Source organism: Macrotis lagotis, chromosome 1, assembly GCF_037893015.1.
Source record: "Macrotis lagotis isolate mMagLag1 chromosome 1, bilby.v1.9.chrom.fasta, whole genome shotgun sequence".
NCBI lineage: Eukaryota > Metazoa > Chordata > Mammalia > Peramelemorphia > Peramelidae > Macrotis > Macrotis lagotis.
This window is the reverse complement of record NC_133658.1, coordinates 792,306,755-792,450,933: the sequence shown is the minus strand read 5'-3', so window position 1 is coordinate 792,450,933 and position 144,179 is coordinate 792,306,755. Positions and strand designations below refer to the sequence as shown.

The window sequence follows — 144,179 nt, the reverse complement described above, 5'->3', positions numbered from 1 at the left end:
TAACATCTTTATCAATGACTTGAATAAAGGCACAGATGACATGCTTATCAAATTTGTAACTGCCACAAGGTTGGGAGCAAGAACTAACATACTGTGTCATAGTCAGAATCCAAAGAAGTCTTGACAGGTTGAATCAATGTCTAATACATGAGTTAAAAAAATCAACTTTACAAGTACACATCAGAGGAAGAATGATTAGAGAGCAATGTATCTGAGAAAAGATTTTTTTTAAAATGTACTTCAAGTTCAATATAAGTCAAAAGTGACTTATAATTAATAGTGTGATAATGTGCTGCATTAAGTAAGCATGGCTTCCAGGAATAAGGAGGTGATAGTTCCTTTCTACTCTGCCCTGGCAAGATGTTAGCCAGAATATTGTGTTCAATTCTGGCAGCAAATAGCTGGAGAGCATCCAAAGGAGGGTTTGGAGAAACTTGAGGTAGGGAGAAAAACTATCAGGTCCAGGTATGAGATAAAGAAGACCTGAAGCACTTTGGCTCAATGTGGGAGACAATAATCTACTAAAGATTTGCAAAGATAGAATTGATAAGGCTTGACAACAGATTGGATTTGCATAGATACTGCCAAGGTTGTGACCTTAGGTGAATGGTGGTGGTGGGGGGGATAGAAGTGTCCTCCAATTATAATAGGGAAACTGAGGTCCACTGAGATGTGACCAAAGTCACATGGTACATTGTGACAGAAATGAGATTTGACCTCAGACTCTCTAACTTCAAATCCTTTTTTTTTCTTTTTTTGGTTCTGTGTTGCCCTAAGGATAGAAACCACAGAGGCAAATTTAGGATTTATTTGGGGGAAAAAAATTAAAAAGCAACTACCTATCAAGCAGATAGGTGAGATGGCATGCTAGAAAAGTTGTGAGTTCCCCTTCAATGGAGGTCTGTAAGTAAAGGCCAGATAACCACTTGTCAGAGATGTAGAAAGACTTCTTGTTCTGGGACTAGAAGATCTCTAAGGAGACCTCTTCCAAATCTGAAATTGAATGATTCCATGATATCTATGAGCCCACTAAGAGAGTAGATGAAAGAGGTCAGTGGAAAGTAGTCCTCAGGTGCCTGTTGTCAGAGTCATCAGCTGCAGCCAGTCTCCCCCTGCAGTGAATCCCACTCAGGACATAGAGCCCATCCTTTTTCTCCTTGATTCCTTCCACCTTAACTTAGTGTCATGCCAAGCAATGTGTCTCCATTCTTCTCTTCATTGTTTCCATGGAAGGCTCTGGCTGGGAAGGAGGACATCTTTGATTCTTAGAGAGCTTCCCCTATCCTTTCTTTGTTCCACTCAATGCATTTGAAATGAAAAGATGGGTTGGAAAGAGATAAAAGAGGGGTCATTCTTCAGGAGCTGGCTTGTTTTTATAAGCAGGTCAAAGGAGTTCAGATACTCAGCAGAATTTATATTTAACCAGAGTTAAATTATTTGAGGCTATTAGGAACAGGTCCTTATTGTGTGTGTGTGTGTGTGTGTGTGTGTGTGTGTGTGTGTATAGATAGATATAGATATAGATATAGATATAGATATAGATATAGATATAGATATAGATACAGATACAGATACAGATATAGATATAGATATAGATATAGATAGATATAGATATAGATAGATATGTATGTATGTATGTATACAAAGAGATTTTCCTGCCAGAGATCCACAAAAAAAAATTTAAGTGAAAGATTCTTCTCCTGCCTGAAGTTTGAGAAACATTGCTGCAGTCTTTTAAAGTTGACAAATCATTTTCTCATTCTTTCTTTTGATCCTTACAACAACCCTAGGTGATTGAGAAGACACATATTATTACTATCCCTCTCACCTTCATAGGGAGAATGGATCACTGCAGGGTGTGGAGACTGAAGAGGATACAGATATTAAGTCATACATGTGCAGGGTATTTCCCTGGGAGGTTCCTGCCATGCTAGAACTACCATCAACAGCTAAAGTGAATAGTGGCTGATTGCCTGGGTGCTTTTGACAAGGAAGTCAGAGAATGGGAAGACTGCTGGTCTCTCTTGGATTGAACAGCCTCTGGAGAGAAGTATGAGGTAAATGAGTGCTATGAATACAGGGGAGGAAGTGAGGCACAGCTGTGTCACTAGTGGTGTTTCATCTTGAATTTTGTCTTCTTTGGTTTGCCATTGTAGAAACTGGAGGTGCTAGATCTAGAGATGAGAAAACACCTCAGAGACCACCCAGTCTAACCCCCTTATTTGGCACGTGAGCAAACTGAGGGTCCAAAAGTTAGAAGTGATTTAACCAAGATTACACAGCCCATAAACCAATTCTCTTGGATGCTTCTGCTGCTTCCAGATTGTTCTTTGTCCTTAATTCTTGAAGAGGATCAATGATATCATGAGGATGCTGGTCTTATTTGTGATCCTGTGAGTTTGGGGCGGGGGGCAGGGGGAGCCTGGAACAGTAGGAATACTATAATTCTTAGACTCAAAGGAACCAGGCTCAAATGTTTAACTATAAGCTTCACTTTGGTCAAGTCACTTAAACTTCCCTAGACCTCAGTTTTCTCATCTGTAAAATGTAGGAGTTGTATTAGATGTCCTCTGAAATTAATTTCAATTCTAGATTAGTGATCCTATGAAGTTCAAAGTCAAAGAGGTCAGGTAACTCACCCAAGGCAGCATAGTTAGTTAGTGGTATATTTGGGGCTTCTAAATCCAATTGTTTCTACTGATCTTTGCTTTCTTTTAATAGTAAGAAATTCTGAACAAAAGAAATACTTTTTAAGGTAATAAAACTCTGGCATAGAGTACCAAAGTTGGAGTTATAGAATCTCTGTTTTTCAGAAATCCTGAATAGTAGAATCACCTTTTTTTTTCTTTTTTAGGTTTTTGCAAGGCAAATGGGGTTAAGTGGCTTGCCCAAGGCCACACAGCTGGGTAATTATTAAGTGTCTGAGATTGGATTTGAACCCAGGTACTCCTGACTCCAGGACTGTTGCTTTATCCACTGTGCCACCTAGCCGCCTTCTTCTTCTTCTTCCTTCTTCTTCCTCTTCCTCCTCCTCCTTCTTCTTCTTTTTCCTCCTCCTCCTCTTCCTCCTCCTTCTTCCTTCCTTCTTCCTTCTTTTTTTCTTTTTCCTCCTCCTCCTCTTTCTTATTCCTTTTCTTCTTCCTCTTCCTCCTTTCTTTCTCTTCCTTTAATACTTCCCTCCCTTTAATCTTTCCTTTCTTTCTTTCTTTCTTTCTTTCTTTCTTTCTTTCTTTCTTTCTTTCTTTCTTTCTTTCTTCTTTCTTCTTTTATTTTCTCTCTTCTAAATATTCCTATTACTACTACTATTACTACCTACTACTGTTGCTGTTACTGCTAAATAACAAAGCATTTTTTATAAAAGAATGATTTTATTTTGAATGTTACAATTTTCCCCAAATCTCACTTCCCTCACTCTACAGAAGGCAATCTGTTAGTCTTTACATTGTTTCCATGGTATATACTGATCTTATTTGAATGTGATGAGAGAGAAATCATATTCTTAAGGAAGAAACATTAAAGTATAAGAGATAGCAAGATCAGACAATAAGATATCAGGTTTTTTTTTCTAAATTAAAGGTAATAGTCCTTGGTCTTTGTTCAGACTCCACAATTCTTTCTCTGGATACAGATGGTATTCTCCATAGCAAATACCCCCAAATTGTCCCTGATTGTTGCACTGATGGAATGAGCAAGTCCATTAAAATTGATCATCACCCCCATGTTGCTGTTAGGGTGTACAGTGTTCTTCTGGTTCTGCTCATCTCGATTAGCATCAGTTCATGCAAATCTTGCCAGGTTTTCCTGAATTCCCATCCCTCCTGGTTTCTAATAGAACAATCAAACAATACATATACCGCAATTTGTTAAACTATTCCCCAACTGAAGGACATTTGCTTAATTTCCAATTCTCTGCCACCACAAACAGGGATGCTATGAATATTTTTGTATGAGCTGTGTTTTTACCCTTTTTCATAATCTCTTCAGGCTATAGACTCAGTAGTAGTAGTAGTCGTAGTATTGCTGGATCAAAGGGTAGGCACATTTTTGTTGCCCTTTGGGAGTAAGTCCAAATTGCTCTCCAGAAAAGTTGGATGAGATCACAGCTCCACCAACAATGTATTAGTGTCCCAGATTTCCCCGCATCTTTTCCAACATTGATGACTGTCCTTTCTGGTCATATTGGCCAGTCTGAGAGGTGTGAGGTGGTCCCTTAGAGATGCTTTATTTTGCATTTCTCTAATAAGTAATGATTTAGAGCAATTTTTCATATGACTATGGATCACTTTGATTTCCTCATCTGTAAATTAATTTTGCATATCCTTTGACATTTGTCAATTGGGGAATTAATACTTATTATGTACATTTTGCTAGGAACTAAGGAACCAGATAGAAAAATAAGTTCTTGCTCTAAAGGAGCTCATATTCAAATGGGGGAGAAAGCACATGCAAAATGGTCCTTAGGAAGTAGCAACAAAGCAGCTGTTCCAGTCTCTTTTTTAAAATGTCATTGTTTAATGTCACTATTCCCATGTCTCTTGGGTTAAGTGTCCTGGCCTGTCCTCATCAGAGTTTTTGAGGAGGGTAGTCAAGGTAGTGATTGTGGCTTGACTTGGCATATACAGCTTCCCATCTCCAAACTCTCCCACAAGGCACCTTACTGCTTCAGGTAGGTAGACTTGATTGGCAGTAGGTACAGATGATTGGAATTCTGTCCACAGGAAGCATTTCCCTAGACTCTAGCTGAGAGGACCAGGTTTGAAGGAGGAATGTTTGTCTGGGGAACATGGTGATTCTCAGACTTTTGTGATAATTCACCTGTTGGTTGAAGTTGATCCCTGGTGGTCATTAGGACAGTAGGACCCTTCTGTACAGTGAAATTTCCTTTAATGTTAGCAGTCTTTTGAACCACTTTTCACTTAAGAATCACCACTGGTAAATATGTGGGTAAATATACTGAGAGCAGAGAGATGGAGACTGAGACAGAGATCTTAGAGAGAAAAAGATAAGACAGAGAGAATGTGTGTATGTGTTAGAGACAGACAGAGACAGAGAGGGAGAGAGACAGAGAGAGGCAGAGGGAGAGAGACAGAGAGACAGAGAGACAGAAACAGACACACACACACACACACACACACACACACACACACACAGAGAGAGAGAGAGAGAGAGAGAGAGAGAGAGAGAGCAGAATAGAATTGAACTAAGTCAAATAGGACAGACACTTAGACACAAGCAGTCATAAACATAGACACAGAGACTGACAAAGAAAGACCCGGAAGGTATCAAAGATTAAGAAAAATAGAAACAAGGAAATGAAGAGATAGAGGCAAAGAGACAGAAAACATAGTCTCAAAGAAAGGCAAGGAAACAGAAAGAAGCAGACAGATGGACAAGGACAGAAAGAAAAGGACTGACATACAGAGACAGAGACAAAGACAGGCAGATAAAGACAGAGAAAGAGAGTTAGGGGCATAAAATAGACACAAAAGAAGACAGAGAAACAGAAAGATAGATGAGAACAGGAGAGAGAGACAGAGAGAGAGAGAGACAGAAAGACAGAGAGATGGGGGGAGGAGAGAGAGAGAGAGAGAGAGAGAGAGGAGAGAGCAGAGGAGAGAGAGATATACTATCAAAATCTCTACCAGAATAACCCGCATAAGTTTATCTCAACCAGTGTTGTTTTGTAACAGCATCATCAATAACTGATAACCAAACCTCATTGAAAGGTCACAAAGTCCCATGGTAATGGAGTTGAGTCGATAGTCCATTAATAACATCGCTCCTATGAAACAGCTCTGACTATAGTATTGCATATGAAAATTAATGATATATGTTAAGAGCCTACTATGTGATTGGCTCTCTGTAGGTGTTGAAAAAGAATGAGGCATGACAAAGTCAGTCCAGGTTGACCAGAGAGGAAGGGGATATTTCTGAATGACTTCTTTAGGGTCCTGTCTAGCCCTAGAATCTGTAACTCTTTTCTGGGGAAGAGTGGGATGGGAAGCAGAAAGAGCACACAGAAATTTCCACTTGTCCAGCAGCTGCTCTGCAGAATGCCCAGTTGATGCCAAGAGAAACCTCCCAAGGAGAGGAAGGTCAGTCAGGCTGCTGGTGACTCAGCCCTACGGGTGGCCCCTTCAGCATGTGGCAATGATGAATGGTAATTCTCCCAGCCCAGCCCCTGGCTGTGTTTCTTCCTTGAACAACTGAACTGATTAGAATGAAACTTCGACTTGATTAGTGATTATTGTCTCTGTGCAGCCGCTACTCTGTGCCCTAACATATTGGTGGTTGGGTTTTGGGGGAAGTGGGGAGAGGGAGGGTGTGGGTGTTTTGAAGCAACACCAGGAGGCAAGCATCTCTCTTTTGGAATGGCATAAATGTTGGTGTCATCACCTGCTTCAGATTCATCTCTTCCCAAGGCAGTAGTTTCTGTTTTGATCCAAAAAAAGCCCTGGTCCTTCCCTGGTTCCCTGTGGAGGTAGAACCCTATAATCACTCCTGACTCTAAAGTGGTTAAAAAGCCAACTGTTATCATAGAGGATTGCCAGTCTGATTAGTATTTTTTGTACTCCTACAACTTCTCCCAGGCCACAGTGGAAAGGTCTTAGCTCTTCTTAACATCATAGTCAATAAATCAGCCGGTCAGTGGTCTGACTTCAACACTGGGTAGCTGTGTGACCATGGACACCTCACTTAACCTCTCTGAAGTTGTTTTTGCGTCTATAAAATGAAGATGATAATGTTTCCACTATTTATCTCACATGTTGTAAGGAGGGAGCATAAATAGCATAACATATGCAAAAGACTTTACATATCTTAAAATGTTATGTAAATGCTATCATTATTATTAAACCTCCAAGTATTATATAAATGTGATTTCTTCTGCTTTCACTTTTATTTCCTTCTCCCTTACTCCTTTTTTTGTCTTCTGTCCCTCTTCCTATTTCTTTCCCTTTCTCTCCTCCTTTCCTCTTTCTCTCTCTTTTATTTCCTTCTCCTCTACTTCTCCATTTTATCCTTTCTTATTCTTCTCCCTCCCTTACCCTTCTCTTGCTCCTTCCCCTCCTCCTCCTTCCCTACTCTTCCTCTTCTAATTTCATCATCTCCTCCTTTTTTTGAGGCAATTGAGGTTAAATGACTTGCCCATGGTCACACAGTAAGTATATGAAGTTAGATTTGAACTCAGGTCCTCCTGACTCCAGGACCAGTACTCTATTCACTGCACCACATTTTATTCTTCTTCTTCTTCTTCTTCTTCTTCTTCTTCTTCTTCTTCTTCTTCTTCTTCTTCTTCTCCTCCTCCTCCTCCTCCTCCTCCTCCTCCTCCTCCTCCTTCTTCTTCCTTCTCTTCTTCCTCCTAATCTTCTTTTCCTTCCCTTCTTATTCCTTCTACTTCTCTCCTCCACTTCTTTTTTTTCCCCATACTTACTCTCCATCAAGTATCTTTTATGCACTGCCCAGTACTGGAGACTGAAGTACAGAACTAAGATTAAAAGGTAGGGATCATTCAGAGGTATATTTTGGTTCAATGAAATGAATCATTTGCCAACAATGGAATAAACTGACTTAGAAGGTAAAGTTTTCTATAAGACTTCAACTTTCTGCTTAAAGTAAGGCTATCAGCCTTCCTTACAAATAGAGCAGTCCAAATGTGAATTGGTTCCCTTGAGAGGCAGTACATTCTTTATGTGAGTTTGTTATATATTCATGGGATGCTTATTGAAAAAGGGATCAGCAAAGAATAGAGATTATTAGGGGAAGACTTCCTGGAGGAAGACATTTTTTAGTATAATTTCAGGCATGATGATAAAATACAGTGTAATAGAGGCAACATGCTTACATTTTCATTCATTTGTGCCTGATTTCTTTTAGGTCTCGGGTCCATAGTACACTGTTAATCTTTGTGATTCCCTGAGTACATTTTCCATCATCACCAAGCACCACCATCTTCATTCATGAGTAGATATTTATTGATACTTGAGGGAGAAAAAAAAACACTTGATGGATCTTTATTGAGTACAAAACATATATGACCACAGATTCTCAGAGCAACAAGTGATTATCCTGCCTCTGGTAGAAGATCCTCAGAAGCATCTACATCCCTTCTTTTTGTGTCAGCCAATTCTATTTTGGATAGCTCTTACCATTAAGGAGCATTTTTTTTTTTTTACTCCAAGCCAAAATCAATCTCTAGCTAGTTACTCCTGGTTCTATTTTCTGCAACCACACAGAGCAAGTCTTTTACATGAGTGTCCTTCAGATATTTGAAGAAACCATTAGGTCCCCTCAGGTGTTTTCTTCTTCAGGCCAGATATTTGCAGTACCTTAAGTAGATTTTTTTCCATATCGCTTCCATTTGAATACTCTATAGTTTATGAATATTTTTATAAAATTTGGGGCCCAGTCTGAACACAGTATTACAGACATGTCTAGGGATTCGTCCAGAAAATAATACAATAGGGGAGTTACCTCTCTTACTCTGTTCTGTTTGCTTCTAAACACCTTAAAGCAAGTTTGTCTTTCATGTGACATGGAAATTAAAAGTCCATAGAAACTTTCAGTCCACTAAATACCCCAAAACTTTTCTTACAAACTGTTGTCTATAGATACTTTCCTCATTCTATACTATATTCTATACATTCTATACCCTTGACATGTTCTCTATGGACTTGCTCTCTGTTACAGGAATTAATATATAGAGGACATTAAAGTTAACAAAATGCTTTAACTACTTTTTCCCTCTTTTGAGACTCACAAAATTATTTCAGTTTTATAGATGAGAAAACTGAATCTCAGCTTGGTTAAACAGTTTGCCCACAGTCTTGGAAGCAGAGTTCAAATTGAGGCAAATTTTAGAACTGATTTAACTGAATGGAATCTGAACTTTACTACACAGATCTATTTTTATTTTTCCTTTTTAAAATAAATTTCTTTATTTACTTTTGAATTTTACAATTTTCCCCCAAATCTCGCTTCCCTCCCCCACCCCCACAGAAGGCATTCTGATAGTCTTTACATTGTTTCCGTGCTATACATTGATCTAAATTGAATGTGTTGAGAGAGAAATCATATCCTTAAGAAAAAAAATAAGATATGAGAGATAACAAGTTTACATAACAGTTTTTATTTTTCATTTTTTGCATCTGTCTTTTGTTTTTCATTCCCTTTCCTCTTCTCCTCCTCCCTTTCTTTCTGTCCCTTTTTCATTTCTTCTTCCATTCTCTTTATTTTTCTCCTTCCTTTCTCTCTTTCCTCCTGACCCTTTTTCTTCCTTTATTCTAGTCCTTTTCTTTTTCTTCTCCCTTTCTTCCTGCCTCCTAATCCTTCTGCCTATAGCCACTGTATGGATTGCTTAGTATCTTCTTTATGGCATTGACTTGGTTTTAGTGCAGGGACAAATTACAAGGTGGGTCCACCTTGGGGCATCATCTTTGGTTGAAACTTTAGAGACAGTGTTTTAGCTGACAAAGAACCACCATATCATCCATCATCCCATGGTTTGGTCCCCTGTCCTAGGCAGGTAAGATTTACTGCTGTAGTTTGAGATGGGTTCTTCAGTCTTCCCACCTAGGACTGACTCTCTCTCTCTCTCTCTCTCTCTCTCTCTCTCTCTCTCTCTGTCTTTCATCTGCCTCCACCAGGCCAGGCTGCTTCACCCCAGGAATGCCCCAGTTGAGCAAGTCCCATGTCCGAGAGTCTTGCTGTGTTGGATTTGTCCACAAACTCCTGGCAGTGAGGCCGCTGATTTATCTTTCGATGCACTCTTTGCCATCTGTTTTTATATTGCTTTCAGCACAAGATAAGTGGCTTCCATACAGTGCCGAGCTTCAGAGATTGCAAAGTTCATGAGTTTGCAGAATTTATGATAAGGCAGAGAATTGTCTTAGTGCATCATTCATGTGGGCAAGGTCCAGAACGAAATGCTGTCACTTCCAGATGTTTCCTTCTTTTCTTCCTCTTCTCTGGAGGTGGTGATGGTCAGCCAAGATCCATCCAAAAAATGCTCATCTTGAGTGAAATACTCATACTAGGCAGCCCCAATCTTATAAGCACTCGAGATTCTTAACAGTGATTCCTTTGTAGCAAGGAATCTCACTAACTTTTTACAAAAGAGGAAGAGGAGAAGTAGGAGAGAAGACTATCTTGGTTAGCTGTGCTCTGAATTTGGTTTGAGATTAATTTGGCATTTTGGGGAGGAGGTATCTAAAATCTGGTTGAAAATACACAAAAAAATGTCTTCTCTTATTTTTTTATTTATTTTTTATTTTTTTATTTTTTGCAAGGCAGATGGGGTTAAGTGGCTTGCCCAAGGCCACACAGCTAGATAATTATTAAGTGTCTGAGGCTGAATTTGAACTTAGGTCCTCCTGACTCCAGGGCCAGTGCTCTATCTACTGCACACCTAGCCACCCCAAAATGTCTTCTCTTATAGTGTATTTTCCACTTCAGTTTTGAATCTCTGGTAAAAAGGTCAGAAGTGAAGGTTTAAGCAATGTATTTCTATGGTACATTTCAAAATTTATATTAAACTTGGTGCTTTGAACTCTTCTTTAATTTGTAAACCCCAGAGTTGGAAAGGATCTGAGAGGTCATCTACAAAAATCCTCTTGTCCAGTGAAAGAATCCCCTTTATAACATCCCTGAAAAATGATCTTTGAGAACCTCTAGTGAGAGTCAATTTATTATTTATGCCAGCAGCCCTTTCCATGTTTTATGGGCATGAGTTGTGTTCATCTAATCTCTTCAAGGAGCTTATAAAGTCTTTAAGTAGAAGGTTCACATCATAAGAGATAGAAATACTTTTTGGAGAATATTAATCATTATACTGATCTTACTGTTATATGCTTTTTGGGACCCCAATTAATAGCTAATATTTATATAGCACTATTTATATGTAGCAGACTCTGTTTTAAGTGCTTTACAGTTATTATTTCATTTAATCCTCCCAATAACCATGAGAGATAGGTGCTGTTATCTTCATTTTACAGATGAAGAAACTGAGTCTGAAAGAGGTTAAAGTGACTTGCCCAGGGCTACACAACTAGCATCTGAGGCTGGATTTGAACTTGGATCTTTCTGATTCCAAGTCTAATGTTGGTGTTCATTTTTTCATCTAGCTGACCTCTAGTCTCTAGAAATACATAGTCATGATAAAAACTTGTTTATTGCAACAAAATTTATCTTGTAGTCTTGTTTAAATGATCATTTTACCTCAGTGAACTAGAACTGACCTTGGAATCAAGAAAACCTGTGTTCAAAATTCTCCTCAGATGCTAGTTATATGACTTTGGTAAAGTCACTTAACCACTGCCTGCCTTAATTTCTTCTATAAAATGGAGTTGGACTTGTCTTCTAAATTTCCTTCCAGCTCTAAATCTATGATTCAAAAATCTCTCAAACATGTCACATGGAGAGGCAAGGACTAGGGGACAGGAAGAGGTTAGGTTTTGGTGAAAAATTGTAACAGGTGTAATCTGTAATAACAATATCTATAACAACAATTCTGCTTTGCTCATAGGGCATAGTATTTTTTTTTTGGTGCTGACACATCCTAATAGGCAGTCCTATGCCAGTGTCTACCACATTTCACAAAAGATTCTAAAATTTTTGAGTGCTACACCCACTCAGAGTTCCCTTGTATCACTTCTTTTGACTTCCCATTATTCTCTATTTCTAAAGTAAATACTTATCTCCATATAAGCATGTCTAGGCTTAAATCTCTCTCTCTCTCTCTCTCTCTCTCTCTCTCTCTCTCTCTCTCTCTCTCTCTCTCTCTCTCTTTTTCTCTCTCCCTCTGCCTCTGCCTCCACCTCCACCTTGGCATCCATCTCCACCTCTACCTCCACCACCTCTACCTCTACCTCTACCTGCGCCTTTATCTCTCTCTCTCTCTCTCTCTCTTTTTCTCTCTCTCTCTCTCTCTCTCTCTCTCTCTCCCTCTCTGTCTCTATCTCTCTCTCTCTGTCTGTTTCTCTGTCTGTCTCTGTCTCTGTCTCTCTTGACATATCTAGATATAGATATCTATATTTATATATGTCTATAGATGCTTATAGATATATATCTTTGCTGTTCAATTTTTTTTCAGTACAGTATGGGGCACATGGGATCTGCCAAAAAAAGCTGTTACTTTCTCTTCAGGTATCATTTCTAAGGCATGAAGGAAAACTTCCAATCCTATGTGTGTATATGTATCTTTGTGTGTACATATCTATATAGATACGGGCAAATGTGTCAATTGGGTGAACTCATTTTCAGTTATGATGTAGATGTCTCACCTCGATTTTTATTCCTGGTTTTTGCTACTCCTTAACCTCAGTGTTCTCTTTTTCTCCTCATCTTTTGCTCATTGCTTCAGTTTCCTAAGGTTTTATTATCTCAGCTGGTTTAGGTTGGAGAGTTAACTCTTGAAGAGGTTGTAAGCTGATAGAGTTTTAACCTTGTCTCCTCACAGGGTAAATATCCTGAGGTAGAGAACTCTTACAAAATGAAAGCATAAATGAAAGATGTGGGTGACATATTCATGAGTAGCCAGCCTTTCTGAAACTTCTCATTTGACAGAGGACTTAACATGTATATACATGAAGAATTTGTACAATGTGGTAAATGCATGAATAGAATCTTTGAGGAGAAAAAGACCTTGGCAAACTGGTGGAATCAGGCAAGGCTTCATGAAGAAGGCAGCATTTCAGTGAAACCTTGAGGATTAGGTAGGATTTTGATAAATGGATTTGGGAGGAAAGGGCTTTTATGGCAAAGATAGGTTGGGACTAGATTATATAGGCTCCTAAATACCAGGATAAGGAACATGATTTGAGAGGAAAGTTTAGTGTATGGAAACAAAACTGACCTGGCATTCAAGAGTATTTCCAATCCCTAGGTCCTAGTCCTGCTCTCAACTATAAAAATGGGTCTGTGGGTCTGTCTTCCTTCTCTGTAAAAAGGTAATTGAACTGGATGATCTCTAAGGTGCTTTCCAGCTCTGTTATATGCAACTGAAAAGAATTTTATAGAGCCAAGGAGCTTGGTCTGGACTTGAACTTAGGGAAACCTAGGTTCAAATGCTACTGTTGATTTCTAATGGCTAATTATTATGATTATAAAAATAAGTTTTTGCAAAACCATTGCCTCTCTGTATTTTCTTCCAGGTCATACCTTAAATCTTGGACTGAATCTTACTCAGAGTTCCCTATGTTTGTCGAGTGGGAGGAGTCCCCTGCTCCTCTCTATAGCCTTGGCAAGGACTGTGAACTGGTTGGAGCCTCAGGTGTTGTTTCTGGCTATGAAATAGTTAAAAGACTGTTCTTTTGCCCCATGCAGGGGGAGAGCTTACTCCAGAGCTGGGCCTTTCCCTTCTCTCTTGTAACTCTAGATGACAGCTTGGTCCCCAGCCTATCAGTTTCATTTTAATACAGGTCGGCATCACTGATGAGCCCTGGGATGTCTCAGTGTCACTGCAGGAGATGCCGCAGGGTCACCTCCCAGAGGCCTCTGGGCTTGTTTTTGTTCTGGTAAAAGTGCCTGATGCTAGTGTCTGCTATGACCCCAACAGTGGCCCTGTTGCCACGGGACCAAACAGATAAACACAGCTGCCTCAGCGGCCTCATCCTGAAGTGCTCAACTATATAAAATTGAGTTACTCGCTTCTCCTAACTTTGCCTTTATCATTTCCTTCTGTAGCCTATTAAAACTCTATCCCTGACTAATGTAGCTGAACACAGTGCTCCTACTCTGTTCTTCCACCAGTAGCATCTGCACTAGAAAAATCAGCTTTGTCAGACAGCCTTTTGTGCTCTCTCTTTCTCTCCCCCCCTCCTTACATTAATTGCCTCCCCCCAATATTCCAAAAACACCTCCCTCTGCCCTTGGGCTGTCCTCAGCTTAGATTCTAGAACTCTAGGGCAGGATATTTATCTTTTCTCTTGGCACATTCCTCTGCCAGGGAGCTGGGCAGAGGGACGCCCTCCCCTCCCAGCTGCCATCCCCACCAGCCCATATGGGGAAACAATATGCTTCCTATAGAACCAGTTATAGGTTCCATCCAACATGGCGTGCACAATGTTTACATGTGTGATGGGAACAAACCAGACAGTTTGTTGAAGCTTTAAACACATGTGGTTTGGCCCTGAGACAGGTTGAATGGATTTCAGTTTTGTGTTAGATATATTTTCAGTTTGTGAGCTGGACTGTGTGCTTGTATGTGCATTCACACACATATATACACATACAAACATAGACATACTCATCCATTCAGAGTTACATTATATCGTCTTCCCCCCCCCATCATTTACTTTTTGTGACCACATTTGGGGTTTTCTTGGCAGAGGAAGTGGAGTGGTTTGCCATGTCCTTCTCCAGTTCATTTAACAAATGAGGAAACTGAGGCAAACAGGATTCAGGAGACTTGCTCAAGGTTACACAGTTAATGAGAACATGAGATCAGATTTGAACTCAGGAAGATGAATCTTCCTGACTCCAAGTCTAGCATTCTATTCTAGTTGCCCTATAATTAAAGGAAATTAGGCATAGGGACTAAAATAAATGTGCTATACTTTCCCAGTAGAGAGAAGGGGTATGTGGTATTTGTCTTCAAATATTGGCAAGGGTCATATAGACAAAGAATCAAATTTGTTCTGCCTAGTCCTAGAGGGCAGACCTAGAATTAAGAAACTAGAAGATACCATTTTGATTCCATGTAAGAAAGAAGTTTCTAATAATAATAGTCTTGTGGGAAAAGTGCTGGAGTTAAAGCCAGATACTTGGATTTGAATCCTGGATGTGCCTCTTCCTCCCTGTGTGTGAGCTTGGGAAAATCACTTCCTTATGAACCTCAGTTTCTTCTGTAAAATTCTGAGTTTAGACTACATGATCTGTAAGAGTCCTTCCTGCTTTAAACCAAGAATCCCATGAATTAGAGCTGTCCAAAGTTGAAATGGGTTGCCTTGGTAGTAATGAGTCCCTAAGTCATTAGAGGTCTTCAAGTGAAGACTAAATGATGAATCATTGATGATGTTGTAAGATAGATTTATGCTTCAGTTACAGGTTGCACAAGATGACCTCTAATGTTCCTTTCTAGCCAAAGAATCTATTATTTCCTGCCTTTTCTTTCTATTCATCATTTTTTTTGCATGGGAGTGATGACTTCATTACATTAGGGGAGCTTTGAGTGAGTTGGCCATGAACAGACACTAGGTAATAGGATGAAGGAGAATCAAGGCTGGGATGGGGGTAGAAGAGTGTTGAAATTTCTAAAGAGTTGAATTGACTTATGTAAGAAGCAAAGTATAAGCAACTATCTCAGCTTTAGGCCAAAGCTGATTAGTGACAGTAAGGAAAGAGGAGTGAATTAATTAGTTGATCCCCTAAACAGTGCCTTATGGGGGCTACTGTGACTCAGATTAGATCCTTTTCTTGTGACTAAGATGGAGAGGAGAGAGAATTAGACAGGGGCCCTCCTACTGCTGTCATACATCGATTCTTCCTTTGGAATTAAATGTGAGAGTGTAAGCTCCTAGAGGATAGGAAACTATTTTGTCTTCTTTCTGTCTTTTTACCTCCATCATGGATCCCAATACCTGGAACATAATAAATTTCTTTTCCTATTTATTTATTGATTGATTCATTTATTTATATCCATATGCACGTGTTTATTTTTTAAGTTACAAAATTTCCTTCCACCTTCCCTTCTCGTCCCCCTCTGCTCAGTGGCGAATAGTCAGGTTAATACTTTTATATAATACTTATATGTACTTACATATTTTGGATAAACATGTTAACATATTAGTCACTTTTGGTATGAGGAATTAGGATCAAGAGAAAGAGATACATAAGAGTGTTTATAAAGTGTTCATCAGATTATGAAGGGTTGTTTTTCTTTTCTTTTTTGTTTTGTTTTATTTTTCTTTCTCTGGATGGGGATAACATTGTCCATAGCCGGTCTAATATGATTGTCCTAGCTCTCCGAACTGATGAGAGAAGTTGCTTCCATTAAGGTTGATCATCTCTCAATGTTGTTGTTGTTGATATGTACATTGTTCTCTTGGTTCTACTCCCTTTGCTCAGCATTAGATCTTGTAAGTTATTCCATGCTTCTCTAGAGTCCAACCATTTAAGGTTTCTTATAGAACAATAGTATTCCATAGTATTCATGTACCATAACTCGTTTAACCATTCACTAATTGATGAGCATCTCCTCAATTTCCAATTCTTTGCCACTACAAAAAGACCTGCTATGAATATTTTGGAACATGTAGGACTTTCCCCCCTTTTTTTATAATTTCTTCTGTTTATAGACCTAGAATTGGAATTTCTGTGTCAAAGGGTATGAACACTTTTATTGCTCTTTGGGCATAGTTCCATATTGTACTCCAGAATAGTTGGATCTGTTCACAACTCCACCAGCAATACATCACTGTCCCAATCCTCCCTCAACTTTTCCAACATTGATTATTTTCCCGTTTTCTCATCTTGGCCAATCTGATAGATGTGAGGTGATACCTCATTGTTTTAATTTGCATTTCTCTAATCAACAATGATTTGGAACATTTCTTGATTTGGTTATATATAGCTTTAATTTCTTCATTTGAAAACTGTCTATTAATATCCTTTGAACAATTATCAATTGGAGAATGACTTGTAACCTTATAAATTTGATGGAATTCTCTATATATTTTAAAAATGAAACCTTTATCATAACTTCTAGTTGTGAAGATTGTTTCCCAGCTTTCTGCTTTCCTTTTAAGTTTGGCAGCATTAATTTTATTAGTGCAAAACCTTTTAAATTTAATATAGTCAAAATCATTCATTTTGCAGTTTATAATGTACTCTAATTCTTGCCATAATAAATTCTTAATAAATCTTTGTTGCATTGAATTCTATTGAACTTAGTAACAGATTTAAGATATCTCTGGCTTAAAACTATGAAATTTCAAATCTAGATGTTAAAAGGGATGTGAATATAAAAAAGAAACAATATTCTAGTTCTTAATGCCAACCTTAATAAATGCCTTTCTGGATACTCTAATCTAGACCTTCAGAATGTCCTTTCTATTAGACTCCTCCAGTTGGAGGAGTTTGCTATCAGCAATGGTTATCCTTCAGACAAGATCCTAACTCATGAATCTCTTCTTTGTTTCTCCTTTTAGGATTTAGGTCATAACACACATTGTTCCATTTGTGTGTGTTTGAAGATGACAAAGTTCTGAAATGCAAAGAGTCAGGAATTCTAGTCTTTGCTCTGTTGATAAGTCTCCATTTGACTTTAAGAGAGTCTCTCTGTGTCTCATTTTTTTTTTCCACTTCTAAAGCAAAAGGATTGGATTGGGTAAGCTTCATGATCCCTTTTGGTTGTAGTTTTTACTTTTATTTTTGCTTTTCTTTGTATCATCAGAGCTTAGTACAGAGCTCATGAAAGGCTTGTTGACTATGAACTTAATATGAACCTAATATGAACAAATCATTTGAGAATTATCACCTCCCATTTAATGAACTAGGCAAGCCAGAAGGCAACCAAAAAAAAATCTAACAACCTTGCATAGATTGTTCTATGATGATTGGATAAAGGAATAAAAGTATTTAGTTTGGAAATGGAAAGATATGACAGGAAAAGAATAATTGTTTTCTTTTAGAATATAAACTCCTTGATGAGCAGAACCAAAAGAACATGGTATACCCTAACAGCAACATGGGGGTGATGATCAACTTTGATGGACTTGCTCATTCCCTCAGGGCAATAATCAGGCACAATTTTGGGATATCTGCAATGGAGAATACCATTTGTATCCAGAGAAAGAATTGTGGAGTTTAAACAAAGACCAAAGTCTATTACCTTTAACTTAGGAAAAAACCTGTTATCTTATTATGTAATTTTGCTATCTCTTATACTTTATTTTTCTTCCTTAAAGATATGTTTTTTCTCTCATCACATTCAACTTAGATCATTGCATAGCATGGAAACAATGCAAAGACTAACAAACTGCCTTCTGTGTGGGGTGTGGGAAGAGAAGCAAGATTAAGGAGAAAAATTTTAAAACTCAAAATGAATGAAATCTTTCTTTTTTTATTTTTTTTAGGTTTTTGCAAGGCAAATAGGGTTAAGTGGCTTGCCCAAGGCCACACAGATGGTAATTATCAAGTGTCTGAGACCGAATTTGAACCCAGTACTTCTGACTCCAGGGCTGGTGCTTTATCCACTGCACCACTTAGCCGCCCCAAAATCTTTCTAAATCTTTCTAAAAAAAGAATATAATCTCCTTGAGGACAGGGATTATTTAACTTTTGATCTCAGTTTCAGAATTTCATTCTCAGATTCCATCTGTATGATCTCTCTGTGGCTCAGTTTCCTCATCTGTAATATGAGGGTGTTGAATGTGACTTCTAAGGTCCCTTATAGCTCTAAATCTATGATCTTGTGTTCCTCTAGCACTTCCTATGTAGTAAGCATTTAATAAATACTTATTGATTGAACAACTGATAGAGATACTTGAAAGGGCATTGAATAAATGAGACTTTTTGTTTCATTTTGGCTCAGAAGGCTGAACAAAGAGAAATGAGCAGAAGTTCCTAAAACTCAGCATAATTTTTAGAGAAGCAGATTCGTCATGACTTAAGGAAAAGAACCCAATGACTTTCTAATTATAGTTGCCCCTATGGGGGGCATGGAATGTGCTGCCCCAGGAAGTGGTATATCCAAATTCCTAGCAGTCTTCAAGCAGAGACTGGTTGATCACTTGTCAGATATGTTGAGAAGGGATTACTGTTCAAGTATGGATTTGACTAGGTAACTTTCGAGGTCCCTTCCAAGCAGTGATTCTCTGCTTCAGGGTTGGTGCTGATGAGCTTCTTCATGGGTATCTCTTGGAGGACTGAGAGCAGCATTTCTCCATCTGGACCCCATTCTTTGTTGTTCCCTGAGGAACAGCTCAGAAGCTCCCAAAGGAAGAGCCCCTACCTGCCCAGGGCTGGTCACCTTGGAGATGTGCCCTCCTCTGTTTCTTGTGCTGACCCATGCCTTTCTGTAGGAGAAGTCATTTGTAGCCAGCAACCAGTGCAGGATTCATCATGGACACTGTGCTAAGGGAAGTTGTACAGTGGATGCTATGCATTTTCTCAGACATATCTGCCTCAGGATGAGAAGATGCAAAACCTCACAGCTAGAATTTTCTATAGAGGTCATTTTATTCAGTTCTCTTGGGAGGGCTGACTGGAACCTGATCCAACCTCCTAGAGGGGTAAGATTCTCTCTCATTATCACTAGCAAACTCTAGGGGACTATCCTCCACATCCTCCCTTTATAACCTTTTATAGAGTCTGATTATGATCTCCCCTTTTGCTAACTCCTCTGAGAAGAGGACTTGAACCCTTTGTCTTTAGAGTCTGCCCTTTCTCCCAAGTCCCTATTTAATGACCACTTTATTCTGGTGGAAGTATGAAAAATTGATCAGTCAGTCAGCAAACATTTGTTGAAAACCTACTGTGTGACAGTGCTGGGGATATAAAGAAAGGAAAAAAGATTTTTCTCTGCTCAGTTTAATGGGGAAGAGACAATATCAAATAACTACATATTAATAAATTATATAGGTTACATTTTAATTAATCAATAAGAGAAGATATTTACCTTAAAGGGAATCTGGATAGGTTTCTTATAAAGCATGAGAATTTAATTGGGACTTGACTGAAGTTAGGATATGGAGAAGTGGGAGAACATTCCAGACACTGGAAACAGGCAGTGAAAATGTGCCTGGAGTAGGCAGGTGGAGTACCTTGATGGAGGAATAACAAAGCACTGTTTCACAGTGGATTATGAATGCCTCTTCTAATGATCTCTAATATCCATTGCAACTCTAATCTTCTATGTTCCATGTTTCTGTTGCTTGCTTTTCAGGACTTTAAATTCAGTACAATCTCTTGGCCTAGGTGTTGTCCTTTTTTTAAAAACATGTCCAATCATGTTGAACATATTTCCCAATTAGTCATATTATAAAAGAAAAATCAGAACAAAAGGGGAAAAAGCATGAGAAAGAAAAAAAACAATAAATTTAAAAAGTCAAAATAATATGCTTTGGTCTGTTTTCAGACTGCATAGTCCTTTCTTTACCACAAGTCTTTTAGAATTGTCTTTGATCACTGTATTGCTGAGAAGAGCTAAGTTGACCATCATACAATGTTGCTGTTACTATATACAGTGTTCTCCTCGTATGCTTACTTCACTCAGCATCAGTTTATATAAGTCTTTCCATATTTTTCTGAAATCTGCCTGCTCATCATTTCTTATAAAACAATAGTATTTCATAATACTCATATACCACAACTTATTCAGCCATTCCCTAATTAATGGAGGTCTTGTCTCTTTAATGATAGTTCTATGTTGTAACTTTAATTAGCCTGCCCATATATTCTCTTGAGGCTAAAAACTCTAAACAGAAAATTTTGTATCTAGACCAAATTTGGCATGGAGCAGGAGAAGTACAGATCTTGAGTGAGACCTTAGATTTTGGACCATAAAACTTCATAGAGGGATGGATCCTAGAATATAGAACCCAGAATGATCCCTGTAGGTAGAGGCCTTATGGTGATTCTACTGGTAGACAGGTCACTGGGAAAGAGATTAAGAAAAGACTAAGCTGGGAATGCTTATCTATATCCAAGGGAGTTTACATGGGGGTGCAAAATGTTCTGGGATATATCAACATCACTTTGATTTTGACATACCTTCCATGAAAGTCATCAAATAGGCCTCAGGGCCCACAGCAAAAGACTGACAACAGAGGATAGCCTAAGATCAGTTGTATCCGGAAAAGGAGTGAACCTTCCATGAAATCTGGCCCATTCCCCCCCATGGTCTATTTCATCAAGGAGCACAATATGGGAAAAAGTAGGATATATAAAGCACAATGGCAACAGGAATCTGGGATGGGTAAAGTGATATGAGCTGTATAACATTGTGATTTCAGGTTACCCCAAACAGGAAACATATCAACATGATTCTGGTGGTTGGCCGAATCTTGGTTACTCTTGCCTAGTTGTAGCTCTCATGATGAGCATATATTAGTAGCTGCTCTTTCCAAGAAAAACAAGGCCCAAGGAGAAATAGGGATAAGATGCACGAGACTTTGAAATGCCTTTTAAATTGGCACTAATCTAATCGTCCAGAAATATTATTTGCCCCCTCCTCTCCTTCTATACCACATCTCTCTTTCATTAAATGTACAAGGGTAGCATCTAAACGAGAAGAGATCTCTGGGTTTTACAAGGGAAAGGTAAATTCAAGACTTGAGCAGGGCTAATCACATTCGATTAGATGGTTTCAGACTTCACTGGGTTTCTTTCAGTCTAGATTATCTGAATTTTTATTAAGAAAACTGGAATTGGAAGTAATGGGAGCTTTGATGAAAGGTATAGGTATTCTGTTTTTTGGTTATTTTTGAATTATGTACAAATACAAATATACTTTTGAATGGGTGCTCAGGTGAGTGGAATAAAGGCTTCAAAGTATAGTATGTGTGTGTGTGTGTGTGTGTGTGTGTTCTTGTGTATATGTATTCTTAAACTTCATACACAGGTGTGGTGAACTTTTCTCACATACTGCTAGTGAGAGGGTGCGCATGGGGAACTGGGGCGACAACTCCCCAGACTTCCTGTCATTTTTGCCCAACATAGAGCTGTAGAAGATAGCTTGCCTGGAGATAATTTTGTTTAATCTTGGCAATCTTCTGGGATAGACTTAAGTAAACAAAGATCAAGCCACTCACAACCTTAATTAGGATACACATAAATAATGGATTGCCAGATTAGCTGAGAGCATACAGGAGGGATGTGAGAGCAATAATACTGACTTTTCCTAAGTGGTCCCTTTTCCAAGGAGATTACCTTTCTCTTGACTGACATCTATATAAAGGAGATATAATAGAGAAATAGCCCAAAAGGGCATATATTGAGCTGTTCAGACCTTCAAAAATTAGTTCAGGTAGGCTCTTTTCATTATGCTACTTTCAAACATCTTACAGTGGAAAAGTACATTGAATTTGCTGTGAGAAGCCCCAAGTTCAAGACTTTAGGTGTATCATAGAATCATGGGTCCTTAGAATTATAAGGGATGATAAAGTCATCTAGCTCAACTACTGCCTAAAGTAGAAAAATGAGAACAGGCTCCCAGTTCTCTTAATACATCTTCTCCTTTGTCTCCTTTGCTTGTTCTTCATCCTCTTCCAGATTCACCAAGATGAGCATTCTCCAGAGATCTGTCATTAGTATTTGTCTCTAGCATTTTCTCTTCTTGGCAATCTCATTTATTATTCCCAAACAGATATCTCTAGTCCTAGCCTCTCTTCTGAGCTCCAGATCTGTTAAACCTTGAAGTATCTGAAAGAGTACAGGTTCTGGAAAGGGATGGAATTTTTCACTTCTCCCTTAAATATTGATTCTATATATAAGCAATACTAAAGATACCCTATCCAATAGGATTTTTGAGTTCAGACCAATGGTAAAGGGAGAATCTGCTACTGAGAAGAAATGGCTCTTCAGGAGTGAAAGAACTACTCATTTTTGCCTCCTCCCATCAGCCATGTCAGTTTGAAGCAGAGCTTTTCAATTAGAAGGAACCATGGTATCCAGCAAGGAACAGAGAGACATGCATTCCAGATAGACAAAAGTATAGAGAAGCAGTCACTCAAAAAGGAAGCAACTTGAAGGAGTAAAGCCCAAGAAAACAGAGAGGATAGCTAATTATGGACTCAAAAGATTGCTAGTCCTAGAATTGAACTGAGGAAAGGAAAAGATCTTAAGAGGTTAGCTAAGCAACCTGCCCATCAGAGCAGATGTGCCCTGGAAGAGTATCATGAGGATCCCATAGGAGAGAAAGGACTCTAGCCCCTGAAGTACTGGAGTATTAAATAACCTTGACCACATGTGATCTTTATAAAAGTACTCCATTACCATTATGGCAATTTGTGACCATTCTTCTCTTTAGGTATTATTGGGAAAATAGGACCCAGGTTTCAGGGTAGGGAGCATTGTATAGCTATCTTGTCATCTTAGTAACTACCATTGCTAGGAACTAATTATATCCAGGCATGCTACATACCCATAGTCTCTGTTCACTGAGGAGGCTAAGATTAGTAGATCAATTACATTTGGAAGTTATGAACTAAACCTGAATGGTTGTCCTCAATAATTCTAGCACAAATATGGTAGCCTCTCAGGAGCAGGCTAAGCAGAGGCAATATCCTAAGGAGGGGTGAGTTAAGTTCTACCATTTGAAAACAGAGCAGTAGAGTTGGGTCTATTGCATATAGCCTAGGAAAGATGAGAAGACTAAATTCCCCCCAGAAAAACCAAAAGAATAACTCTCTAGGGATGCAACCCTTAAGATGAAATACAAATTGAAGTAGTAGGCCAGAAGGCATGTTATATTATCAGTAGTGGAGACCAGAGAAGGCTTTGAATTCATACTTTCATGCTTGTTTCATGCTATCCCTCATGCCTGAAATAGATGATCTCCTCACCTTCTGGAACTCTTGAAACAATAGTAATAGGATTATGAAAATCAAAACTTTAAAAACTGTTCATAGCAGCACAACAGTAAAAAACAATTTGCTTCTGTGTTAAAAAATCTAGTTAAGTCAGACAAATGCCAGTTAAATGACAATCTTAATCAGTAGGTAATAGAAAATTACTGAAGACTTTTGAGCAGACTTTTGATGCCATGAGAGAAATATACAAGGAAGTTTAGTCTACTAGCAATATTACGGTAGATGGAATAGGGGGGTGAGAAGGGAAGGGCAGAAAACCAAAAGATATTTTGGCAATAGTTCTGGTAGGAAGAAATGATGGCTTGTTGTAGAGTGGTAGCAGTGGAATTAGAAAAAGAAGGAACAGATCCAAGACATGTCAAAGAAGTGTAAACAACAGGATTTGGTAACTTTTTGAATATGAGAGATGAGGGAGAGAGAAAAGTGAAAGATGGTTCAAGGTTATCAGTATGGATGACATAGTGAAGAGTGATGCCACAGACAAAATGGTGAAATCAGAAGTGGGAACAGATGTAGAGGGAAAGATAAAGAGCTATGTTTGGGGCTTTTTGTTGAGTTTGAAGGACTGTTGGAAATGGAGCCAAATTGTAGTGTAAGCAGCTAACACTGCAGGTCTGGAGCTCAGAAGAGTTGTTAGAACTAGAGATATAGATTTGGCAGTTATAAATGAGATTGCCAAGGAGAGAGTATGTTAAATAAAGAGAAGAGAACTTTATCAATAGATGACTGGGCTAACATTTTGTGAATGAGCTTTAAGAGTAGGTAAATAGCACTTAGACCCTCTACTCCCAAAGTATTACCTTTCCCAATCCAATGGCTGAAGTTTCTCTTTCCTAAACTTTGTTGGCTAACACCTGGATTAGTTGACAATTGAGAACAATATCCTAGCTTGGACCAATGAGTCACAGAAGGATTCTGGACCTAAGAGTCAGGAGAGGCCCAGATTTGAATCTTCTTGAATTCTAGTGCTTATGAGCTATGTGACCTTGGAAAAGTCACTTAACTTCTGCCAGCCTCACTCTCCTCATCCATAAAATGGGATAATTCTTCATAAGGTTGTGACAAGGATAAAATGAAATGATTCATGACAGATATTTTGCATGCTCTAAAGTCCCATATAAAAGTCAATTGTCATTGTTTTGATGTTTTAAGGTTCTGTGAATTCATTAGCATTCTTATCCCTCTCACCTTTTCAGATCACAGTTTCACTATGCTTTAGCATAGCATGAGTTTCTGTGATCAAAAAAACCAACCAAACCAAAAAAAAAGTTTCATCCCTTTCTGGCCAAAGTTCTAGAAATGAGTCTCTCTGCACTTAACTAAGTTGGCCCTTGGATGTTACTCTTATCTCCAATGCTGTTTTCAAAATCTTTCCAGATTGACCCTACTTGTCTACTGTCATAAATACTTGAGGAAATAGGGTCACCTGTCCACCATAATGAAACTTCATTAGAGAATTTTCAGGCCATTTTAAAAAGAGTAGAAGAAAATAGGGTAGCTAAGTGGTACAGTGGATAGAGTGCCAAGTCTGGAGTCAAGGAAAACTCATCCTCCTGAGTTGATGTTTGATCTCACACATTTATTAGCTGTCACTTAACCTAGTTTGTCTCAGTTGTCAAATCATAATTTTTTTATTCCTGTAACATCTCTTGTATGTATTTCCTTTCCATTCATATGGCTACCATCAGATTTCCTGCTCTCATCATCTCTTACCTAGATTATTATAATAGCCTGCTAATTGATCTTCCTGGCTCAAGACTTTCGCTACATCAATGTATCCTCTGAACACTTGCCAAAGTAATTTTCTTAATGTGCAGGTCTGATCACAACATTCCCCTACCCAATAAACCCCAGTAGCTCCCCATTACCTTTAGTAACAAATGCAATCTCTTCTCTCTGGCATTTAAATTCCTTCACAACCTGGTACCCACTTTCATTTCGCATTTCATTTTACACTACAGTTCAACCAGTCTGGCCTTCTTAATGTTCCTTATGTTTGGCACTGGATCTCCAACTTCCTGCCTTTCTTCCTTCCCCTAAATTTAACTAGTGCCCTCTCTGCAAAATTATTTTGTCTCTATATTTGTGAGTACCTTTATATGTAACATACTCTCTCTCTTGCACCTGCTAAATTGAAAATTCCTTGAAGGCACAAGCTATTTCATTTTTGTCTTTGTATCTCTAGCACCTAGCATGATTGCTAGCTCTCTAGAAATGTTATAGTTGTTTAATTAATGCCATTTGTGAACTAGCTGCTGTGCAATATCCTAATGGACTTGTGATTTCATCATTGTGGCATTTCTTTACATGATACAGATCATAGCCCATGCCTTCTTCTCCATCTTGTAAAACTCTCATTCCTGTGCTTCCATTAATTTGCTTTAGCCTACTTACTCCAAAGGCTGAGGTCCTTTCTGAAGTCACATTGTGTGGATATCATTCTTGTACCTGGGCTAACCTAGCAGTCCTTTGTTCTTGCACTATGACCCTTTTCTTCTTCTTCTTCTTCATTCTTTTTCCTCCTCCTCCTCCTCCTCCTCCTCCTCCTCCTCCTCCTCCTCCTCCTCCTCCTCCTCCTCCTCCTCCTTCTTCTTCTTCTTCTTCTTCTTCTTCTTCTTCTTCTTCTTCTTCTTCTTCTCTCTCTCTCTCTCTCTCTCTCTCTCTCTCTCTCTCTCTCTCTCTCTCTCTCTCCCCCCCCATGTGTCTTTCTCTGTCTCTTCCCATCTATTTCTGTCTCTCTCTGTTTCTCTTTGCTGTTCATTTTGCATTATGATAATTTCCATATCCATCCTTATTAAGTCTTGCCTTGTAACAGGTAAGCCATGGATCTCATCTCACAGCATATGTTCTATCCTATGCTCATAGTGATACTCTCCCCTCCCCACTCCCCCACCTCTCAACTGACAGGGAGGTTGTATCTTCATTTCTGCTCATTCATTTTTCTGATGACATCCTTTACATGCTTTCTCTTGGGTTATTGCTTCTTTATAATGTGTTTCAAATTGTTCACATTCACAGTGAACTTTCAATTTCCCTTTGGGTGATCCTCAACTTCAATTATTTGGCCATTGTGGTCTTCCATGACTCACCAGTGTGAAATATCATTGAGAAAATACCAGCTTTTAAAAATATGGGCCATTATTTCAGGGTGAAGTTTAGGGTTATTAGAAGAATTGTACAGTTCCCTAAAGGCAATTTAGTTCATTCGCCTCCTCCTGAGTTCAAATCTGGCCTCAGACTCTTGCTAGCTCTGTGACCCTGGATACATTACTTAACCTCTGTTTCCCTTAGTTACTTCAAATGTAAAAGGGGGATACCTCCCAGAATTGTTTTGAGATAATATGTGTAAGGCACCATGCCTGATACATAGGAAGCACCATATAAATAAATGGTCATCTCCTCCCATCATCTTTAATTCACAACTCAGTTCATTTTCTATTTTCAGTGTCTGTCATACACATATGTATGTATACAAACACACATACACACACACACACACACACACACACACACACACACACACAGAATCATGTACCAGAGAATAACTTTCCCAAGATTACACAGTCCATCAGTTTCAGAGTTAGGACCTAGGTGCACTAATTCCACATTTGGTACCATTCATTCCCTTGAATGGAGATCCAGTCAGTCCCCCTGCTCTGTCTCTGCTGCTTTTATGTTAAAGAAATGTTGATGATTTCATTCTGTTAGGAATTCTTTTAGGCTTGGATCACATGGTCAGACAGAGAATATGAGAGAGGCCTGCTGAGCAGAGAGACGAGTTTTCTTGTGCTGCCTCTGCTGCCTCAGTTGTATGGGTCCTGAGTTTCAGAAGAAGAGCCAGTGGGATCTTTTGTCTAGATCCAAGCAGCTGCAGGTCTCAGAGAATAGCTAGAGGTCACCTACAGAATCGACTGGGGTGAGAGGTGATATGAAAGCTTAGAAGGGATGGGGAAGGATGGGTATTCTGAAGGCTCTAGGAGAAAGGTAACTGAGGTAGACATCCCAATTTTGCCTTGGGTATGCCCCAATTTAGAACCCACCCATACCCCAAACCCTTCTTTAGGAATTGTTTCTTTCTTGCTAAACTGAAGGCCTGACGCCTTCCTCTTCCCCTTGGTGTTGGCAAGAGGTGAACAAACTTATCCCTAGAGGTGTCTTTTTCCCCTCTGGCATCTGCTGCCTTGCCATGATCGAGAGGCTGAGCCGAGTCAAATATATTTCTTTTGGCTGTGGCAGTTCATCCTGGTTCAGCAGTCCGTGTGGTCTCGATCGATCAGCGGGTGTCCCTCTCCTAATGACGTGAGAGCTTTGAAAAGTTGAGCTGTTTACACAAGGTCACTTTATTAGCAGGGAAATCGCTCTTATGATAAATGAGCATTCTGATTCTCCTGTCGCCTGCATTCTCATTCTCTCTCTCTCTCTCTCTCTCTCTCTCTCTCTCTCTCTCTCCTTAGTCCCCTCACCTCTCCCCATATCCCACTCCAAGTGCTTCTGCAGCTGTTACTGTTGCTTTGACATTCACTACTCCATGTACCCTCTCCCCCCTACCTGGTCCCACCACCACAAAACCCACCCATCTCTTTGAGATGAAGGTTCCTGTTCCCATGCAGCTAGGACTGAAAGTCCTAGAGAGCTGGGGGGGGGGGGGGGGGAATAAGCTCTGTGATCTGTTCACAGCTTCTTCCACTTAATCTCTGATGCTTCTGTCAGCTAAATATTTCCATTTTAAAAGTCCAGAAAGACAAAGCTTCAGATCAGTGGAGTCCAGGTCTGTTGAGGGGTAGAGTTGGGGAGAGGGCAACTAGAAGAACCAAAATGAACCCGAGGATCTGTAGATTCACCAAGGTCAGGGCTGGAAACCATATGGTCAATGCTCAGTGTATTTGTTGGGACCAAGAGGTCTTAGCATAAAATTGCTTTACATCTCCCTTCCTTTTCCACCAAAGAAAACAATAGCTTTGGTTTTGGTGACGTTAGAAGGATAGGATGTATATTTTTGGATTTTTTCTTTAATTTAAATGAAATAGTGCTTCAGGCAGGGTTAGACTAGATGACCTTTAAGTACCCTTCAAATACTGAGGTTCCATGATTAATGGGGAAAGTGCAGATTAAGAAGGAAAAGAGGGAAAGGATAGAAGGTCAGGTACCCATTGTAACCTGGAAGCATTCCAAGGCTTCTCAACTATGCATGATTTGTGAATGCAACCTGTTTAGGGTTGGGAAAGGGGTACAATGAACAAACATTCCTTTAATATGAAAGGAAGACTGATCAGAGTCAGAGAATCTCAGTTTGAATCCTTGCTTTTGCTTCATTCATATACCCTTGGGTAAATTCCTTAATCTCTGAACATCAGTTTTCACATTTGTCCAGTGAGGTGTTTGGGCTAGATGACCTCTAAAGTTCATAAAGCAAAATCATGGGTTGTTAATCAGTTAATGTTAATTAACATGTTCATCATTTAGCTTCACATAGGAAATCATTCTTTGGACAGGATCTGTAACCTAACTAGTCCTTGTTCCCAAGGAATATCCAGCCAAAGAGTATATATGTATATATGTATATATATATATACATACATATATATATATATGTATGTATATATATTGGTACAACTCGACACAAGTCTGGGAAAACATATCATCTTTCCTACTGATACTGAATTAGTACTATCTTTGTATCATCTTTGTTACATATGACCAGAAAATTCATTTGGGGTATTGATGGCAATGAGAGAAATTACTTTTAATGCGGATACTTCTATTAGAGTTCAACAATAATGTCCGGTGTGTGTGTGTGTGTGTGTGTGTGTGTGTGTGTGTGTGTGTGTGTGTAAGAGAGAGACAGAGACAAAGAGAGAAATAGAGACAGAGATAGACAGAGACAGAGTCAGAGACAGATGAATACAGAGAGAGAGAGAGAGAGAGAGAGAGAGAGAGAGAGAGAGAGAGAGAGAGAGCTCATCTGCTTGCAGAGGGAGAAGTAGCTGGGTAACTGGGTAGGAATGGGAATGACTTAGAAGGAATTTCTGGGATGCTAGAACTCAACCTTGTGGTGATGTATGATAACCAGGGTACGTTACCGAAAGGCATAAAATAATACAAAAAGTTATTTTTCAGGCAATATGCTGACACAGCACCATTTGGGGTCTCTAACTGAAAATGATATATGAATTATCTCAACCTAAAGTCTGAAGTATAAATTATAGAATATATCTCTCAGTGTTTTATTTGGGCTGTAAAGTGACACCTTATTATTTCTCCCTCCTGGGCTTCCTTTAATGAATCGGGATTTGAAAGTGAAATATTTATTATATTGCAGGAGGGGGATTACATCTTGTTTCAGAAAGGAGGGAGGGAGGAGTATGGAAATCAGGTGGCATCTCAGAAACTGGTCTCTTTTTTTGTTTATGAAGAATGGCTGATGTGGGTATTTTGTGAGTTGTGGGAGGCTTTGCTGAAAAGGAAACTTTCCAGGGGGGTATAGGTTGGGGTGTGAGTGGCAGATGAAGTAATCTAGACCCCCAACCTGAGCTTGCTTTTAGAAATCTCCTTGCCTAATAGGGAACATCTTACAGATGAGGCACGTGATCATGATGCTTTCATATGCTGCATGGGGAGATAAAGTATTATGAATGTTTTTTTTTATTAAATCTGGGGAGGGGGCATGGTACTGTTAGCTCCATTGGTTATTAGATATGGGATAATGGCAATTGATTATTCAAAATAGGGAAATTAGTGAGACTCAGCAGTGTTTAATGGCAATATTTCTTAATACATCTCCCAAATCAGTCCTGATGGATGATTATGGAGCTTTAGTGTGTCATATAACTGCTTAAGACTGGGTTACCCTTGGGCCAGTGGAGTACATGAAATTAAGGCAATAGACTGAGAGGCAACAGAACATAATGGAAATCTGGGATCAGAAGCCTTATATTCAAATACCTGATCTCCTACCCACTTACCTGGGTGGCCTATGGATTTTGAAATGGTTTAAGGGATACCAAGAATGAATTCAGAAATATCATAGATTGAAATAATGCATAGATGCCAACACATTTGATTATGTATGGGAAGAGGGGTAAAGAGGCTGGATTACAGATAATGTTTTAAAACGTTGTCTGGGATCCAGGGGATAGACCTGAGGTATCCAGGGCAGTTAGTTCATTTATAAGACCATTTATCTGGATTGACATCTGGCCTGAAAAGGACCTGAGGTGAGCTCCTATTGTCTATTATTTCCCAATTACTGTCACATTGTATTTAGTAAAACTATAGAACCCTTTACCCCCCCCCCAGCTTCACCCCAGAATCATGGTGGGCACCTGGGTTACCCTAAATATTTCTCCACTAGTGCAAGTCAACTTAACCACTATGGGCCTTAGTTTCTTCATCTGTATGAGCTGGATAAATTCAATTAAATTTAATAGATATTTATTCAGTGTTTACCATATGTAGGAAAACCCACCTTGAAGTCTTGCTTATGTTTACATATTGTTGTGTGACTCTGTTCAAATAACTTGACCTTTCTGCTGACCTGCACTGGTGAAGGGAATTACTCACTGGTAAGCATCCTGTTCTGATAAAATCACAAGTGTCTAATCAAGGCAACAGATATTTATTAAGTGCCTACTATGTGGCAGAGGGCAGTTAGGTGATAAAGTTGATCCAATGTTGGACCTAGAATCAGGAAGACTTCTCTTCTTGAGTTCAACTCTGGCTTCAGACACTTATCAACTGTGTGGCTCTGGACAAGTCACCCAACCTCTCCCAGACTCATTTTTCTCATCTGTAAAATTAGCTGGAGAAGGAAATGGCAAACCACCCAATATCTCTGCTAAGAAAACCCCAAATGGTATCAGGAGGAGTTGTTCATAACTGTAAAATGATTGAGCAATAACATTGTGTGTTAGGTACTGTAATAAATGCTCAACCCCTTGCCCTTACATATAAAGAACTGAGGATCACAAAGATAAAGCAAAAGATAAAAAACAAACTCTCTTCAAGGAACATATATTCTACTGAACTAATTGATTGCTAAGATAGTATAATGATTAAAACAGGGCAATTGACTCCATCAAATGAGGCAAACTTACCACTACCTTACCACCTGTGAAGTTACCCACAACCAGGTTATCAAAGCTGGAAATCTTCCAGACTTCTCTGCTGGATTTCTAAACTGGTCTTTAACTGTTGAACCATTTATACTATGGAGAGAGAGGTACAATTGACCAATAGAAGACCTGTTTGGGGCAGAGCAAAATGATGAATCTGATTAAATAGGTAATTTTCCCTTTCTGTCTGTGCCTGTGTTCATCTGTGCTATCTGTATCCTTATGGGGAGTGACTTGTAGAGTGATCTGTATGGAAAAGTACAGGGGTTTTACAGCACAGTGTACCCCCAAAGGACTGCACAAGGATGAGGTTCTGCCAAGAGTTCAGTAACAATTTTATCCTTGACAATGACTTTGAATAAGTGCAGAGGTGAGAAATTGTCAGGTTTACAAAGACACTAGGATTGTTTTCAGTCTCATTTTGCCTGATTCTTTGAATTCTGTTCATATATTTGATCTATTTCCTTCAATGTAGCATAATTTCAAGGTCACCTAGATGGTGTAGCAGATAAAGCACAGACCTGGAGTCAATAAGAACTGAGAGCAAGAAGAACTAAGTAGGGGTGGCTAGGTGGCGTAGTGGATAATGCACTGGCCTTGGAGTCAGGAGTACCTGGGTTCAAATCCGGTCTCAGACACTTAATGATTACCTAGCTGTGTGGCCTTGGGAAAGCCACTTAACCCCATTTGCCTTGCCAAAAACCTAAAAAACTGAGTACAAAATATTAGCAGGATGATCTTGGGCAAGTCACAGCCCTTTTTGCTTCATTTTATCTATATAATGAGTTGGAAAAAGAAATGTTTTAACTCCAATGAACATCTCAGTCAAGGATCAGTAACCTTTTAATGGAAAAAGGTAACTTTCTTGTATACCTTTACAATAAGACTTTTGAAGAATTGCAAAAATTTAAAAATTCCCAAACCCTAGCATTCATGTAGTGATTTAAGGTTTGTAGAGTGCTTTACACACATTTTTTTCTTTCAATTCTCACAGCAATCTTGTGAGTTAGACACTATCATTATCCTCATTTTACAGATGAAGAAACTAAGGCCAAGTGACTTTACTGGAGTCATACACCTGCACATCCTTGAGGATATATTTGGATTCATGTCTTCCTGATTTCAGGTAGAGTTAACAATTCACTATATAGAAAGAAAAGAGAAAGAAAGAAAGAATAAGGAAAGAAGGAAGAAAAAATAAGGAAGGAAACAAAGAAAGGAAGGAAGGAAAGATGAATGAATGAATGAAAGAAAGAGACAGTTGTTGGTTATATTGATCTTAGAATCTTTTCCTATGATTCCCTCTGATCACAATTTGAAAACTCTTAAGTGGAGGCAAAGGTTAAAGAGTTATCGTTATAGGGATAGACTAATACAGCATTTCTATAGTTCCATTTTTTTCTCTTGACCCTCTCTAATACCCTATCTTGGACAATCTTCCTCAACCAGATTGGGGGTGTGATGCTCATTTTACTGAGTTCCCAGGTTATCTTTGGAGCCATAGATTGAGTTTCCAGAGGAAGAAAGAAAAATCGGCAAATCAAGTCCAAGGTGGTTTAAGTCTAGAATTTCCTCTTCCATGAGGGATTTGTAGGCAGGAAGTCTTCCTGTGGGAACCAGGGAGAGTCCTGAGCTAGGACACAGGAAGCCACCCTGATTTCCACCAGCCATAGAGAAGAGACATATGTCTGGGTTAGGCTGAACCCCAGCAGAGCATCTATGTCTTGACAGTGGGGTTTCTATTGCTCAGCAACTCAGAAAGTATTCTAACAAGTGGTACTTTCCCCCTGGAAAGCCAGATTTTGGAGCCTCTGAGTTAAGTGCCTGCCAGGTGCAAACTTGTGTTCTCTTATCTGTGATAGCAAGAGGGGAAGATAGTTCTTCCTGATAAGTAGGACATATATTTTAGTTTTCAATGCATTTCAAATCTCTGTATTTCATAGCATGGATAGAATATGTATGATCTTAGAGTCTTTGGAAAGTAGAAGTAGCAAATGACATTTTTAGAACTCTTTTAGGTTTGCAAAATGCTTTGGATAGATTATTTCATCTGATCCTCACAATAACCCTATGAAATAGGTGTCCTTATTACCCCCATTTTACAGAGGAGGTGACTGAGACAGACAGAAGCTTAATTGCCTAGGATCACCCACAGCAAATATCTGAGGCAGGATTTAAACTCAATATTTCCTGACTTTATTTCAACTCTCTATCTACTTTATCATCTAATTGCTCTCCAAGAGAGGTGGGAAAAGTTTATATAATGCATTAATATCAGTTCTAGGACCCAGGTCTCTCCTCTGAGCCTCACAAGATATTCCCTACATATGGAATACAGAAAATGGAAAAGATTGGCAATCTTTCTAAAGTATCCTGAGTCAATTAATTTTCCTCAAAACCAAGAATTTCTTTCTAATGACCATGTTTGTCTTTCATTTTCGAAGAAGATTGTGACATCAGGGTGGTGATGCCATGACAAACACATGAAATGGATTTGAGTGGGGGATGTACCAAGTCACCAGTCTCACATTCTCCTCCAGAGTCATCTAGATCAAGTAGTCGTATATGAGTCAGGGTGCCTTGAGATGGCTCTGGATGTGAGGCAATCAAGGTTAAGTAACTTGCCCAAGGTCACACAGCTAGTAGAAGTTAAGTGTCTGAGGCTGGATCTGAGTGTCCTTCTGCCTGACTCCAAAATCAGTGCTCTACCCACTGAACCACCTAGCTGCCTTTCTTTCTAATACCTAGTCTTTTAGAAAATTAATGTTCCTGGGGACCAAAGATTATAGTAGAAGGAATGCCATTTAGTTTTAGAGATTATAGGTTCAAAGTCCAGCTTGTATGACCTTGAGCAAATCATTTATCCTCTGATTCTCAATTTTTTTATTTGTAAAATGACATTTTTGCATCATTTTTGTATCAATGTGTTTTTGTAAAATGAGATATTTAGACTTCATGAATTTTAAAGTCTTCTTCTGCTCTCTGTCTATGGTTCCTCAGGTTTTAAAGGAACTTCCAGCTCAAACATGTTTTCCTCTATCCACCTAAAGATGATAGGATAAAATTTCAGTTCGAGGAATTCAACTTGGACAGTAGAAAGATTATCCTGTATAAGTAAACATACTGGAAATTGCTCATGTGCCTTCTCTAGAGTTTTTGAGAAAAGGCTTTGGCCTGGTCTCAGTTGGATATTCCATGTCTAGAAGTAGGAAGGAGGATGAAACGATGACCACTAGAGGTCTCTTTTAGCTCTAGGATGAGAACATTCTAAGAGTATGCTTGTCCCCACCCAGTTATTGTAGGGTTGTTCAAAAATAGTGATCTGTAGCACAGAAATATCTTAGGGAGAATGAAGGTAGAAAGAACATCTCAGGGGATCGCACCAAGATTTCTGGGGTAAGAAGGAAGTTGAAATTATTAAACATTATGGGGTTGAGGAGTGGGGAGGCATCCTTTTCTCTTTGCTTAGAGATTCACGTCTATGCCATGTCTGTCTGGATCATGGCCAGGAATCCTTCAGCACTCCTTTCTTTGAAGATCCTCAATAGTAGTGAATATTCATTTTTTTTTTAGTAGTGGGGACCTGATTTTTGTGAATCATTTGAAGTAATTCAGGGCTATATTTGACATATAATGTAGATAACCATTCTAATGAATATTTGATGTAAAGAGTCAGACCCATTACTTATAAGCACTTATCAAGTGCCTAATATGTGCCAGGTCCTGTGAGACAGTCCCTGTCTTCAATGAGCTCACAATTTAATGGAAGTGACAACACATAAAAACAAGTGGGGAAAGCATTGTGGGTGGAGAGGAATGGTAGGGAGTGAAGTCACATAGCCATGGTGGGAAATGAACCTAGGAAATGCCAGTTTTTGAGTTGATTGCGGGAAAGTTACTGGGATGTAATGATGGAAATTTCCTGAGTGTTCTCAGTAATTCTATCTATCTGTCTGTCTGTCTATCTGTCTGTCTATCTATCTATCTATCTATCTATCTATCTATCTATCTATCTATCTATCTATCTAATAGAAGATTTGGGAGGAACTTTCCAATGCTCATCATCCATCTTCTCTAATCATAGAAAGTGAGAGGTCCCAGGGACAGGGACTGCTGAGATGGAGTGAATTTTTGAGTTGATAGAATCTTGCAAAATGATTAGTTTCTGGAGATGATAAAGTCCAGGAAAATGATGCTAAATGGCAAGGGTATGGTGAATAAAGAGTTGGATGTGTTGTTAGGAAGATCTGATTTCAAATCTGGTCTTAGACACTTAACTAGCTATGTATCTGTGCAAGTTCCTTTATCTCTTTCTGCCTCAATTTCCTCATCTATGAAATGTGGGGTAATCTAGATGGTCTCTAAAGTCATTTCTAGCTTGAGTCTATGATCTATGATCCTATAATAGAGTGAGATTGCTTCTCTTGTATGGCTAATAACTGTCAATTCCCAAAAGAGTTCTGAAATGTCTTGAGTAATGGCTGTACCCTTGGAATATCAGTACAGCCTTACAAAGAACCCTTCAGAGGAGAAAAACTTATTAGAATGCATGTAAGTTCTGTGATGCTGGGGCCTGTATTATCAAACGGCGTCCTTGAGAGGGTGAGAGTTTGGTAGGAAGTAATGTGAACCAGTAGGAGGTAGAAATCTCTCTCCTCTCTCTGCCTGGTCCCTGATTGCTCAGTTCAGAGTCAATGGGCAGCTTTGGCCATCAGACAAAATTAATTGAAGCAAGAAACAGATATATTGACCCAGTATCCTTGGCTGATCTTTGAGGAAATCTGGCAAGGGATGGAAGGGAGAGAAGTGGATGACTCTAATTCTAATAAAAGGAAAGAAGGAACAGTTCTAACATAAAGAATAATGCACACAGGAGGATATATAGAGATATGAATATGCTTGAGAGAGAGACAGAGACAGACAGAGAGACAGAGACAAACAGAGAGAAACAGAGACAGACAGAGACACAGAGAGACAGAGAGACAGAGAGACAGAGTCCTCTAAGAAATATTGGTTGAGTAAGTCAGTTAGTTTCTTAGTGCCCTAAAACTGGAACTGCAGAGGAGGTACTGATCTGCACTGTAGGGTAAATTTCCTCATGGAGGAATTCCTATGCCAGTGAAATCATAGGTCCAGTTTCTATGCTTGTAAATATATCTTTATCTCTATATATTTGAAAGAAGCATGATGTAATGGATAAGACACTCGACTTAGAATCAGGAGAACTTGGGTTGAAATCCTGCCCAGAGACTAGCTGTGTCATCCTGCAAATGGTTGATTCTTTCTGTACTTTCTACTTCTAATTCTATAATGCTATGATCTACATATCTGTTTTAGTAGGATGCAATTTCTTGAGTCCCTGAATGGTTTCTTTCCTGTTTTTATATGCCCAGTACCTAGCATAGTGTCATTCGGTATATAAGAAATACTTTATAAATTCTTTTCGGCTGGTTCATCCATAAAGATAGATTCATTATCTCTCTAATATCTAATTATGTATCTGTGTACCTATGTACATATGTATGTGTATACTTGTTTGTCCTTCCTATCAGATATCTCTCTCTACCTATCTCAATCTCATCTTTCTCTCTTTGAACATCCTATCATATATCTCTCTACCCATCTCTTTCTAATCTATCTTATATATCTGCCTCTTTCTCTATCATATATATATATATATATATACTTTATCTGTCTATGTCTATCTATATAACAGCTATCTATAGCTATCTCTATTTAACTACTCTATCAATCATCTATCTCTATCTCATCTGTCTGTCTATCTATCTATCTATCTATCTATCTATCTATCTATCTATCTATCTATCCTCTCTAACTCATCTATCTTAATTGTCCATCCATCCATCTATCATCTATTTGTCTGTCTGTCTTTATTATTGGCTCTGCTTAGAACAGCCCCCATCTAAGAGCTATAATCCTTACAAGGGAATTGTCCAAGGGAGCAAGAGATAGAGAATGCAGCTTGGTGATTTGTAGAAAGTCTCTCCTGGGCAGAGAATTTCTTTATCCCTTCCGTCAACTCTTGCCTTCTCATTCCAGGGAAATTGGAGTCTCCCCAGCCCGGGTGCTGGAGGGTTCCTCTTCCATTTAGGCTCCATTCTTAGGAACAGGTTGTTTTCACCAGGGTCACCCCAGGAGGCAGGGGTCCCCAGCAATCAGCAATGCTGCTGCCTGAGCTGCCCAGCTCCCATGACATCCTTGATGCTGCACCGAGAAAAATATTGTGTCTCAGGAGATGAAGAGTCTCCACTGAGTGACATTCTCTCAGCCTGATTTATTACTTTGCACCTGTTGCCAGGCAATGAGGTGTGAGCCTGCCAGACTGTTTACAGAGCAGGGTAGGGGCCTGGGGAGAGCACTTTCATTGTTCATCACCTGGGGATGGGGATCTAGAAATTCAGGCCTGATTTGCTCCAGGACCGAAAGCCTGTTTTGTCACGTTTTGTCCCAATGTGTGATGGCCTTTTTGCTGCCACCACTGTCCCTAAAGCTGGGTCAGAAAATGATGCTTTTCCTCTCCCTCTCCTCCCTCTGAGACTCATAGGAAAGCATAGGCAATATGGATGCTAATGTTATGCCCCCTCCCCTTAGTACACTGCACCCTTCCCCCCCCCCCCAACCCTGCCAGCTTCATCCTAACTTGCCTGGTTCCTTCTTCCCTCCCTCCTTTTCTCCCTCCAAGCATCAAGGCTCCATGTCTTTTTTGGAAATGAAATCTATTATTCACTCAAATTAATCATCCCCCCCAAAAGATGATTAGCATCCGTGAGCATTATTTAAAGTGCTGCTTGGTTCCCATTTAACGAAGGGTTTTTTTTTCCTCCCTTTTCATGCTGAATCCCCAATGAGGGCACACTGCATGAGAAGCTACACAGCAGAGAGAGGTCGGCTCTCATTAATACAGATCCCATTTATTTAAAAATAGCAATATTATGCCACTTTCAAACAGCCCGAATGAGCTAAACCATTAAAGGATTATGAGTTGGTGACTTCGGACCTATTGTGAAGGCTTAATATTTCATAGTACAGTGACATACAGTATATAACAAACTGCATAGCACTATTGGTTTCTGCTGTTCTGAACCAGGTAGTGGGGAAATAATTGAAGAGAACATTTTACAGCAAGAACAGGGAGAGCTGGGGCTTTGAATTCATTGTGAAGAGGGGTCTAAGACTGCAGAGAGCTAAAGGGGGTGTTGGAGGCGTTATGACAAAATCCACCTCCCTCCATCTCCTGTGAAAATGGGAAATGACTGTTTTTCCTCAAACAAAGAAATCCAGGGTGGTGAGTGATTTGGAAAGTCAAGCCCTCCTTGGGGTGGGTGGGGTAGGGGGATGGATTCTTAGTCCAGAGAGAAGACAGTTGGTCAAAAAGGAGGAAGATGGGAATTGATTCTTGAGGGAGATTGTGTTTTCTTAATACTCAGAAGCTTTCCCTGAAAAATCAGTGGTTACATATAACTGAAAGGGGATTTGTTTTATCCTAGCCATTCTTCCCTTCTCCCTCCACCTCACCCCACTTCCTTTCTGAATCATCCTTTACCTTTGTAGCCTTTCTTTTTAATCAAGGTTCAGAGTCACTGAAAAGTCTTTGGTGGTCAGTATGATATTCCCTATGGGAGCAGCTGAGTGGTCAGTGTCAAACCAGGAGATTTCAGAGGGGTTTCCTTAATGTTGGTAGATAAAGATGAGAAGGAAAAATTTTATGTTGCCCAGACAAATCTTAACCATTTACTCCAGGACTACTCTCTTATCTGAACAATCTTCTTTTCTCCACCAATCTTACCTTCCATTGTCTTTCTAGTCAGCTATCTTATCTGAATGGTTTAATGAGACTAGATATACCCATGAAGTTAAATCTTCTGGTAGCTCCTAGTTCATTTTTAATACAAAATAATAATAGTAATTATCAGTTATAATTTATATATAGTCACTTAAATACTTGTATTACACTTTACATAGTTTGGGGACACTCCAGAGTTTGGTTTTCCGTTATTCTGAAGAGGAATCTTTCAAGTTCCTTCAGTTGTATCAGCCTGGACCTTCTTTAGACCCTAAAGTCACTTGCCATGGCTCCTCCATGACTCAGGGTCTTTTCAAATGAATATGACTTAAAATGAGGTGACTTCTTGATAAATAATGAAAGTTATCTCCCAGGTAGACAGACAATTAGTGTACAGACACACAGGGGCAGGATCTCAGTATATTTGTGATGCCTCCTCAACTTTCTCAAAGTGTGAAAAGTCCAAGTTATTTAGTTAGTCACTGTTTTGATAATTTCCTTGTTTCCCCTACAATGCCCTTTCTTCTACTCTCTTATACATACAACCTTTGCCATTGTCCCAGAGGTCATCCTATTCTGACCATTAGATTGTAAGCTCTTTGAGGGAAAACACCATCCTTTGCCTTTTATTATATCCTCAACAAAACAGAAGACACTGCTTGTGTTGCCTTTGATTTGGTGTTTAGAAAAACAATTATATTTTATTTTTTTTGTCTTATTGATAGTTTGGTTTATTTTTCCAATTACATGTTATGAAAGTTTTTTAACATCCTTATTTTTTAAAGAAATTGGATAAGTGCGGGGCACTAAGTAAGAGTTTAAAAATAATTATTAATTCATTGAATGACTGAACAAGTCATAATTTGTTCATATTTTCCCTAAAAAGAGTGGTGACATTTTTACCCAAAAGTATAATGCCCATATTTGAGCAAAATTCTGTAGCTATCCTCTGACCAAGACCTAGGATAATGCTATTTGATTACTTCTCTTTTTCAAAAAGCATGACTTCTTGTGATTCAGTTCAAGATGACATTAGCTTTTTTTGGCTGCCATTTCTTGATTCATTCTTGATTCATATTAAGCTTGACAAGCACTAAGTCTCTAGGTCTTTTTTATGTGAGCTACAGTCAAGTCGCATCTCCTAGTGCTGAGCTTATGCAGTTTATTTTGTAACCTGAGTGCAAGACTTTGCATTTATCTTTATTAAATATCATCTTGTTTGAGCTGGCCAATCTGTCAAGGTCTTTTGGGAAGGGCATGATTCTATCATCATTCAATGGATTAGCTCCTGCCATTTGCAAATTTGATGAACATGATTTTAACACCTTCATGTAAACCATTGGTTAAAATGTTATACAGAACAGAGCAAAGAACAGAGCCCTGGGGCCACTCCACTAGGGTTCAGCAGCTAACACCAAGTTTTCATACAGTAAATGCTGAGTAAGTTTGGAAGGGGAGGGTCTGGATTGGATAGAGTCTGGTAATTCATTCAATTCTGAACCTCACTTTCTGTTTCTCTCTCTCTCTCTCTCTCTCTCTCTCTCTCTCTCTCTCTCTCTCTCTCTCCTCCCTCTCCCTCTTTCTCTTTTTTGCATGAAAATCATGAGATATTTTCTAAAACGGTTTATCAAAATTCAGAAGCACTGTGCCTACAAAATTCCTTACTTCTAGCCCAGTGACATGTCATAAGAAGGTCATACTATTTCTCTGGCATGACTTGGTCTTAGTGAACCTACACTGTCTTCTAGTGATCACCACTTTCCTCTTACATCCTTATAAACCAGGTGCTTCTTCATATAAAACATTGTGGCTATACCTTTTATGAAATTTTTTTTCCTGTTGAAATAGAAGGGATCCATATCTCAATTTAAAGTCCACTGTTGTTGAATCATCTGACTCTAGTCTCAGGTGTGAGACTTTTAACAAGCTTTAGAAATAAAATGGGGATAAAATCACCCATCCCTTTCTCCCTCCCCTTCTGTTCCCTGCTGCTTTTGTTTCTTTTATTTACAGCTTCTCCTTTCTCCTGTGACCTTGTCTTCTGCCTGCGGGCTGCCTCCTTCCTCTTCCTTTAGCCAGTTTCTTTAAAAAATAAAAATAAAAAAATTGTTTTTCCAAACACCAAATCAAAGGCAACACAAGCAGTGCCTTCTGTTTTGTTGGTCGCATGGAAAAAAATCCTTTGATTTCTCCCTCCTCCACCCAACGGGGGCCTCTTGCCCTCTGCCACTGGTTCTGAGCACGATCAGTTCAATTGTAGCTCCACAGACATTTAATTAGACTTTGTGTGTATGTTGGTGGTTTGGGGATGCAGGAGGGGTAGAAGGGGGGAGCTGGGAGAAAGCTGGTTTGTTCCTCCCACCTCTTCTCCTGCTGCTTCAGAGCAAAGCCTTCTTGGTGGATGGAGAATTCAGACTCTGCCATTTCTAAAGAAGATTATAAGACTACCATATTCTTTACATTCGCCCCCTCCCCACACACACTCAGATTTTTTCCTCTCAGAGCCTGAATATTCCCTCAGTCTATTTTTCTTTCCCTATTTCCACGGATACTGGTTGAAATATCCCTCCCCTCCAAGATCTCTCTGTTTACCTCATGGAATTCTGGGGATGGCAAGACCCTTGGTGGAGACCATCCAATCCACCCCTCAGTCTCTGTCTGAGGCCACATGCTGAGGTACTGGCAGATGTGGTTTAGAGAAGTACTTGAAGGAAAAGGAGAGCAGACTCTGGTTATTCCTGGGATGGATTTGATTTTGATGCCTTCATTTCTGAATCTGTATCAACAGATCTCCATTCTTCTCAACTCTCCTGACATTTATATATCCTCTTTTCTGGTTCTTATCCTTTACCTTCTTTCCCATTTTCCCTTCTCTTTTCTGTACCTTCTTTCATTCTCTTTTCTCTCCTCTTTTATTTTTCCTTCCAGCCTGTGTGGGAGTAGAGGTGGGGTTGAGGTGGGAAGGGTTAGATTAGGTAACCTGGTGAGGTTTGTGGGGGGAAGAAATCCTTTCTGCTCTTTTATTTCCTCTTTCTCAAATCCTTCATTAGTAGAATAAAAAGCAACATTCAAGAAGGTGCTTTGGAATTCAGATGTTTGGAAATTGGAATATATTTTCCTAAAGAAACCATGTTTTAAAGAAGTTACATTTTTAGATTTGAACAATGCAGGCCTTTTTAATCCCATGAGAGTGATGAAATAGGAATTACTAGTATATTAAATGGGAAAACCAAACAAAACAAGGCCTCCTAAGGGCTGGGCTATCCAAATGTGAAATAGGCTGCTTTTGTCAATACTAGAGGTCATGAGTGAAGATTGGATGGACACTTGTACTGCTTTAGAGTAGATTTCACTTTGGCCATGGATAGGCTTGTGTGTCCTTTGAGGTATCTTCCAACACTGCGATTTTGAAACTCTAATCCAATGAAGTCCAACTTTTCCCTAAACTCCTTAAAACTCTAAATTTTGCCAAAGCCAACCCTCAAACCTGAAATCTATTACCTTCATTCAATTTGTCCTGCTATTAGAGAACATCTAATATACTTTAAATTCTAGGGAAGTTAGGGTATAAGAATAAAGGAATAAACCAGGAGTTAGAGAATAAGCAAGAATGAGACTGGGTTTTAGTAATAGAGGAATTAGGAATATTTAAACCGGGGCAAAAAGAAAAAAAAGCATTGTTATGTGAAACTAGAATTACGATTATTCTGCAGGAGCAGCTAAATGCACAATACATAGAGTGCTAGGCCTGGAGTTAGGAATCCTAATCTTCTTGAGTTCAAATCTGGTCTCAGGCACTTACTAATTGTATGACTCTCACAAAGTTACTTAGCCTTGTTTACTTCAGTTTCTTCATCTATAAACTGAACTGGAGAAGAAAATGACAAACTACTGCAGTATCTCTGCAAAGAAAATTCCACTACAGATCGTGGATTGTCAGTTATGATTGAAAAAATGACTAAACCAACAAAACATAGTAGATTTTGCTCTAACTCCTTATTTTAACTCTGTGCATCTCTCTGTTTAAGTGTCTTTCTTGTTAATAGCATATTTTTGGATTCTGGTTTCTAATCTATTCTACTATCCACTTCCATTTTATGTGTGAGTTCATCCCATTCACATTCACAATTATGATTACTAATTACATTTCTCTCCAGCCTATTTTCTCATGTTGATCCTTCTCCTTTTGGTCTCTTTTTATTCTGTCACTCCTCTAAAGTCTGTTTTATTTCTGACCACTGCCTTCTTTTATCTGCTTACTTTTATCCTCTCCTCCCCTTTCTCTTACACAATTTCCCTCCTACTTCTCTGTGGGTAAGATAGACTTCTATTACTAATTGAGTGTATAAATATATTTTCCCTTTTTGAACCATTTTAGATGTGAATGAGGTTCAAGAATTGCTTGGCTCATCCCCCATCATTTCCCTCCACTGTAAAACTTTCTATGTGAGAAATTTTCTACCATTCTTTCCCTACTTTCTTCCTTCTCATAGGACATCCTTCTTTATTACCCATCCATTTTTTGTACTGTTCCAAAATAATTTATTTACTCCTGCACTCTCTTTATATTTAGAATCCATCAAACTCTCTAATAATGATAAAATTCTTAGAAGATACATGTATCATCTACCCATATAGAAAGGAAATAGTTTAATCTTTTTGAATCCCTTATTATTTCTCTGCCTCCTCCCATTCCTCTCTGTCTAATCTCTTCCTTCTCCCATCCATCCTTCACCCTGTTTTCAGACTAATCATCCTATTGTATAATTCTGCTCAACACATTCCCCTACACAAACATTTTTTACTGGCTCCTTACTGCCTACCAAATAGAGTCCAAAATCCTTATTTAAGGTTTCCTGCAATCTGACAGTAATTTTTCTTAAAGCTATTGAAACCAAATTGTATGAGTATTATGAGAAGTCCTAGAGGTGGGAGGGGCAATGGGGTTTCATGGAGCTGAAGTCACCTGAAGTATAGGATGGATTTCTATAGGCAGAAAATAAGGGGCAGAGGAAAAGAAAGGGGAGAGTGCGTAGAAGGAAAAATAACAAGAATGAAGGAAAAAGAAAGGAAGGAGTACTTTGGGGGTAGAGGTGGACATGATTAGTATTTCATAGAATTCTAGAATTAGAAAGGATCTTTAAGATCTTTAGCCCTAATCCTCTCCTGAATAGGCATTCCTTCTACCAGACATCTGTCTAGCAAGTATCCATTTTCCTTTCATTACCCCCAGAGACATAATATTCACTAAAGTAATAGCTAATATAGCCAACATTTACATAGGGCATTAAGATTCACAAAAGCCTCTGTATATATTATCTAATTTGATCCTTACAAGAATTCTAGAAGAAAGGTAATAACACATGGTTTTCTGTGGTTTTCTGAGGTTGAGACTTACTAAGCTTCTTGTCCTGGTTCACATAGCTTGTTAAGTGTCAGAAGTATGATTTAAACTCTAGTGTTTTCTTACTCTTTTTCCTCTGCATCTCATTGCCTCCTGGCAAAAAGAAAGATCCACCAAAAAAAAAAAAAAACCAAACCAAAAACAAAACAAAGCAAAACAAAAAACAGCACTAATGATAAGAAAGTATTATTTTTTTCCATTAACCTGAAAGTCTATCTTTTGAGCTCCATGCAGAACAGTGTTGTTGTTATTCAGTTATGTTTGACTCTTTGTGACCTGTTGTAGGATTTTCTTGAGAGAGATAATTCTCCAGCTCATTTTACAGTTGAGGAAAACAAGGAAAACAAGAATTCAGGAAGATGAGTCTTTCTAATTTCAGGTCTGACGCTCTGTTCACTGCATCACTTAGTTGCCTTCTATCATGCTTTAGCTGAAATAAAAAAAAAGACAGAGGTAGCAATCAAGATGCCAGACAAAACTAAAACAAAAATAGAACAAATTAAAAGGAATAAGCAGGGAAGTCACATCTTGTTAAAAGGAGCCAGAGACAATGAAGTATTATCAATACTATGTACCAAATGGCATAGAATCTAAATTCTTAAAGGAAAAAATTAAATAAATTATAACAGGAAGTAGACAGTAACCTATATGAGTGAGGGATGTTAACTTTCCACTTTCAGAGCTAGATAAATCTAATCATAAAATAAATAAGAAAGATCATGAAGATGAATTGTAGAAAAGTTACATATGATAGATATTTGGAGAAAATTGAATGGAAATATAAAGAAGTATAGCTTTTCCTCAGCTCTATATGAAAGTTTTACAAAAATTGATCATGTATGAGAACATAAAACCTCATAAGCATATGCAGAAAAGCTGAAATACTAAATGTAATCTTTTCTAGACAATAATGCAATAAAAATTGCATCTAATAAATGGAAACATAGATTAAAAGCCACTTAGAAATTGAATAATGTAATCCTAAAGAATAAGTAGGTCAAAAAACAGTCATAGGAACAATCAATAATTTCATTAAAGAGAATGATAAAAATGAGAAAACACTCCAAAATTTGAGGATGCAGCCAAAACAGTACTTAGGGGATAATTTATATCTCCAAATGTGCATATTAATAAAAGATAGAAAGAATGGATCAATAAATTGGGCATGCAACTAAAAAAAATGTAAAACCCCAGCAAATTAGAAAATACCAATTAAACACACAAAATGGAAATCATGGAAATTAAAGGGAGATTAATAAAAATGGAAGTTGAAAAAACCTTACATTCATATATTTTACATAAGTAAAAATAGGAGCTGGTTTCATGAAAAAAATCAATAAACTATATAAATCATCAGTTAATTTAATTTAAAAAGAAAAAAAGATAATCAAGTTACTAGTAACAAAAAGCAAAAGGCTAAATGCATCACCAGTAAAGATGAAATTAAAGAAATTATTAGTAGTCATTTTCAGCCAGTAAAACTGACAACTTAGGACAAGAGATTAATATTTATAAAATATAAACTGCCAAGATTAATAGAAGAGAAAACAGAATACTTAAATAGCCTTATCTTAGTAAAGGAAATTGGAAGTCATCAATGAGCTCCCCAAGAAAATAATCTCCAGAGTCAGATGGATTCATAAGTGAATTCTACTAAATGTTTAAGGAACAGTTAATATCGATACTACAGAAGCCCTACCAAATTTCTTTTGTGAAACAAATATGGTTTTGATCCCCAAACCAGGGAAAGAAAAAAAACAAAAAAAAATTATAGACCAATTTCCTTAATGATTATCATTGCAAACATTCAAAATAAACTATTAGCAAAGAGATTTACAAAAATATATCAAATGACCTTGGATTCAGGAGGACAGGAGTTCAAATCTGGCCTCAGACATTTGAATCTCTGGGCAAGTCATTTAATTGCCTCACATACAGGACCATCTCCTGAATCATATTTGGCTCAAGAGATGGATTGGGAGGAGAAAGAGAGGCTGGTGACAACACAGTTATCCCTCACTCACATCCAATAATGTGTTTGTCATGACATCACCTTCCTAATGTCATGATCTTTTGGGGGTAATAAAGGACAAACATCATCATCATATCAGGGCCACAGAGATAGTTCAATATTAGGAAAACTGTCAACATAATTGACCATATTAGTAAAAATAACAAAAAAATCATATGATTATAGCAAGATGCAGAAAAACCTTTTATAAAATAAAAAAATAAAATTACAACACATCTATTCCTATTAAGTATACTAGCAAGCATAAGAATCACAGGAGTCTTCCTTAAAATAATGAGTATATATCTGAAATTAAGAGGAAACATCATCTATATTGGGGATATATTTGAACCCTTTCAATTAGATAAGGAATAAAATAAGGATATTGTACTAGAAATACCAGCTTTAGCAATAAGAAAAAGAAATTGAAGAAATAAAAAATAGGCAATAAGGAAATAAAACTATCATTCTTTGCAGATGGGAATACTAGAAAATTAATTGAAGACCTAACTGACACAAGTAACACCTTTAGCAAAATTGCAAGATATAAAATAAACCCACATAAATCATCAGTATTTTTATTTACTTCCAACAAAACCCACCAGGAAGAGATAGAAAGAGAAATTCCATTTACAGTAATTTCAGGCAATATAAAAATAGAAGTCTACCTACCAAGACAAATTCAAGGGATTATATGAATACAATTACAAGATAATTTTCACACATATAAAGATGTGTGAAATATATAAACTACTGTGGAATAAACTACTGGACAAATATTAATTGTCATGAACCAGTATAATAATAATGATAATTCTATAAGTTAATATACTTATCCAGTACCATATCAAGCTACCAAAATTTTATTTTATAGAACTTGAAAAATAACAAAATTAATTTGGAAGAAGACTAGGTCAAGAATATCAAGGAAATCAATGGAAAAAATGTTAAGGAAGGTAGACTAGCAATTCTAGATTTCAAATTTCATTGCAAAGTGGTAATCAACAAAGCAATCTGGAAATGAATAAGGAATAGAATGGTTAAGCAGTTAAACAGATTAGATACACAATAAATAGTAGTAAATAACCATAGTAATTTGGTGTTTGAAAGATCCTAGCTTCTCAGATAAGAACTCAACATTTGATAAAAATTGCTAGTAAAACTGGAAAGCAGTTCAACAGAAAGTAGGTATAGATGGACATCTTACATCATATACCAAGATAAAGTCAAAATGAACAAATGATTTAGATATAAAGGGTAATCTTTTAAGTAAATTAGAGGAATATGGAAAAATATACCTGTCAGATCTATGAATATGGAAGCATTTATGACAAAAGATAAAGGGGAATATAGGAAGTAAAACAGATCATTTTGATTATATACAACTAAAAGTATTTTGCATAAACCAAGCTAATGTAGATATAATTAGAAGGAATACATTTCTATAACATTTTATATATATATAAATTAATTATATAATAAATACATTTATTATATATCATATATAATAAATGTATAATATAATTAATATAACATTCTTTGATAAAGACCTAATTTCTCAAATTTACAGGAATTTAAGCCAAATTTATAAAAATGACATTTTTAGAATTCTTTTAGGTTTGCAAAGTGCTTTGGATAGATTATTTCATCTGATCCTCACAATAACCCTATGACGTAGGTGTCCTTATTGCCCCCATTTTACAGAGGAGGTGACTGAGACAGAGAGAGGCTTAATTGCCTAGGATCACCTACAGCAAATATCTGAGGCAGGATTTAAACTCAATATTTCCTGACTTTATTTCAACTCTCTATCTACTTTATCATCTAATTGCTCTCCAAGAGAGGTGGGAAAAGTTTAATGCATTAATATCAGTTCTGGGACCCAGGTCTCTCCTCTGAGCCTCACAAGATATTCCCCACATATGGAGTACAGAAAATGGAAAAGATCGGCAGTTTTTCTAAAGTATCCTGAGTCAATTAATTTTCCTGAAAACGAAGAATTTCTTTCTAATGACAATGTTTGTCTTTCATTTTCAAATTATTTGTCAGTTAATAAAATGGCCAAAGGAATATCAAAAAAGTAATTTTCAGAAGAAAAATCAAAGTTATCTATCAATAGCCACATGAAACAATGCTCCAAATCATTACTGATTAGGGGAATGTAAATTAAAATAACTCTAAAGTATCACCTCATATTTATCAGATTGACTAAAATGGCAGAAATCAAAATATGAAATACTGGAGGGGATATGGAAAAATTGACACACTAATGTACCATTAGTGGAGCTGTGATTAGTCCTATGCCTTTCTGGAGAACAATTTGGAACTATGCCCAAAGGGCTAAAACATGTATACCCCTTGATCCAGCAATATTACTACTTGGACTGTATCCCAAAGAGATAAAAGATAAAGAAAAAGTATCTATTTGTAGAAAAAATATCTAAAGCAGCTCTTTTTGTGGTGGCAAAGAACTGGAAATTGAGGAGATGCTCATCCAGTAGAAAATGGCTGAACATATTATGATATATGATCATGATGAATACTATGTTTATATAAGAAATGGTGAGTAAGATGGTTTCAGAAAAATATGGGAAGACTTATATGAACTCATGCAAAGTGAAGTGAAGTGAGAAAGACTGGAACATTGTAATGAGTTACAGCAATGTTGTAAGGATACTTATCTGTGAAAGTCTCAGTAATTCTGATCAAAACAATGATACAATACAATTCCAAAGTATCCTTGATGAAAAATTCTATCCACCTCCAGAGAGAGAACTGATAAACTCTGATTGCAGATTGAAGCATATTTTTAAAAATTATTTCTTTATTGTTTTCTTTTGCTTGCTTTTTTGCATAATTATGGAGAAGAAGGTGACAATGGTGAATTGAACAGCACCCTATTCACTTAGATACAATTACTTACAAGTCATGATATCACCTTCATGACCTTATGATCTTTTTTAAGAATGAAGAACAAACAACAATTTGGAAATACAATTTGGTCTCAAATATATAATTGAAATAAAATTACTTATCTTCTCAAAGAAAAGAGCAGGATTGGAAGGAAGGAGGAAATTTGGAACTCACCATTTAAACATGATTATGAAATGTTTACATTTAATTAGAAAATATTTAATAAAATAAAAATAATTTTATAAAATAAAGAGGAATGGAGGAGGCTACTTGAGAAGCTTGAATCATGGTATAAGCAAGATATAGGGAGGGTTGATACTGGTAAAAGAAGAAATAGAGATAATTGTGTAGATCCAAGAGGAATAAGGGCTTGGAGCAACTGAAAATATGCTTGAAGGTAAGGATAGATTCTAAAAGAATTTTGGTGGTATTAATAAAAATCTAAAAATTAAGGGAAAAGGCAGATTTCGTAATTGATGATTTTCAGATGTTGGGAAAACATTCAGACGGTTATATCTACAAATTAAGTGGAAATAAATATTTAGAAAGTGTCATATGTGGAAAAGCAAATTCAGGAGTCTGTCACATATAAATATATCATTCTATCAATAAGCATTTATTAAATATCTACTGTATATCAGGTACTTTGTTAGCCATAAAGACAAAAGAGAAAGTCTCTGCCTTCAAAAAGCTTATATGCTAATTGAGACAACATAAAAATATGAACAGAATATTTGGAACATGAATGCAAGAAAGTTTGGGGATATATCTTTAAATACTTACATGAATAAATTAGAGAACGAGGAAATCAGTGAACTAAATATGCAACTAAAAAAATTAGAGAAAGAACAAATAAAAAATCCCTAATTAAATACCAAATTAGAAATTCTAAAAATTAAAGGAGAAATTAATAAAATTGAAAGCAAAAAGACTATTGAATTAATAAATAAGAACAAGAGTTGGCTTTATGAAACATGGGGGTGATGATCAACTTTGATGGACTTGCTCGTTCCATCAGTGAAGCATTTGAGGACAATTTGGGGCTGTCTGTGATGGAGAATGCCATCTGTATCCAGAGAAAGAACTGTGGAGTTTGAACAAAGACCAAGGACTATTACCTTTAATTTAGAGAAAAAAAACCTGATATCTTATTGTCTGATCTTGCTATCTCTTATACTTTATGTTTTTTCCTTAAGGATATGATTTCTCTCTCATCACATTCAATTTGGATTAGTGTATACCATGGAAACAATGTAAAGACTGAAAAAATGCCTTCTGTTGGGGGTGGAGGGAGGGAGTAAGATCAGGGGGAAAATTGTAAAATTCAAAATAAATAAAATCTTTATAAAAAAGAAAAAAAGAGAGTTTAGGGAGAGAAATTTCTAGTAGTTGGATGATCAGGAAAAGTTTCATATAGAAGGTGTCACTTGATATGAACCTTGAAAAAATATAGAAATTCTAGCATATAAAATATGAAGAGAGAAAATTCCAGGCACTGAGGATAGCCAATGCAAAGGTACAGAGATGAGAGCTGGAGTATGATGTTTGAACAATTGTACAAAGACTGATTTGACTGGAGAAGAATTCATAGAATAGAGTAACATGTAAGAGGACTGAGGTGGGGGGAAGGTAGCCAAGGTGACGGCAGGAGAACAGCTTTTCCTAGAAGCTCTCTTCAAAATCTTTCAAAACCCTTAAAATTATGGCTCAAACTAAATTGTTTGAGAGACAGAACCCACAGAAAGTTTCAGTGAAGCCAAGGTAACCTGGAAAATAGTGGGAAGACTCTGTTCCACAGGGTTGGCAGGGCCTGAATGAAGGAGCTTAACCCTTCCAGGAAGAGCCCCAGGGTTCCTGAGTCCCTGGGAGCCCCAGCTCCTGGCAGCAGAAGCAGTTCCTGACCTGCCACCCCAGGGAGCACCAGGCACAATTTGAAAGATCAGCAGAGAGACCTCTGCCAGAGCAAATACAAAGTCCAGGCCAGTGTGGCCATTCTCGGCATGGTCACAACTCTCAGCACAGCCTAGATCCCAAGAAATGAAAGCAGGCCTGTTGAGCCACCTAGCAGGGAGATACTGGCAGCTACTCCCTGAGCACTCAGCTCACCAAAAGTAAGGGAGTGGAGGGAGACTGGCAAGGTCTGTCCTCTGTCTCTGGGACAGTACTCTGGGGCTTTGAATATATTCAGACCCTGGTCACAGTCTGGGCCCCCATAGAACAGGGCCCTTCCTCACAGCCCAGGGGCAGAGGGGTGAGCTTGTGGTCATTCAACAGACCAGGAGAGCAGACAGAGCCTCCCATAAGACCTTGAAGGAACTGAGGTCCTTCTGAGGGTGTCCCAATAATACTCAAAAGCTCAAGAGGCACCCCCAAACCAGGCACAGGTTGAGGAAATGAGTAAACAGTAAAAAAAGGAACCTGACCTTAGACAATTACTTTAGTCTCATAGAGGACCAAAACACAGACTCTGAAGATGAGAAAGGCCAAGCTTCTGCATCTAAACACTCCAAGAAATATTAGAAGTTGGGCTTAGGCTATGACAGAGCTCAAAAAAAGATTTTGAAAATCAAGTAAGGGAGGTAGAGGAAAAATTGGAAAAAGAAATGTGGGAGATGTAGGAAAAACATGAAAATCAGCAACTTAGTCAAGGTAATCCAAAAAAAAATGCTTCAGAAAGCAACATATTAAAAATCAGTTTAGGTCAAATGGATAAAACAGTTCAAAAAGTTAATGAGGAGAAGAATGCTTTAAAAAGCAGAATTGACTAGATGGAAAAGGAGATAAGAAAGCCCTCTGAGGAAAACCAATCCTTCAAATGTAGAATGGAGTAAAGGAAACTGATGACCTCAAGAAATCAAGACACAATAATTCAACACCAAAAGAATGAAAAACCTAGAAGAAAATATGAAATATCTCATTGAAAAAACAATTGATCTGGAAAAACAGATCCAGGAGAGATAATTTAAAAAATTAGGCTACCTGAAAGTCATGATCAGGAAAAGAGCCTTGACCTAATTTTTAAAGAATTTCTAACAAGAAAATTTCCCTGATATTCTAGAATCAGAGGGTAAAATAGAAATTGAAAGAATCCACCAATCTCCCCTAGAAAGAGATAAAAAAACAACCCCAAGGAATATTATAGCCAAGTTCCAGTACTCCCAAGTCAAAAAGAAAATATTACAAACAGACAGAAGGACACAATTCAAATATTGTGGAGTTACAGTCAGAATTACACAGGACTTGGCAGTATCTACATTAAGGGCTTGTAGGGCATGGAATATAATATTCCAGAAGGCAAAAGATTTTGGAATACAACTGAGAATCAACTACACAGCCAAACTAAACACCATCTTCCAAGGGAAAAGATGGACTTTCAATGGAACAGGGGAATTTCAAATGTTCCTGTTGAAACAACCAGAGATGAACAGAAAGTTTGATCTTCAAGTACAGGACTTGGGTGAAGAATAGAAAGAGTGGACAAGAAGGGTAAATTATGAGAGATTTAACGATAATGAACTACATGTATTCCTGCATGGGAAGATGATACTGATAATACTCATATGAAACTTCTCATTCAATAGAGCAGGTAGAAGGAGCTTTTATAGATGAAGCACAAGAGAGAGCCGAATTTGAAGGTATAATATATTGTAAACATGGAGTCAATGGATGAAGGGGAAATGTACTGGGCGTAAGAGAAAGGAGAGGTAGAATAGGTTAAGATATTTCATGTAAAAGAATCAAGAAACAACTTTTGCAGTGGTATGGAAGGGGCGGAAGGTGAGGGGGAATGAAGGAGCCTTCATTCTCATTGGAAATAGCTCAGAAAGGAAACAGCATACACATTCAATAGGGTATAGAAATCTAGAAGAAAAAGGAGAGAAGGTGGGACAGGGGAGGGGAAGAGGGATGTGGGTGATAGAGGAGAGGGTAGATTATAGGAGAGGGTATAGTCAGATATAATGAATTTTCTTTTTTAGTTTTTGCAAGGTGATGGGATTGGGTGGCCTTTCCTTGGGACCAGATGATTGTTAGGTCTCTGGGATGTAGACTTGGGGTCTTTTGTTCCCAGGGCTGGTGCTCTGTCCACTGCACCACTCAGTTGCCCCACAACACATTTTAAAAGAGGGACAGAGTGAAAGGAGAGAGACAATATAACAGATGGTAGTGGGGAGGAATGGATGGGGGGAATTACAATCAGCAACAGTAACTGTGGAAAAATATGGAAGTAACTTCTATGATAGACTTATGATAAAGAATGTGATCACCCGAGACAGAGTTGATGGTATCAGAACACAGTTTGAAACACATTTTTTTCTCTTTCTTTTACTTTATTTCTCATGAGGTTTTATATTTTTGTGGGGAGGAGGGGTATTATGTTTACTCTTACAACAAGAATATTTTAGTAATATGTAAACAAATTAAAGAAAATTTAAAAAAATAAAAAGAGAAGACTAGGAAGGTAGAAAGGGTAGAAAAAGTTGTGAAGAACTTTAAAACCACACAGAGAAATTTCTATTTGATCCTGGAAGTAATAGGGAGTCCCTGGTGTTTATTATATGGAAAAGTAACAAGATCAGATATGCATTTTAGGAAAATCACTCTGGCAGTTGTGTGAATAAATTAGAATGGGGATAACTTGAGTCAGAAAGACCAAATCAGAAGGAATTAAATCCAGGCAAAAAGGCTCAGAGAAAAGGTAGTGGCTATGTCAATGGATTAAAGATCTTATGAAGTATATGGAAAAATTTGTCAACTGTTTGGTTATATGGGATGAGTGAGAGTGAAGAATTGAGAATGGCACCAAAGTTGTAAACTGGGTGAATGGGAGGATATTTAGCAGGAATTGGAAAATTTAGAAAAGGGGAAAGTTCAGGGGCAAGAATAATGAAATCTCTTTTAGACATGTTTAATCCTAAGGGATGAACTTTGGGACATTCATTTTTGAAATGTCCAGTAGGCAGCTTGTGATACAGTACTGGAACTCATTAGAGAGATTGTACCTGGACATATAGATTTGGCATTCATTTTAATAGAAATTATAATTGAACATAAGGGAACTGAGGAAGCACCAAAAGAGGAAGGTTAGAGAAAAGAGAAGAAGATAGAGGCTTGGGGAATAGCCAAAAATTAGTGATTATGACATGTTTCAACCAAGGAGTGGTTGAAAAGCACTGATTAGGTAAGAGAAGAATCAGAACATGAAAATGTCACAAAAATCAAGAAAAGAAAGAGTGTTCAGGAGAAAAACTTGGTAAACAGTGTCAAATGATGCAAGAAAAACAAAGATGAGAATTAAGAAGAAGTCATTAGATCTCATGGTTAGGAAATCATTGGTAACTTTGCAGAGTTCAGTTTCAATTGAGTACTAAATTCCAAAGTCAGATTGCAGAGGGCTTCAAAGAGTGTGAGTGTTTAAGAAATGCAGTTACCTAATATATGGAATTTTTTTAAGGAGTTTGGCTCATAATGGAAGAAGATATATAGGATGATAGCCAGCAGAAGAGAAGTATCATTTTATACTTTAGATAGGTTTTTAAGTGATTACAGGAGACCTTGGTATATTCTTAAAGATAATGTAAAGAACCAGTAGGAGGGAGAAATTGAAGTTACCAAAAACAGAGGGATCATAGTTGGGGGTCAATCTACTAGAAGAAAAGAGAAGAGAAGGTATGGATCAAGGGTAAATTGAGAGAGATTGGTCTTGGCAAGGAGAATTAGATATAGGAATTTCAGAGTTTTTAAAACATGGAATTTTATTGGAATATTATTGGGTGATGATAAGATTGAGGGTTACTATTCCTGTGTGTAGCTGAAATAGAATAGAGTAGAGTCATGGCAGGTTGAGGAACTGGGAGGTTAGGTATTTGAGGCAGCAACATGTCTGTTGAAGTCTTCTAATATAAAGCTTAGAATTCAGATTGAGAGGGAGACTGTGATCCAGGTACTGAAGTCTTTGAGGAAAGAGTAAGACTATCTAGAGGGATCAACACACATATTTAGATGCTACTGAACTCAAGGGAGGAGAGATGGCTGAGTGATAATAATAAAGAGATAGTCTGTAGGTGGCAATGTGTAATAAGAAGTATTCTGATTCCCCCACTAGGGCTACTATGTTTTGGGGACTGAGAGAAGGCAAAATCATCATTGAAAAAGATTACCAAGGATGCCACAATGTCCTGGAGGATCCAGGTCTCAGTGAAAGTCAGAAGTTGGTTTGAGCATAAGAGAAAGTGGTCTTGGATGAAGATGAATTATACAGTAGGAGTTTCAGGTTACCCAATGGAAAAGGTGGGTTGGCAAAGAGTGGGCTATTAACAGGATAGGGTTAAGCTGAATGGTGATGGAAAAAAAGGCTTGGGGATTTGTGTTTATTCTTTGGTAACTAGGAATTCAGTATTCTAAGTATATATCTTTTAAAGATTTTGACAATTTTGTTTACTAAAAGAAGGCAAAGACAAAGATTGTTGTGGTAAAGACCCATTTGAGATTAGATAACATAAATTTATACAGTAGAGAAAGTCAGCATGGTTGTATTACTTCCTCTGGTCTCGTTCAGCAACAGGTCAGCAGTAATAGAGTAGCATGGTAGGATTAATACAAGATTTAGTGAAGCTTATATTTGAAAATTAAGAAGAAAGCAATTGTAAAGAATAACTCAAGGCAATGAATAATTGCCTTAGTGATTTGTTTACTAGATATTTATTTGTATATAACTAACTACAGAATTTGGAATTAATAACAAGAGAACCCTCAATTCTAGGATGGTTTAATAATTATTGGATGAATGTGCAATGCCTGCTTATGGATTAGTTGACAGACATGATGATTTTGTAATGTATTGGTTAAATACCATCAGACTCAGTAAGGTTTCTCATTGAGAGAATACATCCCTGAACTAGACTGGTTAGTCAAAGAAAAAAAATCTCAGATCCTGGATCTACATTGCCGTACACTATTTGAGAGGTAGAAAAATCCCAGAATCCATGAGGCAGCATAACTGGAAAAAGGTTTTTAATTCATAAGTTAAGAGCCTCTGCTATGTCTAAAAGAGTGTAGCAGCATTATCACAGCAACAAGGAGACTTAACCTAGTCAAGGCATGACCCAAATATCAGTGAGGTAGCTACAGAGACTCTCAGTTTAACAGAGGAGTCACCCCACCCAATCAAGACAGCTGCACCCCAAGAAAGAACATTGAGGACTGTAGTTGTAGATTTTTGAGTTGCCTGTGCCAAATATGTTCATATATGTGTATATATATATATATATATATATATATATATATATATATATATATATATATCCCATAGGCATTTCAAATTCAATTGGTCCAAAGCAGAACACAGCTCTCCCCTCCTGGCAAGTTCAATCCTTCTCCTAACTTTCCTATTTCTTTTGAGGATACCACCATTCTTCTAATCATACAGGTGTATAACTTCAGAATCATCCTCTGCTTCTCATCCCTCATATTGAATCAGATGTCAGGTCTCATAGACTCTTCCCAAGTCATCTAGGTGTTGAAATAAACCTAGTGCTATACTTAAAGGCAGAAAGACCTGAATTCAAGTACTGCCATACACACTTATTAGCTATGTGACTCTGTGGACAAGTTATAATTATCTTCAGCCTAAATTTTCTCAACCGTAAAATAAGGATGATACCTTCCTTACAAAGTTGAAGTGAAGATCAAATAACATCATATGTAAAGTACATTGCAAACCCATGTAATAGCATTATTACTCTGCTTCTGTAATATCTCTTGCATATATCCCCACTTTCTACAGATATGACCACTACCCTAGTATGGGCAATCACCAACTTTTCTCTTGAACTTCCAAAATAGCCTCCTATGTGATTTCCCTGAATCAATGCTTTCTACTCTCCAATCCATCCTCTACCAACAAATATTTATAAAATGATGTTCCTAAAACCCTCTTCTGATCATGAAATCTCCTTGTTTTCAAAGTTCCCTCAATGCTCTCTTTTACCTCTAAGGTCAAATATAAGCTCCTCTCTTTATCACTTACAACCCTTCCAATCTGGTCCCAGACTACTTTCCTAGACTGATTCCATAGTACTCCCCTTCTTTACATGCCAGTCCAACTAGAATTTTGCTATTTCTCACATACCACCTTACAAGTTTGAACTCTATGTCTTTTCATAGACCTTTCCCTGATGCCTAAATGGACTTCATCTTTCCTTCTGCCTCTTATAACTCCTATCTTCTCCCAAAACTCAGCTGAAGTATCATCCCTAATATGACACTTTTCCTAGTCTCAGTTTGAGTCATAGTTGTTAATGTATTCTTTTCCTCAAATTTTATCTTGGATTTAATTTGTATGTGTTATTGATTTGAGTTTGATATAAAGAAAAACTTTCTAAAAATTACATCTATTAAAAAATAGAAGGGAATGCCTGGAATGGTTTCCTCTTCTCTTGGAATGTTGCGATACTGACCATTTTTCTATGTTGTAAAGCAAAGGTATCAAACACAGGCTCCATATGGTCTACAGAACTCCCAAATGGGGCTTGAACCACATTGGAAAATATTAAATAAAATAAAATTACAATAAAATATAGGTAATATTACATTTAAAACTAAGTCTAATATGCAGCTCATAGAGATCCTTATATAGGGTTGGGTGTCCCTCATTTCTAATTGAATATGGTAGCACTGTTGCAGAGAGGTTCTGGGTAATGGGTTGGCCTAAATCAGGGGTAGTGAATGTTTAGCCCCAAAATGTATAAGGCCCACAAAATCATTTGGTCTGGTCTGGCCAAGGAAATCATAGGCTAATTTTTACATTCATAATTTTGTCTGATCCCTGAATAATGTTTAAATATTCAAATGACCCTTGGCAGCAAAAAGGTTCCTCACCAGGGTCCTAAATCAAGTGTGTCCAATCTTTTAGCATTTCTAGATGACATTTTTCAAGGGCTGCATATAAAATTTTAAATTTTTATGACTATAATATAGCCCATATTAACAATGAGCATAATAACAAAATATAATAATGCCCCATGAATGGACTTTGAGGGCCAGGGGCCATGGGCTAGACACACATGGTATGTTTCTTCAACTCTCTTACAAATTTGCGATCCTGAGATTCTGCAAAGAATAAGTTCTTTACCCAAAGTTGTATCCTTTTATAATCACAATAAAGACAGTCCTGTTAGTTTACCTGTCAGATCTATGGAAAGGGAAGAAGTTTATGACTAAGGAAGAGATGGAGAACATCACTAAAAACAAACTAGATGATTTTGATTACATTAAATTAAAAAGCTTTTGCACAGAAAAAAACCACTGTAACCAAATTCAAAAGAAATGTAGAAAACTGGGAAACAAGCTTTACAATTATTTTTTACATCAAAGGACTCATTTCCAAAATATACAGAGAACTGAGTCAATTTTTTAAAAAAGCCATTCCCCATTTGGTCAAAGTATATGCAATGGCAATTTATAGATGAGGACATCAAAGTGATCCAAAGTTATATGAAAAATTGCTCTAAATCATTACTTATTGGAGAGAAGCGGGTTGGAGCATCTTTGAGGTACCCCCTCACACCTCTTGGACTGGCCAGTGTGACTGGAGAGGACAATGATCATTGTTGGAAGGGTTGTGAGAGATCTGGGACACTAGTGTTTCTGTGAGCTCATCTAATCTTTCTGGAGAGCAGTCTGGAACTATGCCCAAAGGGCAATGGAAATGTACATACCCTTTGACCCAATGGTGCCACTACTGGGCCTATGCCCTGAGGGGATGATGAAAAGGGGTAGAAACATCACTTGTACAGAAATATTCATAGCAGCCCTGTTTGTGGTGGCAAAGAATTGGAAATCAAGTTGGTGTCCTTCAATTAGGGAATGGCTCAGCAAACTGTGGTGCATGAATGTCATGGAATGCTGTTGTTCTATTGGAAACCAGGAGGGACGGGAGTTCAGGGAAGCCTGGAGAGATTTGCATGAACTGATGCTGAGTGGTATGAGCAGAGCCAGAGGAGCATTGTGCACCCTAACAGCAACATAGGGATGATGATTGGCCTTGATGGATTTGCTCATTCCATCGGTACAACAATCAGGGACAATTTGGGGCTGTCTGTGATGGGAAATACCATCTGTATCCAGAGAAAGAATTGTGGAGTTTGAACAAAGACCAAGGGCTATTACCTTTAATTTAGAAAAAAAAACTGATATCTTATTGTCTGATCTTGCTATCTCTTATACTTTATGTTTCTTCCTTAAGGATATGATTTCTCTCTCATCACATTCAATTTGGATCAATGTATACCATGGAAACAATGTAGACTGGCAAATTGCCTTCTGTGGCGGGGTGGGAGGAGGGAAGTAAGATTAGGGGAAAAATTTTAAAACAAAATAAATAAAACCTTAAAAAAAAATAAAGACACTCCTACCCCTACCTTAGAAGTGAGGAAAAGGAAGCAGAGTCACACTGTGGGGGCTGGTTAGGACCTTTTCTGTGCTTTTAAGACTCTATTTTAGGAAAGTTTGTCTATTGATTAGAACTGTCCATAGATTGAATGGGCTTCTATGGGAGACAATGAGTTCTCCATTTTTGAAGTTCTTCAAGTTAAAGCTCTATGACAGAAGGTGAGGGACTTTCCTTTGCAGTCATCTTGTGTTTTTGTGTATGCATACGTATTATTTCTCTTGAAAGAATGCAAGCTCCTTGAGATCAAGAACCATTTCACTTTTTCCTTTGGATCCCCAACACTTAGAGCATTATCACCTGGTTCATAGTAGCTACTTAACAGATGCTTACTGATTGAGGTTTGAATTGGACTAGATGATCTTTTGGGTTCCTTATTATTCAAGGGTGAGCCAGTAAATTTTTGCCACCTCACTATCTGTTAACAACAATGGTTTAATTTTCATTTTTAGCATTCCCCTCATCACTTTCTTAAGTTTAGGTAAACAACTGATTTGTAATGTTTTCCAATTTTAGAGGTATAAATTTCTCACCCCAAAATTTAACAACCAACTCTTACAAACTAGAATTCTGATTAAAACAATGATAAACTAGGATTCTAGAGGATGAACAATGGAGCATATTTCCTACTTCCTAACAAGAGATGATGGACTCCAAATGCAGAATGACTATACTTCTTGAACATAGATAATGCAGAGATTTATTTTGCCTAACTATGTATATTTGTTAAGATTTTCTTTGTTCAAATGGAGAAAAAAATAAATGATTTTTCATTGAAATATGCATATAAAAGAGAACTCCTCTCCAAAGTCATATGATCAGCATAGATATAGAAACAAAAGGGACCTTATAAATCATCTAGTACAACCACCTCATTTCACAGATAAGGAAACAAAGACCAAGAAAGTTGAAGTTGTTTGGCAAAGTTTAAGTAAATAGAGCTGATATCTGAACTCATAATCCAAAGGTCTCTACACTGAACAACATTGCCTTAAATAATCATTTTTATTATAAACTTAAAAATAATTAGCATATGTGAATTATCTCTTATTTAATACTTCTAGTCCATCACTTCTCTGCCAGGAAGTGGAAAGTATATTTCATCATTAATCCTCCTATATCATGATTTGTCACTATGTCTTTCAGAGTTTTGTAGTTTTTCAAGTTTGTTCTCCATGGTATTGAAGTCACTGTATAAATCAATTTCTTGGTTCTGTTCATTTTACTTTGCATCTCTTTCAAGTCTTTCTCTAATCTTTATAATTTCTTAAAATGCAGTGAAATTCTAGTACATATATATATATATATATATATATATACACACACCATATTTTTCAATTGTTTCTGAATTGATAGACTCCCCCCATTTTGTTTCCAGTTCTTTTCTACAAAAAGAAATGCTGCTCTTAAGTACTTTTGTACATATGTCCTCTTTGGAGTATATCTTGAGTAGTTTTATCATTGTGACAAAGGGCATCTGCAGTTTATTTACTTTGGAGGTATAGTTTCAAACTGCTTTCCAGAATGTCTGGACAAATTCACAGCTCCATCAACTGTGAATTACTGTGTAGTCTTCCCATAGTCTTTTCCAAGTGCTTCCTATGTGCCAAGCTCTGGAGATACAAATTGTTATTTCTACTTCAGTTTTGAAGAGGATTAATAACACCACAGGGGTGATGACTTGTGTGTGAATTGAATTTAAGTGAAGTATAGTTCCACACAGCCCTTAGCCTCACTCTTTCTTCCAGAATCATTGAAGTCTAGTGGCAAGACAAAAGTCAGGATGAACGGTAGTGGCCCAGGATGCAGTGAATGATGTCTTACCAAGCTCTAAGTGCCCCATATCTCCTGCTTCAGTCACCTTCATGACTTTTGAAACACAGTGATTTAATCTGCCATTCTGCCAGGGAAGTCTTCTGAAGCTTGGGGTAGACATTTCCCTAACTCACCGATGGACTTGAGACCCATCGATAACCCTCAACCTTATTTAGACCATCTGTAACCATTGTGCATGCTACAATTTCTTGAAGTCACAAGTGGGAGTTGGAGTTTTCACCCAAAGTGAATGAGTAGTACTGAAAAATTTGGCAAGTCTACATCCCAGAGGTGCTAGTTATTGCTGCACAGCCCATATACCCCAATTAGTCAGTTGAATATTTTTAAGTCCTTGAGGACAAGGATTGATTTACTTTTTTATTGAAGATTCATGGAGGAAAAAATACAAGCTTAAAGAAAGACAGTACTTGCCCCAGATGAACCGAAATTCTAATAAAAGAAGACAATATAAAAAAGAGAGCTAAAAAGGGGGAAGAAGTAGAGGTTGAGGGGGGGCAGATGAAGACATCTGATGTGGAGGCAGAATTTTGAAGTCTAGAGGAAGTCAAGAGGAAAATGAAGGCAGGCCAATGATAGAGGATCCTCATACAGGGGCTCCCCACACTGTCATGTCTCAGTTTGAGTACTACCTTCTAACTTCTCTTAGCTGCCACTTCTTGTGCTTTGTCAGAATTTGAACTGCAGAAATTGATAACCAGTCATAGCCAGAAGAGTCTCTGGAAGAGGCATTTTAGGGAACAAGACTCAGACTATTGCAACTATGAATGCTCATAGTCTGACATCTGTCATCTCCTAGTCTGTCCCTGTGTCTCTCTCTGTCTCTGTCTGTCTGTCTCCCTATTGGTCTTCATCTCTTTCTCCCTCTTTCTCTCCTCCCCCCACCTGACTGTCTCTTTCTCTTCTATCTTTTTTCTCTCTCCCCCTCTCTCCTCCCCTCTGTCTCTGTCTGCCTGTTTCTGTCTGTCTCTCTGTCTCTCTCTCTCTCTGTCTCTCTCTTTCTCTGTCTGTCTGTCTGTCTGTCTCTGTCTGTCTCTCTGTCTCTCTGTCTCTCTGTCTCTCTGTCTCTCTCTCTCTCTCTCTCTCTCTTTCTCTCTCTCTCTCTCCCCAGAGGCTCCTGACTTAAACTGCTGGGATGCCTCTTCAAACAGGATTGAAATTGCTTTAAATATTAGAGGATTAGGGAAAGGCAAACAGACCTGGGGAAGGTTTGTGTTTGGGGGATTAGGATTAGATCCCCTCTGCTGTCCAGGCATTAGCAAAGGATACCCCTTGTCTCTAACCATTGCCCTCTAGAGTCCTGGGTCAAACAGGTTAGCCCTCTAGACTCTTCAACATCTGTTGCAGATCTCTTCATAATGGGAAGAAATCTTATTGGAAATTGGCCACTATATCTTTAGCCATGCATCCCTTCACCTCTTCTTCCCTTCTCGGTCTTCACATTGCTATTCTGCAGAGGGTTAATTTACTAGAGGGCATTATTTAGTGGTTAATAAAACCCAAACTCTCTGCCATGATAGATTTGGAGGTGACAAAAAGGTCAGATATGATTCCTTCATCCCTTAGCATTGCAGGGCATGTGACTATAGGCAAATCTGTTCACTTTGCTGGGTTTCAGCTCATCCATAAAATGAAGTTGTTGGACTAGATTTTTCAGGTCTAAAATTCAATGATTAGTCATTATGAACTTATAAAAGGGTATGGCTATTAAAGTGATTTTCCTGGATAACAGGACTAATTTTTATGCTACTTCTCACCTTAAAATCCAGTTGCTCCCCATTATTTCTTGGACCAAAAAAATTATTTTTTGGTTTGGTATTTTAAAGCCCTTTATGACCTAGATCCAAACCATTTCCCTCTAATTATTATATATTGCTATCCTCTGGGCATCCTGGCTCATCATAATTGGCAATTTATTGTCCCTCAAATATGACACTCTATCTCTTGTCAATTGATTCTTGCTAACTTTGCAATGGCAAGAATAGAATCTCTCTTCACTTCTAGCTCTTAGGATCCTAAGATTTTTTAAAATCTCAGCTCCAGTGCTTGTACTGCTCCTTTTCTGCAGTCAGTGTTTCTATCTTCAAATTACCTTCTATTTATTATGTTTCTCTTTCATGGGTATTTCTAGATGCACATATAATCTTCCCTACATAATCCAGAATCCTGGAAGGACTGTTCCCTCTTTGTCTTTGCATCCCCATAGCCTGATATACATATAGATAAGATTGAACTAGGGGAATTTAACCTAGGCTAATGTAGATAGAGACTTAATCTATGTCTTCAACTTTAAGGCAGTTGGGTGACAAAGTGGATGAGTATTATAAATGGTTGTTAATACCTTTCCTCTTCACATAGTTTACACTGTGATGGAGAATAGCAGAAAACAAAGGACAAGGGATACACAAGAGGTAGAATTTTGGTTTTGCTACTTAGTACTCATGTGACCATGGACAGGTCCCTTCATTTGTCTTGACTTTATACAGGTTTCTCAGAAAAAACCATAAGGGGGAGTAGACTAATTGAGTTCTAAGGTCCCTTCCAGTTCTTAATCTGTAATCCTAGATTTTCAATTAAAATGTCATTAGTGACTTTGTAGAAACCAGTTTTTACAGAATGCTATGACTGTAAATTAGATTGCTAGTAATTGGGGAAGAGGAGACAAGACTGTCCTTTCTAGAAAGTTGACAGTGATGGGGAAAAAAAGCTGGAGAATGATAAATACTCAAGGGCATGGAAAGGTCAAGGGAGAGGGAGGGAAAAAAAGAGCAATTAAAAAAATATTACCTCATTTGATTCTCACAATAACGTTGTAGGATAGGTACTGTCATTATCCACATTTTTACAGTTGAGGAAAATGAGGCAAATAGAGGTCAAAGTGAGTTCCCAGAGGCATAGAGCTAATGAGAATCTAAAAATGGATTTGAATTCATGATTCTAGATCCAACACTCTATTCACTGTGACTTTCAACTGCCTTAAAGCTCAAAACATAGGTTGGGTCTCTGCCTAGATATTTTGGTTAAATGTCCCCATTTCAATCTTATGTCATTTGACACAGTCCCTCCTGGTCATCCTGTTAAGAGTGGTTAGAAAATACTAGGCTTAGAGTCTGGTAGACCTGGCAACAAATCTTGCCTCACTTAAGTTCTCTGTGGTTCAGGTTCCCCAAATGCAAAATGAGGGAGGTGGACTTAATGGATTTTAAGGGGCCCTTCTAACTCTGTAACTCTTTGCTATTAATACATTGTTGTTGTTCAGTTATTTTTCAATCATTTCTAACTCTTCATGATTCCATTTAGAATTTTCATGGCAGAGATACTAATTTTTCATTTCCTTCATTTTACAGATGAGGAAATGAGGCAGATATGGCTAAGTGACTTTCCCAGGATCACACAGTTAAGTATCTGAGACTAGTTTTGAATTCAGGATGAACTCCAAATCTAGCATTCTCTAAGCTTAATGGCACCCCCTAGCTGCCCATGTGGTTATCTAATGGCAAGAGTTGTCCTCTTTGAGAAAGGAGAACATCAGCAGCAGTGGCAAAACCAAAAAGGAAATGGGGAGGGGGACGGTACCTAGTCTTGAGAAGTGTATTAACAGATATATGCTTGGTCACTTTGCCGTGCTAACATACTTATCATTAGGAAACTGGAAGTGTCAACAGAGGTAGAATTTCCTCATTTCTCATTTTTTCTCATAATTTGTCCATTGAGTGTAGGAACCTAAACAAAGAGTTGGCTACAGAAGCTGGAACTCTTGTTCTTACTGGCTATAGCTGGTGGTCCCTTTCAAGGTTTCTCTTTTGCTTATGCTGCAAGATTCAATTTTAGCCCAGACTTGAGAGAACAGGCACTCAAATGCTCTTATAAAGGACTGGGGGAAAGCTGTCTCCATACCCTCTCCCTGCTAGTGATTGCCATCTAGGCCTCTGGGTAGACCTCTAGTCTTAACTCTGGAGGAACTCTGGAGATTTCCTAGCTAGCTCCTTACTGAGGGGTAACTAACTGAATCTTCCCTTGCGCATCAGCCCTAGTGCCCCAGGGAAAGAATTAAGCCTGGGGGGAAAAGTGAGGTCTTGCTTGGCCACTTACAAATGTTAATTAGCCATGTTTGTCTCACTTCTGCCTCTAGTCCTTTCTGATTGCTAAGGTAGTGCTAAGAATTCTAAATTTACAGGTAAAGCTCAGCAGCTGACAGTCCCTGGGAGCCTGGAGCAGAGAGGAATTTCTCATCACCCACCATTCCTCAGACCAGACTCTAGAGACAGAGACACCTGTGTCTAGTCAATCAAAACATCTGTCTACCTGTAGCTCTACTCCAGGTCTTTATTTACTATTATTACAACATCAGACTATAAGTGTTTCAACAATGCACAAAGTTTCCCTCTGGGCCATGGTTTAACAATGTGTCTACCTGGGAGTCAAATGAAGGAGAAAGCCTATTTGTTCTCTGCCCCCACTCTTCTTCTGCTGAGATGAGGTCTCCTGGCATCCTCTATCTGCCTGGCATGTACTCACTGCCTTCTTCATCACACTGGTCAAAGAGTAAATGGATCTAGGCAGGTGGGGAAATTTAATTCTGTGTTTTAATGAAACATATAGAGCTGGTTGATGCATATTTGGAGTTGAGAAGATGCATCTCAAATGGGAGAAATAAGGTGTCTCATGGGATTAAGGCATCTTCTTAAAAATTTTCTAAGGCAGCCCAATCATTACAGGTCTGGAAACTTAAATTAAGTGACTATTTCTTCTGGCAATTCTTGGACTCCTCCTGTGCCACCCACCACCCCCACTCCCTTGTCTTTGCCTCCTGGGCCAAGAAGTCTTCTGTAAAGTGCTCCTGGAAATTTGAGGGACAATTTAAAGTTGTGTCTTGACGAACAGTTGGGTTCCCCCCACCCCAGAAGTTAAGCTCTCTGAGAATCAGCAGGGATTACACTACTGATACCATTCTGTGAATCTCAGACAATGACAAGTATGTCCAAATTTACAGTATTCAAGATGTACCCTTGTGTGTGTGTGGGGGGGTGAGGGTGTGATTTAAAGGGGGGAGCAGTTGTTCTGACTCTCCCTTCTGGCTTTTGTATAACCTTCTTTTTCTTCCCCTTTCTGGATTAAGGTGTCCAAGACACATACTGGGAGTGTCGATTCGGCAGAGGACAAACTCATCTCCTCCGCCCCTGCCCACCCATCCCGCTGCACTTGGCGGAGATGAGACAAATGTCTGCATTGGAGATGGGGTCTGGGAGATCAGGAATAATAATAAATTGAGAGTGGAACAGGAATGAGCACTGCACACACCTCCCCATCTGCTCCAGTACAGTCTGCTGGATTTGCCTTAGATTAGGTCTCTGTTTCTGATCTGACAACAGATGCCCGAGCCATAAATAACTGTGTGTTTTTCCCTTGAACTTTTGTTGCCATCTCCCGATGTCTCGTGTCACATTGTGTTCTGGGGAGAAGCGCAACAGAGCGTGCTGCCACCTCCTCATCCTCACTCCTCAGCGATGAGCCCCACTGAGTCTCCGATTGACGAGCTGTCAGCAGTGCCTGGGTAATTCCTGCAGAAGCGTGGTGACTGGGACCCGCAAGTCTTGGCTTACCACTCACCCTTTTCCAACCTGGGCTTCTCTTGGGGAGAGGGAAATGGGTGCTTTGTCTGAGTGGGTGGAGATCACCCAAACTCAAATTAGAGGAGAGGTAGATCCCTGCCAATCTGGCCCATGGCATAGGCATAGTAGTGTGATAGGGAGAATTTGCCAGGTAAGAATGTCACCCTCTTGGCAATGTAAACACCAGACTGCCTGGAGTAGAATTGTTTCTTTCTCCCTGTCCTCAAGCTTTTATTCTCATATGTAAGGAAATATTTTCTCCAGGCCCTCAGGGCTTTAATAAATTACTCTATTTTCCATACTTAGTGGTACAGCACAATATACATCTTCCCTGTTCCTCACCTTCCTTCTCTTCCCCCACCCTTTTTTTCTCTTTCTGCATTTGGTTCATTTAGAAATCTAGGGAGGTTACTCGGAACAGATCAGAATGGAACATTCTATAATCAACAAAACTTGAAGCTTAGCACTTTTAGCTTGTCTTAGTGACGGATGAAAAATTGATAGCAGAATAGCAAGTTCAGAAGTTGGCAAAGGTTCAAAACTGGGACCTATTCCATTCTTGTACTGATTTAGTACAATATATCTGCTTCTTTTTCACTTTTTTCTCCTACCTTTTCTTCCTTCCTTCCATCCTTCCTGTTTTTCTTTATCCTTTTTCTTCCTTTATCATCTTTTCTCTTTTTCTCTCTCATTTCTTTGTTATTTTCTTCTCTTTACTCTTTTTTCTTTTTTCTTCTCTGCTCTTTTCCCTGTAGTTTTCATCTTGCCATCATTTTCCTATTTTTCCTTTCTTCTTCTCTTCCTTTTCTTTTTCCTTCCTTCCTTTTTTCCTTTCTCTCTTCTCTCACATTCCTGTCTACCTCCATCCTCCTCCTCCTCCTCCTCCTCGTCTTCTTCTTCCTCCTCCTCCTTCCTCTCTCTCCTCTCTTCTCTCTCTCTCTCTCTCTCTCTCTCTCTCTCTCTCTCTCTCTCTCTCTCTCTCCCCCACTTTCTCTCTCTCATTATCATTTCCAGAATTTGTTTTCTGAGGGAATTTTCTTGGAAAGCTGCTTAACTCTTATGCTTGCAATTTATGTAACTATTTCAACAGACAAATTCCAACACATGGAAAATTGTTCTTTCTGCTGATTGGCTGGGTATGATTAACCTGAGAATGTTCCTTACTATTCCTTATGCAGGTCACATTTCTTTCCCTTGAAGATCAGATCTTGTTCCTCTCACTAACCTTACTTTTATGCAATTATTGACTTTACATTTATTAAGGACTATATTATTTTCTATCTAGATTATTTTTTTCTGTCAAATAGAGAAATCAAAGATTTTGACCTTCTCTGTTTCTTTATCTTTCCTTTACTTCCTTCCTTTACTTTTCTAACCTTTTTTTGCTATCCTTCCCTTTTCTTCATTCTTTCAATCAGCAAGTATTTATTAGAGGACTGTCCTCTTAAAAAAATAGGATGAGAACTTGATGAAAACTATGAGCATAGATAGGAAGGCATTGGAATAAATTAGGCACTAGTGTCTACTTTGGGGATATAAAAAGGAAAGGCAGGAACTGAATAAGTCTTCTAGTAGATGAAAAGCTATTGTACAAGGTGGTGGATGAACAGCTGTTCTCCATCTCTTCCAGGAATAGTGCTAAAGGAAATAGGTTTATATTGTAGTGTTGGCACTTGGGCTTTATAATAGTACAGACCTCTTGACTATGGAGGTAGTGGGAAACCAGAGCACATTACCAAAGTATATTTTGAATCCTAATTTCAGGATGTTTTAGGAAGGGAGAGTAGATTCCTTTTGAAATAGTTTATATATTGCTCTTCATTGAGGCAGGGAGATGGAAAAGATGACCTTTCAAGACCTCTGTTTTTAGTTCCATTGAGAACTCTGCAAAACTGATTTGGACTCCTCTCTCACCGCCAATCACAACAACACTCAAACTCTCTGAATATGCTATTGTAGATGCCTCATTAGCCTCCGTAAATAGCAATGCAATCTTGCCACACATGCCATCAGATGCACGATTTATCATTCCAATACGCTGACTTGACACAACCTCCACTTGCTCTTGATGCCATCTCCCTTTCAATTTTTTCCTCCTATCTTCTATTCCCTTGACTTTTCTGCAGAACTCTTCTACCTTCTTTGTCCTACACCAAGATTTTCAGATTAATCTTTCCTGCTCTGGGATTTTACTGGTCAACTTAAAGTTGTCAGCTAGGTTCCTAAATCTAGCCTTGCCTTCTACAATTTCAATAGTGGCTTCATTCCATTGCTACCTTGGAGAGTTCCCCCTCTCCCGCCCTCCCTCCTTGGCTCTTGATTGCATTCTGGGAACCAGGCAGTTCTTTGCTCTCAACACCTGGCCAGCCAAGACCATTCAGAACTCCAAGCTTTAAGACACAGTTGTCAAGGTCTGGAGACTGCCAAAGGGCATCTTATTGAATGAGACATGCATTTTTAATAAAATATATTTGACTTCCATGATGGGCAAGTTATTAAGTCGTTTGACAGCCAATGGCATGAGGAAATGAAAGAATACCTTAAAGGTAGACATTTCTTGGCAGATAAGGGAGAAATTCAGTGAGCTGGAGGCAATAGAAAAAGAAATGCAAATAAAGATATGATGCTTTTTGCCTATCTGCATATAGTGGAGAAGCCATTAATATAACAGTGAATAGTGGGATTTTTATCACTACTTGACTTCAATGTCTTGAAAAACAGGCACAGACCTGAAAGGCTTCCTCTGTAGCTCTGGACAAAGCCATGGTTCATTGTTTCTGTTCAGTGAAGATGAATAATTTTTGTGTATGTGTATGTGTATGTGTATGTGTGTGTGCATGTATGTATGTATGTTTTGCCCTCTTCCTTTTCCACATTTCTCACCTTCCTGAAATGGACTTTGATTTAGCTTTCCATTAGCACCTGATTTAGAATTATTAAGGAATAAAAGGCTTTCTTCACAATGTTGATATGATGGATACAGATTCAGGCAGCAGCTTTCACATTCCATGGAGGTGACTGGACTGTTCAGCATGTTCATGCCTGCCACTTTCACATCCTTAAGGTACAGATCATATCCTATTCTCCTTCATGAAGCCTTATCTGATCACTTTGCAATGGTATAATTTTTCCCCTCTTTCAAACTCTGGGGGTACCTTCCATTCATCACTTAACAAATAGTACTTTATATTGTTATCTATCTTTTTATGAGGAAGAATGCTAAATTTTTAGCTAAGCTCCCAAAATTCTTTCCATTAGACCACACTGTTCTTTTCTCTGAAGAGCTGAGGGAGATGGTTAGTTTTTAGTTTATTTCCCTATCTATGAATCTGTGATATTTACAGATTCTGTCCATGCCCCTTACAGAGCTGGCTAATAGTAGTAAACAAAAATACCCTCTTCGTGTTTTGACCCCAAACCCCTCATTTTTTGATTTATGAAGAAAGTTGCAAGACTGCATGACTCTCTAGAGGGTGGGGAGCAGGAGCTATAAGATGCAAAGAGAGGGTGGAGAAACAGATCACCTCTCCTTAGCATTTTCTTACCATAGTCACTAACTCCTGAGAGAGGAGACAGTCATTCTATAGCCTCCCAAAGGAGAAGATTGTCCAATTACAAAGGGATTTCTGAACCTAAGAAAGAGATGTGATTAAATGTGATTCAAAGGGAAAAGACTAACCTTCGTTCTTGGTGATAGAAAAGAAGAGGGAGAATTTCAAAGGGAGCAAGGGAAAATCTTTCACCTCATGCCTGTTTTTCAAGTATGAGAAATGACTTTTTTCTTCCCTTCCTCCCTGAAGTGTACTCTTATACTTGTCTTTGTTGCATGCTTTATGGATACATGACAGAGGGGGGCCTACAGCCTCAGAAAGAGGGAAAAACAATGTACACTTGTCCTGAATACATCTTCCCAGACATCTAGGTGGGTGAACACTTATATTATGTGAAGTAAAGGGGGCATGAACAGTGTCAAGTCACTCCTTTTTTAGGATTTGGGGCCTTCTCCTTATAGTTGGCATTGTTCCCTTATTATAGCTACAAGGTTCCTGAAGAAAGATATGACCAGGAGCCTTGTTAAATTGATTTGACTAAAACCCATCATCAATTCATATTACTTTTACCTTAAAGTTTCTCTAAAATCAGTCCCCCCCCTTTTATAGTTTCATACCTATCACTTTTATCTAGACTAATTTCTCTTAACCTGAATAACATGAACAGATTTCAGGGGGCCTATGAAATTAGATGAGGAAATATTGTATCTTTACTATGATTGATTTTTCTTTATAATTCTATGTATTTTGCTTTATGCAATTAAAAGCACATTTGATATTATCTATTTAGTATTATCTGATAATGATTTCTGTTTTCATGCCCTTAAATAACAGGAATTAGGTAAATCTCAGGTAAGATAGTGAAATAATCTCCTTTGAGATAAGGGAAGAGTAGATATAGTATAAAGCCAGGTCAGGTCAATAGTATGTTTAAAAGATCACAGATTTAGAACTAGACAGGACCAGAGAGGATATTAATCATTGGAGTTTCAGTGAGATGACACAATCTATTGGATGACTAGGGGTGAGTTAACATACTGATCAAAGAATCCAGAGCCAAGTAAAACACAAATGATTAAGAAGAAAACATATAAGTAGATCCAGGGAGTTCATAATCCATCTCTGGAATATAGGTTTGTTTGTTTTTTTTTTTTACTGGAAAGTCATTATGTGCTAAATTCCCAGTTGCTTCTGATGCTCTTGGGTGATCACAATAAGGACCTATGATTCACTAGACTATGGGACCATATATCTAGCATATTATCCTGCTTCTCTTAGATTGATCTCAAAGCTCACTGTTCAGGCCACACTTATTCTTACCTTTGTCCTTTTGCTCATGCTTCTTTCCTCTTAACTCCTATCCCCACTGTTTAAAATGCTTTCCCTCCTCCCTTCTGATTATGAGTCTTACTTAACCTTCAAGACTTTGCTTAAATTTCATTTCCTTGGAGCTCTCCTTGACTGCTCCTATCAAGCAGTCAAGGAGAGTTACTTTACCTTTTTTGTCTTGGTACTTCAATACACTTAAAACTATATAGTTTTGCCTTTAATTATTTTCTAATCATTCCATTCTATTCAACAAACATTTAAGACCCACAATGTGCATGTGTGCCAGACTTTTTACTAGGGATGGGGATGCAAAAACAAAAGCAAAACCAAAATGATTGCTGCCTCAAGAAGACTACACTCTACTTGAGGGTAGGGAGAGGGTATAACAGCATGTACATAGATAAGCCAATGCAAAACATGTACAAAATAAGTTTTAGATGGCAGTAATAAATTTGGAGGCATTAAAGAATCAGGAAAGACTGGAAATCACAGGTAGCACTTGAGGCAAGCCTTGAAGGAATCTAGAGATTGAAGAAGTCAAAGATTATGCAAAATATCTTAGACATGAGGAAGAGAGAGACATATAAGCAAAGGTAGGTTGGCATGTATAGAGGAGCAGGGAATGCCAGTGTTATTAGAAAGCAAAATAGTATGAAAATAAGTTGGAAAGCTAATTGCATTCCTTTTAGTAGGGCTTAAGAGACTATGGGATCCTATCATATATGCATTAGTGTTCGCTAAAGTGTAATGGATGAAGTTCTGAGGGAGCAATAGCACTTCTTGTGTGAGGGTTGGTCATCCACCTGCCACCCAGTTCTCACTTGTGTTTCCAGGAAGCTGTAGCATACACAGTAGCCACACCTCAGTAGAACTGTCTCAGCAGATGAGCTAAATCAGAGTGAAGGTAACAAATGGGACTTGAATCCATCAGTAAGTTAGGGGAGTGTCTATCCCAAGCATGTGAAGACTTCCCCAGAGGACTAGGCAGATGTCAAGATATTGTATTTCAATGGGCCTAGAAGGTGGAGGAAGCAGGAGGAGCATTTAGAGCTTGGTCAGATACCTGATGATGCTAAGGTCATCCACTGAATCCAGTTGCCTTGACTTTTTATCTTGTCACTGGGCTACAATGACTCTGGAAGGGAAAGTGGAGCTGATGACTTTGCACAACTCTGCCTCACTTAAATCCAATTTATGCATGAGTCAAAAAGCATCACCCGTTTTACTATTTCATTATTTTCCGCATCAAAGAAGGCACTGTGCTTTATGAACAAAGCAAAATTGTGGTAGTTCAAAAGAAATGGGAGATGTGAAAATTTAGAGACTTCTCCCTTTCAAATGGCCATATGAACTATTTGTGCCAGCTATGGTAGAACCTTTCAATCTCATATTGATCTGATCAGCTACAAACCCTGTATGCTGTACACAGATCTTGACATTGATTTGGTTCTCTTCAATCGTGAAGGACAAATAGCAAAGCACATAGTCTAGAAAAAGAAAGGGGGAACCTCATACATAATACACCCTATTTTTAGATTTTCAACATTTATATTTTGTCACTAGAGGAAATTATATGCAAGAAATACCTGAGAAAGTTATGGAAAGGGGCAGCTAGGTGGCACAGTGGATAAAGCACTGGGCCTGGAGTCAGGAGTACCTGGGTTCAAATCTGGTCTCAGACACTTAATAATTACCTAGCTGTGTGGCCTTGGGCAAGCCACTTAACCCCATTTGCCTTGGGAAAAAAACCTAAAAAAAAAAAAAGAAAGTTATGGAAAGTGTTTCCAATAACATTTGTTCTATCTTTCTCCCATCAAGTTTGCCTATATACATAAATTCCTATTATAATTTTCCATTTCTTTCCTTTGCTGTTGTATTTATTGCTTTATATTATAAATATCATATAATAAAGTAAATATTATATATACTTATATAGATAGATAGACAAAATATAAAGAAAATCATCACTTCCACATTGCAACTTTCCCCAAGGCAGTTTTGATGTCAGCATAAGAAATTAAATGGGAGTTTCGGGGGAATTTTGCTGAAGCCTCAGATGACAATGCGAAACGTGATACAGAAAAAGTTTAGATGACAAAGAAAGAGTTTAGAAACTCAGAAATGCATAAAATACATGTATAATATTGTATAATATCAATATATTTTATCTTTTAGTGTCATAATAACTTAGAATTCTTCTCTGATATGAAAGAAGGGTCAAAATAGTTTATGCAGATTTTCCAGAATGTGGGGGTACCATGTCTCTGATCTGGAAGGAGCAATTGTATTATAATACAATACAACACAAATACAATTCAATGCAATACAATATAACACAATATAATAATATAATATAATATAACACAATATAATACCATACCATAATGTAATATATGATATATAATATAAAGTGACTATTATAAACAATATGCCATAACATTATATATAATAACATTATTTTATATGTTATTTTACTCCCCCTCCCTGTGAAAGTGTAAACTCTTTGAAGGTAGATACTATGCTATTTTTTTAAAAGGAGCATAGCTCTGAATGGTGAAAAAATTTGAAAGATAATCCTTTGATGACAAATGAGAAATCATCTATTCCAAACTGTTCATTTTACAAATGAAGAAACAGATTGAGTATTGATATCTAAATCCCATAGTTAGAAATAGGAATTCCAGAATTCAAGTCCAGATCCCCTGACTTCAAAACCATTGCACTTGCCTCCACATCATGGCTACTTTATAGATGAAATCCATACTAGTGTTCTATAGATCCATTTAATTCTTTAAAGTCCAAAGGGTTCAGTAGGGAAATACTCTTATAGTTCCATCAATTACAGGAAATGGAGAAATTTTGAGTGATGTGGACAAGATTATTGACCTTGGCAATGTCCTTTCCAAGAAGGTACATATTAACAATGAGATTGACATATGCATTACCAGAGCTACCTAAGTATTTGGGAGTCTTTGAAAGAAAGTATGGGAGAGAAGAAGCATTAGACAGATTATCAAACTAAAAGTCTTCAGAGTCATTATACTGACCTCATTACTATATGCCTGTGAAACCTGGACAGTCTACCAGCACCATGTCAGGAAATGAATTGCTTCCATTTAAATCATCTTAGAAAGATTCTGAAGATAAACTGGCAGGAGAAGATACCAGACACTGAAGTCCTTTCTTGAGCTAGACTGCCTAGCATTCCAACAATACTAAAGTGAGTATAACCACTATGGGTTGAAAATGTTGTTAGAATGCCAGGTGTACACTTGCCAAAAACGAACAACCTATTTTATGGAGATCTCACATAGGTCAAGTGCTCACAAAGGGGTCAGAAGAAGCAATACCAAGACAACCTGAAGGCCTCAATGAAGAACTTTAGAACTGATTGTCCAACATGGAAGACACTGGCACCCAGAATGGTGTGCCCTCATCAGTAAAGGTACTGCACTCCATGAGGAAGGCAGAATTGAAGTAGCTCAAAGAAAACTTGACATATATAAGTTTAGAGTACCCACCCCAGGTGCACACATGGGCTATTGGTGCCCAACCAATGTGGTATAGCATTCTGAGCTCATATTGGCCTGATCATCCACAGTCCAATACACTGTAATTTGTCTCAAACATAGTGATATCATTTTGGTCTTCTTTGATAATGAAGGACAAGAACCAATGCATAGATGCATAAATATACACAAAAAATTTATTGACCTCATTGTATGTGTACCTTTCCAGTTTTGAATGTTGATATAACTGAAAGATGTAGTTACTTATGTTAAAAAGAAAGAATGTACTTTGGTATCTGGCAGCTGGGACCATTTCACCACCTATTGGTTCCAATATCTATTTTAAATGAAGCTGCTTTCGGATCCAAGGACCTGACCTGAGCTAGATGGGTGAACTGAATCAAGTCTTCCAAGATGTCTGTGACATTAAGTATGCCAGATATTAAGAAAAGCTGTAGCATCAGACTCCTTGTCTCAGTTGTTACCAGATCCCAATTCTAGTGCCTAATTTTGCCATTGCACTCAGAGTTTAGGGATAGAAGCCCCAGGCAGGGAAAAAAAACATGAGTATTGCTTCCTTTTGAAATATTTGCAGTTACTGTACCTGCTTGGCTTAAATTAAAAGGAGATGTTAGAAACACAGGTAGGTGTTCATGACTTTTACTTATCCCTTCCCCCATCCTTCTGCTCTTGCTTCAGATGGATTCCTTTTCAATTCTTTCCTTTAACTACTCTACAATTTCCTATTCCTTCTATAAATATTGGTCTCTTATTTCTTTTCTCTGGTCCCTACCTCTTTAGCCTTATTTTGTTTCCTTATCCAGGAAAGGGTGGAACTGGATGGCATTTGGAGTCCTTTACATCTTTGGAGTTATGATCCTAAAATTTTATTCTCTATTTCTATTCCTTTCCATTAAGTAATCCACAATGGTGAGGGTGACACAAACAGGCTATATGTGAAGAGAGTTTCAATTAAATACACTAAAGCTCATTTTCTAATACAACATGAAATCCTCTGTGAGATTATGTGGCATATTTTTTTGGTTTAAAATTTTGACGCACTTTATTTATGGAACTCTTCAAAAGAAGTGGTGAGACCATCTGGAGAAGGCCTCTGGGGTTGCCAAATGTGTATTTGGTGACTGTGACCTAATAGCTAAAACATTATTTCTGTATTAAAATGATTTAGTGAATGATTTAGAAGAGAAAGCTTATAGTTTTGCTTTTGTTTTCTGGTAATATCACAGCTAGATACTGTATTCAGTTATAGACTTCATATTTTAGGGACACTGACAAGCTAGAGCATGACCAGAGGAAGACAACTAGGGTAGTGGGGGATTGGTTGAAGGAACTGGTAGTACTTAACTTGGAAAAGAGAAGTCTTCAAGGGGACATGATAATTTTCTCCAAATGCAGGGTGCCTCAAAACTTTTAGTGAAATTCTGGCTTTAATACTTTAAAACAGCACAAAGACTTTTGGGGACATGATATTAAAGGCTGTCTTATAGAAGAGAGGTGTTAAATTTACTTTGCTTGGTTACAAATGGATAAACTTAAAACAATAGTCAGAATTTGTAGAGAGGGAGATGTTGGATCAATATATGGAAAAATTTTCTTAACTATTAGTGCTTTCCAGAAGTGTAATGGACTTTCCTGAAGAGGGATGAGATTTCACATGTTTCCCAACACTGGAGGTCTTCAAGTGGAACCACATGATCACTTTTTAGGATATTATAGTGGAGATTCCTACACAGGTACAGGTACAAGTTCAGCTAGATGACCTCTGAAGGTCCTTTCCATCTTCCAGATTCTAATATTTCTATGATGTGATTTGGCCTCTTAGCTTTCCTATATTCTTTCACTTAGAGACAAGGGCTGATTCAGCAGGGATCTCTCCATTGACTATTCCCTTATCTACTTTTCCATGTACTGGCTCTGTCACTAGTCCCTTGTTAAAAGACTATATATTCCAAGGACAAAGAGACATTTTACTCCTTCTGCCTTGGGCCCAAGAGAAATCAAGCAGCAGGAGTTATAAGCAAAGGAATGAGGGATGAATCATTTTCTAAGTTTTAGTTTCACTGTGTTAAATTGAGTTAGGACTTTCAGTGTAGTGACTTTAAGGAGAAGGGTGTATTTATTCTTTGGGCCCAGGGATCAAGAAGAGCAGGAGAAGGGGTAGGAAAAAGAAAGAAAGGAGGAGAAGAGAATTGCTTTAGGAAAAGTATGGTGAGTTGGGGGGTTGAATGCCTTTTTGGGCCAGGATTTTGTTTTTCCTCAAGATCATCCACAGAGATTTTGAAAGTACTGAGAAGGGCAATAACTAATTCTCTTTAGAGTCATCATCTGGCAAAGGAGTCTGGGAGCCCATGTCTTAGAAGGGAGTGCACTTGGAGCTTGATTTGATGAGTCAAGTGAAAATATTAAAAATTTGCCATACCTTCTTTACATTTTAGACAAAGGATTACATTGGCATTCTCTTAGCACAAATCATTATTAGTCCTTAGTCCAATGGCAATGTTGTTGGTCTCAACTACCATAAATAAAAAGCTGCATAGGAACCTGGACCTATAGTCATCCATTCATTCAGTACTTGTTGAGCACCTACTGTGTACAGTGTCCTAGATATATTTGGAAATAGAATGTTTAGCTTATAAGTAGTCACTGTCTTAATAGAGCTTACATTTTAGTAGGGAGAAAAGGTAAACAGACAACTACAATTCATTTGACAGAATAAATACACCAGAGAGTTACAAAGGAAAAAAAAAGGCTATGCAAGGTCTGAAGGGAAAAGGTCATTAATGATGAGGATTAAGGCATGGCTTCATGGAGGAGATGACATTTGAGCTGGGATTTAAAATGTGATTAGGAATTTAAAAAGCAAAAACACAGTCATGAAATTCTATGCAGAGTGAATAGTATGAGCAAAGGCAGGGACATCTCTTTAAGAGATAAGTAGTGTAGTTTGACTGGAAAGAAGAATGCCTAGAGTGGAGTAATGTAAGCTAAATTTGGAAAAGTAGGGGAAACACCAGCTTATGAGGGACTTTGAATAATGGAATAATTAATTTGATTTGGAATCTTTTACCTATAGAAGAGCAGCAAGGATAGATTGGAGAGGCCAGGATGCTAGCAGTCTTCAAGTATTTGAAGGGTTGTCCTGAGGAAGAGAATAAGACAAAGATCAATGGATTAAAGATGCAATGAAAAGAAAAACTTCCTCCCAATTGGAGTTATCTGAAAGTAGAGTAGGTTACCTTGGGAGAAAACTAATTCACAATTGGAGCCCTTCAGTGAAAAACTAGATGGCTACTTTCTGGGGGTATGGTGGAAAGGATTCTTATGCAGGTGCTCTTTAGATGATGTGGCCTCTGAAGTCTCTTCCAACTCTTAGATTCCATAATTCTGTGACAAAGTTCTCACTAGGAATGGCAGAGAGAATCCTATTTCCTTTGTTGTTGTTGTTGTTGTTGTTGTTAAGATTATAGGACTAGCTACCTAGCTGTGTGGCCTTGGGCAAACCACTTAACCTCATTTATTTTGCAAAAACCTAAAAAAAAAGATTATAGGACTATCAAATCAGGAGCATATTGTGGATATAACATACCATGGATACATTTACAGTTTTGTGGATAGAGAACTCTTTGACTAAACCCAGAGTATGGATTATCTGATTGGTTGACCTTTAGGGAAGTTTGTAGGACTTTATTATTAAGCTCTGTCCTTGGTCCTAATTAAATCAACATTTTCTACCAATACATTTATTAAACTTGGAGATAATCTAAAGTTAGAAAGGTTAGCTAATGCCAAGGTTGAAAAATTGGGATCCAAAAATGTCTTCCTAGGCTATACCGATGGTCTAAAGTGAAAAAAATTAAATTTACTTATATTTCAAATACATCATTGAATCTGTGATGCCATCAATAAACTCCTTAAGTAATACCAGGAACTACTTTAAATGTCAGTAATAGTAAGAAAGGCAAAAACAGTCCCTTCCCTCAAGGTGATAATTATAATGAGAGACAGCTTGAAAGTAAGTATGTATAAATAAAGTATACTTTGATAATTTGCAGATAGTTCGAGAAAAATCATTAGTACTGAAAAATGGAAACAGCTTCTTGCAAAAGATTTAATTTTACTTGATACTAGAAAGAGTTGAAGATAAGGAGAGAGAAAATTCCAGACACAGGAAGTGAAAATGCAGGAGGTTAGGAGAGACATAGCTGTATGCAAGGAAAAGTAAGAAGATCAGGGTCACTGAATCACTGAGTACATGAAGGGGAATAAGGTATATAGGTAGACTGAAAAGGTGGGATGGAGAGGGTTATCGGGGTCTTTACAAAGCAAATAGAAGATTTTATACTGGAAACTGGAAGTACAGAAGTTCTCTCCACTATATAGATCATAAATAATTCATACATTCTCATCCTGTGGGCTTCTTATCCTTACTATGTGTCCTTCTATCACTTTTTCTTTGGATTCATGCAATTCTATGAGTCATATATATATATATATATATATATATATATATATATGTATATGTATATCATCCCTGGGGGAATTTTTTGTTCAAGATCCATTAACGATTTAGGCTATAAGGAACCTCATATACCATCTTATCCAAACATCTTTTACAGATAAGCAAATTGAGGCACAGAGCAGTTAAATGACTTACTTAAGATTACTTAAGTAATGGCTAGTAGAATAAAGACCGAACCTTGGTCCTATGACTATAAATGCAATGCCCTTTCCACAAAATCAAAATATCTCTACCAAACTAGATGGGTGACTGTTCTTAAAATAGGTAGTCTTAGATAGTTATCTGAGGAGACATTGAGAGGGTCTGTCTCATTCAGGGTCAGGAAGTCCACATGTTTCAAGATAGGAACCCAGGTCATTAAGACTTGAAATATAGTTCTTTATCCTATTACACCATTCTGTAAGAATGCTGAACTTAAAAAGATGAACTTTGGTGGCATCAGGTAATGTAAATAACTGAAAGAGCTCCAAAATTTCCCAAATTCAATCTGATTTTTTTCTATTTAATTCTGGTCAAACTCATTATCCAATGGTTACATTTGTCAAATATATATACATATATATATATGTATATATATATATATATATATATATATATGTTGATGGGCTAATTAAATGGATTTCATGTCATTATCTTGCCAGCATACATCTTTAATCCCATTTATTTTTCCTGTATGGGTACCTAGGTTGAACTTTTTTCAAGTAACCATGCATCTAATTTAAAATTACTGGTAGTGTTTTGGGTCTTGATGAAATCAGTATGATGTGATTTGGAAACTGGTGCAATTGTGGAACATTTTTATCAGTAGATGATTGACTGAAGGATATGAGGATATTTAGAATGAGGGGAAGCCTTAAAGGGGAACATGATCACGGTCTTTAAACACCTGAGGGACTGTCATATAGAAGACTTGGATGGTTCTACTTTGCCCCAGAGACACTGAACAAACTAGGACAAATGAAGAGAAGTTATAAACAGACAGATTTTAACTCAATTAAAAAAATCTTCCTTACAATAAGGATTTGAAAATAAGTGCAAAGACACATAGTTTCTCTTCAGTGGAGGAATTTATATGGGAGTTGAACTGCCATTTTGAAGGGAAAGAAAAAATGTTATAAATATGATTTGTGCTTTGGAAAAAATTGTATCAGATGCCCTTTGAGGTCATTTTCAATGTTAAGATTCTATCATTCTGTAATTTCACTAGTCAGAATGTTCCATGATCTGTTTTGAGGAACACTGAAGTAGGTAATTTTGATTAACTGTATGAGTTTTAAGTGCTTTTAAGTGTGGAATGCAAAATTGTTTGACATAGTTTAAGGACAGTTCTGTAAATTACCTGGTGACTACATATTTCCCCCCTCACCCATACATACAATGTGCACAAAAATTAACTAGCTTTGTAAATGAACATTTCAGGATTTCATTTGCCTTAGTTGTAAAATAAGAGTATGAGGTTAGATAATGATTGGTGGTGATGATGATGATCACAGAGGACAGATATAGTACTTTGCACATATTATTGCATTTTATAATATCTGATGGTTCTTCCAACTCTAATATTCTATGAATCTACATGTCTACAATTTGATGAATTCATGAAACAGTTTTCTATTCTATGATCATTGATTGTTACTCACCTTGGATTAATAACACATATTTCTAAAGTGATATGTTTTGTAAAGTATTCTCACAACAACCTTGTAAATTTATTAATAACAATTCACATTTCTATTCTATTTTTTCTTTGTAATAATCCTGTAAGGCAAATACTATTAGTATTATCATTTAACAGCTAGTCAATCAGCAAGCATTATATAGCTCCACTTATACTATGTACTGAGAATACAAAGAAAGACAGAGAGAGTCCCTGGTCCTCAAGGAGGTCACAATCTAATGAGGGAAGCAACATGTAAACAATTATGTGCCCACAAGATACATACAGAATAAAATGGGGATAATCTCAGAAGGGAGGGATTAAGATTTCTTAAGAAGAATTGAAAATGGCCTCTTGGAGAAGGTAGGATTTTAGCTTAGGTTAAAATACAGAGATTGAAAAAAGTTAGACTGCTTTCCAATTGTAATATAGCTAATAATTAATAAGTGTTAGAGTAAGGATTTGAATACAGGTTTCCTGAGGCTGAGTCCAGTATATTTTGTTTTTATTTTCATTTTTAGTATCCCCGTTTGCCTTTCTACAAAGTAAGAAGATTATGTCTGAGGCTGGTGAAGGAACTGAACTTTTAATAATAATCTGATGTACTGCCTACTATGAAATCTGAATGGATTAAATGGGTCCAAGATATGGCTATATTCTCTCTCCTTCTTACAACCTTTCCCAGCTTTCTAGCTTGATTTTACCAACTGGACTTCCTTTCCCTGGGAACTTTTGTTCTTCAAGAGTTTCTAGCAACCCACTACTACTTGCCACCACCACCACACTCCCTCCTCCAGAAAAGCCTAGCTCCCACCCTTCCCTCACAGACTCTACTTGAAATACTGCATTTATCTCAATGTCATTTCTCCAAGATGTGAGCTGGAACCAATCTGGAGCAGCTGCTTGGCTTCTAAGTGTCCTTCAGGGATCCCCTCAGCAGACACTTGGCGAAATATAATGATGACATTCTAACGAGCATTAATGTACATGTTGTCATTTTTCTATATTTACTCTTCCCAAAGGAGGCATAGCTCTGAGAAAGTGTGGGGGGGGAATAGAATGGGGAGAAAGGGAAAAAATGTTGTTAGTAAACTTCACTGCAAATTCACTGTTAAAGATCTTCTGTGCATGGAATTCTCTCTGTTCTCCTCTCTGCTTCCTGCTCTCCCTGACTTGCTTCAAGTCTCACCTAAAATCTCACCTTCAAAAAGCTTTTTCTGCTCTTCTTAATAGTACTTCCTTACATCTAGATTTGGTCACTTCTAATTTTCTCTGCATCTAACTCTTTGCACATAGTTGCTTGTATTTTATACCAAACACAAAAGGAGTAGAAGAAATAGTCCCTAGTCTCTAGAAGTTTATACTCTCATTTGGGGATCTCAAATGCCTCCTCTTTTTCCAGGAAGACTTCTTGATTCCCCTAATAAAAACTATGCTTTCTCTTGCAGAGGTAGACTCAATGATTAGAGTACTGCATTCAAATATAGCCTCAGACAATTCCTAACTTGTGACCTTGGGTAAGTTACTTAATGTCTACCTACCTCAGTTTCACCATCTGTAAAATAAGGATAATAATAGCTTCTACCTCGCAGGGTTGTTGTAAGGATCAAATGAGATAATAATTGTAAAGTGCTTAGCATAGTACCATGAGTATTGTAAACACTATATAAATATTAGTTATTATTATTATTACCTCCTCTATACACTTTGGTATTCTAATAAATTGTACACATTAGCATGATGATGTGGCTAGAAATTGGCTGAGCTTCAAGTCAAAAAGACCTAGATTCAAATTGTACACTTAGCATTTGACAAGTCACAAAATCTTTCTAAGCCTTAGTATCCTCATTTGTAAAATGTGGACAATAATAGCTGTTACTTCACACAATTGTAGTGAGGATAATTTAAGCAAAATTTTTTGCAATTCTTAAATTATTCTTATCAAAAACTTCAAAAAATCCAGAACCATGTCATATTTATATCTTTAACTCTTACAAGTGCCTGATTCATAGTAGGATCTTAATAAAGCTTTATAGGAGATGAGACAAACCTGGGTAGAATAGTTAGAAGAAAATTCCAAGTATCCTAAGAAAACACATGTGGTTCTGTGTGACTTAGATGACATGCTTAACTGTTTTTTGGTGGATTGCAAAATAAAAGAAGGATCAGCTTGGGGTGAAGTTCAATGATTAGGACTTCCTAGGTAAGGAGTCTCTTACATTGATACTCAAAGAAGGTCGTAGGATTTGGAAGGGTAAAGAGAACAATTCCTGAAAAAAATAGAAGGCAAGATTCCTTCCATTTCCTCACAGGAAGGATAAGGTCAAACTTTGTCCTCTCCTCTGCTAGGAGATCTTATCTGGGTGGGATCGTATCAAATAAATAATGTATCCGAAGATTCTGCCCCCATTACATTATCCACATCAGGAGTAAGTACACGGGCAGGGTGTGTGATAAGTGGTAATAAATGGCAGTGCTTGTCGGTGGAAATTTTTCTGGCAAATTTCCGAACCAGATTAAAAAGTAAATTAGATTTCTTCTGAAGAGTTATTTTCAAGGGTTTTTATCCACTGACGTGTATGTGTAAGATTGCAGCTTTGCCAAGGGGGAAAGAACGAGACTGAAAAAAAAAATAAAATAAAAATCAGCACGCAATTATCTGTCTGAACAAGGCTATCGTTGGGAAGGCACCTAATCAGAGATGCCTCGAATTTGCTTAAAATACAATGTGCAATATAAAATGTATTTATAATGTGCCTCCTATACTCCGATAAAATTATTTCCAAGGCCAGACAATTGTTGGAGACAGGGCTGTAAAAATGGAATGGATAGAATCAAATTGGGTATTAATAACAGTGGAATAAAATTAAAGTTGTTTGTGGGTTTTGGATTTGTTGATTTTTCTTTTGCTGGGAAGAAATCTTATGTCTTGGGTGTTGTAAATACAGATGAATCACAGACTGGGTGGAAGTGCCAGCTATGGGTATTGAGTAAGGAGGGGTTCCTAGGCAGCTACCAGAGAAGATGGGAAGAAAGGCAGCTGTGGGATAGAGACTTTAGTCAGAAGAGAGTCTGAGATAGAATCCAGGATCTGCTGCTAATATGCTTTGTGGTAACCAGCAAGTCACTTCACATCTCTGGGTCTCAATTTCTCCCTCCTTAAAATGAGAGAGTTGGATTAGATGGTCTTAAAGGTCTCTTGACATTCAAAGATCATATGACCAAAGGAAAATATTTGAACAGCTTCTGGGCATTCTGAGACTTGAAGGGACCTTGAAAGATTATTTGGATCATTCCTCTGCTTCTTCTCAACTAAAGATAAATTCCTAATCTAAAAATAAAAAAAGATGACACTAGCCCTCCATGTAGTTATCCTTGGAAGTGACACATCCCTCAATCGTGGAGGGAGTAATGGTGAAATTAGTGCTTAACACAGTGCCTGTATGTAAAATAAATATGTAATAATACTGCCTAATATTTATATAGTAAATATCTCATTTTGTTACCCCCATTTTGTGGATTGGGAAATTGAGGCAAACAGCAATTGAGTAACATGCCCTGGATCACATCTGGAAGTATCTGAGGCCATACTTGAATTCAAGTCTTCCTGATTCTGGCCCATTCTATTGATTGATTAACCTATACCAGGCAGACTCGTCTATTGTTCTTCACCACTCCTCACTTTTAACTATGTTTTAGCCATTTTGCTAAATGGAGATCAAAATCCAAAATCCAGCAAATTCATTTTCATTTTCTTCCATCTCAAGGCAAAGCTGAGTCAGGGTAAAAGTAAAAAGAACCTTGGGCTAAAAAAAAAGCCTATGAATTTAGATTTATAATACTCGCTTTATTCAGCTAAACAAAATTTATTTGTGGTTATTTTCCAGAAAATTAGAAAATTATATAAATCTTAAACTGCTCTAGACCTCTGCATTATCCTTCATTACCCTCACAATATTTGTCTTCAGTCCACACATTTTCACTCTATTGACCCTTTCTGGTTTGGGAAAAATTGTTCTCTAAAAGGGGAGGGAGAACATAATGGAAGTGGGCGTATTCTTCAGACAACAGGCCAATATGCTTGGCTTGGATTTCTGAGAAAATTCTAAACAGTATTATTAAAAATATGATTAGTGAATTTTAAAAAGGAAAGCTAAGAATCAGGTCATACTATCTCAACCTAATTTTCTTTATTGGAAAGTGTTGCTAAACCTGGAAGATCAAGGGAATGACATTTATACATACATATACATATACATATACATATACATATACATATACATATACATATACATATACATATACATATACATATATATATATATATGATACAGGGGGTGTCACACAATATATGTGAGAATGAATCAATTATATACTCAATCAATCAAAAAATATTTGTAAAGTACCTACCATGTTTACAAGATGTAAACAAAAATATAAAGACAAAAGTTAAGTAGTTATTGCCCTGAAAAAGTTTGTAAACTAGATGGGTGGGATACTATGTGCAAACATAGGTAAAAATCAATTTTATACAAAATAGACACAAAAGTAATTTGGGAGAAAGGAATTAAAAGCTGTAAGATTCAAGAAAAAATTCTGTAGAAGGATGCAATTGAGTTGTCTTGAAAGAAAAGATGGATTATAATATGCAAGGGTAAGAAAAAATGAATTTCAGGTAAGGAGGATGATTGGAATAGGGGCAAAGAAACAGGAGATTGAGGTGATGGGTATGAAATCCAGTAAGAAGGTCCATTTGGTTGGACAGTAGTGTGCTGAGAGGGGAATGATGTGTGTAATAAGGCTGAAAAGGTAGGTTAGGACCTGGCTGTAAAGGGCTTTAAATGCCAAAAGATGAATTTATATTTGATGTTAGAAGTAGGAGGGAGCCATTGAGGTTTATTGATCAGGGGAATGACATGGTCAGACTGCTCTAGGCAATTACTTTGGTAGCTTTGTGGAGGACAGTTTGGAGTAAGAAAAGACTTGAAGTTAGGGAGACTAATTAACAGGCTACTGCAGCAGTTCAGGAGAGATATGAGAATGTGATTTATGATGATGGAGTGAGTGGGAAAAATGAGTGGAAAAAAGAAATAGGAAGAAATATTGCACATGTAGAAATGACAAGATTTGACAATTGTGGGAAAATGAAAGGTGAATCAGAATAAGAGTTCAAGGATGACATGAAAATTTCTAACCTGGGTGACTGAAAGAATGGTGGGGCCTTTTACACAAATAATAAACTTCAGAAAGGGGATGGACTAATGGGGGCAGGGGTGGAGTGAAAATAACAATTTCTGTTTGGACAAGTTGAGTTGGAAATTGTCAGGTGTCCAGCAGACAACTAATTATATAGGATTGGAGCAAAGGACAACAACTAAATAGGGCTGAATATAGAGATTTAAAAGTCATTAGCATAGTAATGATCATTAATTCCATGTGAGTTGATTAGGTCATCAAGGGAAAGAAAAGGAAGGAAAGAAGGAGGGAAGGGAGCAAAGGAGCAAGGGAGGAAGGAAGGAAGGAAGGAGGGAAGGAAGGAAGGAAGGAAGGAAGGAAGGAAGGAAGGAAGGAAGGAAGGAAGGAAGGAAGGAAGGGAGGGAGAGAGGGAGGGTGGAAGGGTAGAAGGGAAGGAAGAAAAGAAGGAGGGGAAGAAGACAGTGAGGAAGGAATGGAGGGAGAGAAAAGAGAAGGAAGTGAGGGAGAAAGAAAAGTATGAAGGAAGGGAAGAGGGAGGAAAAGATAGAGGAAAGAAGAGAGGGAGGGAAGGAGGAAGGAAGGAAGGAAGAAGGGAGGGAGGGAGGATGGAGGGAATAAAAGAAAGAAAGAAGGAAAGAAGGGAGAGAGAGAAAGGAAGGAGGGAAAGAAAGAAAAGACAGAAGGAAGGAGAAAGGAAACAAGGAAGGAAAGAGAAAAGAGGCAGAAAGAAAAGTAAGGAAGAAGGAAAGAAAGGAAAGCATTGATTAAACATTTGTGTGCAAGGTACTGGCAGTATATTTTTTAATTTTTATCTTTTTTAAACCTCTACAAACTTCTAAACAAACACCTTGAGGACCTATTCTATTTCCCTCCCCATGACAGCTTGGTCCCTAGGCTTTTATATTCATAACTTAGTTCAATCTTCACCTAGCATTTGGTCATACTGAACTAATGTCTAAGGATGACATCTCTACTGCTTTGGCTGCTGCTGGGTGGGGATTCTGGAGGTCACTTCTAAATATCACTCCTTGCTTGTTGGGTCATGAATATTGCACTAGCTCTAGAAACCAGTTTCTGGAATGCCAGAATTCCAGGCCATCTTTTTGTATTCTTGAACTTACAGGGTTAAAGACCTCCATTTCCCTCACCTAAATGGGAAAACAAGCAAACACAGAAACTGAGGATTGAGGATCCTTCACAGGCCATAGGTCATTGGAGGGGAGAAGTTCTCATAGCATCTCCCCTTATAGCAGTGTCTCAAACTGAATGACATAAGTGAAAGAATAATAAAATTAGATAAAGAAATTGAGAATACAAATATAAAGTTAAGATAGTCTATGATTTCAAGGAGCTTACCTTTTAACAGAGAATGGCAACACATATAGAGGACTAGAGCCCTCTGGACAATATTTTGGTCTGTGAAGTCACAAGGATGATGAATATAGCCACAGAGGGAATTAATCACTAGTATATATCCTTTTCTAGGACCAGTACTAGTATTGATTAATTATGACTTCCCAGGGAAAGAAGAGGAAAAGTAAATGTATAGCAGGGGAAAATACATACATAGTAATATGGCAGATGGCATAAAAATGGCTAGAATAGACCAAATAGAATGTGAAGCATGGTTTGGTTTTAAGAGTTGGCTAATCCAATACTAGGTGAATTATATCCCTTAAGACATGGTTTCTGGAAGTATTGTCATTTGGATGGCCCAGCAGCAGGGTAGATATCAGGAAGATGGCTAGGGTAAATGGGCTAAACTACTGAAGTTGCATTATTTAGAAATTATTGAAAGAATTAGATCCACAGGAGTGAAACAAGCATGCCCATTATCATCATTACTATTTAATATCATATTAGAAATGTTAGCTTCAGCAATTAGAGAAGAAAAAAAATTGAAGGAATTAGAATTGGGAAAAGACAAAACTCTCACTCTTTGCAGATGACAGGATGGTATACCTAGAGAATCTCAAGAAATCATCCAAAAAACTACTGGAAACAATTAGCAATTTTAGCAGGATATAAAATAAATCCTCATAAATCCTCAACTTTTCTATGATGACTAGCAAGATACAAAAGGAAGAGCTAGAAAGAGAAATCCCATTTAAAGTAACCCCAGACAATATAAAATACCTGGGAGTCTATTTGCCAAGGCAAACTCAGAAACTTTTTGAAAACAATTATAAAACAATTGTCACACAAATTAAATCAGATTTAAATAGCTGGACAAACATCAACTACTCTTGTATAGGTCGAGCTAATATAATAAAAATGACAATTCTACCAAAACTAAACTACTTGTTTAGTGCCCTACCAATCAAAATTCCAAAAAAATTACTTTAATGAGTTAGAAAAGGTTGTAAGTAAATTCATATGTAGAAAAAAAAAGCCAGGAATTTCCAGTGATTTAATGAAAAAAAAAAGTGCACAAGATGGCTTAGCCCTACCTGATCAAAATTATATTATAAAGAATCAGTCATCAAAACTGTCTGGTACTGGTTAAGAAATAAGAGTGGTGGACCAGTGGAATAGACAAGGTGCAATAGCAGCAATTGATTATTGTAATCTTCTGTTTGATAAACCCAAAGATTCCAGCTTTTGGATAAAAACTCTCTGTTCGATAAAAACTGCTTGGAAAATTGAAAGTTAGTACGGAAGAAACTTAGATTAGACCAACACCTCATACCATATACCAAGATAAGATCCAAATGGATACAGGATTTAGACATAAAAAACAATACTATAAACAAACTAGAAGATCAAGGACTAGTTTACCTGTTAGATCTATGGAAAGGGGAGCAGTTTATGACTAAGGAAGAGATGGAGAACATCATGAAAAACAAACTAGATGATTTTGATTACATTAAATTAAAAAGCTTTTGCACAGACAAAACCACTGTAACCAAGACCAAAAGAAATGTAATAAAGTGGGAAGCAATCTTTACAACTAATATTTCTGATAAAGGATTTCTAAAATATACAGAGAACTGAGTCAAATTTTTTTAAAAAAATAGTCATTCCCCAACTGACAAATGGTTAAAGGATATGCAAAGGCAATTTACAGATGAGGAGATCAAAGCAATCCATAGTCATATGAAAATTTGCTCTTATTACTTATTAGAGAAATGCAAATTAAAGCTTCTCTGAGGTACCACCTCTCAGACTTGCCAATATGATCAGAAAGGATAATGATCATTTTTGGAAGGGTTGTGGGAAATCTGGGACACTATTACATTGTTGGTGGAGCTGTGAACTCATCCATTTTTTCTGGAGAGCAATTTGGAACTATGCCCAAAGGGCAACAAAAATGTGCATACCCTTTGATCCAGCAATACCACTACTGGGTCTATACCCCGAAGAGATGATGAAAAAGGGTAAAAACATCACTTGTACAAAAATATTCATAGCAGCCCTGTTTGTGGTGGCAAGGAATTGGAAATCAAGTAAATGTCCTTCAATTGGAGAATGGCTTAGCAAACTGTCATGGAACACTATTGTTCTATTAGAAACCAGGAGGGCTGGGAATTCAGGGAAGCCTGGAGGGATTTGCATGAACTGATGCTGAGTGAGATGAGCAGAACCAGAAAAACACTGTACACCCTAACAGCAACATCAGGCCATGATCAAACTGGGGTGATGATCAACCCTTGATGGACTCGCTCATTCCATCAGTGCAACAATCAGGGACAATTTGGAACTGTCTGCAATGGAGAATACCATCTGTATCCAGAGAAAGAACTGTGGAGTTTGAACAAAAACCAAGGACTATTACTTTTAATTTAGGAAAAAACTGCTATCTTATTGTCTGATCTTGCTATCTCTTATACTTTATGTTTCTTCTTTAAGGATATGCTTTCTCTCTCATCATATTCAATTTGGATCAATTTATACCATGGAAATAATGTAAAGACTGGCAAATTGACCTCTGTGGGGAGTGGGGGGGGGAGGGAAGTAAGATTAGGGGGGAAATTGTAAAATTCAAAATTTTAAAAATCTTTAAATTAAAAAAAAATTAGATCCAAAAAATAATAATAAATAAATCTAAGTCAATCTGGATAAAAGTTTCTAGTGCAGTGTCCTTGGTGCTGTGCTAGTCAACTTTTTTTTGTCAAGAGAATTGTGTAGGTGATATGCTTTTTCAGACTTTTCAAATTGTAGAGTATGCAAAGCAATGTATATTAAATATATGACAATCGGGTTTCAAAATATTTTTGGTAAATTAGAATATTGGTGGCTAATAATAGATGATATTTAATACAGATACATCTAAATTCATAAATCTATTTGATATTAACTTTGCAAGCATGAGGGTGTGTTAGAGTTATAGTCAACAGTTCATATGAAAAAAGATATTGGACTCCTAGTGAACTATAAACTTGGGGAAATATGGAGTCCTTAAAAGCTAATTTGAGCTTAGAATATATGAATGATAGCAGAGAGTTCAGAATGAAAGAGGCAATTGTCCTGATGTACCCTACCCTGATAGCAACACATTTGAAATATTATGTTCAGTTCTAGAAACAATATTTTAGAAATGACATTGATAAATAGAGCTGTGTCCAGAGGAGGGAAAGGAAGGTGGCAAGAAGATTGGGAACCAGGCCATAGGATGACTGATTGAAGAAATTGGGTATGTTTGGCTTGTAGAAGAAAAGACTTAGCGGGACATGATAACTTGTCTTCAAGCATTTGAAGGAATGAATACTCATCCTGCTTATCCACAGAGGGCAGAATTAGGAGAAATATGTAGAGGCCATTTTCAGTTTGAAATAAGAAACCACTTCCCAATCATTAAGCTATCCATTAGGACAATTCATTCATAGAATAGAATGTCTCAAAAAATAGTGCATTGCTCATTACTGAAGTTTTTCAAGTAGAAGGTAGATGGTCTTTTGCTGACAATATTTCAAAGGGAATTTCTTTTGGGAGTTGAGTTGGACTAGACAACCTCTGAGGTTCCTTCCAACTGAGATTCTGTGATTATTTAAACTTGCATAAAGCCTTATATAAAACCTTGTAGCTTTAATCAATACTCAGGCTTCCCTTTAGTTGTAACACTTTCTTCAAAGAACTGTGATTTCATGGATCTGGGTGCTTTCTCTCTACAATGCATATCGCCCTCTCTGCTTTAGTTGACAATCTTTATGAATTGCTATAGCAAAGAAAAAAAATCACATATTCATCATTTAAAAAGATATCCTTCAGGTTTCCTAATACTAAACCATTGCTTACACAGTTTCCCCTGCCTGATATGCCTTTCCTCATCTCTTTGCACATAAGAATGTATGTGTATATTTATATTTATATATCTTCCATCTATCATATATCTACCCATTTCACTGGGGATGAGATCTATCCAGAAATAGCCACAAAGAGCATTCCAGACCAGGGAGAGTGCATAAAGCAAGAAAAGATACCAGATCCAGCACAGGAAAAATTAACCTTGTGTGAGGTACAGGAATAGAAGCAAACAGCATCTCTACCACCCACTGTCTAGTTCTAGATCATAGATCCAAGGTGGGCTAAGAAAGATTTTTCCATCTAAGAGTGGAGTCCAAGAATGAGGAGTAATCTTATCTCATCACAAGTATATAATAAATATATTACATTACATTATATGTCACCTCATGGCATAAGTTTGACACATCATGGTGTTTGAGTCATGAAATACCCTATTGATGTCACAGCATAGCAAATACATGGGGTGTGTTTTCTGATATGTGTGACATGTGTGAAGAAGCCTGGCATGGCATGTGAATTCTGTTAATGGCATTATGTGACATGACACATGCACAATACATCATGAAATATGTATGAAAAAGGTATGGCAGTTGTATGAAGTAGCCCAACAAAAGTTTTGCATGGCATGGTATTTGTGGAATGTTTTTATGCCATGGTGTGAGATACATAAGACATTACATGTGATTGCATAACATATTTATGGTGCTGTGTGTCACATATATGACACCCCATGACATGATACCACATTGTATGATATGATGATTCATGTGTATGGGTATGACATGTGTACAATGCTGTATGGTGTATATAACACAACTTGATGTATGTGATGTGTGAATTGCCCAATCTCAATGGCATCTCATTTATGAAGTCCCTTTGTATCACCTGATTAGAAAAGGTCTATTCCTCCCCAAAACTCTAAAAGTGCTTTGCTTGTACCTCTCAGACACTTATATATTGTATTGTTATAATATTATATATTGTATATTATATTTTAAGTATTATTAATAAATTGTTATTGACTTGAATTATAGTATAGATATTTGTATACAGCTATAAATTCACAAATGATTCCCATGAGGAAGAAAAGGAGTTATTTTCTAAGGAGATTAATGAATTCTCTGTGCATTCATATTAACTAACTTAATATATAAACAGAGGAGCAAGGGAAGTTAATGGATGAAATCAATATAAAAAAAATGGAGCCAGAATATCAGGGGAAGGAATATTATTACTGGAGTCAGAGAATCTGAGTTCAATTCCAGGCTCAGTCATTTAACTGTTCCAGCTTGATCATTTAAACAATTTTGGTGTTAGTTTTCTCATGGCTAAAAAGAAAGGGGTTCAACAGAAATCACTTGATTTCATGAAAAAACTTCTGGTTATGGAACAAGAAGATCTGGGTGGCCAGAGTTATCAATATGTGATCTTAGACAAGTCATTACACATCTTTGACTCTCAGTATCTTTATCTATTCAATTGAGATTATTGCATAATTTCAAGATTCCCTTCAGGCTCTAAAAATATGATCCTTTGATCTTAGGACATCTGAATTCTCTTCTAGCCCTTAACCTATGACTTTGCGATAAGAAGCATAGTTCCAAAAGGATATTGGGTATGATAAAGCTCAGAATACATTGAGGTTGGTGCTGAATGCTAAGGATCTAAAAAGAGTCTTTTGAAATTAAGTTAGAAACAAATGAAAAATTAAAGATGAGATGGGATATCTGCTGGGCTTTTATAGGAAGATGATAATGGAGAACAGAGGAAAGGGCACATTCACTAATTTTGTTTCACTATATTATAATTTTCCTCATTTGAAAACTAGAGTACCTTTATTTTGGTTATTGTCAAAATTTTAGTACAAATTATTAAAAGGAGATTGTGAGCACTTGAAAAGGAATCAGTGATCTCCAAGAGGGTGCATGACTACATTGAGATTAAGTCATATCTGACAAACCTCACTTTTTTTAAGATGGAGTAATTACTGGTAGGTCTCAGGAACGCTATTGACACTGATTTCAGGAAAAGCTTTTGGCAGTCTTTTATACTATCCTTGTGGATAAGATGGAGGGATAGGAATGAGATGTTAGGCTTGTTAAACTGGGGAGTTGACAGAATGACCAAGTCAAAGAGTAATTATTAATGGTTCAATTTCAGCTTGGCAAATAATCTCTAGTAGAGTGGTTCAAGAATGTCTTCTTGGCTCAAAGACAAAAGGGAACTTTTTTATCACTAACTTGGATGAAGGTAGAAATAACTAGTTATTATATTTGCAAATTTCATGGAATTGTAGTTAACATATTGAATAAATGAATGCAAGGTCTCTGAGAATGATTTGTACCCTAAGTACACATACAAATAAACACACACATACACTCATGCCACAACATGGACACACATGCACACACACACACACACATACACACACACACATTTTCTTCCTTAAAAAATAGAAAAGAAAGAATATTGGAAGAGATTGAATGACTCAATATGCATATGTATGAATATGTGTGTGTGCTTGTGCCCACAGGTATGCATTTCTCTGAATGTATGTGGACTGTAAAATGAAAGGATGGAAAGCTTTCAGGAAAAGATACAGGAGAAACAGGGAAATGAGTTTGAATATTAACTGGGATTTGGAGATGATTGGAGAGTCATATGCTTTATTCTCTACCCCACCCCAAAGAAGGTTACTTCAGGCAGTTCAGCTGTATAGAAAGTCTAGTAGGATCTCTTTTCCCTAATGATATTTACTTTTACTTTATACAGCCCAGATCTGTTTAATACCTGGGTTTGAAGAAGCCACTACCATTTGTGCTTAGAATGGTGATGAATACAGAATGGGAGAAAATAAGTTTCAACCCATTTCTGACACTGAAAGAAATGTTTCTTTGGCTAAAGAGACTCTCCAGATAAATCCAATGCCCTACCTCAAATGCCAAGATAAGGCCTTAACCACATGATGATTTCAGGAATGCACATAGGATTCCTAACCCAAAATAATTCCCCCTCTGGTCTGTCACACTGTTTAAAATTTCCATCTTTGACATTCCTCCTTTGAATTAAGGCATCAAATACTCCTAAAGGCCCCTCCTAAAATGTAAATAGATATAAAAATTACCAGTAAAGGATTATTGTACACCCACAGGAAGCACCCACAGAAAGTATTGTTTAATTAGGGGATGATGGATAGGGAGGAGAAATAAGAAAGGTTACTAAAAAATGTTGAGTATCAATGGGGGAAAGATTAGAGTAGGCTAGTGTTGACAAAGATAAACAAGGCCAACATCCTAATTTGGATCAGTTTAATTATCTGGAGATAGGTTGCCTAGTTGAAGATAATGGAGGAGAGGTAGTTGAGTGTGCCTTAGTGGACTGACTTGAAAGGTATATTTCAATAAGAACAGTGGAAGCAGAGCTCAATGAGGTCTTAATATCATAATCATGGAAGTCAATAGTGGGGAGAGATAGTGGCAAAGAGTATAGCTCGGGCCTGAGTCTACTTACATGGAAACTAGCTGCTTCATTTATTTTTTTCCCAAACTGTATCAGCAAATGCGGGAAGGGGGTTTAATAAAGGGGGAAAAATTCAATTATTGTTCAGTCAAGTCCTACTCTTTGGGTCCATTTAGAGTTTTCTTAGTAAAGATATTGGAATGGTTTGCCATTTCCTTTTCTAGCTAATTTTACAGATGAGGAAACTGAAGCAAACAGGGTTAAGTGACTTATTCAAAGTCACTCAGCTTGTAAGTGTCTGAGACCAGATTTGAATTCAGAAAGATGAATTTTTCTGACTCCAGGCCCAGAACTCCTTTTTCAATGAGTCATCTAGTTGCCCTTAAGAAATGTATAGTATAGGCTAAAACAAAAAGGAATAGATTTGGAATCAGAAGATAAGAGTTTAGGTTCTACCTCAGACTTTTATCTATTAATAATATAATGTAGGACTAGTTATTTATTCTTTCTGGGACTTAGCTTGTCCAATTATAAAATGGGGACATAGGCCAAAAAGATTCCTTTCAGATTTGGATAGGTTTTTTTTTGGGGGGGGGAATTTACTACATATTTGATGTGATTAGCTTTTTCTAGAAAGCCATTTGGAGCTGTTCATTTTGAATTATTAGGAAAGTCCTTTCTGTGAGAGGACAAAGACATTTTTCCCTCTAACCCAATAGCTACTATTCCTTTCTAAACCTAAACAATTTTGGAGAAAAATTAGTGCTTGGTGAGACTACAGTTGCAGAGATAATGGGAACCCTGAGAATTGAGGGGGTTACATATGTGTCTAGAGTGGTGGAGCAGGAAGGTGAGTTGTATGGATCCAAAGAGATTGTGACGTCATCTCAGAATCTGATTAAGGGTCAAAGATGGACAAATTCATTAGTAGTTTTATAACTCATTGGGTAGTTGCTATTCATACCCCACAGAAATGATTACTTCTTGTCTTTACTAGGTAATTTGGGAAAGGGAAATAATTGAATTGTTTTGAGGGAGATAGTAAATACTTTATGTAAATGATGGTACTTGAGAGAGAGGATGAGAGACAGACTCTGAGTTTGAGGGAAGGAGCAAGGGCAAGCAAAGTATTGGGGATGTCCAGTACAAAAATACAGAGATAACTTTAAAGTGTTACATATGAATAACAGAGGGAATACCCATTTTTTGTTGGACCTCAGAGTATAGGCAGGGAAATACTCTATAATACAGATATCTGTAAAGATAGATCTAGACTGGATAGGTATTCGAAGCTAAACAAAGCAGTTTATGTTTATCCTAAAGATAATAGGAAACTGCTGGAGTTGGTTAAATAGAAGAATCATGTGGTCAGATCTGTGATAAGGAAAATTACTTTGGCAACAGTGTTTAAGATGGACTGGAGGGGAGAAAGAATTGAGACAGGAAGACTGATTAAGAAGTTGATCCAAAGCAAGGAGAGAGATAATGAGGACCAGAAATAAAGTAGCAGTTGTGTACTTAAAGAAAAGAAGTAAGATGTGAGAGACATGCAAATACAAATAATAGGATATGTCCATTGATTAGATGTTGCAGTCTTCTTCAAAAATGAAGGACAAACATTAGAGGGTGAAAGACAATAAGGATAATGCCATGGTTATAAGCTTAAGAAACTGGAGGAACAACATTACTTCAACAGAAATAGTATTTTGGAAAAGGGATAAAACTGGAAGGTAGAGATCATTAGTTCAGTTTTGGACATGCTTATGATGTCTCTTGACCATAGTTTGAAATGTCTGCTAGTGAACTGGTAATGTGAGACTGAAGATTAAGGGAGAGATTGTGACTGAATACACACACACAAACACACACACACACACACACACACACACACACACACACACACACTTATTCTCAAAAAAACCCTCCAAACCAACATCCCTTTTTTTGTTGTCTCATGGAACCCTTTGGCACTCAAGTAAAGTCTATAGGCCCCTTCTTGGAATAATATTTTTAAATGCATGAAACAAAAAATAAAGGATTACAAAAGAAACCAAATATATTGAGAAAAAAAGTGAGATTATTTTCACCCATTCAAGTTCATAAACTTTCTTGAAAAAGAACTGGGATAGTCTTAACAAAGACCCCCCCCCCCCCCAGGACAAAGGTTGTGAGGATTAAAGATATTTGCAAAATGCTTAACATGGTGTCTGGAGCATAATAGATGATTAATAAATACTTATTACATTCCATTCTTTAGGAAATGTTCACAATTAGAAGGCATGATTTGTATTATGAACTAACACAGAAAGTAAAGAATAATCAAAAAGATAGAGAACCAGGAGGGAGCAATATTAAGAAATCCCCCAAAAGAGAACACATCTAAGAGGAGAAGATGGCAAATGGTATCCAGTGTAGTAGAGAGGTCAAAAAGAAAAGATAATTATCTTTAGGCCCTCTTTTTTTCAGAACACTAGTTACCTGGTAGTCTTTACTTCCAGAAGACCTCTGGGTTTAAGATATATGGAATGCCCATTTCTCTCATCCCAAGGAACTCAAGACCTAATCTCAATTCAGTGTTGCCAAGACCTAGATCTGAACAGTTTGGACTGTTTTAAGGAAGCATCTCTTAGTACTCCAAAAGTAGGTCAAGTGGTATGGAATAAGGAAAGTACTTCTAGCTGGGGCTAGAGTAATGATACCAAGATATAATGAAAAGATGGAGAGAATCTGCTCTTTCTCCTCTTTGCCCCTCTACAAAATGGAAGTAGGGGAAGGGGTGGGGAGGAGGGAGCAGACTGACAGAACCTTAAATGAAATTTCTTAGTTCCTCTCATCAAATCTCTCCTTTTAGAAAGGAAGAAACTTAGTCATGGGTTTCCCTTCACCTTTCCCCCTCATTCATGGTGACACTGAAAAGGTTGTCTCTGACTAACGAAGAATAAGTAAAATTCACATTATGGCTTTTTTTCTTTTTCTCTCATCCTTTGCACTAGCTGAAGAGATAGACTACCCATATAATATACTGTCTAGCTCCCTCTTCTGGCCTGTACAAGGTGCCAAGGGGCCAAGACTGGTGTGGGGCATTGAAGGTCAAAAGGATGGCATGGCAGAAAAGGGGCCTTCCTGCCCATTCGTCACCATGACAGCCCCATATGTCTCCCTATCAGAAAACACTCACCTCCCCCCAGTGCAGTTCATTATTCCTCCAAATGTTGTTGCCCAAGGTGCAGAAAGACCGACTTCTCTCATCCCAGTGACTGACGAGGATCTGGGGATTAGTTGGCTGCTCACTCTGCCCCTCAGCTCTCTGACCATGATGCTTTGGGGTGAGGGAACTGAGACTGCAGATGAAGTGGGCTGACTGGCCATTATTCTGATACCTCCATACATCCACTGTTTGTATAGACTAAGTTGGAAGGGCCCAGGGAGCGTGCTTGACATCACTCATTTGTAGGGCTTTCCCCTCAGATGTTCAGAAAGGCTTCCATTGAGAATGGTCCTATTAGGAAGGTGAAGAAACCAAATAAGGATGACCTGGGCTAGCTCTCCACCCCCTTCTTGAAGTTTTAAATGATATACCTTTTTTAACTCACTATCTGAAAGCACAATGAGTCACACATAATAGGCACTGAATAAATGCTAATTGAATTGTATGTGTTTATATATGTAAAACTGGCATTCAATCTTTAGCCTTCAATCCATAGGTTCAATGAACAAATTAACAGCAAGAAAATGGTTCTACTTATTCTTCTATTGGAAAAGATAATTATTCTGAGAGAAAAAGTTTTCATTCTAGATGTCAGCAGAGTAAAGTATTGACTGAGCCTGGGTCCTTACTAAAAAATGAAACTTGTGAAAATAAAATTCAAGCACATTTTCATTTATTCATGGGCATTAATGACTTTAATCAAGGTAGAACATTTTAAAAATTGGTGATTAGCCTTGACAATAGATGTATAAACAGGATCCTAATTCATGAATTTGCTAATTTTTCTTCTCTGTTGTATATGAACTAGTGATGGATATTTAGCCCTTCTCTATGTTAAATACACATTGATATTCATAGTCATCTCAATTATTAATTCAAACTTTAGGTAATCCCAAAATAGTTTATATAGGCCTTGAAGTACTGTTACAAACAAAGCTAAACTGCTATTTTTTTTTCTTTTTCTATCTACCCTGTTCTAATGGTAACCTCCAATCAACCGAATACCTACGTAGGAAGTGAAACAGATAAAACAATTCCTTAAGCATATGCAGCAAAAACAATCACTCTATTATAAAGAAATTTTACTCCAAAAAATTCATTGTAACTTCCTTCTAAACAATTATTTAACTTCCAAACTTACTTCCAAACATTGACCAAGCAGAGAGTTAATTTCTGGACTTCATAAGTAGGAGACCAGATGCTTCACAATCTCCATACATCACTCTTTCCTCTCCCTTCCTCCCTTTCTCTCTCCCTCATTTCCTCCTCCTCTTCCTTCTTCTTCTTCTTCTTCTTCTTCTTCTTCTTCTTCTTCTTCTGCTTCTTCTTCTTCTTCCTCCTCCTCCTCCTTCTCCTTCTTTCTTTTCTTCTTACCTCCTCCTCCTGTTTCTCCTCTTCTCAATCCTTTTGTTTTAGAAATCAAGAAAAATTTATTGAACTCTTATTTGTGTCAGACACTGCCAAAAGAGGAAAGAATCCTTGTCCTCAAATTGGCTAGGTAGAAAAGTGGGTGATGGACTGGACTTGGAATCAACAAGGTCTGACATCAAATCCTGCTTCATACAGGTATTAGATGTTTGATTCCAGACAAGTCACTTTGTATTTCTTAATCTCAGTTTCTTCTCCTAAAAAAATAGGGATCTATCAGCAACTTCCTCATAGAAAAGTGAGGGTCAAGTGAGATAATATTTATAAAGCACCTAGCAAACTTTAATTATTATTAATCTACTGGAAGGAAAAAGATATGAAAAAACATTAATGCAACAATGTCTGTGAGGTTCTTTAAGAAAAGAAAAGAGAAGGATAATGGAATAATCATTTATAAAGTACCAATTATTTACCAGGCTCTGGTAAAAAGCACTAAGTGCTTTCAGTGCTTTCCAAACACTTTCCAAACAAAGAAAGTAGGTGATAATATTTTTCTTATTTTATAGTTGTGAATACTGAAGCAGGGGTTAAATGACTTATCTAGGTTCACACAGTTAGTGTATGAGGACAGATTTGAACTCATCTTCCTGACTCCGGGCTCAGCATGTGGCTACCAGCTTCTTCCAAAAGCATCAAACCAGAAGTAGTCCTCCAGCTGAAACTTGAAGGAAACTAGAAATTCTCAGAAGTGGTCTTGAGGGGGCGGCTAGGGCGCAGTGGATAGAACACTGGCCCTGGAGTCAGGAATACCTGAGTTCAAATGTGGCCTCAGACACTTAATAATTACCTAGCTGTGTGGCCTTGGGCAAGCCACTTAACCCCATTTGCCTTGAAAAAAAAAGTGGTCTTGAGGAGGACAACCAAAGACACAATAAGAGATAGAGTTTGGCACATGAGGACCAGCAATAAGGGCAATTTGACTGGACCAAGGTATAAGTAGAGAGGATCAATATGTAATAAAGAAGGGAAAGTAGGTTTCGTCCAGTTTGTGAAAAACTTTAAAAGCCTGGAGGTAAGAGGTTGCTGCTGGAGTTTATTGAGTAAAGAGGCAAATAGTCAGATTTCTGCTTTATAAAAATCAGTTTAGGGGCAGCTAGGTGGCGCAGTGGATAAAGCACCTGCCTTGGAGTCAGGAGTACCTGGGTTCAGATCCGGTCTCAGACACTTAGTAATTGCCTAGCTGTGTGGCCTTGGGCAAGCCACTTAACCCCACTGCCTTACAAAAAAAAAAAAAACAAACCCTAAAAACTAAAAACAAATAAAAATCAGTTTGATGAGTCTTTGAGGGATGAAATGGAGAGGAGAGAGACATGAAGCAAGGAAACCATTCAGTTTGGTGGCTATCGAAATAGATAGGTGATGCAGTTCTGAAATAGGGTGGAAGATGAGTAAGCAGAGAAAAGAGAACATAACTGAGAGGTGTTGTGGGGGCAACAGTGGAATAAAGTTGTGATTGAGTGATTGGAAATGTGATAATACTCTAACAGAAAAGCAAAAGTTAAGAGGAAGGGTGGATTTTGGGAAAATGATACTGTCTCTCTCTCTATATATATATTTACATAGAATTATTATTTATATAGAAACATCCCATAATGCAATATCAACTAGAATTCAAGAGAAAGACTAGGACTGGAAATTATCATCAGTGTAGGGATGGTAATTGAAACCATGGAACTTGAAGAGGTTACCAAATAAGATAGTATAAAAATGGGTACCCATTGTTTGTTGATATGATAAAAATCCAGCAAAGGAGACTAAATGGTCTGACAAGTAGAAGAAGAACCAGAAGAGAGCAGAGTTATAAAAACCCAAAGAGGTGATAGTGTACAGGAGATAAAAAAGTCATGGAGTCAAATACTACAGTGTCAAGAAGGATGAAGGTTAAGATGAAACTGTAAGATTTGGTATTTCAGATTTTTACAGTCATTTCAAGATATCAATCCATTCCTCCTCTCCTCACTCAATTAACTCTTCCTTGTAACAGAGAAAAAATGGTAAACAAAACCAACTAACATACACAGTGATTGTGTTTGATATATATGCAGGATTCTGCACCCATATCCTCCTATTTCTATACCATCCTCATTTTTTTCTAGCAGGTTGATTGGTTATTATAGTTAATCTTTTAGTGAATTTTAAAAAGTTATATTATTGTAGTTATTGTATACACCAGTCTCCTATTTTTGCTTACCTCTCTTTGTATCAGCTCAAAAAAAACCTTTACATGTTTCTCTGAATTTCTCGAATCTAATGGTTCAGCAATATTCTATCAAACTCACTTGAGTCATTCCCCAATCACTGACCACTTTGTTTCCATTTGTTTTTCCTATTTCAAAAAGTGCTGCTATGAATTTTAGAACCTTATGGGATCTCAAGCAAAGGTACCTTGCTAAAAGTTCTACATTGGGAAGGAAACTAGCTGTCAAAACTATAAGCAGAACAAGATGAGCAATATGGAATATGAAACTATATCTCAAATTTGGTAGTCAATGAGAATTAACTTTGCAATAGGGTCAATAAAATAGAATAGAAGGGGGGCAGCTAGGTGGCGCAGTGCATAAAGCACCGGCCCTGGAGTCAGGAGTACCTGGATTCAAATCCAATCTCAGACACTTAATAATGACCTAGCTGTGTGGCCTTGGGCAAGTCATTTTAACCCCATTTGCCTTGCAAAAAAAATAGAATAGAAGACAAATAAGTGAGGAGAGTGTGATAGAGTTAAAAGACCTTGTTGGATAGAGAGGTCACCAATTTTAGATTGCTTTTTTTCCCTCCACTTCTGATATCAGAGAAGATCTACCAGTTCAAGTTTGTTATTTTGCTTTCACAATGATTGATTCCTCTGCATTGAGGTCACAGTGTCAGAAGGTTTGGGCTAGAGTGGGGACAGCATTTTATACATATGAACTATTGTAAAACTGGATGTTAAGTAGGGAGCTTGATATGCAAAATATATACATATATGTATAAAATAACAAACAAAAGGTGTGGTATGTTATTCATTTTCAAAATGACACATAAGTGGCTCAGTGGCTAAGTGCCAAACCTTGAGTTAGGAAGACTTGAGTTCAAATCTAACCTCAGACACTTACTAGTTGTGTGACCCTGGCACGTCACTTAACCCGGTTGCCTCAATTTCCTTATTTATAAAAGGGCAGCAATAGTGAGCACCAAATGATAAAAAAGATTATAAAATGCTTAACCCCAGTGGCAGGCACATATTAGGCACTATATAATTATTAACTGTTATTGGAGAATGAATAAAGTGAACTACAACACATTTAATCATTACAACTTTTTCTGACCCCTGTTTGGGGGTTTCTTGGCAAAGATACTGGAGTATTTGCCATTTTCCTTTCCAGCTCATTTTATAGATGAGGAAACTGAGAGAAACAGTATTAAATGACTTCCCCAGAACTACACAATTAATAAGTATATGATTCTGTATATGAACTCAGTTCTTCCTGATTCTATACCTAGCACTCTAACTACTATGCCAGTATTAGCCATTATAAAAAGGACTTTCCTTCAACTAGCCATGCCCCTGGCATATTTAAGTAGGATTTTACTTGACAAAATTCACTTATCAAATAGTTTTTGAGTCCCATTTATTGGATAAAGAAAACTGTATTCTTTTATTTTATTTATTTTTTATTTTCGGTAATAGGATTAAGTGACTTGCCTAAGGTCACACAGTTAAGCAATTATTAAGAGCCTGAGGATGGATTTGAACTCAGGTCCTCCTGACTCCAGGACTGGTGCTCTAGTGCCACCTAGTTGCCCCTGTACTCTTCTTTAAAATAGAAAAATGCAGGTTTTATGATAGTCAACATGTACCTATTGAATATTTATTGTGTATATATATATAGTATATTATGTATAAAGCATATTCTATGCATGAATATATAAAATGTGCACATATTTAAATTCACATGTGGTATATCATATATGTAAATATAATTATGTGTGTATACATGCATACATACATCATGACTGAAGAGATCACAAAAGACCATAAAACCTAGGCTTTTCCCTCAAGGAACTTAATATCTGAATAAAATAGAACACAAAAAGGTAAAAAGATAAGTAATAATATGACACAAGAGATTAGAAGTAAATGAATGGAGTTCAGAACTCTGGAGAAAGTCTCTTAGAGGGGGCTAGAGATGGGGAATAATCACTGCAAGCACCTTGCACCCAGCAAGTATTCAACAAATGGTTTTATATATATATATATACACACATATACATATATATGTATATATATATATATTTTATGAGCAAAGTCAATAACTAAGATAAATTTAGACATGTCTTCAAAATTACATGTTTTGAAGAAATGAATTGAAAATGTTGCCAACTCTAGATTGCAGAAAACTGTGAGCGCTAGCTATTCAGATATGGTAATGAGACTTTGGAGGACAGTTAAGTCATGTCTACAAAAAAAGGAAATTCGTCTTAGTTACTTAACTCTACCTGGTATCTATGTATGTGTGTATTTTCAGATAGTGTGTTTGTATTGATAAGTACTTCCAAATGATCCCCTCAGGCAGTACATGAAAATCATAAGACAGGAATGGAGACTAGAGATGGAAACACCAGAAATAAATCTCCCCACACCCACTTTCAACTTTATAATTACTGTGTGTATATTTTGTATTTACTTATCTATGCACATATGGCTCCCTCTTCTCTGGCTCTCCCCCAGTAGACTATGAACTCTTTGAAAAAGGGAACTGCTTCCTCTTTTGTCATTGTACCCCCTAGAGTTTTTGACACAGTGCCAGGTCATAAAACAAGTGTTTATTGAATTGAGTGGAATTGAATAGGGATTCTTTTTTTTTAAGATTTTTGCAAGGCAAACGGGGTTAAGTGGCTTGCCCAAGTCCACACAGCTAGGTAATTAGTAAGTGTCTGAGACCGGATTTGAACCCAGGTACTCCTGACTCCAAGGCCAGTGCTTTATCCACTATGTCACCTAGCCACCCCTGAATAGGGATTCTTTCAATGCATCTTAGATGGGACTTCTATCCTTCTCCATCTTTCTCTCTCCCTTCCCACTCTGTTTCTTCTCCTCCTCTTTCCCCTTTCTTTTTCTCAATCTACCTCTTCCTCGTTCCTTCCACTTCTCTCTTCTCTTTCCCTTTTCCCTTTAATAACTCTTCTTTTTCTTCTTCCTTCTCAATGACTCCTCACTGAGTTAAGGTCATGGCGTAGTAGTAGGGAGTGGGAGATAGGGTTGGTATTAAGGTGAGGATGACTTTGTGGGCTATTTTTGTCCAAAGTATCCCAATTTCCCTCTTTAATTGTTAAATTCATAACAAAGGAATGGCAAAGGGAAAAACAAAGAGATGTGCTTGTATGTATATGTATTGCTGTGTTTGTTTAAGTTTTTACTGGTGTGTGTGTCTGAAATACTATCTCTCTGAGGCTCTTCCTCTAGATCTAAGAGCAGGTTAATAGAATCTTAAAATTGTCACCCTGAGAGTACTATACTTGAGACCAATCCATGAAATGCACCTGCATCTTTCTAGAGAGATGCAGACTTTTTGTTTTTTATTCTGTTAGCAATTATAACCCATGCAGGTGAGGGGGAGGAGGAGGAGGTACTCTCAGGTGGTCTTTTGGTCACATAGTGATTTGAATTCCAGTGCCTCTGGAAGTGGATTCTCTATGTGTAGATCTTTCATAGAATTCTCATCCCTTTTTTTCATCTTTGTCATCTGCCTTTCTCACCTGAAGTACCTTTCTCTGCCTCCCTTTCTATACCTGTATCTTCCCTTTCTCTAAGGCCCAATTTAATTCTTATCACTTGAATACCTTAGCTATCCACACCACAACATTAACTGCACATCCTACTACTTATAATAATAATAATAATAAATAGCATTTGTAGAGTGCTTTAAAGTTTGCAAAGCACTTTATATAAATCATCTCATTTGATCCTCATAACAATTCTAAAAGATTTGTGCTATTGTTATCCCCATTTGGCAGATGGAGAAACTGAGGCTGAGAGGTGTAAAATGACTTGCTGGGACTGGTCCAAACAGCCAGTTAATATCTGAGGAGGATTTCAAAATCAAGTTTTCTAACTCCAAATTCCCTATGTTACCTAGCTACCATTCAGTGGACAACTAATCATATACTGTCTTGTATAAACTCTTATTTTATTATTTAAATTTTCTTGTGATTATATCTTGTGTCTCTGGTTATATTTTAATAGGTTTTGCTTTATATGTTTTTTTGTTAACCCATTATAGCAGCAAGTGAGTATTCAGCAAATATTTATTGAATGAATAAAAGAATGGATGAATCCATAATGGGAGGTTACTAAGAAACTGACTGGTTGTTCTTTCATCTCCTGGATAATGAAGATTGGTTCTTCAATCTATCATAGCAAGTTTGAAGAGATATGTACCAATGGAGGGTTTAGCAAAAATTGCACTCACTAGGGGAAAATGGGGGAAATTGCATGATGTGATGAAAAGAACAGTAGAGTTTGAGTCAGTGGTCTTGTGTTCAGATTCTGACTCCAATATTGAATGACATTGTGACCATGAAACTGAGTCTCAGTTTCCACTTGCAAAATGGGGGTTATTTTGTAACATAACACAACAAGGTTGTTTTAAAGATGCTGCTTTGTAAACCTCAAAGTGATATATAAATGTAATTTACTGGTATCATCAATCGAATGTTTTAGAATCCATGGGAAATGATAACAAAAAAGAAGAGGCAGAAAGAATAAAAATAATTAACATTTATATGGGCAATGGTGATGCAGTGGCCTAGAGTCAGAAAGCAGTGAGTTCAAATTGACCTGAGATATTTAGTAACTATGTGACGCTGGACATGTCACTTAATCCTGATTGCCTCAGTTCCTCATCTATAATATGAGTAGGAGAAGAAAATGGCAAACACACCAAATATCTCCTGCCAAGAAAATCCCCAAAGAGGTGACAGAGAACCATTCACAACTGAAATGATTAAACAACAATAACAAAAACAACAATATTTATATAGTACTTACTATCTGCCAGGCACTGTGATAAGCATTTACGATTATTATCTCATTTTATCTTCACAACCATGATAAGCATTTGCTCAATTATCCTAATGTATAGAGTATGAGTAATAAAATGAGCCAGAGCTTTTTAGTTAAATGGACTTTTGTAGACAGAGCTAAGACTTCCTGGGATGCCACTTTTAATTCAAATAAAGGGAAGAAAGATATGCCTTATTTAAGAAGAACAGCCTAAGTAGGATAGGTGACAAGGTAACATTTTACCTTAAAAAATATACAGCCATTTGGAAATCACAAATGGTAAAGGAAACTTGATGGAGAGTATGTAGGTTAGGATAAAAAGGTTGATATGGTGACGGAAGTATCCTAAGGTCATAAGGCAAATTGGGAGGAAAGGATGATGAGTTCCTGAGTGAAATTACAAAGCTGGCATGGAAAAAGGATGTAATTGTGATAAAGGACTTCAACTCCCCACAAATATGCTGGAGGACTTTTTCTGTTAAAAGCCGCAGCTGCTCAATTCTTGACGTGTCTTCATGCTAATTTCACTGTTCAGAATACTGAGGAATCAATGAGGGGAAACTACCATTCCACACCCCATCCTAATCAAAAAGGAAGAACCTGGTGGGAGAGAAGAAATGGTGAGAACTTTAGGAGGCAGTTTTTGATAGAGAAATGTCAGTCCCAGTATGACTAGGATTCCTAGAGTTTAACAAAGCAAATTTCAAAGATATTGGTCATGACAGAAGGGACCCTGTCACCCAGGACTTTAAAAAGGAAGTCAATGTGAGACAAATAAGAGACTAAAAAATGAATTCTATGATTTATTCACAATCAATTCTAATGGGTAAGAAAAGAGGAAGGTATCTAAGAAGACTGATATAGACATATGGGGAGCTGATCGACAAATTCATATTTTTAAAGGACATTTGTAAGAATAAATGGTATCAAGGTCAGGAAACTGAGGATAAACACAAAGGAGTGACAAGGTCCTATAATAATAGTGACAGGAATAAAGCCCAGCATGAGCTTGAGATAAATGCAAAAGGCAACAAAAAGGTTCTTAAAAAGGGAAAAAAAAACTGTGTTGGGGGCAAGAAAATGATCAAGGAAGGGACAGGACCACTGCTGGGGAGTGTATAGAGAAGAGATAAAGGACAATAGAGAGGAGGTGAAACTACTCAACTTCTGTTTTCTCTACAAAAAAAAAAAATGGTCTTCAGACTGGGGATGATAGAAGAGAAATGGTTAAAAGAGAATTAAAACCCAAGATAAATGTGGAGCTGGTATAGGAGTACCTGGCTGCCTTCAATAAGTTCGAGCCACCTGACTAAAATGAACTCCATGCAAAGGTCCTGTCAGAGTCTGGGTATGTGATTGTAGAGCCCCTGCTGTTATCTTTGAGGAATTAGAGAGAATGGGATTAGAAGTGAGCAAGTGTCCTAGTTTTTGTTGTTTTTTTTAAAGTGAAGTAAGTACATACTCCAAACTGCCAGCTACCATGTTTGTCTGATGCTATTTCTGAAAAGGGATAATTTAAGGGACAGTTGGAGAGCACTTACAAACTTCATTTTCTCATTAGACAAGTAGATTGGGGGAAAGTGGTGACACAGTGCATCTGGATTACATAGAGGAATCTGATAATGTCTCTTATTATTATCCTTGGGGCCATGATAGAGATAAGTGGGGCAAATGATGGTATAGTTACTTGGATTCAGAACTGGTTGATTGATTGGACTCAAATAATAGTGGTTGATGAGTTGGTACTATCTTAGGCTTCTAGTAGTGTCCCAGGGTTTTGTCTTTGATTCTTTTATTGTCAATCTTTTAAATATTGTCATATAAAGAGCTAGCAATATGCTTATCAAATTGACAGATGATATGAAGGTGTAAGGAAGCTGACGACTTTTTCTAAGAAGAAAAAAGTTCATTTGGGATGACTATGAAGTCTAAGTTAACCAAATCAATTTTACAAGTATAACTTAAGGAAAGATATGGCTACATAGGAGTTTATTTGGGAAAAAATAGGAATTCCAGTTGACCACAAACTCAGTAAATGTAAGCCACATAAAGTTGGTAGCACAGTATAGAGTATATAGTATTAGACTTGGTGTCAGGAAGATCTGCTTTCAAATTCTGCTCTGACATTACCTACATGATCATGTAACTGAAGGGCCAATTTGCATCAGTCTGTAGAGGTGGAGGAACTCTCCACTCTGTGAGTCCCTACACATTTGTATTCTCTTCTCTTCCTCCCACCCCCCAAAAATGTCTATCTACTTTAAAGATCATGTAAGATGTCATACATAAAGGTCTAATCAAATTTTAGTGTTATATAAATGTCAGTTATCATCTAACAGTCAAAAAATAAATAAAAATAAAAATGTAATGTGATCTTAGGCTCCTTTGGTAGAAGCCTGGGGTCCATAGAGAGAGGCAGACTGAATGCCAGTTGACTCTCCCAGTCAGCTATATTGGCAGAGGTTCCTCACCAAATTTGTCTTTAGGGGATGATTTTTTTTTTTTAACACAGTCCCTTTAAAGGTATTCTATTAAACTATAGAGCAGTTGCATCAATGGAAGGGGAAAGGATATGTACACTGAAGAAATCATGTATCATCAAAGTTTTGAATTCGGAGTATCTTTAATTCCATTGATTAGTGTTTAGTGCTAACATGTCCAAGGCCACATATAATCAACTCCCATATGGGCCAATTGACTTTGTTCTTTAACAAAGTCAATTGGTCACATGGTCACAACTGCACTCTGCTGCTAACCAGCTGTTGTGGAGAGATCTGTTTCTGGTCACTTGTCTCCAATTGATTGTCCACACACCTTCCTAACTAAGATGCTTAAAATGGAAATATTGTCATGTCATTCCTCTATTCAAGATAGTCAATATCTCCCTATTGCTTCTAGGATAAAATACAAAATTGTCAGCCTGAACTTAAAGGCTCCTAAAATCTGTCCACCATCTACTGAGTCTTACATTTTGAAATGAATTGTTGATTTGAATCAGACAAGATGAAGAAGTACAAAAAAATAGTGCAAATCTATCTCTAATATTTGTTAAAAATAGATTCAAAATCAAGCCCTTTTGGCACTCAGTCAATAATACTGATGTTTAGGAAGGGAAACATTTATTATGCAATTACTGAAATTATTTTTTGCAGATTAAAGAACAGGATTTTATCACAGAGCTAGCTAAAGCTTCTCCATTTTGAGTAAGAGTACAGGCAGGGTCTGCTTGGATTTGAGAAATATTTCCAATTTAGATCCCTTAGAACAAGACCCTAAAGAACAGTTTACCAATTAAAACATTGAGGAGCAAAGGGATTTCTTCACTTTTTCCTCTGCAAAATCATTGCATTGTCCCCAAATATGTAGAGAGCAGGGCATGGGATTAACCAGGCCCAGAGCTTCCTTGCCCTTCTATCTATTTCATATCTTCTCTATTTTGACTGCTATGCCTCTTATTAGGGGTTCTGTGTCACCCCTTTGCTGTGACCCCCCCCTCAGCCCCAATTTTACTGTCCATATTGTTTCCATCTTCCCAATTTTCCTAGAAATGTCTAGGCAAAATTTGAATTTTGATTCTGGTCCTGTCTCCTAGGCTCTACCTATCAGAGTTTGTTGAGTACAATTAAAACAAGGGGTAAGGCACTGGAAACCACCCAGATGGAACTGTGATTCAACAGGTGGTGTGAGTTAGGTACTGAGTTGGAGAGACACAGCAAAAGAATAGAGGAAGAGACAGTCCAGTGTGCCCCAGTCACCGGACAAGGGGAAGGTGATTGTGACTCTCAGCTGATGTAATTTCTTGCAGTTCTTTTATGCTAACCTTGTTTGTCATTGATAGAGTGTTGGCAGCCCTTCCAGTGAGATAAATGCAGTGTGAAAGGGTAATTAGGATGAGTGATTTCTAAGTCAAGGGAAATCTCTCAGACTCCAATTTCCCTATGGCCTTCGCATCCAAATTGATTTGGGAATAGAAGCAATAGGAAACCTGGAGTAAGGGAAAGGGAAATTTATGCCAGTTTGAAGAATGACCAATTGGAATGTTGTCTTGGGTGGCAGAAATGACTCTTGGATTTATTTCAAACTTCACTAGCCCAATATGACACAGAACTGACTCTTCACAATATTCTCTTGTGAGAAGATATCCAAGTGCCAAATTGATTCTGTCTTCCCCACAGAAATGGGTCATGCTTTGACCCATAGAAAGTAGATAGAGAAAGTTGTCCTTGGCCATATCCATTTCACTCTGATATTGAGAATCTCTACCCAGTCTCAAGCACTCTGATACCATTGGATGGTCCTCAATCCTTCTGCCTCTATCGATTCCAAACCATTTTAAGTTTTAATTAGATATGTTTATTTACGTGGAAAAGAAACTGAAAATTGGCATAGGACATAGAAGAAAATCAAAGTAATAGCTAAAATATCTGTCCACTGTACAGTTGGATGGCTCTCAAGCTTCATAGATCAACTTGTTAGAGATAATTTTCCTGTATCTAACATGTATCCTAGCTTGGTACATTGGTTTTACATAATCTATATGAACTGTAACCTCTAACATATTGATTTAAGGTTTGCAATATATTATGTATATATTTTTTATTTATTATATGTGAATGTATTATTCATATTATAAACATATTGCATTTACATACATTATGTATAAATATATAATATATATATATTGTTTATATTATAATATAATCTATTTACATATTATTTCAACTCTGGGATGTAGGTGCTAATTGTTGCCCCCATTTACAGCTGAGGAAATAGAAGTTGAGAAACTTTCCAGATCACCCAGCTCAGTGTTCAAAGTGGGATTTGAACCTAGGTTTTTCTGAGTCCAGGCTAAATATTCTAATCATTATACTAATCTAACTCTCCATAATTCTAGAGATACCCAGAAAGATGTTGCTTCCTTGTGACCTGGCTCAATGTATTCATTTACTTTTCTAGACCCCTATGAGCCAGCTTTGAGTTTGTTTAGATAGAAATCCCTTGGACTTAGTTCATTGGTATTTCATGTCAATAATTCAACAAGTATATAGTAACTACTTACTACATGCACATATATATATATATATATATATATATATATATATATATATATATATATATATATATATAAAATTGATTTGTATGAACTCTTTCTCCCCTCTGTTTCCCCTGCTCCTTTTTGCCTAGGAGAAAGAAGTATATTTTCTATACATCTTGATCTCTCCAAGGTTTAGGAGGATATTTTTGACCCTTCTCTAAGGAAATAGCTTGGAGGTTTCCCACCAGTAGCTAAGTAAATTTTTCTACTGGCTCTCTCCTTGGTGAAATGGTCAGGGATGATAGGCTTTTCTTTTTCTTGCCATAATTTAGAAATAGAACCGACATAGGGAGAGGATAGAGAGATGCATTGAGTCACTTACATGGAGTTAGCATGAATAGTTTTGTGAAAAGAGATAGATAGATTGCCCTGGCATAGAAATGATCTCTCTCTCTCTCTCTCTCTCTCTCTCTCTCTCTCTCTCTCTCTCTCTCTCACACACACACACACACACACACACACACACACACAAACACACACATGCACATCCTTATGAGGAAATTTTTATAATCTAAACTATCTTGGAACATGTTCCATCTATAGAGAATAACTAGGTTCTAACTTTCACTACAAGCAACATGAATTTGGAGCTCAAGTCCCAGATCACTCTGAGGAAGATGTGGGAAGATCCTATTATCCTGTTCATTCTGGATTGTGTTTTTTAAATTTCTTATTTAAATGCTTATTTTCTTTCTTATTTAAATGCTTATTATTTCAATATTTTCCTTTTGAGAATTTGTAAGCATGGTAACCCACTGAAAACTTAGGTTTGAGTTAATTTCAGAACTCTATAATTTTTATACTTTTTGGAGGGAAAAGGAGTCATAATTATTGCTACAAGTTTCTATAATATATACATTATATATATATGCAAATCCAAGGCTTACAAGAGGGTACTCAAAGGTTAGATAAGATCATACAAGATTAGAACCTCTGTGACCCATCCTCAGTCAATGGGTGTCATCAAATGATAAAATTTATATAAAATGATTTGCAAACTTAAAACCTCTAGATAAATGCTAATTATTATTGTTTTGGCTTATTACAATTGATGTTAATGGTGAAGTCACTCTATCTTTTTCTAGACCTGGAATCAGGAAGACCTGAATTCAAATCTGACCTCAAATACTTCCTGATCCTGAGCAAGTCATTTAACCTCTATTTGACTCAGTTTCCTCAAAAGTAAAATGGAGATAATAATAGTACCCATCAAGATTGTTGTGAGTATCAAATGAGATAATATATTGCATTAGTTACTGTATATCCTAAATCAGTTCTCTCTGAACCTCAGTTTTCTTTCAAACAAGGAGTTTGGACTAATGGTTTCCAACACCTTTGAATACAAAGATCCTTTTATTAAAGCATCATTCTTATTATTAGCTGATTCCACATTATAGAAGTTGTACTATTAGGTTGAGGAAATATATAACAAAAACCTACTGAAAATTCAATAATGGTTTGTGTTTTGTTAGTTATACTACATCTACACACCTTCAAAAATAATGAAGCATATTATATGTATGAGACATTTAGTTTATAGAGGGAATATTTCAATATTTATTAGACTGAGTCTCAGGGTCTGAGATTCACAGACTAGGAATCAGACTATTTCAATCAATCAATAAAAATTATTAAGCACCTACCATCTGTATGATAGCTAAAGTTCCTTTAGGTTTTGAAGTTCTGTGGTTCTGAAAAGCAAGTTCACTACATCTACAAGTAGAGGACCTGAGTTCAAGTCCTTCTGATGAAATTTTATTGATTATGTGAGTTTAGGTAAGTCACAAGCTATATGGGACTCACTTGCCTCACATGTAAAATTAAGGGGTTTATTTAGATGATCTCTGAGATTCCTTTTAGCTTGAGATCTATGATCTTATGAGGTGATCTGAAGGGCCATTACTGATATAGGAATATAATTCCTTAGGTTGTCTTTGACAAAGATTATGCGTCCCCAAGTCAGCCTGCTCTAATAATAACACCCTGAACCCGAAGTTCATAAAATGATTGCATTCTTTTGCATGCTTACTGATCATTAGGTACTCATCCTTTTATGATACAGGTATAAATAACCTTCCTCTCTTCTCCACCCACCTCCCCCACACCACCCAAAAGAGTGCTTTGGTCTATATCAATGATCTATGCCTACAGGATAAACAAAGTGCTAAAATGGTTCTGGATCTCAGAAAAAAATCTAAGACAAACTGATTCAAAAAGTTGGGAAAGAAAAGTAAACAATAGGAGAATCCTGTTTGGCATCAGTCAGAAAAATTAAGCCATTAGGTGATACTAGAACGTAAACAAAAGCAAATTGGAATTAAATAGAACATCCAGACATAGAACACTGGATATAACAGCTGCAAGGAAAGGATGGTAAAAATCACCTAGTCAATATTCTTCAATTAACAAGACAAAAAAAACAGTCCCAGAGAAATTAAATGATTTTTTTTTCAAGGCAATAGAGAATTTAATGAATGTGCTCTATAGTATATTGCCTCCTTGGAAAACCTATAGAAGAATAAATTAACTTAGGTGACACAACAAAAGTGTCCAGAATCAAGACAATTTCATAAACTTTATCTCCTAAACTGAGCAAAGTGAACTCTAGTCTTTGAACCTGTCTCTAAGTCTGTGCCCTTTTATTAGGATACATAAGATGGTAAACTGGTAGTGCTTCAACCATAAATTAATTTCACTACCCTTCACATTTATTTATCTTTTTCTCCATTCAGCAGTTATGTAAAAATGACCTGGGGATTTTCTTGGATTAAAAGCTTACTATGAGTCAACAATGTGTTGTGGTAGTGAAAGCAAGGACAAAAAGGAATATGACAAAAGAAACCCTAACAAAGTGTTGAGTTCTGTAAACAGAAGCACAAGGTATTGAACAAGGGAGATGGTCATCTGATTGTGCTCTCCTGATTCAGACATCACCAAATGAAGATCTGATGAAAGGAGACATTGTTATCAAAGAGAGTTTAATCTGGAATCAGAGGAACTGAATTCAAGACTCATCTCTGTAACTTACTCTCTGTGAGACCTGAGAGAATTGTTCCTTCTTCTGCTAAAGGAAAGGCTTGAATAATTATGATTGAATGAACTAGTATGATTAACCTGAAGAAGAGAGAATTTAGAGGGAATATGGCTCCTTTCTTCCAATAATTCTTAAATCAGAGTTAGAGTTTAGAAGGGACCTTAGTGATTGACCTTCTTGTCCAACCCTTTCCTTTTACAGATGAGGAAACAGATCGCCAAGAAAGTCAAGTGATTTGCTTAAAGTCACATAGAGAGTAATCATCAAAGGCACCTTTTAACCCCAGGTCTTCGGATAGTAGAGTTAGTTTTCTTACTACATGCATCATGCATATATATATATATATATATATATATATATATATGTGTATATATATATACATATACATATTTGATTCATATGAACTCTTTCTTTTCACCACAGATAACTGTTTTGTAATATCTTTGCCTAACATTGAGCACATTCAATAACATTTAGTGATGTTAATGATGAAAATAATGACATGATGATGAAGAAGAAGATGATGATGATGAAGATGATGTTGATTGATGATAGTGATAATAAGCTGCTCAGGAAAAATAGGAAAGGTGGGAACACTAATTCTAACAAAGCAGCCAGTCTTTTCCTCTGATACCTAGATTAGAGGGATTTCTTCCTCACCTAGGAACTTGCTTCCCCTACCTTCCATGCATGCACACTTTTTACTTTAGCTGTGAAGCAACACAGAGGAGAATTCACAGTTTTAAATCAACTTGTTAGCATTTTCCTTCAGCAGTTTTCATGCTTCCCAAGTCCAGGGAGCCTGGGCCCTAGAGCTGCTAAAGCTGTTGGGTGGTTGACAAATCTATTAAGAAGGTGAGATGTAAAAGTATACATAGATTGGACTCTCAGAGGGAATGGGTGTTGACCATGTGTTTGGGAGAGAAGGGATCATAAATTCTACCTGTGTAAAGAAGGGAGATATTTGATCAGAGCTCTTTAGTGGGATTTTTTTAAATATAGAGGTTCTCAACCCACACCCAAGGAATCAATTCTAAATTGACAGCATTCATTAATTTATTTATTGATTTATGTTTTAATTCATTCAACATAAGAAAGAACACTGAATTTGGAATCAGAAATTGTAAGTTAAAACTTAGATATCACTTGTAAGATATGGGCAAATCATCTTTCCTTAGTTATAAAATGCAGATAATAATATTAGCCCAAGTTATCTCACAGTATTGTTGCGAGAAAAGTGATTTTCTTTTTTTAATATTTTATTTGTTCTCCAATTATATAAGATAGCAGTTTCTACCTATCATTTTTGTAAGGTTTTGAATTTTACAGTTTTCCCCCTCATCTTCCCCCCCCCCCCACAGAAGGCAGTCTGATAATCTTTTTTTTTTAAGTTTTTGCAAGGCAGTAGGGTTAAGTGACTTGTGACCTGCCCAAGGCCACACAGCTAGGTAATTATTAAGTGTCTGAGGCTGGATTTGAATTAAGGTACTCCTGACTCCAGGGCTGGTACCTAGCTGCCCCCAAGTCTGATAATCTTTACATTGTTTCCATGTTATACATTGATCAAAATTGAATGTGTTGAGAAAGAAATCATATCCTCGAGGAGAAAATAAAATATTAGATACAGCAAAATTATGTAGTGCACGAGACACTTTTTTAAAAAAAATCAAAGGTAATAGACTTTGATCTTTTTTTTAAACTCCACAATCTCTTCTCTGGCTACAGATGGTGTTCTCTGTTGCAGATATTTTAAAATTGACCCTGATTATTGCATTGATGGAATGAACAAGTTCAATAACATTGATCATCACCCCTATGTTGCTATTACAGTGTACAATGTTCTTCTGGTTCTGCTCATCTCACTCAGCATCATTTCATGCAAATCTATCCAGGCTTCTCTCAAATCCCATCCCTCTGGATTTCTAATAGAACAATAGTGTTCTATAACAAATCTATACCACAATTTATTCAGCCATTCCCCAACTGATGGACATTCACATGATTTCCATTTCCAGCAACCACAGAGTGCTGTTATAAATATTTTTGCAAATGTCATGTTTTAACCCTTTTTCATGATCTCTTCAGGGTATAGATCCAGCAGTGTTATTACTGGATCAAAGGATGTGCACAATTTTATTGCCCTTTGGGTATAATTCCAAATTGCTCTACAGAAAGGTTGGATGAGTTCACAGATCCACCAAAAATGTATCAGTGTCCCAGATTTCCCACAACCCTTCCAACATTGAACATTGTCCTTTCTGGTCATATTGGCCAATCTGATAGGTGGGAGATGGAACCTCAAAGATGCTTTAATTTGTGTTTCTCTAATCTGTAATGATTTAGGGCAATTTTTCATATGATTATGGATAACTTTGATTTCCTTGTCTGTAAATTGCCTTTGCATATCCTTTTACCATTTGGCAACTGGGGAAGGACTTTATAAATTTGACTAAGTTCTCTATATATTTTAGAAATGAATCCTTTGTCAAAAATACTAGTTGTAAAAAATTATTTCCAAATTTACTACATTTCTTTTGATCTTGGCTACAGTGGTTTTGTTTGTACAAAAGCTTTTCAACTTAATGTAATCAAAATTATCTAATTTGCTTTTAATGATGTTCTCCATCTCTTCCTTGGTCATAAACTGCTTCCCTTTCCATAGATCTGACAGGTAAACTATTCCTTGATCTCCTAGTTTGTTTATAATATTGTCTTTTATGTCTAAATCTTGTACCCATTTTTATCTTCTCTTGCTATAGGGTGTGAGATGTTGTTCTAATCCAAAGAGAAAAATGCTTTTCAAACCTTACAGCATATTCTACCAATCAATCACTTAATAAATGAATATTTGTTACATATCTACTAAGTATTAGTTACTGGCAACATAAAGAGGAAGTCAAAACAATTAGAATTTTCATTCTACTGAGGTAAGCAGCATGTTATTAATACATGTATGTGCTATATGTATGTGTGTGTTTAGTATAAAAAAGAAATATAAGATAGCAGGTGGCACTAGGCACTGGCAGAATCAAATAGAAAGTGGTTATTTAGCTAATGAGTCTTGGGCGTAACAAAGGATTTAAAAAGTGATAGTGAAGTTTATAGAGAATTTCAGGTATGGGGAGAGTCAGTGCCAAAGTGTGGAGATGGGAAATGGAGTATGGAGTATTGCATGTGAGAACAGAAAGGATAGCTATCTTGTACAGTAAAATGCTGGAAGGGAAATTATATATATATATATATATATATATATATATATATATATATATATATATATATATATATGTAAAAGTTGAAAAGTTTGATTGGGAGGCTAAGGTTTGAAGGACTTTACTAGAGACTATTAAAAAGTGGGAGAATAAAGTGGTCCAACCTGCATTTTAGGAAATAATATGACACCTTTTGGAGGATGGATTAAAGCAAGGTGAAACATAGCAAGTTGGATATGATTGTTTTGTTAGTTCAAGTGAGAAGTTATAAGGGTCAGAATCATGATTGTGAGTGGAGAAAAGGAGACAGATGTGAAAGATGCTGTGAAGGTAGGAACAAGATTTGGCAACCAAATGGATTTGCGGACTGAAGGAGAATTGAGAAGTTGGGTACAGCACCTGAATTTGTGAATCTATGAAGTACTGTGCTACTTGTGACAGAAATGAGGGAGTTTAAAAGAGGAGTGTGTGTATATAATATATATATATATATAAAACATATATATATATATATAAATTATTACCATTATTTATCTTATTTTCATCTTTTTGATTTAGATATGACCCCAGGAAAAAACCTCTGTTATTATTTCATATTTAATTTTTTTCAGACTACCAGAGGATAAAATAATAGCTTTTTGTATGTGAATGAAAGTCATCTTCTGAGGGCTCTTTGGAAAAAAAAACTTCCAGAGAATTTCACTAGCAAAAGAATCAAAGGGGTGTTATGCCTCTAGGTCTTTGTATTTTGAAAGCTTTTCATTCCATATAGTTTGGAGTTTAGGTGTATTTATGGTGAAATCTGTTTAATTATTCTAAAATTTCCATGGTTCAATGTTATGTCTGGAAAATTATAGACAATAGGCTTGTCTATAATAATGGCCTAGTTTCAGTATAGTTTATTTGTTCTCTTCTCAAGGATAGTTTGGTCTGTAGTTATAGTAAAGGGATTTATTTTTAGTTTATGAAAGAAGCAAACTTGTGAAAAATAATTTTAGACACCAGATTGCATCTTGTTAGGTATTCAGTAGTTGTTAAATTTTTGAACCTATAGTGAGTAAGATGTCACACAGTTTCTACCATTTCCATATGTAATTTTGACTATGTATCAATTGTAATTGATGCAATTACAAATATTGTAATCATTGTTATCATAAATCCAAGATCTTTAATTTATAACTTCTAGTGGTGATGAAATGATCATGAATTATCATTTTTCTTCACTTAAAGAAATCTGCATAATTTAACCATTTCTTTGATACTTCTTTGTCATTATATTGTTGACTAAATTCATGTGAATATACTGCAAAAAAGGCCTTTAGAGTCCCCTTTGACCTCCTGTCTGGTTTACAGGACCCATCCGGAAGCAGACTACTTTGAGTTACAATCAACAAATTTAGTTGTGTAACTATTGGCAGCCTATTTATTGTGTCTCAAGGCGATTTTTCCAAGTTTTTAACATACTTATATTTGGAAAATATACATCAAATCTCTTCTTTTTTTGATTAGAAACTCATTCTGTAGCTGTCATAGGATGATATGTTCTGAGTTTAGTTAATATTTTACAGGTTTTGCTTGAGATACTTTCCAAATCTGTAGTGCCCATTTTACAGTTCCCAACTTGTTTATTAAGGCTGATTGTGTAGTCATTAATTACTTTAAGCCCATTCTCATAAAATTTTGATTTCAGGATGCCAGTAGGTCTTCTAAGCTTATAGACCATAACCTGATGGGACTCAGAGGTCATTTTGTCCAACTTTACTTTACAAATGAATAAACAAAGAAGGCAAATGTCTTCCCAAGGTTACACAGGTAGTAAGTGGCAGAGTCAAGATTTGAACTCATAACCTTAGACTCCAAATTCAATTTTTTTTCCTATTTCCTTAACATACTGAGTCACATATTTCTTCTCATAATTTAATTCCCAATGTATCTTGCCAGGAATAGTTCAGGATATTTGCAGGCATTACCTTTGCTCATTGGTTCAATTTGACCTCTGAATTTAAGCATGGAGCTTACTGTCACTTTTCCTTAATATACATTAAGAATTTTACAGTGGTCAACCTCAAATGGTATTTGATATAATTGATGATGATGATGATCAAGTATTTGATACAGTTACAAATATTATTATAATTCCCAATTAATGAATTCAGTATCCTTAAGAATAATCCATTTGTAATATCTAGTCATGATGATATGATTGTGAATTATTCCAATGAAGAATCATTGGGTCTTTCTTGAGGGGACATTTACATGAACTCAGCATTACATTTACTGCATGTGCATGTAATACACCATGCTTAGCACTGTGGAGTATATAAAGACAAATAAGACATAGCCTCTGTGTGCAAGGAACAACCTATTTGATGAGACAAAGTGTGTGCATGTCTACTAACAATATTGAATGCACAGGTTTTTCTAAGGGCTTTGAGAAAAACAAATCAAGTGCTATTGGAAAAGGTTGAGAGAAAGGGAGAACTCACACACGACTGTGAGATCAGGGAACCTTCCCAGAGGTGGCAGCACTGGAGATGAGTCTTAAAGTTTGAGTATAGTTTTAAGAGGTGGTACTGAGGAGGGTATTCTAAGCAGATAGAGCAGCTTGAGTAAGGACAGAGAAGGAGAAAAAATACAGAGTAGATTCAAAAAGCACATAGTCCAGCAAGGCTAAAATGAAGAGTATCTGTAATGACATAGAGACTAAAAAATATTAGTTAGACTATTAACTTTGACAGGTAATGGAAAACCAAAGAGTTTTTGTTTTTGTTTTTTTGTTTGTTTTTTTTTAACTTAGGGGAAAAACATGATTAGTGCTATGTATGCGTTCACAGTACCTGAGGTATTTATTTATTGAGATTGGGTTTTCTACAGTCATACAGTTTACAAATGTTGAAGACAGTATTTGAATCCAGATCTTCAGATCTTCAGTCCAACCCTCCAACTACTGTACCATGCTCCCTTCACTTTCTGGATACTATTCTTATTCATATTTGTCTATTTAATCCCTTAATCTTTTCTAAATGAACTGTTTTCTAAACCCTCCTCCAGCATTATGTTTTTGTTCAGTTGGTGTTCTAAATGACCTGGATGATGTGGAATTTTTAAGTCTGAGTGACTGGGAAAAGAGCTATGACATTTACTATGATAAGAAGTAAGAAAGGGGTACTGGTTTCAGGAGTAAAAAAATGAACCAAACAAGAAACAATAAAAGAAAATGATGGATTATATCCTATGGCTCAAATTCTATAGGAGAAGTTGACCATAGTGATAAAGGATCAGGCCTGTGCCAGCTCATACTCACTTTCAACAACTGGTTGTTAAATCTGAGCATTTATGCCTCAGAAATCAGCAAATGCTACAAATTAGGGACTGATTAATTGCTTTGTTGATTTTTCTAGATTTAAGGTGATGATTAAAATGTTAATAGGAAGATTAAACTTAAAAGTGCATCATGAATACATTTTCTTTTGAAAGCTGGTTGTTAAACATTTATTAGCACAGTCCTGAATCAGAAGATCTCAAGAAATAAATTCTGAAGACAAAAACACAGATGATTCCCATGAGAGAGAAAAATGAGGGCATTATCCAAAGTGCCTGATAAAAAAGCAAAGCAAACTCATGAACCAATTAAGATTTTTTTAAAAGACGTGTATAGAGGCGAGAATCAAGTATAAACAACTGAGGATGTCATAATTCTCTAAAAATAATGCAAAAAGCAGAACTAATAATGAGTTAAGCTTCATAATACATTTTAGCAATAACGCAAAGCATTTTTTGGAGGGAGGGAAGATAGAAGCTATAGGACTGCTGTTGGGGTGTGTGTGTGTGTGTGTGTGTGTGTGTGTGTGTGTTATGATAATATATGAAGAAGATAAAGTAGAATTATTGGACTCTTATTTGCTTCTGTTGATTCTATGCTACAGAGAGCAATCTTTGGATTGAAAAGACAGAGTTAAAATGTAAACCAAGAATTAGAGCTGAAGACAACCTAGGTAACTGAAAGAGAGTACATTGCTGCCCTCAAGGTATTCAAGTCAGCAAACATAATCCTAATGGAACAAAAGAGTTGAATTATTTGATTGCTGAACTGTCATCAGCATTAATTGAAAAACTGTGGGCAGTGGGAGTGGTGCTATACAAGTAGAGATGCAGGCATTGATCTTAAATTTCAGAAAAATAAACAGGGTAGAATCTTCAGATTATAAGCCAATATGTTTAACTTTGACTTCTTGGAAAAGTCCTAAGATAAACTTCTTAAATTAAATTACATTTATTTTTTGTTACATTTTAAGTCCAGAACTGTCTTCCTCCCTCCCCTCTCTACATTAGACACATTTGACACATATATATGTATATAAATATAATATATGTACAGTATATATATTTATGCATATATATACTCACACAGTGTACGTGTGGGTGTAAGTATGTGTACATGTGTGTGTGTGTGTGTGTTTGTGTGTGTGTGTGTGTGTGTGTGTGAAACCTTACTACGCCTGCTTCTATTTTTCAGTTCTTTCTCTGGAGGAGATGGCATCTTCTTTCATCAGTCCTTTGTAGTTCATTTGAATATTTGTAATACTCAGAATAGCTTAGTCATTCACAGTTATTCTTTGAACAATATTGTTCTTTCTATATACTATATTCTCTTAGTTCTGCTCATTTCATTCTTCATTATTTCATGTAAGTCTTTCCATGTTGGAATGTGTTGTTAAAGGGAAGGTTTGTGAAAGTATAAAAAAGAAAAGCATTCCTTACAAAGAACCATTTCACGAAGAATGCAGATTTTCTTTTTTTTGACAGGGTAGTGACTGGTAGATAGATCAAGGGAATATTGCAGATAAATATATCTGGATTTCAGCCAGACATCTGACAAAGTTTCTTATGATAACCTCATTGGACAAGTTGGAGAAATGTGGGCTAGATGATAGTACAGTTAGGTGGATTTGGCACTAGTTGAATGATTGGACTCAAGGAGTAGAAATTAATGGATGTATGTCAATTTGGAGGTTAGTTTCAGATAGAAAGCCTCAGGCATTTGTCCTTGGCCCTGTGCAGTTCTACATTTTTTATCAATGATTTGGATGAAGGTATGGATGGCATGCTTATCAAATTTGATGATGACAAGAAGCTGAGAGAGAGTGTTAACATGTTAGATGACAGAATTAGGATCCAAAAAATTCTCAAATGTCTAGAGTAAGGTGCCACCTCTAATGAGATGAAATTCAATAGAAATAAATTTAAATTCCTATATTTAGGTTCAAAAAATTAACCATACAAGTACAGGATGGGATATGTTTGGACAGAAAAATAGATTTTGTGAAAAAAATCTAGGAGTTTCAATAAACTCAATGCTTGGTATGTGTTGATAATATGACAAGGCAATCAAAAAATGTAATGCCATTTGAGATTAAATTAACAGAGGCACGATGTCCAGACAAAAGGAGTCATGGTCCCACCACTCTGCCCTTGTCAGACTACATCTGGAGTATTGTACTCAGTTGTAGGAGGGACACTGGCAAATTGGAGCATTTCCAGATGGTGAGATGACTGGAAACTGTGCCAAATAATGATGAGTTGAAGGGACTGAGAATGTTTAGCCTAGAGAAGAGAAGACTTATAGGGCAATGGAGGCATATAACCGTCTGCAAGTATTTGAAGGGTTGTCATGTAAAAGGATGAGATTTGTTCAATGTGGTCCCAGAACGAAGAATGAGGAACAACCAATGGAAGTTGCTAAGTGGCAGGTTTGGGCTCAGTGAAAAATTTCTTAACAATTAGGGCTGTCCTAAAGTGAAATATTATGTATTGTAAGATAATGCATTTTCCATTCCTGAAGGACTTTAAACAGTGCCTGAGCAATTACTCATTGGGGACATTGTAGAGGGTATTTCTTTTCAGGTAAAGTTTGGACCAGATTACTTCTAAGATATCTTCCAACCCTGAAATTCTGTGGTTCATCTACATACTTAAAATTTTGAAGCTGAAAAGGGAAAATGAATATATTGAATGAGAGTCAAGATAAAAAAAAGACTACTCTAACCCTTGGTAGGCTAGAATGATGGGCAAATCTAATAAAATGAAATTTAATAGAGATGAATGTAAAATCTTGCACTTTGTTTAAAAAAAATCAACTAGGGGCAGCTAGGTGGCACAGTGGATAGAGCACTGGCCCTGGAGTCAGGAGTACCTGCGTTCAAATCCAGCCTCAGACACTTAATAATTACCTAGCTGTGTGGCCTTGGGCAAGCCACTTAACCCCATTTGCCTTGCAAAAAAAAAAATTAACAAGGACAAGATGTAGGAGGCATGGTTAGAGAATATATCATGTGAAAAAAAATTGAGGTTTTTTTTAGGTGACTTCAAACACAATATGGATCATCAATGAAATATGACAATCAATATGATGGTAGGTTGCTTTATGAGAGACATAAACTGGCTTGAAGGGGGTATGGAGGAGTCTCCCTGGTCAGAACACATTTGGAATATTATGTTCAACTCTGGGGACTATTTTTAGGAATAATATTGACAAATTGGAAAGCATTCAGACAGTGATGATGGGAAGAATATTAGAGATCATGCTATGGGTGGACTGATTGAATAAACAGGGGATGTTGAACTTACAAAAAAAAGGTGAAATGGAAATGGTAGTTCCCTTCCAGCATCTGAAGATACATTGGTCTGGTTCTACTTTGTACTAGAAAGCTGAACTAGCAGACACAGGAGGGGGTAAGGTGGGAATTAGATGCCTTTCTTTTCTAAAGTCATTATCTTAAGTGTCAAAGAGGAAGATTTGATCTTGAAGTAAGGAAATATTCTCTAGTAATTAGAAAGAGCCAAAAATAAAACCAGATGTCTTAGAAGTTAGGGGAAGCCCCTATCACATGAGATCTTCTAATAGAAGATGGATAACTGCTTGTCATAGATACAGTAGAGGGTGGTTTTTGATGAGTAACAGGTTGAATTTGTAGGAACTTTTCATATCTGAGATTCTGTCCTTGTCAAAGAACAGAATAAAGAGTATAGAGAAGAATGAAGGGCTGAACTCTATAGAGTTTTATAGACTTTAGGATCAGAGATATTAGGTCTTCAAGAAATACTTGAATGAATTTCCCCTCTTCTATAGCTACACTTCTCACATTAGTAATCTCATGTAGTCCCACAGGCTTAATTCTCATCTCTGTATAGATGACTTTGGAATGTATAGAACTAATCACAATTCCTGCCTTCCCTTCACCCCAGCCTAATTCCACATTTTCAATCACATGCAAGTCCATTAATTTCAATATGGCACAAATTAATCTCATGTTCCCATGGAAAAAAATGAATAAAGTGATATACCATCTGCTTATCAAAATTGCAGATGACAAAAATCTAAGAGGGATGGTTAGCAGAGTTAACATGTTAAATCACAGAATCAGGATCTGTGAAAAGTTCTCAAAAGGCTAGAGGAAGATACTACATTTAATGAGGTAAAATTTATTAGGAATAAATTTAAATCCCTACAAGTCAGTATGAAAAATTAAAGATTCATATGGATTTTATTCTGTACAGGGTGAGCTATGAGTGTGTGTGCATGTATGTAATGTGTATGTATGTACATGTGATGAGACAACAGTTTGTATAAGAAAATCTGGAGGTATCAAGAGACTTCATGTTCAATAATGTATCAATAATATAACATGGTCACTTCCTAATGCCTGTTGTTGCCACCACCATCCTCCCAGTCTCTAAACCTCAGTCATCTTTCTTTCTTTCCTCTTTGATTCTCTAGGGACTCTTCCCTTTCCAATCTAGTGCCCAGTCCTGTTGATTTTGCTTCCAAAACATCTGTCTAATCTGTCCTATCCACTCCACTTAATGCCAGCAGCCTACTTTAGGTCCTCATTATCCCTCACCTGGGCTACTGTAATAGGCTCTTAACTAGCCTCATTGCTTCCTGTATGCCCTATTTCTAATTCATAAACCCTAGATTTTAAGATTTAATGAGTCCTAAACTTAGATTTGTAAAAGTTATGCACAGAAGATGGAAAGAAAGGAAAGTAATAGAGGATAAATGCAAAAGCATGACAAGGATAATTAAAGAATCGTCTCAGGAGCACTAAAGCAGAGAATGAGCTGAGGTTGATGAGGACAGCGAAGGATTATCAAAAAAAGTTTTGTTTTTAAGCTATATTTGAGAAAAGAGGTGAATCAAAGAAGGAACAGGACCACTGCTCTGGGTGGATGAGGTGAGCATAACTGACAACAGAAGAATGATAGAGATAGCTAATGCCTATTTTGCTTCTGTTTTCTCTGCCAAGCTGAACAATCTTTGGACCTGAAAGGACATATGAACAATGGACAATAGGGAATACCCAAGTTAAGTAAGAGAGTAAGAAAATAAGCAAGCCCTTAACTTTTTAATTAATCAAGTCCTATAGCCCAGATGTAATATATTGTTGGGATTAAGAGAATAGGCAAATGTGAAATATCCAGAAAAATCCTGAAAAATCAGAGAGAACAGAAGTGCCACAGGACTGAATTAGGACCTTCAAAAAAAAAGGAGAAGGGAATCACATTTGTGAATTAGAGGCAAAGGGAGCTTGACTCGGATTTCTGAGAAATTCTGTCAACAAGAGGATTAATGAACATCTAGAAATGGAAAGAGTAGATAAAAGATGGTTTCATCAAGATGAGGTCAGTCCAGTATAACAATAGGGTACAGAAGAAAGAATGTTGAGTGGTTTACTACCTCTGTGACCTTAGCCAAACCACTTCACATATCTGGGTCTCAGTTTCTCCTCTGTGAAATGAAGGAATTGGTTCAGATGACCACCAAGGATCTTCCTGTATCTATGATCTCCTTTATGATAGTTTGCTGACCAAGTAGAATATGGGAACAGATATATCTTAGATTTTAGCACAGTGTTTCAAAAAGTATCTCATGCTATTCCTGTGGAATAGAGGTGAGCTTGATGACAGTACAATTAGATGGGTTGTAGATTCAGAGTTGAAAGGGAATTTAGAGCCTATTTACTTCAACCCCTATCGTTTGACAAGAGAGGAAACTGAAGCCTATAGAGATTATAGAGACAAATCAATTTGCCAGTGTATCCCAGCTACTAGTAAGTAGCAGAGTCAGTATTGAGATGCAATTCTAGCATGCTTTGAATCTCTAGATCTGGGTCATCATGTTGCAGCCACAGACCTTAGAATCATGTGAGAAGTTCTAATTCCAGTTCTGCAACTAACTACCTGAGTGAATTTCCTCTCTGGGACTCATAGTTCTAATCTGTAAAAAAAATAAAATAAAATAATAAATTGCGGTGAGGAGAGGTTGTTTTAATTGACCTTGGAGCTCTCTTCTAGCTTAGGATCTATGGCTCTATGATTTGATGATTTATAAGTTTTTGAATGGAAGATTTGAAGGGTTTGGTGTCAGCTTCAAAAGAAGTCTGAAATGTGGTATCCCGGGGATCTATGCTGAGACTTGTGATGTTTAACACTCAATGAATAACTTCCATAAAGGGATAGATAGTCTCTTTATCAGCTTTGCAAATGATTAATAGCTAAGAAGGTTAGCTGATACCCTGGATGACAGAGTAAGCCTTCAAAAAGATCTTGACAGGCTGAATCTAATAAGATGAAATTTAATAGGATATATGTAGAGTCATATATATATATATATATATATATAGTTTCAAGAAATTTTCTCAAGTATCAGAATAGAAGAGGAATAATTAGCTAGAGATTTGTCTAAAAACGATGTGGGGTTATTTTGGGGGGGGGTTGGCTTTTTTAGAGAATATCAAGCTTAATGTAGCTATGATATGGCAACAACCAAAAAAACTCTAATGTTATCTTGTCCTGTATTATGAAAAAGATATAGTTCCAGGAACAAGGAGGTGATAATCCCACCATACCCTGCCAAAGTCAAACCATTCTTGGAATATAGTGTTAAATTCTGAATATCACAGTTTAGAAATGATACTAAGAAGCTGGAGAATGTCTTGAAGAGGAAAGTTAGAACTCTGAAGAGCCTTGAGCCTATACCATTAGTGAAAATAACTGGGGTTGTTAAGTTGGGAGAAGAAAGAATATTTGGGAAAAACAGAATTTATCGTGCAAGTCTGAAAGGCTACCTCTAGAAGAAGGATTGATCTTTTTCTATTTGACTCCAAAAGGCAATGCTAAATTTAATGGGTAGATACTGCAAGAAGCAAATTTTGGTTTGATGTCAAGAAAAACTTCCTAAAATTCAGAACTTTCTAAAAATGGAATGGACTCCTTCAAGTGATAATAGACTTCTCTCTCTGGTGACCTGCAAGGGAAGGTTGAATGATCATTTCTTTGATGTATTGTAGAGAAGATATACTTTTTGCATAGCTCCCAAAATAAAATTCTTAAAGAATAGTCCCAACCATCTCTCCTCCCTCCGAGTCTTCTCATTGCCTCTAGGATAAAATATAAACTCTTCAGGGTGGCATTCAAGGTCTTCCATCATTTGTTTCTAATCTATTATTCCATCCTTATTTCAAACAATTAGCTTTTATGAATCATATTCTAACCAAAATGGACTTTCCATCTCATTTTTCACCCAAAATGCCTCATGTCTGAAATTCATCCCTTCCTTACTTCTCCGTTTCAGAGTCCCTATCTTCCTTCAAGTTTCAGTTAATGTATCAATTTTACTATGGACTTTTTCCTGATGCCCCTCCCATTAAATCTAGTCTCTCTTTTTTTCAAAATTTTCTAACACACTTTGAATTTTATATTGTCCTTATCATACCTTACCTGAACAACACTTTACTATGTACATGGTATAGCCCTTCTTCATATGCTCCCCACAGAATGCTTATTCTCTGAGTAATGTAGTAGATACAGCATTGATCTCACAGTCAGGGAGAGTTCAAGTCCACCCTCAGACACTTACCAGTTGGATATCACGTTCTACAAGAAGTGACAGGGGTGGGGCAGCTAGGTGGTATAGTGGATAGAGCACTGGACCTGGACTCAGGAGGACCTGAGTTCAAATTCAGTCTCAAACACTTGATACTTTCTAATTGTGTGACCTTTACCTCACCCAAAGAAGTAGCAACACATGGTTAAATCTTGTGGGGTTAAATCAGACAGACCTCAAGCCCTTCCATGATTTAAGGGGAAGTCTATCCCCAAAATGTGAAAAATTCTCCTGGTGGAGCAATTTGTTCCAACTGCCATGAAGGCAAGTTAGAACTTCTTCTAAGCTGAATTTGGCACCTTAGGCCAACTCATCTTGACTTTTGTCTTGCCACAGGACTCCAATGACTCTGGAATGGAGAGCAAGACTACTTTATGCAACTCTCCTTCACTTAAATCTACACTTCAGCCACAGGTCAAAACATCACCCTCATAATCTCATTTGTCCTCTTCAAAACTGAAAGACAAACAACAGCAGTGAGACCTTTGTCTAGTCACTTAATCTCTGTCGGCCTAAATTTCTCATGAGTTAAATGGGGAAAATAATAGCAGTTAAATCCCAGGGTTGTTATGAGGATAGAATAAGATAAAATGCATAAAAAATGTTTTGAATTGGGTAAGCAATAGCTTTGTCTCTTCATTGACTATCAGTTGCTTGAATGTAGTAGTATTTAATAAATATTTGTTCTCTTACCCTCCACTTTCTTTTCTATGCTCTGTTCCCTCCTTTATTCACTCAGCTCCTCTGGAGGCCTGCAAATCTTCCCTCATCCAGGCCGCCATAGGCAGAGCATTGGGACTTAAGATTTTTGAATTCGAGTCCCTGTTCTTTGCGTGATTTGCTGTAAGGCTTTGCAGAGGCCACTTGCTGTTTCAATGGCTTAGTATTTCCCATCTGTGAAATAGAAGGAAAAATGATCCCCGTATTCGCCTTTCTCTGCTCCCCTCCTCTCCAGTCTGGCTTTCTCTTGGGGGTTGTAAGAATGAGTTAATATGGGAGGGGGGGTGGAATTGTTGGGCTTCTATGAGAAAGCAGCCTGCTTAAGGCTTGGCTTGTTTACTCGAACGGATAGACTAGGGAAAACCTGAGGCTCCGAAGGAGAAGCAAAAAGTGAATCTCGAAGAGGGGTAGAGCGAGGGCCAGAGGGGATGGGGGTGGAGGGCGGATTGACCGGGATCACCCCAGTCCCGTGACATTTTCTTTCCACTCTCCTTCCTCCTAAACTTTCCTGGGGTCTGGGGCCGACCCGGCCCCGGGAGCTCCTCCAGAGCCAGGTGGGCTCCCAGTCCTCCAGCCCGCCCCCCGCTTTGTGTTCCTCCTACAGGGCCCCCAAGGAGCTGTTGAGGACTTCACAGCCCTTATCTCCCCAGCAGCCCAGTCCTGCCTTGTTAGCGAACAATCACGAATTCCGCTCCAGCGTACCTCATTCCGCCGCACCTTTAATCTAAAGTGTTATCCCAGGCTTCTGCTAGGGCCTCATTTAGATTTCTTGTTTGTAGCAATAATACCCTTTTAATATGCTAAATGAGCAAGCAAATGAGCCTTCCTCAACTTGCAAGGTTTTTAAAAACATCCCTTCTTTAGTGGATGAAGGTCATTCTTTTGGCAGATTAATACTTAACTAGCAGGCCCTGTTTATTGTCTAGGGTCAGCTCCGCGGCGGTCACAGCATATTAAAGAGCATCCGCTAGCCTGCGCCAGAACAATGCTGCGAGGTGGCGGCGGCAGAGAGCGCGCACCCGGGCCGCCGATTCACTTCCCCGGCTCTCATTTAAACTCCGCTGCCGTTATTAATACTTTAATTTGTAGTGCATTAATGAATTCTAATCCCCATTATGCGCTGAGCAAATGGGCCTTCTGTAGGCTCGGGCCCACCGTCCAGGCTGCGAGTTAAGGCGCATCAGTTAATGGTATTAGCCCGGAGTCTTGGGGGTGGGAACAAACCCTCCTAAGGGGAGGGGAGGGGGGCTGCTACCTTAGAGCCGGGTGGTGGAAGAAAAACAACATGCTCTAGAGAGGAAGGCGTTCCACAGCTTGGAACAGAGCTACTGATGAAGATGTGAGTGCCTGGACAGAGGAGAGAGAGAGAGAGAGAGAGAGAGAGAGAGAGAGAGAGAGAGATCTTTCCACTCCCCATCCCCCAGGACATAGGTTAAATGAGAGTGCCCCTCTAGCTGAGCTGGGATGCTCTCTTCTCATTTTGGTCCAAACTCCTTACCTGCTTCCCTCCCCAGCTCTCCAGCCCACTAGGGACAACTCTTTGCCAAGGTTATTAAGCTTTGTCAAATCCTTCCATTCCTTCAAAGTTCACATCAAATCTCCCCTCCCTCCTCTAAGGAGCCTTCTTGCATTCCATCTCACAGGGATCTCTCCCTCATTAGAATCTTCTAGGCTAATATTTATTGTCTGTACCACCCTTGTTTATCCTTGCCATGCTTTTTTATCATATTGTGTTGCCGTGTATACTTTTCTTGGATCTCCCTAGTTAGGGTAAAAAATAAAAATCTGCAAGGGAAGGGACCATGGTGTATTCTCCTTTGTATTCATAAATGGTGTCAGGCACAGGGCCTGTCCATAGTGGACATTTGAGATATATTTGTTAGTTCTATCCATGGGAACCATGACAGGTTCAGAGCCCTTCCCACCGTCTAGATCAGGAGCTCCAGGGCATTAAGGACCATGGAACATGTTTCTTTTGTATCCCTACATAGCCTCTAAGTTTTCCAGGATTTAGAAATAAAAAGAACCTTTGATACAAGGTAATCTCTTGTGCTGTTTTGGATGCTATATTTTAGGATATTGATTTGCTAGAAAATGTCTAGGTGAAGAGCCTCAAAGAAACCAACCCACATAACTATTAGTTGAAGGTAATGGAATGAACTGGAGAAAAAAAAAGACTTGGGGAGTGTACACATGATAACTGTTTACTGTTGTGGTGTAGGAATAGTGTGCTATAGCAGAAAAAAGTATGTTTGAAGTCACAAGAGCTGAGTTCAAAGTCTGACTCTGTCATTGCCTGTGTGAACATGAACAAATCACTTAATTTCTCTAGGTATCAGTTTCTTCAGCTGCAAAATGAATGAATTTGGCTAGATAACCTCAAAGATCCCTTCTAGTTTTAAAGTTGTGATTCTATTGTCATCTTTGAAGTGCTGTTGGGTGGAAGAGGGACTAGATTGAGCTAATTGGTTCTGAAGGTCAGAACTAAGTAGAAGTTTCAGAGGTAAATTTAAGTTTGATACAAGGAAAAATCTCTTAATAATTAGAGCTATCCCAAAGTTGAATGGCTTGCCTGAATTTCTCTTCATTGGATGTCTTCAATATGGTTATGAGTTTGACCAGATAGCCATTAAGTTTCTTTGTAATTCTCAAATTCCATGATTCTGATAGTAAAACTTGCTCATTTATTTTATAGATGAGGAACTGAGACCCCCAAGGGAAGGGTGATTTGACAGGTGGAAAGATAATAAATAGAAGTACCAAATTTGATACACCCAAGTGATTTATATAATCCAGGATACAGGATAAGTATTCAACTTTTTTAAAAAAAATATTAAAATGATTTAAATTTTGAGATAAGAAAATCCTAGTTCTAAGGATATCTGTGAAGGACAGTTACCTCCTGCAAGACTTCAACTACTCACCTTGCTACATGTCTGCCATGAGATAGTTTCTGCTCTGGAGTGTTTAGTTGGCAGGAAAAGAAGAACTTGGTGTTGTCACAGTTTTAGAGTCTTTCCCTTTGGATTAAGCATACTTAATGGGGACTGGTGATGACTACAGATCAGTGAATTTATCATAGCATAAATCAGCAGATTGTAGATAGCCTCTACCTATCCCTGCTACCATGGTTTAGCAAGAAATACAAGGGAAAAAGCATTTATGCTAAATGCTTTAAAATGATAATTCTGTGAGATAGATACTATTATTATTTTTATTTTACAGTTGAGGAAACTGAGAGAGATATTAAAGGACTTGTCCAGGGCCACACAGCTAGTACATGTTTGAGGTTAGACTTGATTTCAGATCTTCCTGACTCCAGGGTCATTGAGCCACCCAGCTCCCATAGATTCAATGTGCTGAACTTCTTGTCCATGTGGCAGGGTTACTTATCTGGATGTTCTCAATTCAATTCAACAAGCAGTTTATCAATTCATTTCAACAAGATTGCAGTGATCAGAGCTGACAGGATTTAAAGATCAGCTAATTCAATCACTTACTTTACAGAAGGGGAAACAAACCCAGAGACAAGAAGTAATTTAGCCAAGGATTTGAACCCAGATCCTCTAACTCCAGATTTAATGTGGTTTCCCCCAATGTATACTACAGCACTATTTTCCTATATTTATGTATAGCACAGGGTCACTTGTCTCTGGTTAAGGCCATTTGGGTCAACTTCATCCCTGTGCCCCACTGGCAAGGGTGTTGGAACCATCCTCTGCTCCTTCTGAAAGGCAGCATCACCCTCCTACAATGTCTCTGTCTCTCCACAGCAATCCCTCTGCGAGTGTGCATTCCTTTCTTTCCCTTCATGTCTCCTGAGGAGTCAGTTGGTGTCCTGGTGATCTATGAGTTATTTGGAAAAGGAGCAAACACTGCTTATTCATTATATACATGTCTTGTCTGTTCCACTCGATAATGCCATTCTTTAATATGCTCGGGGCTGGCTTTTTAGTTGCTGATTTCTCCCCGCTCCCCTCCCTGTGCATGCCCAGTGAACAACCAGGGCTCTTTATTTCCCGTAATTGAGGGAATTTCATTATGGTCTGATTTTTTTTCCACTCAGTGGTAACAGTAAAACAGCTCCCACCATATTATCTCCCACCCAACCCCTTAGCCCAGAGTATCTTATCTTCTCTCTATTGGCAGAGATTTAACAGATCTAAGCTCACTGAATCAAAAATCAAAAGAGAAAAGACGAGACAATGATAGATTAGAACTCTGCAGAGGAAATGGGCTCTCTAGCCAAACAGCTGTCATTGCCTTTGCCCAATGCATCAGTCCAAGGATCAGCCAGCCTCAGCCGTAGGCTCTGGATAATCACTAAGCCTGTGGACAGTTTTCTTTTTAAGGGTGAATATGCAATTTCTACTCTCTCTCTGTGTGTGTGTATGTAAGAGGCAGAGACACAGAAACACTTGGGGGTGGGGAGGCTGTGACAAAAAGGTGTGACAGATGTAGGTGAGTGATGGGTGCCTGAGTAGATTTTATGAATGCATTAATGGATTATTATAAACAGAAGGTGGTGATTGTCTACTTGTATTATAATTGTGTAAGTATATATCTGACTAAGCAGCTAGGTTATAGCATCAGGTCTGTAGTCAGATAAATCTGAATTCAATAATAGTTGTGCGACCCTGAGCAAGTCACTTAACCCTTATTTGACTCAATTTCTCATCTGTAAAATTGGAACAAAGATGAAGGAAAAGGAAATGGCAAACCACTCCATTATCTTTGCCAAGAAAACCCCATGTGCCAAGTCCATAAGGAGTCAGTTATAACTGTACAACAACAAATTTGTCTAAGTATGAGTTAGCATGAGGCAGTGCAAAGAAGAACAAATTTGGAAATGGGAGTCCAGAAGTTCCAGAATTTCCACCTAGTTTTCTTGCATCTCAATTTCCCCAAGTATAAAATGAAAAAGCTCATCTGGAGGACCTCTATGGTCTCTTTCAATTCTAAATCTGTAGTTCTAGGGATGCAACACTCCATGAGGGTATGTGAATGATAAGTCTGTAAGTGCTTGTGAATGGATTATTACATGCGCCTACAGTTGTAGCTTGGGTGTGAGTGGGAATGGTAGTGGTATGTGAGTTTATGAATGAAGTGAGCTCATGTGTAAGGAGTGTGAATATAGGTCATAGATAATGAGTTGGAAGGACCCTGAAGGTTATCGAATACATTTCCTTCCTTTTACTATACAGAGAAATTAAGCAACTTGTTCATAGTATCATGGCTGGAAAGAAGCAGTTACTAAAGAGAATTAAAGACCTTTCATTTCAATTTTAACCTTCTTTCTATTGTACCATGCTATCTTTTCTTATGGAAGTTGTGGAGGAATATGTGAATTTTGGGATTCTGTGCATGGTGAGGCATGTGAAAAGTAGGTATGGATTTATGAAAAGTTAGCTATTTGCAAGGGGGAGGATACCCAAATTTTAGAAGTCATCTATACATAAATTAAAATTATCTCGTATGAAGGTCTTAGTATAAATGATATTCTTTTACAAATTATATTCAGCAGTAGACCACATTTTTATCATTTGATAACTGTTGAAAAATATGGAATCTATAAGACATTGGACTTATTTTCATTAATGATGAAAAAAGTCAATTGATTTACCAGAACAAAATAACATCTTACAGGTACTTTACCACAGGGTGTTTCACATTCATATATCAAAAACATTCAAGTTTTCCTGGAATATATAATGACAGAAATAACCCTGTTCAGTGACTCTTTGATCAAAGACATCAGATCAGTCATAAAATAGGAAGATGCGTGTTTGCCAAAGGTGTTCGCAAGAGTGATGGAGAAGTGTAGAGTCCAGGTCTTCCAGATGCTAATAACATTGTACTGATTATATCAAAACACACACACACACACACACACACACACACACACACACACAGATCCTTCTAGAAGAATTCTGTAATCACTCAAAGGAGCTTGGTCTTTTCATTTATGAAAGAAAAACCAAATAGATGAAAACCATCTATTATCTAGATTTCAACATGCATTTGTGTGGACATACCGTAGAGCTTACATATACCTCATTGTGTACAAATGGGACAGATATACAGGTGGATGATGGATTTAGTCCAAAATTAAATAAGTGTTGTCTGTGCAATTTTTAAGTTCCTCCACTGACTCCATGCCTCCCATATAAGCAGCCTCCCATTTTTTAATACTTTATTCTCTTGTAACTATATTGCAACAGGATATGATATACAACAATCAACAAAAAATTAAAATTGGGTATCACACAGTGGGCAATGGGGAGGCTTATAATGGAGGGTGAGCAGGTTGTAACATGATAAATGAGAACAGGTGTCAAAGAACCCATCAAACAATCATGTGAGAGAAAGCAAAGATATGGTCATCTGGCAAGAATGAGGGATAAGAGACAGTCTCAGAGTTCCATTAATATCCTTGCAATGTCTAAGGAAGCGAGGCTGTGTAGTCCACTTGTGGTAAATATATGAGCAAAGATGGGCAGACATGAAAGAATTATCATCTATATTACTACAGAGAACTTCTAAATCTATGAGATCACAAATCATCAGAGGTAGTTAGGTAGCCCTGTGGCACAGTGATAGGCTTGGAGTTAGGAAGATCTAAATTCAAATCCAGTCTCAGTTATTTACCAACTGTGTTACCCTAGTTGAGTCATTAAAAAAAAAATCTTTGTCTACTTCAGATTTTTCCTCTGTAAAATGGAGCAAATAATAGTGTATATTTCCCAGGGTTGTTGTGAGGATCAAATGAGATAGTATTTGTAATATTAACTAATTAATTATTAAATTATAAACTAATAAATGCTTATTTCCTTCCTCCCTTCTTTCCTTCCTTCCTTCCTTGCTTCCTTCCTCCCTCTCTTCCTTCCTTCCTTCCTTCCTTCCTTCCTAGTATATGAGAGAATAGGAGTAGCAGGTGGGCTCATTGATGAATATGAGTTATCTGACTATGTATAGTATATGTTTCGGATCAGGATAAGACCCTCTATTATGAACAACAAAAATCCAGTAGCCAAAGATGCCTGCCAGCCTCATTTTGAGAGAATAGGTTTAGACCAGAGCCAAAATCTCCTCTTTCTGAGATGGACTCACTCCAAAGTCTCCTTTTTTCATTCTTATTTAAAGAAAAGAAATTTACTTTCTAAATCTGGGCCGCCTCACTGAGCAAAGATAGGATGACATGTCTCCCTGATTCATGAAAATCACTGCTAGCCCCTGCATTGATAGCTTCAGTTCTCTGTATCCACAGGAACCTTGGCCTCATCACTGACCTCAGTTATTCTCTCCAGATACACTAAAAACCACTCCTATGTACTGTACTTAACATGCTTCGGCTTAGCTAAATACACCTCCATTATCCTGGCCCCTGGGTTCCAGGTCTGCACCAGATCTTCTGCATTACATCACCTCTGCTAATCATCACCCCCCCCCCCCCACACTTCAGCTTCTCAGATGGAATGTAAGTGAACTGGGCTCAGTCTCAGGGTCTTCCCTCTGTGCTGGCTTTTCTGGAAGAGGTGGACAGTGGAGAGGTTTGTGGGTCTTTCTCTTGAGCTTTCCTGTAGATGGGTGGCTCCAGCCACAGCTAATGCTGCCATAACTTTAACCTGATGTCCTCAGGGAAAGCAAATAAGATCAGTAGGCTTTGTCTGTGACCTCCTTTCTGATATTCAACAGAAGGCACCTTTTTGATTAAGCCTTTTGCTCTTGTAGTTAGCTGTTAGTCTCTCTGTTACAGAGATAATAAGATTTTTTTTTCTGTTCTTACCCTGAAGATGATCCTCTAGAAGGGTTCAGGGGTCATTGAGTCCATCCCTTGTCTTCTAGGCAGGATCTGGCTTCAAGAGACCAGCCCATGTCACCTATCGTTTCTGTAAGTCTGTCTAAAAATAACCTCCCTGACCAGTACTCTCCACTTTGTGTTGTCTTTCCTCATTAGAGAATTAATAATAATAATAACAATAACATTAATAATAATTAATAATAGAATTCTCATAATTATTTAAAGTTTGTAAAATGTTTTACAAATATTATTTTATTGTATCTTGCTAACAACTCTGGAAAGTCGGTGGTATTATTCCCATTTTACAGATGAGGAAACTAAAGCAGAAAGTAGTTAAATTATTTACTTAGGGCCACACAGCTGGTAAGGAGCTATGGCCATATTTGAACTCAGGTCTCTCTCTGACTCTATGTCCAGTGTTCTATCTACTATATCATCTTATTTCCTTATTTGCTCCTTGAGGTCAGAAAATGGTCTTACTTTTTGCATTTATGTCTCCAGTGCTTAGCATAGTGACTTACACATTAAATGCTTAATACATTTTTTAAAGTACTTTTCTCACAATAATACTGGTAAGAGGTTTACTTGGAGAGTTGGAGGGGTAGTAAGTTGCCCAGGTTCACATAGATAATTAGAACTGGGACTTGAATCCTGGTCTAAGGTTCACGATTTCTTTCTACTCTACCATAATGGTTTTTTCTCCCTAAATAACAGAGCTAATAACAATAGACAATATCTCCTCTGCCCATGAGTTCTCTTTGGTCACTTTTGATTGAGATACAACTCTCCAGAACCTTTCAGGAAAGATTCCATTCCATTCAGAAATCCTGCTGAGAAGGCCAGATCCCTCTACATAAATTATATGCCTGAAAAGGAGCAGAGGGGTGGAGGGGACAGGTGCAAGGAAGGGTGTGTGTGGGTGAGATCAGAGGGGAACAAAACAAACCCACCCATATTTGATTAATGCAAGATCAGATTTTAGCCTTGAGAGAAGAGGATAGAAAATCTGGCTCCTTTTGTAATTTAAGTAGCAAATATGAGTAAGTATGGGTGTGTTGGTAGTAGTCAGCTCATCTTTTTCCCTTTTCCCTTCACTTCTGACCTCAAGAGGGGGAAGAACCAGGACTCATGTCCTGATCCTTAGTAGAAAGGATTCAGGACACATTTCCAGAAAGCACTCAGAGGAATTACTGGGAGGAAGAACCATGAAGAAAAGAGATCATCTTCCAGAAGGAATGATGCTAAGGAAAGGTAGCCAAAGACAGCATGTGGAAACAGTTTTAGTCAGCCTGATTTCCTTTTCATTTAATTAATTTTTTCAATAAATACAAATCCATTTTGTTTTTTCCCATTTCCTTCTACCTCTTAAATAAAAAAAAATATACAAATAAATGTAGCCAAATAAAACAAATTCCCTCATTGGTCATGTCCAACACTCAGATATCTACAGATATGTACAGAAATACACATATATGACTATATAGAAATACAGTCAAACAAAATAAATTCCCTTATTAACCCTATTATATATAATCATGAATATTCATATATTCAATACATGATATGCATGAATGTGTATGTGTATATGTATGTAGGTATGCATTTATGTATTGGACAAAACCAATGAGGGAACTTGTTTTTCTGACTACATAGAGGTATGTGTTTGCATGTGTGTGCCTGTATATATTATATATATAGTATATATATGCATATATATGTATGTTTATATGCACATGTATAAAAGAACCTATATTTATTCTGTATCCTAAATCCATTTTCTCTATGTAAGAAGTTGCTGGCATGCTTTATCATTTGTCCCCTGGAATCGTAAATGGTCACTACATCAGTCAGAGAGCTTTTGAGACTTTCAAAGTTGTCTTTTCAATGTGGTTGTTACAATATAATTTGTTCTCCAGGTTCTGCTCTTTTCTCTTTGTATCAGTTCATATCAGCATTCCCATATTTCTCTGAAACCATTTCCATTTCTTATTGTACAATAGTATTCAATTGCATTCATAAATCATAATTTTTCAACCAGTCTCCATTTGATGGGCACCCTCCAGTTTCTAGTTCTTTGCCATCACTAAAAGAGCTGCTAAAATATCTTTTGTACACATGGGGCCTAATAGTGTCATTTCTGGTTCAAAGAGTATACACAATTTAGTAATGTTTTGGGCAGAGTTCCAAATTGCTTTTTCAGAATGACTGCATTCTGAAATTCTCAATTCACAGCTCCACCAACAAGTACATTAGTATATATGATTTCCCGCAGCCCCTCCAAAATTTATCTTCCTTTAAAAAATAATCAACTTGGTTAATCTGTTGGGTATGAGATGGAACCTCTGAGTTGCTCTAATATGAATTTCTCTAATTATTAGTGTCTGCCACACAGTAGGCAGTTAATAAAGGCTTTTGTTTTCTTGATTAACCTTGATGAGAGGGGGCAAGTTGGGCATTGCCAAATAGATGGCAACAATGTTATGATCCAGGACAAAGGATGCTCATTTCAGCTCATCCGCGGATGCATTATAGCAGGTCTTTCAGCCTACTGCGTGCAGCACCCCCCCCCCCCATTTTATGAGTCTTTTAAGAAGACTTGATCTCTAGACTAAGAGAAGGAGCTGGGGGTAGGGAGGAGGAGTTCAGGATAAAGGATAAAAGATCATTTCTTTTCCTTGTGATAAGCATGGTAGTTTTAAGTTCAAAATACTTTTGTATTCTTAAATGTTTTGTGAGGGAAAATAAAAACCCCAGGGGAAGTTTAAATCGATCCATTTCTAGATGGCAAATTCTAGACAAGGGAGGGGGTCACAGGTCAAAGAGTTTGATTATTGAGAAGCCTCCAAGATATGAGCTTCAGTCCATGTGAGTATGGAATTTCTTTGGGTCATGGCTTTGAATACTAAGGAGATCTGTATTTGGATGACTAGCAGTATCCCCATCAGAGTTGGGAGATGGCAGGAAATCTAGAGAAAGGATAACATTATCCTAGGACACTGGTCAAATAATTTAGTACTTTATCTTCCTGATTGAGGGGTCTGGTTTGTTGTTTGGGGTGTAACCATATTTTTTGCCTGTTCGCCTGACTAGTGAACAAAAGTAAAACCTTGCCCCAAGGATGTTTAATTCTCCTTGTCTTCACTACAGCCTTAACCTTCTGAGAATCACAGAATCTTACAAGCTTGCTTAAGGCTAGATTCTAACCCTGTTGTTAAGTTTTCCTCTCAGAATTATGTAAGATCAGGGTATACATTTACGTGGACCTCACTTACAATATTTCCCTCTCTAAACCTTAATCCCACTCAGATGAACCAGGAGGAAATCAACATCAGCAAAGAGAGGTCCTCATGATGAATACATGGACCAAGAAGGTGCTACCTCAGGGAATTTGGGGCAGAGGGTTCTGTTTACTTCTCCCCACTCTCTCCTCCCTTCTTTGTTTAGGATGAAACCTTCTCTCTATCCAAATCTTAATTTATTAGACTTAATTTCTAGCCTATTACTTATCTTTGTAATTCTCTTGAAGGATTCCTCTCTATTTTCCAAATATGTCTTCCCTTTCATGGGACAATGTAGAGTTAAAAAGGAGTAGGAAAGCTGAGCATAATATTGTAAGGATTGCCATGACAAGGTTTAGAGAACTTTGTGCTTTATTACAGGAGAGTTTCAGTGTGTGGGGGGGGCGGGAAGGAGAGAGAGATAGAGAAAGTAGTAGAAAGAGATAGATGAAGGGGTGGCTAGGTGGCACAGTGGATAGAGCACCAGCCCTGGAGTCAGGAGTACCTGAGTTCAAATCCGACCTCAGACACTTAATAATTACCTAGCTGTGTGGCCTTGGGCAAGCCACTTAACCCTATTATTTGTCTTACAAAAAAAAAACCCTAAAAAAAAGAAAGATAGATGAGAAAGAACAAAAGAGAGAGAGGGAGAGAGGAAAAAAGGGAGAGATAGGGAGGAAAAGATAGGAAGAGAGAGGGAGAAAGGGAAGGGAGAGAAAGAGAGAAAGAGGCAGAGAGAAGAGAGGGAAGAGAGAAAGTGAGGAGAGATTGAGAGAGAGAAAGAGGGAGAGAAAGAGACAAAGAGAGAGAGAGAGAGAGAGAGAGAGAGAGAGAGAGAGAGAGAGAGAAACAGCAGTAGCCTGGATCGTTTTGTGGTGCAGTGCATGAAGCACTAGGCTTAGGGTGAGGAGGACCTGAATTCAAATCCATTCTCAGATACTAACTAGCTGTATGCCCTGGGCAAGTCAGTTAACAACTTTTGCCTCAGTTTCCTAATTTGTAAAATGGTGATGATAACAATACCTATATCCCAGATTTGTTAAAAGGTAAAATTTGATTAAAAAAACTATCATAATAGGCATAAAATAAATCCTTATTATCTTCTCTTTTCCTTCCTGTCCTTTCTGCAAGGACAGAAATCCTCTCAGATATTCATTTCCCTTTCTGATTATTCAGTGATGGTGGTGTGTGTGTGTGTGTGTGTGTGTGTGTTTGTGTGGCCTTCCATATTGGGAAACAGACTTCTCTCCATCTCCACTGCTCCTAAGAGGGTGGGAATGTCTCAGGGACCTTCAGGTCATCTTTAATGTTTGCTCCTGCAACTTGCTAAGCAACTTGACCTTGTGTGGAAAGAGATGTCAAACAAATCTTCTCCTGGTCACACATGATTTCATAGGGAATAAAAGCCCTATGAATCAATCTTGCTCATTGGCCTAGCTGGCAACTCCCTTGTGCCACAGAAAAACAGGCCCTAATGGGAGTGAAGGTCTGAGGCACCTTCCCCCACCCCTAACTTCTCTACGAGTTGGGTATCTGGAGACATATGCTGTGGAGACTCCTTTGAACTCCTTTGAACAAGACAGAAGAAAAGTCTAAGAAGTCTGTTTTTCAACCATTGAAAGAAATGAGATCTTGAAAGTTAAAAAGGAAACAAAAAAATTCATCCTAAATACAGGTCTTTGTTACCAAATTTAATACTACTTAAACAAAAGAGACTCCCTGAAGCTTTGAAGGGACTAAATTTAAGGGCAAATTAGGAGTACTATTGGACAGAGAGGGCAATAGTTTTCTGGAATTCATTTGTATGTCCAGACTAACTGGCCACTGAGGTCTTTCAGAATTCTCAAATTATGTGATTCTGTGATTTAGCCCAAGGATTAGTAATGATGGAAAATATAAACAACATCTAGAAGAATTTGTTCAAACTTATGTGTGATAATAGGTTGTTAAGGATACTTAAGGATCTCAGATCCTAAAATTTGGAGGTTAACAACCAGAGAAGAGGCATAGTCTTTCATAAACTATTTCTTGAGAACAGGGCTTAGGGGCAGCTGGGTGGTGCAATGGATAGAGAACTTGGACTTAAGTCAAGAGGATCTGAGTTCAAATTCAGCCTCAGACATACTTACTAGCTGTGTGACCCTGGGCAAATCACTTAACCCTGTTTGCTTCAGTTCCTCATTTGTAAAGTGACCTGGAGAAAAAAAACGTAAAACCACCAGTGTCTTTGCTAAGAAATTCCCAAATGGGGTCACAAAAAGTCAGACATAA

The 144,179-nt window shown here is 37.4% G+C and overlaps 1 long non-coding RNA gene across 2 annotated transcripts; it reads right to left on the bottom strand.

Annotated features, from left to right (window-relative positions):
• Nucleotides 1-45,079: 45,079 nt before the first annotated feature.
• Nucleotides 45,080-131,645, bottom strand: LOC141488461 (uncharacterized). 2 transcript variants are annotated; one of them, XR_012468693.1, is made up of 5 exons: nucleotides 131,532-131,645; nucleotides 130,803-131,003; nucleotides 100,498-100,760; nucleotides 79,141-79,212; nucleotides 45,080-45,277 (listed from the first exon to the last, which is right to left on the bottom strand). It is a non-coding gene; the product is annotated as an uncharacterized LOC141488461 (long non-coding RNA). The 2 variants fall into 2 exon arrangements; XR_012468692.1 differs by lacking the exon at nucleotides 131,532-131,645 and adding an exon at nucleotides 131,356-131,431.
• Between the last annotated feature and the right edge of the window lie 12,534 nt (nucleotides 131,646-144,179).